General features: G+C 38.6%; 6 protein-coding genes and 1 long non-coding RNA gene across 12 annotated transcripts in view; 3 read left to right on the plus strand and 4 right to left on the minus strand.

The window, feature by feature from the left end:
* Positions 1-4,648, plus strand: part of auh (AU RNA binding protein/enoyl-CoA hydratase) — a 14,155-nt gene extending 9,507 nt beyond the window's left edge. Inside the window, exons 9-10 of the mRNA XM_023286300.3 lie at positions 1,036-1,083; positions 3,281-4,648. Coding sequence (XP_023142068.1) covers positions 1,036-1,083; positions 3,281-3,358 — 126 coding nt within the window. The 3' untranslated portion in view covers positions 3,359-4,648. The remainder of the gene's footprint in view (positions 1-1,035; positions 1,084-3,280) is intronic.
* A 3,514-nt stretch (positions 4,649-8,162) lies between these two features.
* On the minus strand, positions 8,163-18,927 carry LOC129350922 (uncharacterized). The gene is made up of 4 exons (XR_008604513.1): positions 16,668-18,927; positions 15,879-16,037; positions 14,646-14,939; positions 8,163-10,290 (listed from the first exon to the last, which is right to left on the minus strand). It is a non-coding gene; the product is annotated as an uncharacterized LOC129350922 (long non-coding RNA).
* A 2,707-nt stretch (positions 18,928-21,634) lies between these two features.
* syk (spleen tyrosine kinase) lies at positions 21,635-57,452 on the minus strand. 4 transcript variants are annotated; one of them, XM_023286308.3, is made up of 15 exons: positions 57,176-57,451; positions 47,265-47,351; positions 39,511-39,982; positions 38,850-39,010; positions 36,263-36,401; positions 35,140-35,221; positions 34,940-34,995; positions 30,337-30,399; positions 29,678-29,765; positions 26,230-26,389; positions 25,524-25,733; positions 24,822-25,011; positions 24,394-24,534; positions 22,812-22,924; positions 21,635-22,700 (listed from the first exon to the last, which is right to left on the minus strand). In XM_023286308.3, the coding sequence occupies exons 3-15, from the start codon at positions 39,910-39,912 to the stop codon at positions 22,628-22,630; spliced, it is 1,878 nt and encodes a 625-aa protein (XP_023142076.1). In that variant the 5' UTR covers positions 39,913-39,982; positions 47,265-47,351; positions 57,176-57,451; the 3' UTR covers positions 21,635-22,627. The 4 variants fall into 4 exon arrangements, with proteins under 4 accessions (XP_023142076.1, XP_054860104.1, XP_023142075.1 ...); XM_055004129.1 differs by having other exon boundaries at positions 47,265-47,393; XM_023286307.3 differs by lacking the exon at positions 57,176-57,451 and adding an exon at positions 47,448-47,624.
* Positions 57,453-58,520: 1,068 nt separating this feature from the next.
* Positions 58,521-86,795, plus strand: chd1 (chromodomain helicase DNA binding protein 1). Its single transcript, XM_023286302.3, has 36 exons — positions 58,521-58,862; positions 60,760-60,875; positions 61,090-61,297; positions 61,638-61,754; positions 62,461-62,657; positions 63,997-64,271; positions 64,929-65,154; positions 65,798-65,898; positions 65,991-66,169; positions 67,332-67,456; positions 67,847-68,063; positions 68,763-68,852; positions 69,011-69,201; positions 70,589-70,777; positions 72,617-72,779; positions 73,959-74,111; positions 74,274-74,345; positions 74,441-74,590; positions 75,302-75,450; positions 75,603-75,699; positions 77,545-77,640; positions 77,733-77,909; positions 78,314-78,474; positions 78,557-78,598; positions 78,673-78,806; positions 81,251-81,389; positions 81,645-81,795; positions 82,265-82,387; positions 82,520-82,663; positions 82,777-83,088; positions 83,210-83,341; positions 83,484-83,662; positions 84,065-84,164; positions 84,243-84,294; positions 84,381-84,633; positions 85,213-86,795. Exons 2-36 carry the CDS (start codon positions 60,823-60,825, stop codon positions 85,493-85,495), a joined length of 5,430 nt encoding a protein of 1,809 aa, XP_023142070.2. The 5' UTR covers positions 58,521-58,862; positions 60,760-60,822; the 3' UTR covers positions 85,496-86,795.
* Positions 86,796-90,204: 3,409 nt separating this feature from the next.
* Positions 90,205-95,520, minus strand: reep5 (receptor accessory protein 5). Its single transcript, XM_023286313.3, has 5 exons — positions 95,312-95,520; positions 94,982-95,075; positions 91,698-91,836; positions 91,240-91,408; positions 90,205-90,523 (listed from the first exon to the last, which is right to left on the minus strand). The coding sequence occupies exons 1-5, from the start codon at positions 95,427-95,429 to the stop codon at positions 90,474-90,476; spliced, it is 570 nt and encodes a 189-aa protein (XP_023142081.1). The 5' UTR covers positions 95,430-95,520; the 3' UTR covers positions 90,205-90,473.
* A 3,540-nt stretch (positions 95,521-99,060) lies between these two features.
* Positions 99,061-106,423, plus strand: macir (macrophage immunometabolism regulator). The gene is made up of 2 exons (XM_023286312.3): positions 99,061-99,193; positions 103,827-106,423. Exon 2 carries the CDS (start codon positions 103,834-103,836, stop codon positions 104,485-104,487), a length of 654 nt encoding a protein of 217 aa, XP_023142080.1. The 5' UTR covers positions 99,061-99,193; positions 103,827-103,833; the 3' UTR covers positions 104,488-106,423.
* Positions 106,138-121,317, minus strand: pdzph1 (PDZ and pleckstrin homology domains 1). Of its 3 annotated transcripts, none has more exons than XM_055019393.1 (13): positions 121,197-121,317; positions 120,405-120,493; positions 117,006-119,090; positions 116,742-116,897; positions 115,829-115,990; positions 115,624-115,725; positions 114,801-114,911; positions 114,498-114,676; positions 114,242-114,399; positions 112,842-112,884; positions 112,481-112,667; positions 111,525-111,660; positions 106,138-107,460 (listed from the first exon to the last, which is right to left on the minus strand). In XM_055019393.1, exons 2-13 carry the CDS (start codon positions 120,463-120,465, stop codon positions 107,361-107,363), a joined length of 3,480 nt encoding a protein of 1,159 aa, XP_054875368.1. In that variant the 5' UTR covers positions 120,466-120,493; positions 121,197-121,317; the 3' UTR covers positions 106,138-107,360. The 3 variants fall into 3 exon arrangements, with proteins under 3 accessions (XP_054875368.1, XP_035811359.2, XP_054875369.1); XM_035955466.2 differs by having other exon boundaries at positions 116,742-116,900; XM_055019394.1 differs by lacking the exon at positions 106,138-107,460 and adding an exon at positions 107,469-111,251 and having other exon boundaries at positions 116,742-116,900.
* Between the last annotated feature and the right edge of the window lie 5,837 nt (positions 121,318-127,154).

The following is a 127,154-nucleotide window of genomic DNA, read 5'->3' on the forward strand; positions in this document are numbered from 1 at the left end:
AATCTGGATGTGCGATGTAACCCTTACTCAAAGATTTGAAACAGTGAGCACCAACTGTTTACATCAAATGTGCACTTTGAACCACTATTTCATTCTCGCTGGATGTTAAATCAAGAAATGTTTCACTTGATATTACCTGCATAAAATATAACTAATTGAACATGGACATGATTGCTTCTGGTACCACTTTTCATAAAATTGTTTTAAGCACATTGAAAACCGTGATTTTTCTTTTAGCCAAGTAACAATATAATGTAACTCTTTCAGTTGGGACCACTGTTGGAGTGGTTTCAACCCTCATACATATTGGAGTAGACAGAAACATTGACCTTTTTTTTGACCAAATGTACACCGTCATACAGTTGGTTTGTATTACTTTATCAAGGCACAGTTGTACCATTGAAGACTACATGTACATATCATTGAAGCTGCCAAATTTCAGAACTGTAGCTACATTATTTCTCAAGTTACGGCACTTGAAACATTGATCCACAGATTGGTGCAGAGAAAACAACACATGGACCTGACCCCATAGGCATGACCCCATCCCTCTTTAAGAAACTTTAAATTAAATAATGGAAGTTATCTTGACCCGACTTAAAAAAAAAATAGACAACTGTCACATTAAAGATGATCAGGTGTTTGGCACTCGGTGAATTGAGACAGAATGACCCATATATTATCTGCCTTCAGATTTACCCAGAAGTAAGACAAGCAAGCTCTACTTCACCAAGAATATGCTTGGTTTTTCAAATGTGTGTCTGTGCTGCTTGTGCCTTCTACTTGATTTAATGTAATAAATATGAGCTTGAATGTCATTATAACTGTTGTTAAAGTAGGGGGATTTTGTAAGAAAAAAAGCCTTAATAACAAATAAATCCTAAATACTTGTACAATGCTTTTTGTAAACCCTATGAATTTAAGCTAACAATTGGAAAGCATTACACCTGAGTCACATGCAAGGACAAGATTGGATTGTAGACATTTTCTGCTGTATTGTAAACTTTCAGTGAAAGATACCACCTTCTGTTGCAGGTGGATTTATCAACAGGTCTGGCAATTGAAGAGGCATGCTATGCCCAGGTGAGTATTTGAGCAAGTCAGCTCTTCACACAGCTGCATTAAATATCTCCTCAATCTGCATTAATGAAATGTAGAATTTCTTTTTAAATGAACACTTTTTGTGGTATTTTGAGTTGAAAAATTGAAAAATTCACTGCAGGGACATGTGGGACTTGCAATAATTTGCTGAAAAGGGGCACACTGTGGGAACTTAGAAATAAATTACGGAATTGAGAGTGCACTATAAAATAAATATATGAACTTACATAAATAACAGGTTCTACTAGTGTTCCACTCTTCCATCATTTGCGGTAGTGGGACTTTTTAAGATAACTTTGTAATACTCATAGGTCTTCATTAGAGCAACCTGATCGTCTTGACTGAAGTGGGCGACACACCGTTTGTCCTTTTTGTGTGGGGAAATAATGGGGCAAAGGAAGTTGATAGCCTCTGATTGGTGCTTAAAACTTTATTCTTTGCTTACACAAACAAAGCCTGGCTATATCAAACTTGAATCATATCTGCCCCCCTCAGCTTCACTACACAGGAGGCATTGCAGCTGCATGCACAAGGTGACCATTACACATGCATGTTGCAGAACAGATGATACAGGTGGCTTTGATCAATCCAGCTGCCAAGGCCATGCAATACCTTGTGTGTTCTACTTGCGTGTAATCATGATCCCATGCAATTTTAGTCTTTGAGCCTTATTTTCTTTTGTTTTACACATGTATATAGAGCAGTGGTTCTCAAATTTTTTCTGTCGGGCCCCCCTTTGGAGGACAAAAAACTTTCGTGCCCCCTCAATAACTTTGTGTGTGTGTGTGTGTGTGTGTGTGTGTGTGTGTGTGTGTGTGTGTGTGTGTGTGTATATATATATAAAAACTGTGAAAACATGAATATGCAGGGCTGTGTTATTTTATCTGATTCCATTTTGTTGTTTTTCACAGTAAAGATCAGGGGTGTCAAACTCATTTTAGTCCAGGGACCACATAAACCCAATCTGATCTCCAGTGGGCCCCAAGAGTAAAATCACAGCATAATAACCTATAAATAACCACAGCTCCAACTTTTCCCCTTTGTTTTATTTCAAAAAAAGTACATTCTGAAAATGTTCACATTTAATGAACTATCTTTTTACAAGATATTATGAACCTGAAATTTCTTAAGGAAAACAAGTTCAGTTTCAACAGTAGCTTATTATGCCTCAGTTCATCATTTACACATGCATTGTAACTGCCAGATAACAGTTTATCTACAAAAACACAAAACATTCAGTCACAGGTATCTGGAACTGAACAATCTAGTATTTTACTTCATGATCAGAGCAACTTGTCAAGTTCTAGAAATTATTTTAAATTTACAATTTTACAAATTTGCAATTTACAGTTAATGTTGTTGTAATTTTTATCATTTGTAAAGTCGTCCCGCGGGCCGAAATGGACCGTCTGGTCGGCCGGTTTTGGCCCACAGGCCGTATGTTTGACATTGCTGGTAAAAAATAATCGGAGCCGATGAGCTGAGTATGTGACGTGATCAAGTACGCTGGTGTTCTGACTGCACATTAACGATGCGTTCTCCCGTTCTCAGGAGTCTGTACTTCGGAGTCTGAATGGCCAGTGCATATACCATAGATATATACAGAAGATCATTATTATTAATATTTTTTTTATATCTATGGCATATACAGTCTATGGGTCAGCACAATTTCAGTATTGTTGTACGCCGCGAAAAACAGGCCGACGTTAAAACAATAGTTCAGCTAATTAGTTCCGTGTTGAAGGACCTTTTCCTCCCAGTCTCCTGTGCCCCCCTGATATGCCTCTGCGCCCCCCCAGGGGGGCGCGCCCCACTATTTGAGAAACACTGATCTAGAGTGACTGTGTGGTTGGTTCTGGTTAAAAACATGTTTTCTTTATATGGCCTTTGTAGACATAGTGTAATGCGAAACATCGGCAGTCTTGTGTATTTCTCATCTCTGCGCACAAGAACATAGGGTGGACCCACAGTGGTGAAAAACTGCATACAGCCCCTGTTGTCCTGTAATTTAGACATAACTGACAGCCATGGAGGCTTTTACACATGTTTCTGATTCAACACTTTAGCGCAGGCCTGTCTCAGAAAAATGGTTACTGCAGATAACAAACACTGGCTTGATGCAGACTTCTAATAAAGAGATGCATCTTGTTTTGGTACTCATATACTTGTGTTTTTTCAGGTGATCCCAACTAAAGACCGACTGGAAGGTTTGGCCGCTTTCAAGGAAAAGAGGCGTCCTCACTACAAGGGAGAGTGAAGTCTTTAAAACAATCAGAGTTCTGCCTTCAGGTCTTCTATTGTTCCTCTGCTTCCAACATATTTATGGGTGAAACTGTACACAACAACACATTAAGCTGTACAGTACCCAGGGGACGTCTGTTTAACAGCAGAACATCGGGGTTCATCATGGCTGGTGTTTTTGCCACTAACTAAATGATTAAAGTGTAAAGTACTTGATAGGTGTACTAACAGACTGTTTTAGAATTTGCAGAAATCAAGTAAACTAACAAAGGACTGGCCTATAACATGCAAACAACAACAAAATCTAAAACATTAATTCTCTTGAAATGGTTAATGCTATTTGCAATATGATTGGCTGAATGTCCATAAAGCTCTGAATCCCACACATAAATGATGCATCATAAGGTTTGTTGTTTTTTTCTTTTGATAGAAATATACTCCTGTGTTCAGAAGCATTGTATGTGCATGAAATCTTAACACAGTCTATCCCGTTTTTCAATAATAAAACACTACAGATGCATTAATTCAGCTGCTAATCAAAGACGTGAGTCATCAAAATGATATTCAGGTGACTACATTGGAACAAGAATCATATGTTTCTCCATCGCTACATCTGTCTATAGTGCAGTTGGAAATGTCAGTAAATTTGGGGATTTGAATGACTATTTTCACGCATCTCCCATCTTTTGGAGTTGCTAGTAATTAAGATATTTGCAAAGAATTGAAAAATTGAAGTGTATCTCTTCAGTGAGGCTCTCCTCAAAACTCTTACGAAATGTAGGTTGCTCACTAAAGAATCACTTACTTTCTTTTCCCAGAGCTTTCAATCGCACTCTGCAGTTTTCAACAGTGGATAGTGCTCATTCAGTTGACACTTGATGGTTATTTGCTCATGGAGACTGACCACTAATATAGATCATTAGATTTAATCAAAAAAGTGAAGCTGGGGCTTTTTCTCCAGATGTGTGATATTCTTTTCTATACACATATTTGCCTCAGCACTCCAAACTCTAGTGCACACAAGAAATAAAAATAATGGGACCTTACAGGACTTCAGAGACTCTGTGCTTTTCAATATATGGTCCAGTCTTAGTTGTATCCACACAGATAGAAATGGTCATTGTCGTAAATCATTTCAATGAAATATCTCTGAGTTGCCTTTTCTTCTGTACAATGTGTTGTAGTCTTCACAGATGCTTTTGTAATCCAGTACCAAGACTCAAACTGCTTTTGTGAAACTGTTGAATGACTCGATAAGTTAAGTGAGGCCATGTCACACAGTGAAATAAAAGTGCTCTCACAGAAATGTGTTACGCTTGTAGTTTTTTAAGTGCACATAGTTGTATTGTGTCTGGCAAAGATGCTGCATATTCATGTTCATATTGACATGTTTCATAACTAGGGATTGATGTGAGATCACATGCAGTAAGCTGAAGTATGAGTAGAAGCTGATGGAAATGGTAACGGAGTACTGTACGTGCATTATTTTAAGTGATCTTAAAGCACTAAATGATCGGGTTATAAAATCTGAATCTGTCTGCTGATTTTGAGCAGATCTACTCATATTAAATCATAATATAAAACTCTTTTACATTATTACACCAGTTTAAAAATGCAGGTCAGGAGGAAATGTAAAAGTCTTTGTAAGCCACAACTGTTAGTTCAGAATCATAGCTTTAAAATGTCTCCCACACAAAAGCCTTAACAGACACATGAATACATCTTGTACTGTTTCCACACACACCAATCATGAACCACTTTGTTTTTTTCCCATCCTCCCTTAGATCAATAAATAATACTCAAATCAAACTTGACTTCCATTATTGTTTCATAGATTTTGAGATCTTTTTGGATTATTGTCCAACTGCAGAAGCCAGTCTCTCATGACTTTTAACTTTCCTTTATACTTTGACTGGTTCATTCATACTTTGCAGACTTACAATACTGTCTTTTGTGATGTGAGGTGGCAGGTAAGTATTATTTCTAATGTCTCTTCCATGTCAACCCTGTTTGTGCATCAACAAGGTGCAATGGTATAGTGCACTACCACTCCCTTCTTCACCAAGGTTTCACTAAAGTAAGACTAAGTTCAGAGATGAAAAGCTCCGGTTTAAATTTGCCTCTTTTCAGTTACTGCTATATATTTTTTGTCTTTGTAAGGGCTAGTTTCTGTTTTGAGTTCTCACTATTTACTGGAACCTTGAGACGAACAATGGACTTTGTGATGATAGAGCGAAAGATGCTGATATGTTGTAAGTTTGCTGGCTGGTGAGACCAGAGAGGTTCCAGCCATGGTTTTTCTGTTTTGTGATTAGAATTTGGAGTTTAGGGTGGAGTTCCTATTAGGCTGAAGGTAGACATGCAATGCCGATGGCAGGCTCAAGGTTGTCATGAAGATATAAGTAAGAAGAAGATGTGTATGTGTGTGAGCCTGTAAATAGACTGTTGAGGCCCTGACCAGCAGTTGCACGCAGATCTGCCCTGTGGCTTCATGTTGCTGTTGCACAGAGCCTGACATCAGACTGAACATCCCCACTGTGGCTGACCTCCTTCCGGCAGATGTCCCAACTCTAAGCCGGGGGGAATCCCACCACAAGCCAGAATTGCGTAAAGAAAGACCGGTTCCCCAATGCTGGAGGCCTGTACCCCAGCCGCTTCTCATGGGAAACAGAGTATAACTGTAACGGCATGCTTCACAGAAGTTTGTTGTTTTTCTTAAATTTTTTTCTGTCTTTTTTTTTTTGGAAACCGTCTTTGTCACCACAGGAGAGTCTGGGAGATGTGGCTCTTCCTCCTTGGCCATGCACGGGACTGTTTGTGTTTTAACAGTTTCTCAGCAGGTGTTTTTGGTTCTCAAATTCCAATGATTTATGAATGAAACTAGATTAAATTGCAGTTAGCCACTTCTAATGTTATACAAATGAAGTAAAGTTGACCTTACAAACAATGCTTTCAGTGCTAAGTAGTGAGGTATGTATTGTTTGACCTGTTGTGGAAAACATTGGGAAAGATAAAATCCAAAGTAAAAGGAAGTACACTGTATTCCTTTTAAATGTGGGTGAACTAACACTTTAAAGCTGCTGTACCAGCAAATTAACCAAATATTGCAACTGCTGGTAGGTTGTGAGTCAATATTAGTGAAGTCATGTATTATTGATATCAAAAAGGCACTAGTAAAGTAATAATCTCAAATAAACTCAGTTCTGCAACTCTACGTGACAAAAGTCATGAACAAAGGCTCAAAAGTTTTTCACCTTCAAAGAAAGCAACAGCAAACCTTATTAAGTTATCTGTAATTCTGAATGCTATCATGACTTATCATGTCTGCAGTTGTAAATCTTATTTTTGGTCTTGCAGCTTCAAGTGGTCCGTTGGCTACCTGATGAAATAAAAAGCTGAAAAGCACGTGTCATGATGGAAGACTACCTGTTGACTTCAGAATTGTTCTGTTTTATGTTTTCTCTGATCTATAAAGCACGAGTGAAAACTTATTTACTCTTAACAAAGCTGTTTTGTGGAATGTACAAAAGTCACAGGGTAAACTGAGTAAAAATTACACCAATATATCTTAAAGTTAAACTTTTCCATGTATTCCTTAATAGATCTTTTAAAGAACTGTGAACAGTGACTCTACAGATAACCATCAGTATCAAACATGATCATAACTCTGTCTTAATAAATATGAAGCCCAGAGTATTGCCCCCTTTAACATCAATGACAGCTTGAAGTCTTTTGTGGTAGTTGTGGACAAGGCTCTTTGTTTTCTCAGATGGTAAAGCTGCCCATTCTTCTTGGCAAAACGCCTCCAGTTCCTGTAAATTCCTGGACTGTCTTGCATGAACTGCACATTTGAGATCTCCCCAGAGTGGCTCAATGATATTGAGTATCATTGACTCCAGAACCTTCGCTTCATTCTGCTGTAGCCAATGACAGGTCGACTTGGCCTTGTGTTTTGGATCGTTGTCATGTTGGAACATCCAAGTACGTCCCATGCGCAGCTCCTGGGCTGATGAGTGCAAATTTTCCGCCAGTATTTTCTAACAACATGCTGCATTCATCTCGCCATCAATTTTTACCAAGTTTCCTGTGCCTCTGTAGCTCACACATCCCCAAAACATCAGTGATCCACCTCCGTGTTTCACAGTAGGAATAGTGTACCTTTCATCATAGGCCTTGTTGACTCCTCTCCAAATGTAACGTTTATGGTTGTGGTCATAAAGTAAAATTTTGGTCTCATCACTCCAATTGACTTTGTTCCAGAAGTTTTGAGGCTTGCCTCTGTGCTGTTTGGTGTATTGTAAGCGGGATGCTTTGTGGCATTTGCATAGTAACGGCTTTCTTCTGGCCACTCAACCATGCAGCCAATTTTCCTTCAAATGCCTCCTTATTGTGCATTTTGAAACAGCCACACCACTTTTTTGCAGAGAGTCCTGTATTTCAGCTGAAGTTATTTGTGGGTTTGTCTTTGCATCCCGAACAATTTTCCTTCCAGTTGTGGCTGAAATTTTTGTTAGTCTACCTAACTGTAGTTTGGTTTCAACAGAATCCCTCATTTTGGACTTCTTAATTAGAGTTTAAACACTGCTGATTGGCATTCTCAATTCCTTGGATATCTTTTTATATCCCTTTCCTGTTTTATACAATTCGATTACTTTTTTCCACAGATCCTTTGACAGTTATTTTGCTTTCCCCATGACTCAGAATCCAGAAACATCAGTGCAGCACTGGATGAAAGATGCAAGGGTCTGACAGGAGCCCAGAAACTCACTGACCTTTCATACACACACACTGATTACAAGCAAACAGGTGAGGATCAATGTTCCCTCTAATTTTTCCTGAGTCTGAGCAAACACACAAACTCCCTGAGCGTTCCTTGGACCACTGTGAGCAACATCAGACGTGTGCACTGTGGTCACACCAGCATCACATCCATTCAAGTTACATGGTTCATTAAAAGAATCAAATTACAGCATTTACATTTCTGTTAAAACACTTTGTCAACAGGAGCCAGTTGAAGGCTGCAGTGATTTTAGTGACACTACAATGTATAAGAGTGAAGTTATTGAATATTTGTCTCTCTTTACTGTTGCAGTGGTTTTGCAAATTGCAGACGGACCCTGTTCACTCCATAGACACCAATGTTATTCCTGTAGCTTGAAAGACAGCTACTTTTGATAAAACTGGGCTTGTAGCACATTGTCTGCCTTGCAACAATGGGAAAGAGGCACTGTTTATGTTTTGACAACCTATATCTAATGAGTTATTGATGCTGGAAGTCCGAATCTGTGAATATCTTTCCAACTTTACTGAACTTGGGGCCACTACCACCTAAGGAGTGATATATTTAATTTTGAAAAAAGCATTTAGCCATACTTAAAGCTTTAAGTGCTTTATTAACACGGAACTAAAAATTTTGTATTGTTTTATTATCACAGGTTCTGTCTGAAAAGAGGTGGCATCATTTTAAACAGTGAAATCAAACTAATAAAATGTAATGACCAACCAGTGAGTAATACTGGATTCTGCAAAAACATAAACAACTTTTTTAAAAATCTAAATCTTAACACAGTTAATGTATTAACTTATTTTTGTGTGTATGCATGTATTTATTGATTTATTTAGTACTGTTAACATATCAGAGTTCTGAGTGAATTTTTCTTAAGATAGGCAAAGGCCATTTATTGATTACATATAGGCTCTTAAATGTTTATTAAAAACTGAAAAGCATTTAAAAAAAAACAACTGAGGCATTTATTGAGTCACTAAAATACTGTAGAGTACAGACCACATCAGCATGATTATAAGCATCCTCTGGTAAATTAACAACCAGATACTGATGTCTCTCACCATATGGACTTCAGGAGATGACTGGGGGATGATAAACTGTGACCTACTGGTTGGGTTCTCTCTGTTCTCATGTTTCTTACATGTTTGTCCCCTGACAGCCAGGTCCTAATGTTTTTTGAGCAACACACCATACTATGACGTTTTTACAATGATGGTTCTACTATGGAACCAGTTTGACATGTTCAGGTGTTCTTTGTGTGAAAACTCAGAGATTTCAGGTATCAGAAGGTGGTTTTCAACTTTCTTTATTAACTTTCTGCTTCAACTTTAAATTAAATTTCCTTCACTAACCCAGCCCTCTGGACTTCCAGTAAGCTGTGTTCCTATTGGCTGTCCAGGTGGCTGCTTGGTGTTATCAGGAACACCTGAGCAGCTCAGTGTCTTCCTGCTTTATTTAGCTGCAGTCAAACATTTCCTCTGCTTCTGTTCACCAACTGAACTGGGTTTGGCTCCATTGCTTTAGTTTGGTCTTTAGGTGTTGGCTTGCAGCTTCCAGCAGTAAAATCGTCTTTAATGTGTTTCTTGGTGTGTTTTAGGGCTTTGTACTGGATAGTTGCCTTGGTAAATGAGGTTCTTTAGCCACAGTTGGCACATGGTGCTAATGTGTGCAGTGATTAGTGGATTTGGTGCAGCTGAGTTGTGTCTTTATCTTGGCTGTAGTGAGTCTTCAGAGGTTTTTGGTCAGACACATTCTGTGTTCTTGTTTGAGAACCAACGTTGGTTGTCCAGAAGGTAAGAGTTCCTGTCCTGATTCTCTGTTCTCAGAGGTTCTCTGGTAGGCTGCAGGAGACTTTAGCGTTTGGGTTGTGGTAGTTTGGTTTTTGTATGGTTTCATTTGGACGACTATCTTGAGGCCCCTCCATGTGGTTTAGTGAGGTTTTCTGGAACAGTTCTACAAAGCAGCCTGCAGCAGAAGAGACTTTGAGAGTTTTTAGGAAGTTCTGGAGACCAGACTTTAGAGCAGCAGAAACATTTGTCAGCAGTTTGAGCAGGAGAAGGTGAGCTTCAGAGTAGAAATGAGATGGAAACCTTCTTGACCCGTGTGGTGAGGTCCTGTACCAAGAGTTTGAGCAGGTTGTGAAGAGTCTGTAGTTCTTTGGTCTGAAAGCACAAGAAGAGTCGACTCATTAAAGGAGAAAACAGGAGATATTGTTGGTTCTTCTGTCGCTCTGCAGTTTCCTTAGACTGAATGTCAAGTTTATATTTTCAATGATTTCCCATGTGAGCCCAAGAAGACTTCAATAAACTCCCTTCATCCCCTGGACACAACAGATTTTATTACCATGTTAAATTTTTTTTTAAAAATATGTTTTTGAGTTTTAATCATAGTTTTAGTATACTTTTTTTCTCTTTGCTTGTTTAGTTTTGTCATCTGTGTGAAAGGTGCTAAACAAATAAAGTTGAATTGATAAACTGAATAATTGACTAACTCATGATTGTGAAAACAGAAGTATTTTCATTGTGATTTAAGGGTTTGTTTCATTTGTAAGGCTGGGGTAAAAATCTTGACAGAAAAAAAAGATTAAAGAAATAAACTACAGTAAAAAAGCAATTAAATCGAAGGAAAAAAACATTTAATATAATAAAACTTTTAAAAAGAAAATTAAACATTCAATACAATTAAATTATATTAGACAAAATATTTAATTAGATAATTAAATGGAAGATACAAAGCATGTAATTATGAAATTAAACAAAAATTTTTAAACAAAAATATTAAACATTAAAGATGAAATATTTTAGATAATTAAACATTTAAAAAATGCAATTAAACAAGAATATTACACATTTAGAAAAATACAAAACATTTAATTCGATTATTAAACCTTTAAAAGTCAAAACATTTAATTAAAAAACTGAAATGTTTAATTTGAAAATTAAATCTTAAAGACAATACAACTTTAAATAGGAATTAAACAGAAAATAAAATGAAGCATTAAAAAAGAAAATTAAACATTAACAGGTGGTAAAACATTTAAAAAGAAAAACCTTAAAGATTTAATCGAAAAATTAAACATTGGGAAAGAAAAGGAAATTTTTCAAACAAGCCGATAAAACATTTGAAAAAACAACAAACACTAAAAAGACAAAACATTTCGAAATCAGATCAGACATTAGAACAGAATAAAAGGTGAGAAAAGAGCAAATCTAAACATTTAAGAAGAATCAAACTAAAGATAAAACCTTTGAAAGGGCACCAGTTAGACTTTAGAAGATCAAATTAAACAGAAGAAACAATAAAATGATCAAAAGAGCAAAAACAGATAAAGGCTTTAAAGTGTTTTCTAGTCTGAAATGAAAACATCAAGTTGTTTCTTCAAACATTTCCTCTTTCTATGTTCTTGGTTTGATTGTGGACAGATTTACTAAGAACTCATTTCAGAAAACTGCTTTCCAGATAAAGTCTACTAGTAGTTGAAGGCATTTATCAAACTAATGTTACCTTCTGATCTCCTCAAACTTTACTTTGCAGTGAAGAGAATCAAAGTTTGTTGAGGATTTCTAAAAAACCCACAGGTGAAGGTCTGAGAAGAACTCAGATGTATGATCTAAATGTGAAATCAAGACTCATGGTCACAAGTTTTAAGGCTTCTGTTAACCAGAAAGTTCAAACTAACAGAGAAGTACTAAGAAACTTCTAAAATTTCAGTCCTCAGACTGTCTGAAGGTTCAAACTAACAGAGAACTACTCAGGAACTTAGAAGATATCAGTCCTTGGACTGTCTGAAAGTTCAATATAACAGAGATCTACTGTGGGACTTAGAAAATTTCAGCCCTCAGACTGTGTGAAAGCTCAGGTCCTGAGGACTCAGGAGGTGTGGAGGCTTTGGAAAGTCTTGGAACTGAGGGTTCCACCCTCCAGCACAAAGGCTGAAGTCCAACCTCCTGAGAAAAACGGTCGAGTCGAGACTCGAGTAAAAAAAAAAAACTCAAAAACGACAAAAAATAGATGATAAATGCGCAAAAAAAAGGAGAATTAGTATCTGAGCGAATAGCTCAGGGGAAAAGAAGACAGACTACCAAGTGGAAGGTAGCTGGTTCAAGACCCGCCACCGGCCTTTTTCTTTCTTTGGCTTTGTCAGAATTTAGAGAAAATTTAAGAAGTGTCTGGTCTTGAACCAGCGACCTGCAGCTCCATAGGTAAATCCTTAACTCACTGAGCTACAGATCAGACAAAAAGAAATAAATTCGTCGTCCCTTTGACATCGTAGTTACTGAAGTCACCACATGGGCAGAGCCAAGGCGGAGTCTGGGTGGAGTCAGGGCGGAGAGTAGGCGGGGAGGTGGGTGGCGGCCTCCCCCCTCTACTCCCCCACCACCCACCACACCTTCCCCCGCCCGAGGAGTTCTTCGAGTCTCCACGAGTTCTTCGAGTCTCCACAGGTTTTCCCGAGTTTCTGGAGTTTCCACGAGGTCGGAGGCAGAACAAGTTGTCATGAAGAGGTGTTGAAGTCGGCCAGGATGGACTGACTTTTTACAGTGACAAGAAGGAAGATGACTAGAAGAGCAGGTCTTTAACCACCATCCATAAAATCCAGAAATGAAAGAAGGTCAACTTTTATCAACCTCCATCCAGATGTTCAACTCGATATTTTTACTTTGAGATTTTTAGCACCACAAACCTTTAGTATCACACTTTATTATCCTTTATTAGGACTTTCATGGAATCCAACAGCAGAATTACTTTTTGTTAAGAAACTTTATTCTTGTCGTCGTGGGACTGCAGTATTTTAAACTGTTCCTTCTATTTGACCTCATGTTTATTAGTTTTAGTGGAGAAAGTTTGAATTGTCAATTAGTCTCTTTAAAAACTAAATAATAAATTGGATTAGTCAAGAGGTTTAAATTTCTTACTTTGTCATATTTTAAATATGACAAAAAAATATAAAAATAAAGCATCTTGAGACAATTTGACATGTATTTGGCATTATATAAATAAAATTGAATTAAAATTGTATGTATCTTGTAATTTTGGAGTAATTCAGCCATATATGTTAGCAAACACATTTTCTTTGTCCATTAATCTGTCGTTTTCTCCAGTAATTCATTTCTTGTTTTGGTTTATAAAATGTCAAGCCCAAATATATTCAGTTTACGGTCATAAAAACCAAAAAGATTTATATTCATGATGCAGGAATCAGGCAGTTTTTCACTTTTTATCTTAGTTTAGTCAGAAAAATAGTTGATAATGTGTGAATTGTTGCAGCTTGTGAGCCGTAAAAGGTTTTAAGCTTTGGGGCCGAGTGTCAAAAAACATTTGGAAACCAACATCAACAAAGCACTCAACAAAGAGAAATCCAACTTTTGCATGACAATGTCTAATGAAAGGACATTTATTTCCAACGTAAATGTGTGATATTCATCCTCTGGAGCTTTCTCTTCACATTGTCTTCCACCTGGACTGGTTTGGTCAGGAGCATGTGCAACAAACATTTGAAAAACTGCACTTTAACATCAATGAATGACACTGAAGTTTAATCTCTACATAAATGAGACTGAGTCTGGATGTGCTGCTCTGTCATTAACTCCTAAGTTTAGGGAAAGTTCAAACAAAAGAGGACAGTTCAGATCAGACTTGAGAATGAGCTTATTTTGAACAAACATCTCACACTTTCCTTGCTTCAGCACCTCCAGCAAGATATTTTAACAACAAGCAACTCAAGAGATCCAGAAGTTGGAGAGAGTTAGCTTTAGCTGAGCCAAAGAACATGTGGGATGCTAACCTAGCAAACATTTCAGACTTTTCTCTGTGAATTCAGAGAAATCATTTCCTATTTAATGACAGAGCGACACATCTTAACTCAGTCTCATTAAAACAGACTCTAATTCAGTGTCATCCATCCATATTAAAGTGCAGTTACCCAAAATGTTTGCTGCATGAGCTCCAACAAAACCTGTCCAGGTAGAAGGCCACTTTGACAAACAGGAAGTGGAAGATTCCAAGCAGATTTATAGAAGGGGGAACCAGACTGTACTAAGTGTCGTCAAGTATAGAGGGGTGTTTTGTGGGTTTTTAAGGCTGATAATGATTATTAGTGAGACATTTGGAATAGATATTCATTTGCAGTAAATGAAAGTACTTAAAATCTTGGAGTTAAACTTAGAAGAACACAAACTCTAACAGAAAACTTTGTTGATACATTTTTGTTTTGTTTACAGATAAGTTAAAGGAGTTTTATTCGTTACGTATAACCAATCAAATCACTCCAGAAGACAGAGCGACCACAGGTAGATAAAGGTTCAGAGCCAAAGTAGCACCATTTTAAAATGTATTTATTACCGTAAATCAGTAAAAAATAAAATACTGATAATCAGTAAATCAGTCAGCCAACAATTACTACAATTCTACAATGTATGTCTCTTTCTTTTGACTTGTTATTTGTACAATATACGATGTATATGATGGCGTTTTTTCATACCAAAGGCTATACTATGATGTTTTCTAAGAGACATACCATGATACTCTGTTCTGGCCCTGGGCTGCTGCACTCCTCCTCTGTTGTTTTCTGGATTGTACTCAGCTGCATGCCTTCATCCACCCGGCCTCCGTTGACTCGTCCCGCCTGCCGTCTCTGGAGGTGAAGCTGGATTGGAACAGACCAAAGTACAGTCCAATCACGATGCCAGCTGCCTCTCAAAAGGCTCCTTCATCTGGTGGAACTACTTCTGAGGGGAAGCTGAGCTGGCCCGGCAGAACTTTGGAGATGTGTTCCAGTGGTTGGTGGATGTGTGGGGAGATAGGGAGGGACCTTTGAATTGTTCAGAAAGGAAAACAGGGAGCCCATTGGTAGTTTTAGTTTAGGGTGCTACTGCGGTGTGTTTTTGGGTTTTAAGAGGTGAACGGGAAGAGTTTTTTTTCGTATTGATTATCTTTTACTTTGTTCCTGGTTGGAATGCCCATCAATGTCAACGTGAAGTTCACTTTTAGTTCTGTTGATTTATTTTTATTTTACTAACACCCATTTGTTTTTAACCCCCTCACATGTTGTGTTGTTGTAAACTTACTCTTTCAAATAAATTCTCGTCTAACCCTCTGGAAACCAGCGTTTGGACTGTTTTTGTGTTGCTCCTCACCTACTGACAGCTGTGGACTAAAGGCTATACTGTGATGTTTTTAGAGCGACATGCTATACTATGATGTTTGTTGGGCGACACTCTATACTATAGGCTTTTTTAATTGACATATTACTGTGATGGTTTTTTTTTGTTTTAGTTTTTTTGTTTTTTTTAGCAACATATAAGAATTCGAACAGTTTTAAAAGTTACTATACTTTTACTTGTGCAATGAAATTATTATTCTATGGCATTTTTTAGATGACATATTATACTCTGATGTTTTCTTGAATAACACACTATTTTGACAATATACTGCACTATGACATTTTTTGAACCACATATCATACATGACAATTTTAGGCAACATCCTATCATTTTGCGCTTTTTGAACCACATAATAATCTATGTTTTGTTTTTTTTCTTGCCAACATGCTGTACTATGAACTACAGACCATACTATGTTATTCTTGAGTAAAGCATACTATACTTTGACATTTTCTGAACTACATCCTATACTATGGCGTTATACACAGAGTGCTTTGGTTACATGTTGATTTATAATCTAGATTTTTTTCTGTTTTGTTTTTGACAGGATTACTACAGACCTGACCATGAACACCATTGACACCCACCTCAGGGAGATGCTGCCTAAGATCTCAAGGCTGCTTGGTCGTGGTCTTTCTGGCACGTACTCTTCCAAGATGAGCCGGGAAGTTTAACACTGATGGAATGACACCAGGTCTAAGCCGACAAACTTCCAATTTCTCCTCAACCCATAGTCTCTGGGAAACCTACATGTAGTAAGAAAAGTAGACAGAGAAGTAATTAAGTCTGTACACAACATATTAAAAAGAAATCATGCTAATAAATTAAGTACAAAGAACCGAATTCACCAATATACTGGAGACCAGAGCTATTTAACTTGATAAGTATAACCTTGTTTAGTAACATTTCAATTATTTGAGAGCATTCCTAAAGAACTGCCTGTAATCCCAATCATAAAATGGGTTTGGAGGAAGAACATAGATGGTAATCTGGATATACATGAGTTAGGCTTTATAACTACTATTGGTAGTATTGGTGGTAGTAATAGCAATGTGACTACTACTAGTAGTAGTGGTATTGCACTCACTACTGCTGCTGATACTGGCACTGCTACTACAACTTGTAATACTATTACAAATGCTGATACTACTTCTACGACTCTAACAGCTGTTTATACTACTACTGCTGCTTGTACTTTTAGTATTACTACTACTGCTTGTACAACTATACTACAGCTACTATTAATCGTCTGGTATTTGCTTGTCAAGCTGCTAGCTCGCCTTAGTGTTTTGCTAGTGGCTAACTAGTTAGCTCTCATAGACCGGAAGCGCTCAACAAGATTTCATAATGAAAAAAGAGCCAAAAACTATTCTTACCTATGAAAAGTCATTCTAAGTTTCCTTGTCTCAATCGCAGGACGCAGTGTGTAACTGTATGCAGCACAGTGAGCCAGCATACTTGTTTCCGTTTTCACGCCGTCTACATCAACGGAATGCACTGAAACTTTTCCCCCACTAGCTTAGCCTCGCTGTAGCACGCAGCTCAAAGGGGCGTGTCCTATCTACTCATTCATATCTATGACAACAACGATGGCTGTACATAAGGACGCCTGACGTTAATTAGCTGCGTAAACACCATTATATACAGTCTATGGTAAATACGTATGTGAATCGCATCATTGGCTGCAGCAGCCAGTCACCGGTCACTCACTGACTCACACTGAAAAATAGCACAGAATGAATTGTTACGTGTTTATTTTATTTACAATTTAGGTTGGATTTTTTTTTTTTTGTGCGCAGCGCAGATTTTCTGTGCGCGGAGACCGTGTCAGCAGTGCGCAATTGCGCACGCGCGCAGTTTAGAGGGAACAGTGCCTACTGACGTACTGTGTTTCCACCTGGTACGGGAGCTGCACTGAGGCAGACAGAGTAAGGCTTCAGAGGACAGTCAAAGCAGCACAGAGGATTGTTGGCTGTCCTCTCCCCTCCCTCATGGACATCTACTCCACCTCAGCAGAGCTCAGAACATCATCAAAGACAGTCCGCATCCCAGTTCTCAGCTTTTTGATCTGCTGCCTTCTGGAAGGCGTTACAGATGCATTAAAGCGAGGACAAACACACTAAAAACCAGCTTCTTTTCGAGAGCCATCACCACCCTGAACTCTCACATGTAACAACCCAGCCAACAATATAATGTAAAATGTGCAATATACATCACTGTCTCTGCTGCTGCTACTCTGTACTACCTCAATATTCACTCTATGTTTGTGACATTTATATTGCATATTTGTAAATAGAGACTGTTTGGGCTACGTTTAAGATTTTTATGACTTTTATTTTGCACCTTTTGCTATGTTTGCACTGAAAAGGAGAAGCTCTCCAATCTCGCTGTACACTGTATAATGACAACAAAGCACATTCTATTCTATTCTATTCTATTCTATTCTATTCTATTCTATTCTATTCTATTCTATTCTATTCTATTCTATTCTATTCTATTCTATTCTATTTTGCAAAGCAGCTCAAAGTGTGTAAGGAACCCTACATAATAGCCTGCATCTTAATACTTTAAACACTTAAAATGACAAAAGATTACTTGAATTATAGGTCAAAATATTTGCAGAGTAGCACTCTCCATCCTCTGTCCTTTCAAATGCATTGTGTACATATACCTGGTTACAGCAAAAAAAAAAAAACAACAAAAAACTACTTGACATTGTGATGCATCCAATAATTGTCTCTATTTGGAATTACGTAAGCAGATGGATGATGTGTTATTTACCTAGAGTAAGTAAATATGAAAACTATTTTCACCTAATATTCACTTAGGAGTCGCAAAATCAGGCACACAATTCTACAGAATATATCTTGATAACAGATTATTTAGGATTATACATGAAAAAATCATTTATTAAAGTGTAGTCACAGAAGTAATTGAAACATGTCTATGTAAAATTGCCACATAATAATCCTATATGTCAATTTGGTGGAGATAGAAACAGATGTTTGGGGCAAAAACTATGTACTATTCTGGCTGAACAAAACACCATCTCATAGTTGTGCTGGGCAGATCTTGAAGATCAGCTGTACGTGTCTGTGGTGTTGGTTCAGCTGGCTGAAGACTGAAGACAAAAGAAACCATTAATTTTTGCTGCACTGTTAGTTACTCTGCCTGACTTGCTGTTTCCTGTTGAGAATTGGTGAGAGTGTGACCATCACACATTTACACATTTACAGACCTCAAATTTCAGTTACAGCTGCAGCATAGTCATGTGTTCATCATCTTCATCTGTGGCCTGAGACATGTTTTAGCTTTCTTTAGTCAGGGACTTGTTTGGCTGAACAGTAGTTCTGTTGTAAAAGCACTGATGTTATATGACAGACTGCAAAATTTTTTTAAAAATATTAAAAAATGTCATTACCTCCCACACTGCCTGTAGGCACCAACGTCCTATTATCACACTTGTTTTATGGCACTTATCCAGGTTGATTTGTCCTGACTTGATCCTTGCATCTACTCTCAGATGTATGTCGCTTTGGATAAAAGCCTCTGCTAAATGGAATTGTACAAATTGTACAAATATGACCATTTCTCATTCCACAGTATGTTTAGAAGGTCATGTCTGAGGAAGGCCAAAGTAGAGTGTCCTTGAGTCACTAGTATCTATTGATGCTTTAGGAGTCCATGTCACACTTGCTGTAGAATCTGGGAGGCCCAACAGTGGACGTGTCTGCTTTAAATCAAAAAATGCTTCTTTTTTTCAGATGTCAGGACAGCTTTGTCTTTTGCAATGAGGCCTTTTCCGTAGGCCATTGTTGCTAATAGAGTTTCAACTGCTGTAGACTTTGGGATCCCTTGTCTACAAATGGATGTAATGTTATTTTCTTATTTCTTGATATTAGATTTGGAATAATTTGAAAATACTCAACGTTTGCATAATGTGAAATAACAAATCTGTTATTGGATCCCTGTGATACATGCTCTGTGTAGTAAAATAATTCAGCAGGCATGAACTCAGCAGTCCTTGTACAATGTGTGTGCAAATGAAGTGAGGTAGTAAGTCTCCACCAGATGGCAGCAAAGACCAGAGGTATACAGCAATGACTGTGGACTGTAGTTCACCATTTGTGAGGTGAGTGGTGTAAGTGGTAGCTTAGAGACTTTCAAACCATGAGGATGTGATATTAATGTAACGCCGAAATGGCACATAAGGGTCTGCCCATCAGGTTAGCTGGAAAGAAATACATTTTCTTACTGAATTGTCTAATGCTCAAGGATTGGTGTAGAACTGTGGGTGCCTCCAGCAAGTTAGTGAAGAGGATTAAACCAAAGAAGGCTGCTGGCCTAGACAACATCCCCAGGCGTGCATTCAGAGCCTGCTCATCAAAGCTGGACGAGGTGTTTGTGAACATCTTCAATCTGTCCTTCTCACAAGTCTCAGTATCTCGCTGCTTCAAGACCCTCTGCAGTTTGCATATCACCAGAACCGGTCCACTGACAACGCAGTCTGCATTGCCATCCACATGGCAATCACACACTTGGAGGGCAAGGACACATGTCAGAATGCTGTTCACTGGCTACAGCTCAGCATTCTACACGATCATTCCACACGAACTCTGTGACAAGCTCTGGTCCCTCGAACTGACACCCGCTCTCTGCAACTGGGTGCAGAACTTTCTTCCTTGACAGACCCCAGTCAGTCAGAGCTAGCAGCTGCACATCCAGCAGGAGAACTGTGACCACAGGGACTCCCAGGGCTGTGTGCTGAGCCCCCTGCTGTTCACACTGTTCACACATGACTGTGTGGCCTCCCAGAGCAGCATCAGTATCATTAAATTTGCTGATGATGGGAATGATCACCGTGGGGGATGAGACGGCGTAAAGGAGGGAGGTGGCAGATCTGGTGGCCTTAGTGTCACTTATTTATAATCTGTTTTTATCCTTAATTTGTTTATGCAACATAAATTATTACTGACAGCATTGCCTCCTTCGTGTTGGTAGTAAAAACACAGAGCTGAATATCTTCTCTGTCTGCTTCTCCTCACAACTATACTTCCTGTTTTTTCTGAGAGTCTTTCAAAATAAAATGCTTCCATGTAGCGCACTTATCAAAATAAAGGTTTTGTTAAAGAAATATGTAAACATTACAAAGTTTTTGAACAAACATAGTTTTTATACTCTTTTATACATTGTGTCATTTTGCTAAGGAGGATCAGCGAAATAAGAAATTCATTGTTTAACTGCCTAGTGTCTGTGCACATGACAATAAACCTCTTGAGTCTTGGATCTTACTGGCTATGATATCTGACAGTAGCTTCCATGTCACCCAGAGGCAGATTGTTGGCTGGTAATTGCACAAGATTTCTCCCTTCTGGGGATCCTTCATTATCTAGACTGTCTGGCCTTGGGTTTACCACTCTGGGTGGGGCCCATCCTGCTAGGTGGTTCCTATGTGCTGCTAGGCATCCATGGAGTGCGGTTAGCTTCTTTAGCCAATAGGTGTGGATCATGTCAGGTCAAGGTGTCCAGCTCTTCATTCTTGACACTCTTTCTTGGATGTCTGATCACTGGGTCTTGTTCTGGGAGATTGCTGTGATCTTCTCTCAGGTCCATCATCACTGAGCATTAGTGTTATGCAATGTACCCATGTCCTTTTTTCAGTACTATACACAGCCCTGGGTGGATCTATTCTCATCTCATTTCTCTCCCACTGAGAGTACACTTTGGATGGTTTGATGAAGAGCTATTATTATCCTTCTGGCTTCCACTTCTCTAGTGTATCTCTTCAGACGGCTGGCCAGATCTGTGAGCCTTTGTTTGGCAGTTTCCAGTGCCGCAGGGACGGGACAGCTTATAATGTTTTCTAGGTAGTCCTTTCTTCATCACACCTTTCTATAGTTCTGCTAGCTGCTTAACTTCCTACTTGTGCTTTGATCTTGGCCTTCAGCCTCCTTCCCTATGGGGGATACTGTTTCTTATGGCTTATGGTGTTCATCTTGTAGCCAAGCATCTCTAGGATTATTGCTACTGTTGCATATACTGGCCTCAGTGATGGTGACATCTTGAAGCTTTTCCATTGTAGCCTTTTTACTTAACAATGGTAAACAGTAGTTACAGGTATTTAGTGTAGTTATGATCCATAGTCTCAGGCCAGCAAGGTCACCTTTTGTTAAGGTTACAAGGGCCTGTGGTTGCTGGACTTCGGTATCCAGCCTTGGAGTGTGGGGATGAGTATCTGATTTTCTGGTTCCCCCTTGCTTTGTTGTACCTCATCAATTGCTAGTGGTGATAACAGTTAGTGTTTGCGTACACTGAAACACTTAGAAGCTGTTTCTTAATTAGCTTAGAATCAGAATCAGAAAAGCCTTTATTGCCAAGAGAGTCCACACAAGGAATTTGACTTGGTGTACAGAGAGCAGTGCCTAGCAACAAAAACAGACAGTAAAAGAATAATTAAACAAATCTAAATCTGAGAATTCTAAATGAGAAATGCTATAGTATAAGAAGTACTGTGTAAAAGTAAGTGTAAAACCAGGGTAGTAAATTTGAATATTTTTTTAAAATTACAATATTGCACATAAGGGTATTGCACATGAGGTTGAATACTGCATATGTATTGAATATTATACTGACATTAGTCCTTAATGATAGATGTTGGGTTTCAAAGTAGGCTTCGAAGGTCCCACATTCTCTACATATATCCCCCTATCACTAGAAGTGCTTGGAAAGTAGCATATAAACAGTTCCATATCTCTGCCCTAGTCCATGAATGTCTTGTTCCGGTAGTCCACTTGTCATAAGGCTGTCTGATGCGGACCTTGTTGATCCTGGCTATGTCGGAGCCAGTATACCTCTTATTTTTACTGCTCAGTTGTGGTATTTAGTGGGTACACCGGATGACAGTAACATCAGTAGGAAAAAGCATGAAAAGAAGTTTATATGTAAACTGAAACAATCATACCTTTGTTCATTCTGGATTTTAGGTCCAACTTTAATGACATTGCAATTGCGCAGCTTTAATACATACTGTATAATGCGCTTACAGTATGAAACTACCAAAATATTAGGTTATACAGTTTGTTAGCTGTAGCATGAATATTTGTTCTGATTGGTTTATAACCACCTTCATATTGCTGACATTCAGGAACGAAAAAAAATAGATATTACTTGCATAATCATAGTCTGTATTTAAAAGGTAGAAAAAAATTCCACAGTTAAAGCCTATATTTTACAGCATTCATAATTCATAACCATCTTTGGCCATTCTTATATGATTAATTTCAGTTTTTCTCATCAAGCAAGAGTTTGCATAGCCTTATGACTTCTATTTAAAGAATCACTGTGCAATGTCATAATAATACTCTCGTAGTCTTGGCTCAACAACACTGAATCCAGGTCTTTCATCTGCCCTGGAAGACATAAACAAAGCAATTATCAAAAATGAGGTCTCCTAACATAAACTGGCCTGTTGTCGGTCAAGCTATTACTTACTGATGACTCAGAGACAAGATATTGCTTACTTGTATGTCCAGCAGGTCCTCATCAGATCATACATCTCTGGTGGACAGTTCACTGGGGACTCCATACGATTCCCGCTTTCAATCATCTGCATGACATCATTTCCTTTCATCCCCTGGAAACAGTGATACATTACACAGTGACTTGTTATTTACTCCTTGAAAAGAGCAATCAGATCATTATATAACCATTAATTCACATCCCAAGAGGAGTATGATACAGGAAATCAATTGATCAACCCGATTTGTTCATATTACAGCAGCTCTATAACAGAAGCACATACAGTGCTTTATAACCTTATTAGACCACCATCCAGTGTAAGGTGTTTGTCATGGTTAATCCGCCAGTATGTGCAATCTCTTTAATCAAAATGATGTCTTTAATGCTAAAATATAATTATTGCTGGTATCCATACATTTTTCAAATTCACTGTTTTACAAATAAGCAGAAGAAAGTAGTAAAGCACATTATTAGTTTTTGATTGAGATGCCAAATTACAGTTACTTGCTCGCATTCCTGAACAGAAAAATTTATTTTAGTGGTTGTATGTTACTCTTGGTTATTTTCTGACTTCTCAGAGAATTCCAGCGTGCTGGCTCAAATTTGGATATAAAAACATGAATTCACTTTGAAATTCCTCACTCCTGTTCAAAATGGTGAAGCGTAGGGAACTCACTGAGAAAGACAGAGTCTGAATTAAAGCACTTCATGATGCTGGATGGTCTTTGAGAAGAATAGGGCAAGACATAGAGTGTTCTCACAGTATGTTCAAGTATGACTTGGACTCTGTTGCAGAGACTGCTACTTACAAAATGCACCAAGGAAAATGAAAATTAACTGAAGCAGACATCAGGCACCTCAAGATTTTAAATACCAGTGACAGAAAAAAGACCACTGCTGACCTTCAGACAGAGGTTAATGCTTCTAGATCAGAATCTGAGAAAGTCTCCAGAATGACTATAAGCAGATGACTGAAGGAACAAGGCCTAAAGGGAAGAATAGCTGCTAAGAAGCCATTATTGAGGTCTGCAATCATACAAAAACACCTCAATTTTGCCCAGGAGCAAAAACAGTGGACTGTGGATGACTGGAAAAAGGTACTCTGGATGGACAAGTCCAACTCAATAACTAAAGAGACTGTGGAAAAGCACATAAAAACAATGGCAGCAAGAATGCAAGCTGTTATCAGGGCCAAAGGTCAGACAAAATATTAAGATATTTGGTTAATATATGTGAATAAGGACTATTTAGTTGTTCCAGTTTATTTGCCTCAGAAATAACGATGCATTTTTTTAGTTTTTGTTGTTTGTAAGTTTTTGACATTTCTAAAATATTTGTGTTTTCTTGTTTATATGACAGGTGGTCTAATAAATTTGTTCAGCACTGTATGTAAAACATGAAACACTAGTCCTGCAGTTGTTTGGTCTAGTTATTACTTTGCCTAAAAGGGCAGCAGCTCTAAAAAACAAACAAACAAAAAACATCTGCATCTCTGAACTATCGCTCAGATGAACACATTAGTGAGAGACAGAGTGACTTGATGTGTGATCTATGCCATCATGACTTACTACTGATTATTCATACCTTGTATGGTTTTTGGCCATAGGAGAAGGCCTCCCACAATAGCACTCCAAAGCTCCACACATCACTTTTGGATGAGAATTTGAAATAGTTTATACACTCAGGGGCGTACCATTTCACCGGCCACTTTCCATGACCCTTGGCCTGGAGAGACACACACAAAACATTGTTTGACTTAACGTCAGACTGGAGATTTTGCTGTTTCAGATTGCACTATGACTATGACTATGACTATGACGAGGACTGACTGCTGGCCAATTTAAGATACAAAATTAGGCAGATTGTTGTTAATATGACAGTAATAAGTTTGTTTCACGTGAGAATGAAAGGGGCCATTAGAGATGGACCACTAAAGACTTTTAGTAAGTATGAAAGTGTATGAACTACCCCAAGATTACAACAGACTGGAGACTACCCATGTCAGGAGTTACCTTGTAGTAGTTTTGCTCCTCAGCGACAGCTTTGGAGAGGCCAAAGTCACTGATTTTGGCATAGTGCTGTGTCACCAGAAGCACATTGCGAGCAGCAAGATCCCTGTGGACAAAGTTGTGCTCCTCCAGATACTTCATCCCCATGGACACCTGGTGGGCCAGCTCTGTGATGTTTTTGATCGATGTTTGTCTGTAGATGATCAGTTGTAACTTTAAAAGTGCTGTGTACAACATTCAGAAACACTTCCTCTGTCATCCACCATACTTTCTTTTGACGTTGCTGAGCTCACCAATGGGCTGTTTCTTTATTGAAAATGTATCAATGTACCAAACTGTTTATTTGGCCACACCTAATGTTTCTTCCATGGAACAGCTGAGCAGCCAGTTATTATATATGTGTGTGTGTATGTGTGTGTGTGTATACTCTACTGATATTATACTGTATTGTTGTAAAAAAATAAAGAAATAAATACGTAAAGTGATGTTTAATTTCCTTGATATAGACCACAGACTTTATGATAGATAGATACAATTTAAAACTCTTTTTGAAAGTCTACTAGATTGTCATGTATAATACTTTCTTATCTTCAATGCATTTTTTGCCTCAGGTCAGCATCTTTATAGTCTCTATTCTTTTGTTTATATTGCTAATGAAAATAAACAATGTCAGAATGACTAAACTGAGAGGTCTCAGGCACATACTTGTGTTTCTGTAGGAACTTATTGAGGGGTCCCAGCTCGGCCAGCTCCATGACCAGCATGAGGTTCTCTGCCTCACAGATACCAATCATCCGGACGATATAAGGATTGTCCAGTTGTTGCATGACATTGGCTTCCCGCAGCATTTCCTCACGTACTGAGGGGTTGTTATCGTCATTCTTCAGGATTTTGACAGCCACAGGCTTCTCTGTCCTAATACATAGAGGTCCCAATACATTTTAGTTCATGCACAGCAAGCAATAAGACATTTTACACACATCCAGTAATACAATACAGGGTATAGACTGAAATATTTGTTAGTAAGGAAGGCAAGTATATCTATACATCAATATAGAGTACATACATAATTTCTGCTTTAATGAGCCCAATTTTATTTGTGTGTGTGAGTGAAAGAATGATCATCTTTATGTTAGAGAACACAAGGTCCAACACCATGAACTGTTTGTTTGGTTCCGATGAATGAACTCTATGATGGAAGCTGTGTTTTTGGAATTTGAAAAGCGAACAGAATTTGTTTTTAGGGAAAGTGGAGAGAGCATTTTTATATGAAAAGGAGAATGTTTTCAAATTTGGGGGTAGTAAAGTCTGCAGATGTCCATAATCATAACATTACGACACTCTGGGTGACTAAAATTGAGGGGTAGTGTTGTTAGTATGTAGTAATGTAAAGTTATGTGATGTAGCATACTTTTTCATCTTGTAAATGCCCTTCATGACGGTGCCAAAGTTCCCTGAGCCCAGTTCTCCATCCTCCAAAAACAGCTGGTCGCGATTAACTGTTGAGCTCCTCAGTTCATCTGGATCTGCATAAGGACTTTCATATACCTCTGTGTCCATTGGCATGGCCTCTGATGAAGAAAAGCCCATGCCACATTAGAAGAGTAGTGATTCACAGTATGTGAGATTGGATCAAGTGACCAAGTTCAGACAGTTCTGTGACCGAAATGGCAAAAACAAGTAATTTGTCATTGTTCCCCAGACCAGCCTAATAGGAGCATTTAGTCTTGAACCCAGTGGGAACAGATTTTACTCAATGAAATTATTCCTACAATGGATTAGGCACAAATTTATTCTTATTCATTGGCAAAAACAGGTTTAAACAAAATGTTCAAAAGGAAACAATGCAATAAATTTCTTACAAGTCATTAAATAATAATTCCTTTTTAAAAAAAAGTATCGAGCTTAAATACTGAGCCATACAAACAATACATGCACCTGAAAATATTTCTTGTGCCGGTTGAGACCTACCACTACACAAATACTAAAAAAAAAAACTGCCTTGCTTTATTGATTGCAGTTTCTGTTCACTAAGTATGCACTTGGTTATGGTGTGTCTCTGCTTTCTGAGACATTCTGCCAGTTTCTAACATAGATAACACAGTAATCTACTTTAATTTTTACTTCCTTCCTTCAAAGAATCCATTTAAATATCCAATTGGATGATTTGGTTTACTCTGACTGGTGTTTCAAAAGCAGTGTTGCTATGAAACTGGCCAGAGTGGGTCTCAGCATCAACTGATAAAGATATAGGGGAATCTGTTCCAGGCTCAGCTGTTGACTTTAGAGGATGGTTGGATTTGAGATGATCAAAATTTTTAGCTTCTTCTACTCTGTCAGGGACTAACTCTAAGTATCTAACTCCAAACATTCTGCTCATTAACTTAAAAGATGGAGACACACAGGGAATTTTGTACTAGAAGACTAAAACTTTGAGAACTTCCATTGATTGGTCTGACGCAGCTTAAATATTTATATGAACTCTGGATAAACCTTGGAATACACAGAACAAGGACTGATAATTGTGTTATCCATCACACTGAAACCACATTGCAAAGGGATATTTTAATTGCCAGTGTTGAGAGGAAGAAAGTTTTACAGTAAGCAACATCTGCAGTAAAATCTAAGGTTCAAACTGCCCAGAAGACAAGATAGAACTTCATGTTATCTGTATTTAAAAATACTTCATGAGGTCAACAGACCTGATGAAGAGTCATGAGGATAAAACCCAAGTGGTAATAAAATCAATTTCACTGTAAGATTGGCAAACTGGAGCTACATGGTTAAGGGAGAGTCTAGGGAAGAGTTGTGGTTATTGGTTACAAGAAACCAATAGTGGCTGCATCCAGGAAGTATCCTACCAGATGCTAACAGAGTCAAAGTCAGGGACTTTGTGGTTTGATTACAAATTCATCCACTTCAGCCTTCCGGTGAAGTTCTTAAGAGGTTGAACACACAGTGTTTGAGTATATTAAAAATCCTGTCATTTTCTCATTTTAGTTTCTTTCCAAGCAGTGAGTTTCTGGTTTAATTGCCTAGACATTTATAGTGCCTTGCAAAAGTATTCACTCCCTTGGCTTTTTACCTCTTTTGCTACATATATATAGATAAAGATTTTTTAAACATAAAAACTGAAAATTGACATGTGCATATGTATTCAACCCTTTTCTTATGAAGCCCCTAAAAAGCTCTGGTGCAACCAATTACCTTCAGAAGTCACATAATGAGTGAAATAAAGTCCACTTGTGTGCAATCTGAGAGTCACATGATCTGTCGGTACACCTTTTCTGAAAGGCCCAAGAGGCTGCAACACCTATGCAAGAGGCACCACTAACCAAACACCGCCATGAAGACCAAGGAACTCTCCAAACAAGTCAGGGACAAAGTTGTTGAGAAGTACAAGTCAGGGTTGGGTTATAAACAAATGAATCCAAATATCCAAATCTTTGATGATCCCCAGGAGCAGCATTAAATCCATCATGATCAAATGGAAAGAACATGGCATCACAACAAACCTGCCAAGAGAGGGCCACCCACCAAAGTTCACAGACCGAGCGAGGAGAGCATTAATCAGAGAGGCAGCACAGAGACCAAAGGTAACCCTGGAGGAGCTGCAGAGTTCCACAGCAGAGGCTGGAGTATCTGTCCATAGGACCACAATAAGCCGTTCACTCCATAGAGCTTGGCTTTATGGAAGATTGGCCAGAAGAAAGCCGTTACTTTCAGCTAAAAATAAGAAGGCACGTTTTGAGGCATGTGGGAGACTCACAAAATGTATGGAGGAAGGTGCTCTGGTCAGATGAGACTAAAATGTAACTTTTCGACCATCAAGGAAAATGCTATGTCTGGTGCACACCCAAAACATCTAATCACCCCACCAACACTATCCCCACAGTGAAACATGGTGGTGGCAGCATCATGCTGCGGGGATGTTTTTCAGCAGCAGGGACTGGGAAACTGGTCCGAGTCAAGGGAAAGATGGATGGTGCTAAATACAGGGAGATTCCTGAGCAAAACCTCTACCAGTCTGTTAGAGATTTGAGACTAGGATGGAGGTTCGCCTTCCAGCAGGACACTAACCCCAAGCATATGGCTAAAGCAACACTTGAGTGGTTTAAGGGAAAACATATAAATGTGTTTGAATGGCCTAGTCAAAGCCCAGACCTTAATCCAATGGAGAATCTGTGATCAGACTTAAAGATTGCTGTTCACAAGAGCAAACTATCAAACTTGAAGGAACTGGAGCAGTTTTCCCTTGAGGAATGGGCGAAAGTCTCAGTGGCAAAACATGGCAAGCTCAAAGAGATTTATCAAAAACGACTTGCAGCTTTGATTGCCGCTAAAGGTGGCTCTACAAAGTAATGACTTTAGGGGGGTGAACAGCTATGCACATTGACGTTTTCTGTCATTTTGTCCTATTTTTTGTTTGCTTCACAATAAAAAAAATCCCATCTTCAAAGTTGTAGGCATGTTCTGTAAATTAAATGATGCAAAACCTCAAACAATCCATTTTAATTGGAGGTTGTGAGGCAACAAAACCCAAAAAATGCCAAGGGAGGTGAATACTTTTGCAAGGCCTCTAAGAAGCCTGTCACCGCCTCAATGCAGTGGGTTCAGCACAGTGGTGCTCAAACTAAAAAGTAAAGATAAAAAGAATCCATCTGTAAAGGTTGACACTACAGGGATTAATAAAAAGAGAATATTTGTGTCTATATGTATATAGAATTCTAACTAATGTGCAGAGGAGCCAAAATGTACTGTAATGTCAAGTCAGAGATAGCAACTGAACAACAATATACCCAACTTTCTACTGAATACTAGGTGTGATTACACATTTAGAATATATTGAAATGATTTACCCTTGCTGGCTGCTTGATTACTGGGCGGGTAACGACCAATTTCATATGGATTGACACCATCTTGGTTCTTGTGTTGAGATCCTCGGCTCTGTAATCAGTTTATCACAGAAGACAATGTTTGAGAGAACGTACAGTGTGAAAATGCACAAAACATATTGTGACAGAATATGCTGCTGAAATGCAGTCTGCGATGACTGAACGCAAGCAGTTTAAAGTAGGGATGTAGAACAAGTTCAGTAAGTGACTGACTCTTTACATTATAACAGCTCAATGTCCGTGTGTTAACTTTGTCCCACACCCCTGGTTTAAAAAGTATGTGAACATACCGAGGCACTTTGACATTCAAGAACCCTTTTTGAATCTCCAGCATCAGTGACCAAAGTGTCAAAGAATATGACAAAGACTCATAATTTGGTACATTTCAGCAAGTGAAATCAGATAACTTGGAAATACTCAACTCAAAAAAACAAAAAGCAGCATGAGATTCAAAAAAGCTTCAGCTTTTGAGCAAAACCAGGTAACAAAGTTAAAAGTGTCAGGCAAAACTTTTTTTCAGAGGCGGCCTCCTTCAAGGATCAGATGTGTGATGTGTTGGGTGGGGGGTGCTGAGCAGCTGCAACCATTAGTTATAAGAGAAGGCAGGAGGTGTGTTAGTGCACCTTGTTTCGGCCAAGTTTGGAAGCACCTCTGAACATGGAGAGAATTCCATCTGCTGCATTTTGCTACAAACCAGAATGTAAGAAAGGTTATCAGTGATGCATGCGATCATTACGTAGAAATAGATTCAGGAAAATGGTTAGCTCCAAAGATGTGTCAAGTAATCCTACTGATTCATTAAACTGCAAACTACAGTAATTCAATTCAATTTTATTTTATTTATATAACATCACTTCATTACATAAGACACCTTAGGGCAATTTACCTAGTAAGGTAAATACCTCATAGTGTTATATAGAGAAAGCCAAACATTCCCTTTGAGCAGCACCTGGTGACAGTAGGGAGGACAAACCCTTTTAATAGAACGAAACCTCCAGCAGAACCCTGCTTTAACACTTTCATTTTAGATCTGATCAGTCTGTCTTTATTACCAGGCTATGTACCACACATGCTTTAGCCTATTACAAACCTATATACAACCTCCTTTTATTTCTAAAATCCTTTAAAGCTGTTGCAAATACATTTGTTACTATTTCAACAGAATTGGTAAGTCTTGGAGAAACCTTGGAGTTATTTTTGTTCAGGATACAAGTCTCTACCACAACCTTTTTTCACTTGCGCAATGTTGTCATAACTAGGAACATCCTGTGTCAAAGTGAGTGATGCTAAGAAACTAGTCCATGCATTTGTTACCTATAGGCTGGACAATTCCTTATAAACAGGATGCCCCAATAACTTTGAAAAACCAACTCATCCAAAATGTCAGACCTCTGTCAGGAACAAGCAAAAGAGCAAATTTTTCTCCCGTATTATTTTCTCTTCACTGGCTCCCGATAAAATACAAATCTACAATCTAATTGGTCTGAGTTAGGGCTGAGAGGACAATATACAACAACAAATATACAGGTTCTTGTGTTCTGAGCTGTGAGAGGCTGAGTATAAGGTCTTTGAATGACTCAAAACTCATCTTAGGTCTTGGGTGAATTAACTGGATTGACTGGAAGACTGCTGAAGCAGAGAGACACCTTGTTCATTCAGGAGGAAGACAAAAATAAATTGTGGAGGGGGGAAAACCATTTTCAGTGGCATATATTAATGTAAACAGATGATCCCTTCTGGCTGTGAAGGATCGTTTTTTGAAATATCTACCTCTTGGCATGTTTCATAAGTACTGGAAGTCTGTCTGGTAGAAAGTAGTTCCACTGAAAACATGAACTTATTCTGTGTGGATAATCTAGAGTAACCTTGTCTCCAGATGTTACAGCTGAACTTTTAATATTATTATATACATATTTTATAGAATGCTCTAAGCTTTGGAACAAACAACATGGGTCAGTGTTTGTGAAATAATAAATTGTGTTTAGACAAATAGATAACTTGTATATATACTTGTGTATATATATTGTATACACACACGCACGCACGCACGCACGCACACGCACACACACACACACACACACACACATATACATATATATTTTCTTCCATACATGTATTGTACAATATGCAAAAAATGAAAAATCTTATTGCAATTTGACAAATGTAACGATGGCGATATGAGTGACAATTATAGTGCAAATAGTCATGTTTAAAAATTCTGTATCACAAAAAAACAAATGAAAAAACACTTTTGCTACAGTCTTTACCAAACAAGCATTTTTTCTTACGTCTGGAGAATATGATTTGGAGGTCAGGACATCTCTGTAGTACCACAAAGCTTCATTTGTAAGGGTATTTTGTGACACCTTTAACTAGATTTACTAGACTGAACAAGTATTGCACAGTCCATAGGGGCATTTCAGGAAGAGATCATTGCGACTCTGATTAGTGGTACAATGGCTCGTTCTATACCTCCTTATTACTGTTGTACCTGAGTTCCCAGACCTATCGGCGTCACTGGAAACTCAAGATTGTCATGATATACACCACCAGTTAAAAGTTTGGACACACCCTCTCATTTAATAGTTTTTCTTTATGTTCATGACTATTTACATTGTAGATTCTCACTGAAGGCATCAAAACTACGAATGAACACACATGGAATTATGTAGTAAACAAAAAAGTGTGAAATAAGCCAAAACATGTTTTCAATGTTAGATTCTTCAAAATAGCCACCATTTGTTTTGATTACTGCTTTGCAAACTCTTGGCATTCTCTCCATGAGCTTCATGAGGTAGTCACCTGAAATGGTTTTCCAACAGTCTTGAAGGAGTTCCCAGAGATGCTGAGAACTTGTTGGTCCTTTTGCCTTCACTCTGTGGTCCATCTCATCCCAAACCATCTGGATTGGGTTTAGGTCAGGTGACTGTGGAGACCAGGTCATCTGATGCAGCACTCCATCACTCTCCTTCTTGGTCAAATAGTCCTTACACACCCTGGAGGTGTGTTTGGGGTCATTGTCCTGTTGAAAAATAAATGATGGTCCAACTAAACACAAACCGGATAGGATGGCATGTCGCTGCAGGAGGCTTTGGTAGCCATGCTGGGTTAGTGTGCCTTCAGTTTTGAATAAATCCCCAACAGTGTCACCAGCAAAGCACCCCCACACCATCACACCTCCTCCTCCATGCTTCATGGTGGGAACCATGCATGTAGAGACCATCCATTCACCTTTTTTTGCGTCGCACAAAGACACACAGAGAACCAAAGATCTCAAATTTGGACTCATCAGACCAAAGCACAGATTTCCACTGGTCTAATGTCCATTCCTTGTGTTTCTTGGTCCAAACAAATCTGTTCTGCTTGTTGCTTTTTCTTAGTAGTGGTTTCTTAGAAGCTATTTGACCATAAAGGCCTGATTGGTTCAGTCTCCTCTGAACAGTTGATGTAGAAATGTGTCTGCTACTAGAACTCTGTGGTGGCATTTATCTGGGCTCTAATCTGAGGTGCTGTTAACTTCCCATTTCTGAGGCTGATGACTTGGATGAACTTATCCTCAGCAGCAAAGGTGACTCTTGGTCTTCCTTTCCTGGGGCGGTCCTTGTGAGCCAGTTTGGTCGTAGCTCTTGATGGGTTTCGCGACTGCATTGAGGGATACATTCAAAGTTTTCGCAATTTTTCAGACTGGCTGACCTTCAGTTCTTAAAGTAATGATGGACTGTTGTTTCTCTTTACTTAGCTGATTGGTTCTTGCCATAATATGGATTCTAACAGTTGCCAAACAGGGCTGTCAACTGTGTACCAACCAGACTTCTGCACAACACAACTGATGGTCCCAACCCCATTAAGAAGGCAAGAACTTCTGCAAATGAACCTTGACAAGGCACACCTGTGAAGTGAAAACCATTTTAGGTGAAAACCTCATGAAGCTCATAAAGAGAATGCCAAGGGTTTGCAAAGCAGTAATCAAAGCAAAGGGTGGCTACTTGGAGGAATTTAACATATAAAACTGTATATCAACTGTGAACCAACCTGAGTTGTGCACAACACAACTGATGGTCTCAACCCCATTAAGAAGGGAAGAAATTCCATAAAATAACCTTGTCAAGGTACACCTGTGAAGTGAAAACCATTTCAGGTGAAAACCTCATGAAGCTCATCCAGAGAACATCAAGAGTGTGCAAAGCAGTAATAAAAGCAAAGGGTGGCTGTTTTGTAGAATCTAAAATATAAGATATGTTTTGACTTATCTCACACTTTTTTGTTTACTACATAATTACTCCACCAAGGAACGCAGCGTTAAGTGACAATCGGAGTATGTTTGTCCATCTGTTTGTCTGTCTTTAAGCAACGTTACTCAAAAACGGATATGGATGAAATTTTCAGGGAAGGTCAGAAATGGCACAAGGACCAAATGATTAGATTTTGGCAGTGATGAGGCTTGTAGCCTGGATCCACAGATTTGTTAAAGATTTCTGTATCATTGCAAGATAGCAGCACGCTGTCACTGTAACTATGACAACAAGTGAACGCTACGTCAGCTGCCTGCTGATGATCACATGATTGTGATCTACTACAAATCCACCGCTGCAGACTTATCGGGACTTATCCATCGGAGATGATACAAGGAACAATTGATTAAATTGTGTGGGTGTTTTTGAGTCCCATCAATTCCCGCCGCCCGCTACATATTTAGGTTATGCGATTCGGTATCTGTACATAACGTACACATGCATAACACACTCCTGTGCTCACCACAGGGTCATTTTTTATTAAAGATTTCATCCGTCAGAAATGATGAAACGACTGAGCAGCCTTGGCAGAGTACTGCGTTCTCTGAACGCTTTTCTTGTTCCATATGTGTTCATTCATAGTTTTGATGCCTTCAGTGAGAATCTACACCATAAATAGTCATGAAAATAAAGAAAAAAACATTAAATGATTTGAAAGGTGTCCAAACTTTTGACTGGTAGTGTATATTACCTTTACAAGTGTATGTTCACAACTGTACACATTTGAAAGTATGAAAGGTTAATTCATTCACACAAATTAATCATTAAAATGGTCAATGTAATTAAAAGTCAGAGAGCATTAGAACTGAGTCCAACCCTGCTTGAGGGGAGAGTTAGCTGAGACAGGTTAACTCATGCACATATAAAACCTGAGGCAGATTTAAATAGCGTCACTGTTTTCATCTGAATAGGATAATGCACACAAAAAACTTACAATGGCAGAACCAAATCTTGGATGGTCCTGTGGAAGTAGCGGCCGTACCATCAGCCCTACAAACAATGAATATGACAAATGTGGATCACATGTGAATGCAATGACAGGTTTTTCATCCTGAGATAGTAATTAGTAAGTTGCTAAATTTTGTTTGAAAGACAGTTTCAAGACCCATTTAAATTAGATGTGTGCATTTTTACCGGTTTCTCCATCAGGTCGTGAACAGGGTTCTGTTAGCACTCGCAGCAGGCCGTCTGGTTTGTATGAGTAGTGCTCCACCAGCTGCATTAAAGAGAGAAGTGCACATAGCAGACTCTCATCACAATGGTATATTCATCCAAACATACGCAAGAGTAAGAAGGTAGCATTTTCAAATATTCTTCAAAAGCCAAAATGTTCGTTATACCCCAGAAAACAAGAGCAGAGACAGTTTATCTTTGAGCCTTTGCAGCAGACAAACTAAACACAAAAATGTTGGTGCTGAGAGTAAAGCCAGCAGACAAGTTCTCTGATCCTCTGGGGAGCAAGTTGGGCTCAAGCTACAGTCAAAATAGTCAAGTTTCTGCCATTGATATTGTTCTTTGTGGAATATCAAAGAAAAGGTTGACATTTTAAAAAGTACAGTATACTTATAAAGAAATCTTTTTCTCTTTCTTGAAGACAGTGAGATCTGCAGATGGATCTTAATCTCATATCTTTGTATTAAATACGTGGCTGGAGTCAAAATGTGGTTAGCTTGTTCAAAGTTCAGAAACACAAATACCTACAAAAACCTACAGCTCTCTAAGGACATTTGGTATTTCATTTGTTTAATTTGTACACAAACAGAAATATAATGTGCTATATTAGTTAAATACAGAGAACAAAACTAAAACCTGTAATCACCGAGTGTGTCTGGAAACCTTTTCAATACACTGTTCTTTGTTTGTTCTATCATTACCTAAAGTGGGTCTAGTGTTATTTTCGAAGCTGACTGTGATCATTCAGAGTCTTATAGGCAACATTAATCACAACTTAAAGAAAGAGAGCAATTTCACAGTTACAATGCTTCCCAAAAAGAAAAGTAACCAAAATATTCATAAGATTTAAAGGTTTTTTACTTTTTTTGACAGCCCAGTCAAACATTTGTCAGAAGGTGTGGCATGGAGGAATTTTGACTCCTGATCTCAGTATTTCTACATTTCAAGTCACATCCCTGGAAATGTGAATTTGCTCAGCACATTTGAGGACAGTGTCTATAATGAATATCTATGTTACTAACTACCATGAAATGCATCATAACATTATCTCTCAAGTCAGAAATCTGAAATTTATTTTGTTAACCTGCCACAGAGTGTCAAACTTCTTCCCATCTGGAATGGAGAGCTTTTCATTCCTGTCCTTGTCAATGCGATAATGCATGACTTGTCCCTCATGTAGTAAACACAGAGCATAGGATCCATTCGAATCTCTCTGTCGAATCCTGTACACACAAAACGAAGAGAAGGAAAATACATTTAGTTTGAAGTCAGAACCTTGTTGTTGATAATGTTGTAGCAGTTTTGTTTGTACACTCTGTCCAAACAGTTGAGACAATGGCAAATGTCTCAAAAAGACATTTTGAAAAAAATATTATAGAAAGAACACAGCTGTTTATTGTAACAAGTTTATCAGCAAAAGAAGAGAAAAACATGCAGACTACACATCAGGATTGCAAGAGTTTTGGAAAGCTTGGCTTGACTTAAATAGACTGGATGGCAGACTTTAAGCAAGTGTCTGAAAAAGATTCTCCCCTTTACTTCTCTACTTTTCATATCACAGCTAAAATTGTATGTGAACTGTGACTTAGTGTACTGTGTATATATTCACTACCTACGACAATGCATGTTTACTGTTGGACTGATAAAACTATTTTGTGAGTGGTGCTGCTTTTGGACTCAGTATTAGTATTTCTAAATTTTAGAACCAGTTAATTCATTAATTGCAAAGGTTAATGTCAGATATACAGATTCATTGACATTTTAAAATAACTTTTAAAGCTTGTAAGTGCTGAACTGCTGGTTTATTGTGACCTACTTTCAGTTATTCTCCTGTACTGTTCATTTGTCTGTTATGTTCTCTCTCATTTACTTTATCATGCTTCATGTCTGCTGTTATCATAATTATTTCTGCTGTTTTTTTTTTTATTTCTATGACTGTAGTCATAAAATATTTAACTTTTCAAACCCCCTGCAGAACACAATAAAGACTTTTTCTGAACCAAATATTAATGTATTTTGATTAGTTTATTCTATTTTCTTCTATTTTATTTTTAGGTATTTTTTCAGTGGAGAAAGTGTCAGTAGTATTAAACCCCACCTGTTACCACACAGTATGTCAGCTGTAACCATCTGTGACTGAGTGTAACTATTTTCGTGTTTAAGGATCTGAAAAAGAACCAGCTGAGGCATTACAGGAATAAAGAGAAGCCCAGTTACAGGAACTAAGGTCGAACCCAAATAGATGGTTTGTGTATCATTAAAAAGTAATTATGCATGTCCCCTAATGATATTCTAAATGCAAAACTATTATTGAAATAAAACTGTCTCCAAATATGGTATAGCATAGCAATATAGCAAAGAAAATTGGGATAATGTTTTGTTTTTGAAAGCCAGAGACAATAGTTTGCAAGTGACTCCAGAATATTCTAGCTATGGGTGTCTGGATTACTTTGATGAAAATATTAAATTTACGGCTATAATGAGAGTGTATTTCAGTGGAAAAACAAAGTTTTCTGCTAAACGTTTCATGAGAAAAGGGACTGAACAGTCACATCTCAGCCTTCTTCCTCTTGCCTGGCTACTTCAGGAAGTCCTTTGCAAACTGCCAAAGCGGAAACCACACTGTCTGTGTTTGTGTGTTTGTGTTTGTGTGTATGTATGTGTGTGTATGTGTGTGTGTGTGTGTGTGTGTGTGTGTGTGTTCCCTTGAGTATCTTCAGCTGAGACCAATGACTCTCAACTGAAGCTACAGCTGCCATAAATACTCAACTCGACACTTTGTTCAAATGTAACAAAGAAAAAAAAAGACATTTTAAAGAACTGCCATATTGACTTACTTTAACTAAGCGTACTGTCTGTTTGCATGATCTGAATTTCAGTCAATACTGTTAATTATTGTAACATGACACAAAAATAACAGTTACAAACTACATCAAATTTTAGGTTTTGTGGTTTGTGGATGATACAGTGAAAACAAAATAGTAAAAATTATTTTATTGAATGATTTTAAATTCTTTTACACAAAGCTTTTTTTTAGTTACACTTCTATAATTCTGTGGTAATTGACAGAACGAAACATTAAATTGTTAACATAAAAAATAAAGTCTTCAAACAGGAATCACCTCACATAATGCTACATATAAATTTAAAATAGCGATTTGACTGACTTGTGTTTGGAAATGGCTCTCACTCTACTAGTGTTATTTTGATTAAATGTATTTACATTTTTTTAAAAGCACTAACTGGTCAATACATTGACTGGTTTCACACTGATAAGACATAATGTAAAGTTTACCGCATATCTAATTATTTGCTTTTGTTTTAATCTATTTCTTTACCTGTTTGATAATGAGTTTCTAGACCTAATGATTCTGCTTAAGAGGGGATACCTAAAGCAGGTGCCAAGCCCTTAAAGTTAGTAACAGCAATATCAACACAGCTTCTGTATTAAAGCCTCACAAGCTCTTCAAAAGATCAAGCCTCAGGTTACAGGTTGTTAAGCTCCTGCAGAAGAAGGTTGGACGGCAAAATTATTTGCTGGCATCTAAAATAATGACAGTTTCGCGGGAAATAATTGGTCTAATCTGACTATACTTCATTGCTATAATTCATATTATACCATTTACTGTAAACAGCCAAAAGCTATACAGTGACACCTGTAAAATACTTACAGGAATTTTCCATTTGTACGGGAGCCATTTTGAAGCCTGGGCTCGGAGTCTTCTCGTGTTATTGTTCCATGGAACCAGGGCATTCTTTCATGCGCAGTGGTGGCAATGAGTTTTTCGAGTTGAGGCCTCTGGCTGATGATGGCCTGCTCCAGAGCTGCCCCCTGCACACACATGACACAATTACTTAGCCAGAAAACTGTGCAATTAATGGTACTGAAGGTGAGAATGTAGCTGTCATGATGGTTTGGCCTGCTCCAAAAACCCAACCAAATCCTGCTTCAGCTCTGACATGCTGTAGTGACTGTACTTAAACACAAAATATTTTGGTGCTATAAGAAATTACGTATGACTGTTTAGGTGCAACTGTTTTCACTTTCTATCTTAAAATAAAGTGGTTTAGACATCCCTATTAATTTTGCTACCTGGTTTTCCTGTTTGATTAACTTCCTGTTTGACCACGTTTTTTCATTTAAAAATCTGAAGAATTACTTTGATGAGTATCTCGTTATCATGATTACAAAAAAGTCCAAGTTCTAATAAAACATTGTTCTTTATTACATACCCTAACTGTATGGCTACTGGTACTCTTGTGTGGCTTATTTCACATTCTGGCTATCGCAAATAACCTCCCCTTTACTTATAAGATTGAGCTGCTACCAACCTGCAGGTTCCAGGTCTGCTTTACATACTCCCGGATCAGGTTTTCTTTCAGGTCCTCAAACGGCCCCACCTTTGGCTGCATGTTCTTAGGCCTGTTGCATGGTTTCTTCAGGAGGCACACAAGACCATCCATCTCTTGGGAGTGGTAGTCAATCACATCCACAGGGCTCCTGTGACTCTTACCACCAGCAATAGCGTATGTTTCATCCTGTTGTCTTTCAATAGTGTAGTGGTAGCAGCGGCCTGAATTTGACACAGACAGTGCAAAACCCCCGAGATTGTTTCGGCTTTGCCGTAGCAGGTACAAACCATTTCCCATGCCTGCCTGCCGCAGGTAGCCTTCTGCCTCCTCTCTGGTGATATTGCCATAAAAGAATGGCAATGCATTCACATTGTCAGCCATGCTGGCTTCTGGATGGTGGTTCTCTTAAGGAAGTCTGTCCACAAGTTAAGGCGACCAGGATGCAATCAACCTAAAAACAAAAATACAACCACATAGGAATTAAAATTTACACTTCAAGAAAAGAAGGTTAACGAACAGTGATTTAACAATGACAATGCCTTGTTTTAAGCCATAGAGTTGACTTCGTATTAAAAGCTTTAATATCACGTAATGTTTTTAATTCAGATAGCAGGATAGTTCAAATCTTTAGGCAAACTCAGGCATCGAATGGTTTACCAACCAAAAGTCCTTCTCCCTAGCCTCCCTCAGCTACTCTCACACCCATGTTTTTGCTTCTGCAACTGCTGTAGCCACAGCCCATCTGTCCCCCTGATACTTATCTGCTGCTTCTGGAGACCTCTAAACCAACCTAGTCACTGTAGATTTCTACCAACAGGTTTTGTTAGGCTATGACATGAACCAGTGACCTTTTCACTACAACCGTTTCTGCAATGAAGGCTTTGAATGTGGCTCTCTCTGATTCCAACAATGCAATAAAATAATGGCATACATCCTTGACTGGTCAACTTCTTAACTTGATCTTTCAAGTTAAAAATAGTTAGGGTTATTGACTGACTTGTTTGATTGACTTATTTTGCTGAAAAGCCCATTTAAAACGTTTTTTGTTCAATTCAGAGACTGGAAGGTATTTTGAAGCCATTGGGAGACACCAACCATTATCCTATTCGGTAACTCTGTAGTCGGTTGTGGAATCTTTGTCAATACACAAGTGATGGTATCATCAGCATACATTGACACCAAACCTTAAGTTGAGTTTTTCTCTTTTATACAGCTTTTACTTCTGCGCTCTTGAAAGAAATTCATTGGGCCTATTCCCACCACTTAATTAAAGGCATGGTCAATGATGCAAGACTTTTTTATTTATCTAATTCGCTGATTTAGAAAACTTTTTTGTGCTAACCTTATTTTCATGAGTTGTGTTGTGTTTTCTTCACCTTACGTTAAGTGTTTCATGTTCCCTCCCCTACAGTGCCTCTAAAATGATTCACCCCCTTGAAAGTTTTCCCATTCATTGTTTATCAGCATTGAATCATGTTCAATTCAATTTATTTATTTATTTTTTATTATTATCCCTCATTAATTCCACAAGGGGAAATTCTAATTTTCGTATATCCCCCCAACTGGGGGGGGTCAGAGTGCAGGGTCAGCCGCAGTACAGCACCCCTGGAGCAGGAAGGGTTAAGGGTCTTGCTCAAGGGCCCAACAGTGGCCATATCGGGGTTTGAACCTCTGACCTTCTGATTAGTAGTCCAGAGACTTAACCATCGCACCACCACTGCCCCTTATTTGGTCTTTCTTACAAGAATTTAACAAAAACACCTCTTTCATAGCAAAATGAAAACAAATTTCCACAAAGTAATGTCAGTTATTTTAAAATATATATGTAAAAACAATGATTGGAAAAGCATTCATCTGCATCTATTCAGTGTTTAGTAGTTCCACCTTTAGACACAATTACAACATTGAGCTTGTGTTGATGGGTCTCAATTAGCTTTGTAAATCTATACACTGCAACTTCACCCAATTTCTCTTTGCTAAACTGTCTGGTTGCACAGGGATTGTGAGTGAACAGCCCTTTTCAAGTTCAGTTACAAGTTCTCAGCTGGATTGAGGTCTGGGCTATGACTCAGCCACTCCAGTGTTGTCTTTAAACCATTTCTGTGTGGCTTTGGCCATATGTTTCAGGGCATTGTCTTGCTGGAAAACAAATTTTTTTATACAGTCTATGGTTTTGCATGTGCAGACTGCATCCATAGTTAGAGGTGTAACCAACATGAAAAGCAGAGAGCTGTCTATGGGTGAAAAACAAGCAATTGTGAAGACGGACAATCAATCAGAGCCACTGCACATTGTCCATAGCCAGTACAACCATTCGGAATATCCTGCAGAAGAAAAAAAAAACACTGGTGTAGTAAGTAACAGACATGGAATGGGTGGAACAAGGAAAACAGCAGCAGTTGACAACAGAAACATTGTGAGAGCTGGTAAGAAAGACCCTAAATCAACTGCTAGTGATATCAGTAACAAGCTCCAGAGGACAGGAGTGAAGGTATCACTATCTACTGTTTCCAGAAGACTTCATGATCAAAAGTACAGAGGCTAAACCAGAACATTGAAACACTCATGAGCAAGAAGAATAGGAAGGCCAGGCTGGAATTTGCCAAAAAGTAAAGAGATACGCTTCGAAAATTCTGTGACAAAGTTTTATGGACTGATGATACAAAGATGAACCTTTACCAAAGTGATGGCATGGCTAAAGTTTGGAGAAAGAAAGGATCAGCTCATGATCCCAAACATACAAGCTCATCTGTGAAACACAGTGGAGGTAATGTCATGGTTTGGGCTTGCATGGCTTCTTCTGGGACTGGCTCATTAATCTTCATTGATGATGTAACACATGATGGCAACAGCAAAATGAACACAGAAGTCTACAGAAACATTTTGTCTGCCAATTTAACAAACTGAGTGGGAGATCCTTCATTGTGCAGTACGATAATGACCCAAAACACACTGCCAAAACAACAAAGGAGTTCATCAGGGGCAAGAAGTGAAAGGCTTTAGACTGGCCAAGTCAACCTCCAGACTTTAACCCTATAGAGCTGCATTTTACCTGCTAAAGAGAAGACTGAAGGGAAAAACCCCACAAAACAAACAGCAACTGAAAGAGGCTGCAGTGAAAGCCTGGAAAAGCATCACAAAAGAAGAATGCAAAAGTTTGGTGATGTCAGTGGGTCACAGGCTTGATGCAGTTATTGCAAGCAAAGGATTGGCAACTAAATATTTAGTCTTACTCATTTTAATCTTTTTCATTCTATCTGTCCCAATACTTTTGGAGGGGAGTGTATCTAATCCCCTATTTTACATTTTATTTTTGTAAAATTCTTGTCAAAACAGCCAGTTATACTGACCATGATTTGATGTTGAAAAGCAACAAAAAGTGAAAATTTTCAAGGAGGGTGAATCCTTTTTATGTACTGTTTTATCATGCCTTGACAATTCAGATGGTTAGAACTGGTAATGTCTTTGATTTCAGAGGAAAGGCTAATTTCCCTTAACTAAATATAGTTTGTTGGTTGAACATAATTTCATTGGAAGTTGTCATAACAGTGTATTCCAGTAAAACACAGATCAAATATTCTCCAAGTAATACATTTATCTGACACCTTTATGAGTTACTTTCATTCAACAGTTTTATACCCTTCCTGTTTGGTGAAAACTGTCACGTCAAATGAGGGGATTCTGCTCCATAATGGGCTGGGAAAATTGTCCTACTTATTAATACTTAAATAAATTGTTTAAAAACCTTTCTTGGATTAGAAGGAAAATGTTTTACACAAAGCTTGCTAACATTGCAGTGGTACAAAATGTAGTTCTCACAAGGCAGCAGGGCTACAAGCATATGATGATCCTGTGGCATATGATGCATTGCTGTAGAATAAACTGCTTAATGTATAAAGTAGTTAGAATCTGCTCAGCCTTGGGTACCAGAATAGGACGCTTGGTTGAGTGGGTGCCCCATGTACAGTACCAGGGCTAGAATTCCTATTGGAGAAGCCTTGGTTACATTAGAGCCTAAGGCAATTTGCTGCATGTCAAGGATGTGGACAAACTAACCGGTGTCACAAAAGGCCTTAAGTTACTCCATCTTATATCCATTACCCATAAGATGCTTGTCACAGTCTCGAGTAACGGTAATACTGCCACAGGAACACACCACTCTGCGCTGCAGGCATGCACATCTGCAGTTTTAATATGTAAGCCTTTCAGGTTTTACCACCACTGCATGTTAGTTTAATGTAAAATGACTTTTGCTTTGATTTTTGGGGCGGCTGTGGCTCAGGTGGTAGAGCGGGTCGTCCAATGATCGAACGGTCGGCGGTTCGATTCCCGTTCTGTCCTAGTCATGTGCTGTTGTGTCCTTGGGCAAGACACTTTACCCACCTTGCCTCCAGTGCAGCTACTTACACTGGTGTATGAATGTTGGTGGTGGTCAGAGGGGCTGTAGGTGCAGATTGGCAGCCACGCTTCCGTCAGTCTGCCCCAGGGCAGCTGTGGCTACAGATGTAGTTTACCACCACCGAATGAGAATGTGTGAGTGAATGAATAATGGATTCATTGTGAAGCGCTTTGAGTGCCTTGAAAAGCGCTATATAAATCTTATCCATTATTATTATAGTTTCAAGTAGAAATCATTTAAGTTTTTCTTCACTTAGAATTACAATTCAACATATTTACAATGACTTTCTAAATAATGACTTTTTAGATATTCTAGGATACTTTAGATATTTGCTTTGTGTTCAGATCAAATATGACATCTTCTCAAGTTTAAATATGTGAAACATATGTGCAATTTTTCTGACCAAAAAAAGTCTAATTAGTTACATGTCATGTAACAATTTACTGACTGAATACAACTATTGTTGTGTTTTATTATTAAAGTTGTGTCTTATGTTAAGAAACTGTATTGACTTGAATTCAGTTGTAGAGTGACATATGCCCAGTATGATCCCTCTCACACACACGCACGCACGCACACACACACACAGACACACACACACACACACACACACACACACACACACACACACACACACACACACACACACACACACACACACACACACACACACACACACACACACACACCTTGCCCAATTCAATGCTTGTTCATAAGTCTTCATGTAAAATGAAGCAAAACAAAGAGCAGTTTTTGGTAATTAAATGCCTTTTTTTTTTGCATAGGTATGCAATTTTTAACCCATAGCGTCACAAATTACAGCTGACAAATCGGATGACACAAACAACTTATTTTGAGAATTAATGTATTTATTATTAGCCTCCTATGGTCTAAACATATCTCTATTTTCCTGTTCTGTTTATTGCATGCAATAACATAGATGGAGGCATATTGTAAATTATCTGAACATTGTAAGTTAACTGTGGTCTACATAAAATTTCAAAATAAGTACATGCTGTACATATTGTGATTAATAAGTCATTTATCAGCTAAATCATCTCTTATTGAATGATGAATAGAGGATACAATGGGAGGATTATTTTTTATTTTTTTTTACACATATGAGCTCCACCATGTAAAGGGGAACTGATGCTGTGGTGGTGGGAAATTTGTAATGTAAATTTAGACCATTTAAATGCCACTAATTTCTTAGTTTTTAAATACACAAAGATAACCAATTGTAATTCCAGGCACCACAAAGCCAAAAGGTACAAGTGGAGCTGAACCTCTGCAAGCTTAAAGTAAGCAACTCTAAGCTGTAGCCTGGTGGTCATCCATGTCCTCACTCCAGCAAGAAGTTCTCTCAGATCCTCTGGGTTTCTGCCATTGTATGTATTATGTACCGTCCTCAGTTGTAATTCTAAAGCTATATCCTCAAAGATTAGCCTGGGTAGCTGTAAGTACTGTAAGTAGATGCAAAAATATTCAAGGCTAGTGTAAACAAAAGCTGTAATCTTATTCCATTGTTTTATGAGCACACACACACACACACACACACACACACACACACACACACACACACACACACACACACACACACACACACACACACACACACACTGAACACATACACACACACACACACACTGAAGCTGCTTTTATGGAGAGGATTAACCACAGTTCTGAGAAGACTGTAGAAGGCTAGTAAGATGTTTCTTATTTAGCACACTTAGCTTGCTGTCTGCTCCCTGTAATAAGTTTTTTAGCAGCTCAAAAACTTGGACATCTGTAGATACTAGGACAAAAATATGCCTAAGACACAGGAACAGTTGCCCAGGCCTTTACATGCCAAATACAAGGGTGGATAAGTAAAAGGAGATTATTTTCTTAAGAAATCAAACAATTAAATGATGTAAAAACCGCACTACAAGCAAGCGACCATCAAAATCTTACTGAAGTCAAGTGCAGAGGAATTATCAGCAAATTATACTTCTAGTGTCACAGTATTATTATTATTATTATTATTATTATTATTATTAATAATAATAATAATAATAATAATAATAATAATAATAATAATAATAATAATAATAATAATAATATAACAATATATTCTCATATATACATTTTAAATACTGTTTTCATCACAGTACATAACTGAGGTAGGTAGTTTTAACTACTTTATTTATTTATTTTTCAGTTCTTTAATTCCCAGCCTCAGGGTTGGGCCTCCTCAAAAGGGTGACAACAAAAATCTAGGGAGTTGTGAGATAATAAAAGAGGTTCGAAAGCGGCACAAAGAAAGTTGTGCTACGCACAACGAAAAACAACATTTCTTAATCTCTACTGGTGTCACACATTTGTTTAAATGAAACTATCAGCGATGTTTAGAGGAGAAATATCTGGTGGACTGAAAACAACTCATCTTTTAGACATTCCTCTTTTTATTAAATTTTTTTTAAGTCCAATGCAATACATCAGTAAATGTGCTTTATTACTTTCAACCCCTGAAAAGATACATCCAAACGGCAAGTATTGCGATTCAGGTCAAGCTTAGATTTAGGTTACAAGCTTTATAAGTGATACTAAAATGTCTACTGCTCAAGCGAGTCTCTACCTGACATGAGTTTGAAAACATTAATTCAATTTCCATCAAAACTCTATCGGCAAGATACAGTAATTTAAGAATGGAATATTCATTTTTTCTTGTTTTCCCAAACAAGAACAACGGTTTTGTAGAGGTTTCACTTCAATTAAAATGAAAAAACTATGTAAATATAAGATGTATTCGGTGTTAACTGCAGAAGGAGAGGTGACAAGTCTATGTAACTTTGTCAAAACCAACCTCAAGACTAAGACACTTTTGAAAGTTAGGAAATTGTATCCAATTGTGACTTCTTTAAAAATAAGAAGAAAAATGAAGAATCAGTCCAAGTTTTAGAATTAAGGTTATTCTTTGGTTTAGGTTCAAATCTGTCTAAACTGACGAGTGTGAAAACATTAATTCAATTTCCATCAAATCTCTATCAGTAATGTAAGATAATACAAAGAATGGGATATTCATTTGTCTTGGAAACACATGCCAATAATTAATTCCCCAAACAAGAGCAATAGCTTGTTGGAATAGTGGGATTTTCTCACACAGTTTGGCAGAGTGAGACCTAAATACGAGTCAGTAGTTACTAAGAAATGGCATGACTTGCTAACACATAAAACCCAGTAAGAAAAGGAACTGTAGTTCTTGCACCACATAAAAGGTAGAAGATTTTGAAATATGGAATGGTGGCAATAAAGCCCAAGCAGTCTTACTTAAAGAAAATACTTCTGCACTTACCATATATAATGTGGTGAAGTAGTTCCAAAGTTTGATCCTCCTCCAGTTTGGTTCTTTCAGTGCTTCAGCATACTAGCTGCCAGCAGTCTGAGGAACATACGAACAGGTCATCTTAAATTGAGCCATCTCCTGACAGACAAAAAATGTGCCGTCAAAACCATATATCAACAGACAGTCACTCACAGGGGATCCCAGCTGTGTGTTCCAGTGGGAGCAGATTAACCTTCAGCCTGTGCACAGACACACAGTGAAGTGCTGGAGCTCTTAAGCTTCCTCATTTCAACGACTTCCTTGAAATTTTATTCTTTTACTTCCTTTTTTTTTGATCTGCACACTGACCAGCACGTATGCTGTGAACCAGGAAATGATGTTACCGCAAAGGCACAAATGAAAAAATAGATTTCAAATTGTTGAATTTGGAAACAGTGCTTGATCAAAAATTATTCTGAAGACAAATGGAGACAATTTTAGCTGCTGAATAATTATTTACATATATGTTTTTATTTTATGCAGCTCCAGACTTTGCCACCAGTGTAAATATAAATGACATAATTAGATTTTAGTTATTGCTACATTAATTAAGCAATAGGTGTTGCAAACAAATGTATTACCACAAGATAGCCTAATATTACAAATATCAATGATATGGTAAATATTATTATTATTTTCGCCTTCATTATAGAGGACAGTGAAGAGAGAGACAGGAAACCCACATGCAGCCGTGGGTTGCACTCAAACCCATTGCCTCTGCGTTGGAGACTATAGCACCCTAATTATTAATTAGGTTCTAGGGTAAACATGATGTCTGCATCTTACTCTTAGTATTTGATCTATTACTTAAGTAAAAGTTGTAATACCAAAGTTTATTCCTTTAGAAATAATTGTCACACATTCAAGATCTTAAGTAAAACTAATATGAGCAAAATGTGTTCAAATACAAGTATTTGTGACTAAATGCTTTTATATAACATATAAAAGGATTTAGTCACAAGACTGGCCCATTTAGAGTATTTTATAAAGTACATGATTTCATCTACATTACTAATCATTGGTGCATTAGTACATTTTGCACAATACAAATGTACGCCTTTCATAATGGAAAATTGACTTAAATGGAGTTAAATTCAAGTTACTTCAGATCAGGACTTAAATAAATGCACAACTAGTTCTTCGCCAGAGACACAGGTGTGCAGCAGGTTTATTTATTTCTTTATGCTCTCTCTGACTAACTGTGCTACTAATTTTGACTTGTTTTAACTTGTTTAGTCTTGAATGATTTTGATATGAATTAGCTTATAGATAGATTGCTACTATTTATTTTCCTGACTGTTCTGACAGTACATCTGTCTTGTCTTTAGCAATTGCGGGTTTTGTGTAATCCACACTTTATACGACATGTGGGCTGGGTGTGTGTGCACACAGCAGTGTAAGCATGCAGTGGCAGTCAGTCAATCATACTTACCACTCAGGAAGTGCCAATTGCTGTTGATGTATTTCACACACATAAACATACTGTCACTGTAGCCGCAGGCTACCTGTTATATTTAAGTAAATGGAACATGTATTCAGCCACTTCTGCAGAAGGAGAGGTGACAATGTTGTTAAAAACCAATCAGAGATTTAGATCTCAAAATTGAGACCCTTTTAGAAAGTCAAATGTATTTGTGTGATCACACTCGTTTTTTGTTTGGTTTTTTTTTTACATACTTTGTATTCTTAAAGGTGTTTTTGCATCTTTTAATCCATTAAAATGGCTATTTTTAACCTATGCTCTTTAATCTGTAAATGTTCCTTATAAGTGGATTAATCACCCTTATGCCTGTGCACAAACATTAAAATTTTAAAAGCTGAAAATAAAAAAAAATAAAGAAATCTTGACACCCCATGGAAACTGTGCATGCATGTATATCCATATATGACCACAAAAATTATCTCTCTATCTATCTATCTATATGTAAAGCACATTATTAAGTTTTGCTTGTGATGCCAAATTACAGTTATCTGCTTACATTCCTGAGCAGATTTTTTTTTCAGTGATTGTATGTTATTCTTGATTAATTTCTGACTTCTTAGAGAATTCCAGTGTGCTGGCTCAAATTTGGGTATAAAAATGCAAATTAATTTTGAAATTCCTCACTCTTGTTCAAAATGGTGAAGCGTAGGGAACTCACTGAGAAAGACGGAGCCTGAATTAAAGCACTTCATGATGCTGGATGGTCTTGGAGACAAATAGGGAAGACATAAAGTGTTCTCACAGTGTGGTCAAGTATGACTTGGACTCGATTGCAGAGACTGGTACTTTCAACATGCACCAAGGAAGAAGCTGAAAATGAAAGCTAACTGAAGCAGATGTCACACACCTCAAGATTTGCAGTACTAGAGACAGAAGGAAGACCACTGCTGATCTTCAGGTAGAGATTAATTCATCTAGGGCAGAATTTGAGAAAGTCTCCAGAATGACCATAAGCAGACGACTGAAGGAACAAGACTTAAAGGGAAGAATAGCTGCTAAGAAGCCATTATTGAGGCCTGCAAACATACAAAAATTCCTAAAATATGCCAGGGAGCACAAACACTGGACTGTAGATGACTGTAAGAAGGTACTCTGGATGGACGAGTCCAAGTTTGAACTCTTCGGTCAGCATTGTTGTGTTTAGGTCTTCAGAAAAGCTGGAGAACGTTTTGATGCTAGATGTTTGCACCCACAGTGAAACACAGTGGAGATTCCATTATGGTATGGGGTTACATTTGTGGAAATGACATGGGAAAATCAGTTCAAATGGATGATATCATGAACAAGAATGTCAGCCACAACATTGCATCATGGAATCCCTTCTGGATTGAACCTGATTGGTTGTAGGTTTATATACCAAGAAGACGACTCCAAGCATAGCTGCATATATATATATATATATATATATATATATATATATATATATACAATCTCTAAATAATTGGATCCAGCATATGTTTAATGTACTATGCTGTACTGCTCTGTAACTGGTGGATTCTAAACAGGCATTTGTTAAATGTGAAATTAAATATGCTACCTTTATCTGTCTCAATGCTTTTTCTCCGTTGTTTTAGAGAACAAACACAATTCAATTCCCAAAATATTCCACATTATGCACTAGTCACCAATGAGTATGACAACACATACTAAAATGCATTTTAAAGGCCCCATTCACTTCCACTATGTGTATAAGTTCAGAACTATAGGAAAATATTAAGGTCACACTGTTTCAGTTTGATCAAGTCCTTGAAAAATATCAGCCAGCACTGATATGCACAGCAATTACTTGCATTCTCTTCAGAAGACTCATTTTGTGTTCAAATGGTTTTCTTATTTTTAAGATTTAAATAAAACTTTTTTGTGCAAAAAAAAAGGTTTTAATTAATAATAACTGCACAACCTCCCTGTAGTTTAGCCTCTTAATAATGTCGGAAATTGCAGTTTATTTAAACATGTGAACAGCAAAGAAATATATATGCTTTTCTTTGAGTCACTTCTCATTTTCTTGATCATGTTGCACTGATCTCCATCACAGGGTTTGAGTAAAAGGAGAAGAGTAGAGCTATTTACAACACCGCATGAGAGAAATTGTGCAACACTGTGACATTTCAAGCTAAAGAGGCAACATGTATTTTAGTTGATCTTTGGGGTGAGGTGGTTCAGGTTTGTTTGGAGTTGATGCACTGGAGAATGGAAAAATCTCATGTGGTGTGAATTTACTGCAACTATATCAAACTGCTCATGTGTCTTCAAAGAAGTGATCTGTCTTCACTTCCTCAGTTGTTCTTACCACAGTTTGAAATATTGTTGAAATATTGCCTCAAAGTGCAAACAGGTTGAAATTAAAATACATTTTACATGTTAAGTGTGAGCTATCAACTACAGCCAATACAAGCATCTATAATGTGTGTGACTGATGTAACTTTATCAGCCATCACAGGCAGAGCTCTCAAAAAACATCTTAACCAGTTTTACTTTGAGCAAAAGTTGGAGGGATGGGTTTTAGTTAAGATAAAAACATATACATATATACATATATTCATATATTTTCCACAATTTCCATTTAACTTAAAATTTAATTAACAAAAGTGTCACTGTTGGAAGATTACATTTACCACACTTCATATGGCTCCATCTTGTGGAACAACACTTTCATCATCAATAGAAAAATTTTCTCCAAGCAACCAGGGGATAACATTAAAAGATGTGTTTTGATGTGTAATCGTGGTATAAACACTACTTTTACAGGAATTTAACAAAATATGTTAAATACATATACTAACTAACACACACAAATATGCATCACTTAAGTTAACACGGGCAGAAAAGCTCAACATTACGATGTTTGCAGTTCACTGGGAGTGTAATGAGTTGAGTTTCATGACATTCAAAAATGCTTTACTTAGTAGGTAACAACACACACAAAAAAGCTAAATAAAATAAAGCAAAAATAAATATAGTTGAGTAAGGGGCATGTAGAAAGGAGGGAGTTAAGAGTTGTAGGCAGTGTTGAAAAAATGTGTCTTTATGGATTTCTTGAATGAGGACAGTGAGGAGGATTCTCTGATGCTTTTGGAGAGTGAGTTCCAGAAGGTACGACAAAGCCTCGTCACCTCAGGTCCGGTATTTGGCCTGAATGGTGGTAGGAGGCTAGCATCAGGGGGACAGGGAGCCAGAGAGGTTTCTGAAGGATGAGGGTAATGTGGTCACAGGTATGGGAGTGGGTGAGCAGACAGGCAGCAGAATTCTGGATGTATTGAAGTTTCTTGAATGTTTTGGATGATTTTTCATCCAGAAGACTGTTGCAGTAGTCAAGTCTGCTTGTGATTAATGTGTGGATGAGAGTTTCTGCAGCTGCAAAGGGGAGGTGTTCGGATGCAGATATGGATGTGGATGGAGGTTAAGCATTTTTCAGTCATTTGTGTTATTCAAACAGAGGTCACAGTGTTGCTGTTTTGCAGCTGAGCAAAACCAAACCCCGCTGCCATGCAGACCATTTGGTATTTATTGTCAAAACCTTTCCATGTTGCAGGTGAAAGCTAAGCATTTAAACAGTTTCTCATTACAGACCTCCTAGCCACAAAACTATCATTGACAGAAAAGAGCGCATTAATTTTGCATCATTTTACTTCCTGGGTCTGTTTGACAATAAACATGTTAAGGTCAGTGGTCAGTATTTATTATTTAAGCATCAGTCTTCATTGAATTTTTGTTCGATTGGATCTTTGACTAGTTTTAGCATCATTGATGAAATATGGTGTGGGCACGGGTGGTCCAAGAGGTTTCTATGGGACTTTTGGTGAGTAAAAAGTTCAGCTTTTCATCCATCTGATCAATAAGGGAAAGTAAACACTTGAAAATGACTTGCATTTATGTGTAAAGAAACACAATCTGTTTTAATTAGTAACACAAATGATTGCATTTCTGCTTGGATTTACAAGAAGAAAAACATTTCGCGTTTGGTATTCAGAAGAGGCATCTGCTGATATGAGCCATGCCTCACAGAAGGAGAGATCTCAGAAGGCTCATCATCAAGAATTATTAGAGTATTACGTACAGAGTGATCTCAAGTATTATATGTATTATTAACCAGTTATACAAATGGATACAGTTGTACAGCTGCTGTCCCTAAAAGTGAGCACCAGGGTGGAATGACTAAAGGTACAGTGTAGAATCAGCTATAGAGAAGTTAAAGTCTTAAAACATCTCTGTTTATTAGTTTACCATACACAAGTTATTGAACAGTCATGATGCTCATGGCAGGACACTAGGGTTGGACATTGAGAACCGGTTTCAAATTAGATCAGGTTCCAAAACTTTGATTCTGAAGGAACTGTTAAGAAATTTTAATTCAGATTCTGCTTATCACTTCCTTAGCAAAATTTACTCACGGTTGTTTGCTTGTTGAGTACTCTCCTGAGCTACACACTGGTGCTCTTGCGGGACTGGACCACATTGACATTTTGTTTGTTTAGCGAGAATATCAGTAAAGCCCCTTTCAGACACACTTAATGGAACATTGCTGGGTTATTTAATCCGATAAAATGATGGCATACTGACCAACTACAGACCAGTGCTGTACGCACGTGATATCTGTCATTTAGATGACACTAGTCAATGCACCAAGTGATGTGTGGTACATAATATTGCAATAACAAACTAATTAAATCTTTTAATCGCCGTACTTAACGGTGAATATCTATTTATACTACAAATTTTTCAACACTATATGACCACAAAACAATATAACTGGACAGTGCCCAAATACATGAACTGCAGTCAGCTCACATTAAAATGGCTAAGTTATGACAGTTTAAGAGCTCTGCTTTAAGTAATTTTAATCTGCAGCACTGATTTCTTTTGACAGGTTCCCATAATATCTTGTGTCCTACACTGTTCCTACTTTGAAAAATATTTGTAAAGAGGGGTATCAGTCTGGATCTGCTATGGTGGGAGGCCTTGAAGAAGATCTAAACATCACTTCTTCTCTACCTGGAACAAAATATCGATGTTTAAGTTTTCAACTAACAGCACAGAGTACTGTCCTCTTTGTATTAAGCATTTCTACCTTTACTGGCACACATGAATGATATAGTTTCACCCCCTTTCCTGCCATGAAAATGTCAAATAGAAATTGTATCAATGAATATCCAATTGTAGTGAAATATTTGAATTTGATTAAATAGATATAAACATGCTTAAGAGAGTTTCCATAGAATGGAAAAGCTCTTCACAGTGAATAAATGTCTTGAGAATTTAAAATTATGTGTCGTCATTTAAACTATGTATGGATCATTCTTTCTCTTGGGTTACAGCAGTTCTCTTTTATGCTTTCAACAATTTCTTTTTTTCTAATATTAAAACCTTTGTCAAAATGTTGCCTGTCTTCATGTCTTCCTCGTTTACATTATTGCTATTCAGTCGTTGTTTCTCACTGACCTTTCAAGAGCAGAGGTCAATGCTGTCAAAAAGAGGGAACTAATTCATTCCAAATTGATTTTCTTGTCCTACAGCCTGACTTTATTCCTTCAAAAATGGTTATAGATGTTAGGGATTAACCTTGTAACTACTCCCACCTCCTCAAAAGCCAGTCTAAACTGTTTTTTTTTTTGTAAACATAAAAAATGACTAAAGACAGAACAAACAAGTTGTTAACATAACTGAATTAAGCTTGTTCAGGCTTATAGAAAAATTAAGACAAAAACAGAATTATTAATATGACAAAATAAAATTTTTACAATCTTCGATTGTCCAATTTTAGTGAGCCTGTGTGAATTGTAGCCTCAGTTTCCTGTTCTTAGCAGGCTATGTAATTGGCTGATTAGGTATTTGTGTTAACAAGCTTTTCAACAGGTGTACCTAATAAAGTGGCTGATGAGTGTAGGCTGGCAGCAGGACTATTTATATTCCGTGTGAATTACATTAACATGAAAAGTGAGTATAAGAGACAAGGTAGCAAAAGAAAAAAATCTGTAAAATGGCAAAGTCGAATAAATCAATAAATGAATTTATGTATGCTTCCTGTGTTGAGATGTGGAGCAAACCCCGCTCTTTAATATACATGTGAGTATGTACACACAAATATATCAAATACTTGTTTGCATAAAATAATTCAGTTCTGTGCAGTTCCATCTTTAATAAGCAGTTTCAACAATAATAAAACCTGTGATCTTCCCTTATTATTGCAGAAGGCTAATAACCACAACTGCAATTAGACCATTATTAATGACATTACCATCAAATGTCTACACCTCTTAACCATTTTGACACAAGAATTACAGATAGTGTGTACAAGCCTCTTTTCAAAGATGTGCCTTCTTAAAGGAATCTCAATTTTGAATAATTTTCTGCTTTGTTTACTATATTTTTTTCTTTGTTAGTTTGCCTGTTTTTTGGATTTTTTATTTTTTTTTTGCTTTGTGCATTCATGTTTAACTTCATGGTTGTTGTTTTTTCTTTGGTATAATTGACTTTATTAAACAATGCTAGCAAAAAGCTGCAGGAGGTGTGGGGAATGAGTGCAGGGGAGTAGCATGCATTACAGGAACAGTGGAGCAAAGAATTGAACCTGAGACTCACTGTTTAAAGGTACAAGGAACAACAATGTGCATACATTTGTAAAGACTATGTATGTCATGACAGTCTTGAATTTCCAACTAATTCTACAGCTATTAATTTTCTATGATAGAATCATCTTCACAAATAACAATCAGGCATTTTGGTTCTTACATAGACTTATAGGTCCTCTGGAAAAATTGCAAAATCTGCTGGGTTAAAAATATACATAGAGCAACTTGAATTATTAGTTTGGTGATGTAGACAGATTGGTGTGGCTGCGTACGTTCTCGTTAGTAATTACAACTGACAACAGCTGCTGACTTCTCTGAGCCATTTTAAAAAGGGCACATTTGATACACTCATTAGACTCACCCACAAACGCTACAATGTCTAAGGAGCTTAGCACAGATATAAAATTGCAAATCACTGACTCGAACAAGTGTGTATCTAAGTAAAAAGTGCATGGCACAGTTGTCACTCCCATGATCAGGCAGAAAATGCAAGCTATACCTGCTACTGTCAGACAACTGGTCAGGAAGGTCAAAAGTCAACCAAGGATCACCAAAAAGCAGGTCTGCAATGAATTATATGCTGCTGGAACCGAGGTGTCAGAGTCCACAGTCAACTAGGTTTTACATCATCATGGGCTGAGAGGCTGCCGTGCAAGAAGGAAGCCCTTAATCAGAGATGCAGATATATGTTTGGAGGAGACAAGATGAGGCCTTTAACCCTGAGAGCCCAATATTACTGTCAAGCATAGTGGTGGAAGTACTCTGTTCTGCTGCTGTTTTGGTGCCAGTGAAACTGGTGCTTCACACAAATGAAATGGAATAATGAAAGAGTAGAGGTCAAAGATACAGCTAGAAGCTTTCCAGAAGCTTGTGGACAGCTAACAAAAGTGCCTAGTTGAGGTGAAAATGACCATAGGAAAATTATCCAAATATTACTAATATTGTATACATATTTTTGGCCCGACTGATTTTGTCATATTTCCAGACGACCTGTAATAAATCTATGAAATGACCTAAATGCGTGTTTTGTGTGTGATAAAGATGTATTTCAATCATTTTGTCAGAGAAAATTAAGAGCTGCAAGAGGAGTTGGAAACTCAAGACTGCCATGATATCCACAGTCTTTACAAGTATATGTACACTTTTATTTGACTGCATATTCAAACACTGTGCATGCAGCTTAACTCTATTGCTATCTAGCCGCTCCATTATATATTGATGTCTTCAGTTTTGTTAAACAATCTAATAACCTGTCATGAATTTAAAAAATAAAAAAAATACGTGAATGAGTGTACAAGCTTCCGATTGGTTTCTTACTGTAAAGGGAGAATACAGTGTGAAATATAAAGAAACACCAATATGTAAGATTATTCTTTTCTTTCTGGGCCCGGTAGCCTACTTAAAGGCAAGATTTCTGTACACAATGCAGGAGCCCACAGCTCATTGTGCTCCAGGGACCCCCTTTATTCTGAAATATTCTGCTGCATTTTTGCATTTGCATTATGTATCATGTTTAAGCTAATATTCGGTGAATTGCGCCTTTGCAACCATCCGGGTAACATCACCCCACACGCACTGCAGAACACAGCCTATTGCTCGTATCTGCGACAGAAGGCTAATCTGATGACCCTGAAGGATGCGGGCTTTCATTCTTTCCTCATCCTCGTTTGGGACGTTAAATTTCTACAGGAACATCAACCCATCACTTTCGTGTCTTCAACATTTTCCAACACTTAATGTTTACTGATAAATGGATGTTATCCAGATGGGACTGATTACATGAATGGCTAAATGAATCGATATTTGCCACCACATAGGCTATTACTCACCCTTTGGAATGCAGTCCATTTGCTCCAGACAGTCTGTCGTTCCATTGTTACTATCCTGTACGGTCACCTACTTTTAACAGCACTTTCTGTGCTGTGAACACAGTCGGACTCGTCATTGTGCCGGTTCAGCATCAGCGGCATCCTAAACGCTGCAACATGTTTATAGTTGCGGAAAATGTTCTTCCGTTTCGGAGCTGCTACATTCCTGGATTACTTCCTATTGGTCATATCACAAACACACACTCACTCAGCCAGCTGAAACAAATCATCATCTGGGCAAATAGATTTGACCCTTCGGATAGAAATTTGTTTGATTGTACATGGTATTATAATATTTATAGCAATTAAAATTCCTCTGTACTCAAATGTGTTACGTATCACATTTATTTGAAAATATTGAGATTATTCAGCTTGCATTAAACAGTTATTCCAGCAGGTGGTGCTGCTGCTTCAAAGGATTTTTCAAAATATGTTATTAGGAGTAGTAGTAGTTGTTTAACTGCAATGTTTTTTTTTTCTGTGTTTTATAGTAAAACTCATTGGTTTTACCTAGTCATGTAGAGGGTTATAGAAATTATTACATTTATTTGACTTGCAAACAAAGTTAACTGCTATGGCTACCAGTTCAGTTCATTACATTTCAAATAGCAGCCTATCCTACACATCACACTGATAACGCATCCACATACATGTGATTTTAAAAAATGATTTTCCTTTCTCAGGTTTAATTGCAATAAAGAGCTGAAGCTGAACACCGTTTTGTTTTCGGAAACACGGCAGAAAATTTGTAACTTTGAGATAATGAAGACGTATACAAAGCTTCAGGTGCATCGGTGAATCAAAATACAGAAAGAAATACAAGTTTTGAGACTGAATTCAGTGACAATTCGCCTGGTGCTGAGTAAAGAGTTCAATAACGTCTCGTGTATATATGCGTTTGGTTTTGGAAAGCAATTATCTGTGATGCATTTTCTCGATGTAGGAAACATTCCAATAGGCTGTACCAAACAGGAGCCGTCTCAGGATGTAAACCCTTAGAGACCTACAGTAGTGCACCAATACACCCTACAAAGATTAGTCTGTAGGTTAGTGAAGATCACACACTGGGCAGGTGCACGGCTGGATGTAGGAAGGATTCTACAAATACTATGATTGTGGGTTTATGAATATCTCCGTCCTTATAACACTTTTTATAGCCATGTTGCTGAGGGTGAAATTAGCAATGTATTTTAAAAGGACGCATGATTACTTCAAACATACTAAAACTGGTGCCAGATGTTTATTGATGTTGCGGTGTAGTAAGGAGCACAGTCGTTACGTCACTGTCCGGGGTTTCCTAGTGAAGTGAACCCTACGGCGTCATGGCGGAGGCCGGTTGTCGCAAGACTCTGGTTTGAGATGCCAGCTTTCTACAATCCCTGCTGACCGAAGGGCACTAGACTTTGCATTCATCTAAAACAACTAAGGGGACTTACTTGTTTTTGGACGGAGAGGAAAACCAACATTCCGCCAGTTCTATCGAACGGAGTCGTTCTGGGCTGCTCTCCCTAACCGGGAGATAGCTAGCTAGCAAGCGGACGATAGCCTTAGCTATCCGTAGCTGCTTGCTCGCCAGCTAAATAAAAGAAGAAAGGACCTCTGAAGTGGAAACGCGGATTTAGACGACTGTTTCATTTGAGTTTCCCAGGTAAGACAAAATAACATCAAGTAACCCACAGCGTGGAGTTACTTATTCCTTAGTTCAGCGAGAAAGTTAGCTAACATTGCATGTTGATGTGGTAAAAGCCGCGAGAAGTGAGCGACGAATGAAAACAAGATGGAAGAGGGTGAAGTTAGGTTAGCTAATTTGGGTTTGAGGGTTTAAAAAGGAATACTAAATAAGCTAAACACCCTTTCTTGCTCCGCTGTTTCTGCAGACACTTGCATAGTTGAATTTAATTGACGGTTGAATGCAGAGTATCGTTTGTAGCCGGAAATTGAACATTCCAGTGGTTGCATATTGGCGCAAAGTTTTATCATTTTGTTAGCTTCCGTGCTAGCCTCGTGCTTTACAACGTTAGCTAACGCTACTTTCCTTGACAACCCCAGTAAACGTAGGGCTGCGATACCTCTCTCTTCATGTTTACTGCACCCACGTTAAGCTAAAATAGAAATTAATCGCACTGCATTTGACATCGATCCCACTTGGTTGCAGCACAGATTGTGGACTTACAACGCCAACTTCTGCTTTAATTGTTAAACAAGTATCGTGGTCTTCTAACTCACAAACCATAACACGAGCATAACGCACAAGAGCTAGCAACCCGTATTTGGCCATACATACTTGTCGCTTTTAAGTGGACAGATTTAATCAAGCTGGTAGTGGTACTGTGGGAATGTAGAGTGTTATATGATGTAGCTGTAAGTTTAATTTTGGAGATAAAATACTGTCTGGCGCGTTAGTAGTGTCTGAATACAATTTTGCTAACGTACCCCGCCAATAGCAAATATTGGCGTCATTAGCCGGTATTCGCTAGTTAGCTAACTCCAAGAAGCTAAACTGTAGCCAGACTAAGATTAAATGACAAAATGATACTCTAAATTGATGACACGCAGGAGACATAAGACAATGAACTTTAAGACGTTTTTGTTGTTATTTTGTATTTATTTCGAGAGCTCACGGAGCTTTTTGTGAGAGTGGAAACAAGCTGGTGCTTTAAAGGCCCGATAGGCCTCTGCGGTGAGAGCACAGATATCGTTTAGCCAAGTTGCATGTAGTTACAGTTTTCCACACAGGTCTGTTTGTTCTGGTTTTAACCTCAGGGGTTCATAGAAGTGTTTAAGTGGTACAGAGAGGTTAGCTTCTTTCAGAGCTAAGGGCATAAATGATTTTAACGTGCGTTCACGTCTTTATAGGGGCAGTCCATTGACTTAACTTTGATGCCGGTGTTTTAGTTGGACAGGGACAGTGTACCGACCTGCAAGCGCATTTTACTTTACAATCATGAGTACCTGTATTGTGTTATTTTGACATGTCGAACTGAATTCTAACAAGCACTTAATCAGGCCCTCTTGATGTATACTGTTGGGGAAAGCGCTCATCCCTCTATCCATTATATATACACTGCTTAATCCTCATAAGGGTCACGGGGGGCTAGACTTAGGGCGAAGGCAGAGGACACCCTGGACAGGTTGCCAGTCTATCGCAGGCCTACACATAGAGAAAAACAAGTACACTCACAGTCACATAGAATTTAGAATTACTAATTAATCTCTGCATATTTTTGGACTGAGGGAGGAAGCTGGAATACCTGGAAAAAACCCACACATGCACATGGAGAACATGCGAACTCTATGCAGAAAGATCCCAGGGCCTGGCTGGAACACGAAGCGGGGGTCTTCTAGCTGCAAGGCGACATAACTACCAACCCACTGTGCAGCCCTGGGGAAAGCATAATAGATAAATAGATAGTTTAAACCTTTATTGATCCCGCAGTGGGGAAATTTGCAAATATTAATAAAACTGGTCTGCTTCAATTAAAGCACAGTTATTGCATTTCTCTGACAGTATTTCTAATGTTATTAATGTGTATCTTTTCTTACAGGTGAATCACGTGGAACATTATACTACAGATTGATTGGGGGAAGTCTATATTTTGGACTTCAACATGGCTGGACGCAGTGAGGATGAAAGTGTAAGCAACAGCAGTGGAGAATCAAGGTAAAATCGGCTTCTCTATTTTGAAAAGAACATGAGAATGGTTTTGTTGATAATCATTTAAAACATCATCTTAAATGATACAGCTGACAGTATATTGATATTTGACTCATCTAAACCTTTAGACTTGGTAAAACTTTATGATTTGAGAATTATTCACGTATTAATTAATAATGCAACAATGTCCATTCTATGATTTTGTCTTTACATGTGACAGTAATTCTGATGATGAATCCGGTTCTGGATCGGGTTCAGCATCACGGTCCGGTTCAGACTCCAGCTCCAGCTCCTCCAGCAGCAGTAGTCAATCAGGGAGCAGTGACTCAGGCAGCGGCTCAGACTCTGGCAGCCAGTCAGATTCTGAAACAGAGAACTCCAAGGATAAGATTGAACCACCAAATAAGTCACACATTGATGGAGCTGAGGTAAAGAAATATAATTTAAAAGAAAGTATGGGATGGTATTGTTACCTCAGTTAGGCATGTGGAGGAAATGATATGGAATTATCTTGACATTAAAGCGTTTAAACACTGTGTAAGCTGATTCCATATAATCAGTGTCAAACTACAGAACTGTGCATGAAACTCAGCATTTTATTGCATCTATGCAGTAATTGTAATAACTTTGTTTAACACATTTCAGTTTGTTGTCACAGGCACACGTCATTAACAGTGTTTAACATAGTCATTGACTCTTGCCTCTTAAAAGCTTCTTGACATTTTCACATATTTTTGGCTAACATTTGAGTACATTAATTACTTGCAGTTCTGGAAGTCAAACCCAAGTATCCTAGCAGTGCAAAGATCTGCTATGCTCAGGAAACAGCAGCTTCAACAGCAGCAGCAACAGAGACAAAGCTCCTCGAATAGTGGGTCTAATGAGGTATGTGTCAAACTGGTCCCCAGTACACTATTTTGCTGGTAATTGACTAGCAATTAATCAACACTAATTAGAGATGTCAATATTGTACTTAAATGCAATGGCCAATTCATGCTTTCCACGTGTTTGCAGACTGCAGATGTGGCTCTGTTCGTACTGCAACAGTGTCATGCTGATCTGCTCCACGGTCACTTATATATTTCCCCTCATATTGCACACACAGAAACTCATGAGGAAGCAGCAGTTACTTATATTTAACACTGTAGCACCGTGTCAGTGAATGTTCATGAGATGTACTGGGCACAGTTTGTGAACAAAACACAGGATTTCTTGAGAAATAAGAAATTTGTACTTTGTTGGGCCTCTGTTGAAAGAAAACATGTACAAATCACTACTGATTAAATTCCATATCTGTTAACAGTGAATAATCAAGGTGTTGATGGCCGTTTATTGTCTTTGTACAGTCTCTCCTCATACTAGACATTTGCTTTAAGCACCACCTGTTTTTCTGGCACATGCACAGTCAGCGTGTTTATAATGTAGACAGACCGCATGGTCACAACTTTTGGCTACACACCAACATTCCACACACACTTTTGCGAACTCAGGTAGATGACAAAGTTTACATTACATGTGGAATGCATGAACTGGCCTAAATGGTCACTATCTGATTATTCATGTACGTTGTGCCTTTGGTGATATTTTGTAGGACTCTTCAAGTAGTGATGAATCTGACTCATCAAGTGGCTCTAAAAGGAGAAGAAATTCTGGCTCCTCTGACACTGGATCAGGCTCTGGATCTGGAAGTGGTTCTGGATCCGACTCATCAGCAGAGGAGAACAGTGATGAAACTGCATCAGACTATGAGCCCAGTCACAAAAGCAAAAGCAGGAAGCTTCCAACCAAGTACGTGAGCAGATACCCTTCAGTGGTTGCCAGGGACCCATTGTTCTAAAAGTTAAATCCAGATCTGAGTAATTCTGATGTGCCATGTTTTGCTATCCAGAATTAGGAATCCATCTTGCTTTTGCACCTTTGTTATTCATGTTTTTCAAAAGGATTTACCACTTTTTTTCCACCAACTAATCCAGACACAAATTTTTCAAGATTTTATCCAATCTGATAACCAAAATCTGATCAAATTACTTCTGCACAACTTAGCCCTGGATACACAGAGTTATATTATTGTCTTAACTGTTTTATAGTGGTTGCTCACTCAACTGTCAGGTATCGATCATAAGATCCAAGATTCAGTGATTCTGATTCCGTTTCTGCCTATTGTCCAGTTCTTTGCTATTTTTGATTGTGATTGTTTTAGGTGCAGGCCGTTTAAATTACTACAAAACTGAAATTCTGATTTTACATTATTTCATAAGTAATTTTAATCTGATGATAAAATATACTGTATATTTACAGTAGTCAAGGGAGACTTTTTTTCTTCATTGAGTACTTATGTTACTAAAGGACATTTTCCTGATCGTAGTTGTATATGTTTAAATAAGTAACATTTTCATTGCAGGACCTTTGCTGTTTTGTGTTAGTACAAAACTAGTACTAGTCTCTCCTCTTGTCTTAGAGAAGTAGCAGCACACTGCAACAGTCAGAAAAGTGTTGCACAGCCACTGCTACGACTTTAGTCAGCTTTACTGTGCATCAAAAAGCACAGTAGTTATTAAATGTTCATGTGTCGTGTATACTGTCAGAGAATAGGAATATAGAGTTCCTGTTCATGTAATGTTATGACAGCATTTGCCTCCATGCAGAATGTTGCATGCCACAAATTGAAGTTAGACAGACACGCAGTTTGATGAATTAAAATTAACTGTTGTGACTGTGTTATCTTTTGTGCTTTATATTTTTGTGTTTAGTTTAGCTACTTTACTGTAACAACAGTGGATTTCTATTCGATGCTTGTAAAGTATTTTGTGACATTTGCTTAATTAAGGTGAATGTACAATTTGTGCTGTTGCCCTGCTAATCAAACAACTTGGCAGAGTAATTGAGAATTACTTGGACTAATGCTACACTCCCGATTTATTAATACAAATGTATCAAGAGACATGCATGCGTTTAACTCACATGGCTAATGATGCAACAAATTTATAGTGGGTGTTTGCGGTACACTTACAGAAATTCAACTTTTTTCATGATTTATAATACTCAACCCTACTTGGGAAGAAATACACACAGTGGCTTTAGTTTAACTTGGTTCATGTGTTGTCTCTCACATGTTGTCATATCACAGTATGAGTTTTCGAAATGGAAAGAAAAGCAGCACCCAGAGGAAGAAAACCCAGAAATGTTCTTCTTCTGACGAGGAGGATGAAAATTACAAGAAGGTGGCATCTGCAGGGCCACGACGGCAGGCCACAGTCAACATTAGCTACAAGGAGGATGAAGAGCTGAAAACAGACTCAGATGATCTGGTGGAGGTTCTGGGGGAAGATGTGCCACAACCTGAGGAAGATGAGTTTGAAACACTAGAGAGAGTGATGGACTGCAGGATAGGAAGAAAAAGAGGTACGGAAAACAGTATCATGGTTGATATTGTCATTCGGTGTGATTAAATTGGTGCTGTTAAAAGACATTAAGCCAGTTTAATATATTTAAGGATTTTGAGAGGGGTCAGTACTGTGAGCAATTTGGACAGTTATTTAGGGGAGGTCATGACATAGCAGCGTCAATTCAGACAGAATTCAGGAAACATGTTGCTGCACTGTCTCACATTTTCAACAGTCGTTAGATATTTAATTGTCCTTATTCATTACTAAGTTCTATAAAATATATAATGTTTTAGCACCTTTAAGGAGACTAACACAATATTAGACAGGTGGTCATAATGTTATGCCTAATTGGTGTGTGTGTGTGTGTGCGTGCGTGCGTGTGTATATATATATATATCGATAGATAGATTGATAGATTTGGCCAATATATTTTACAGAACTTAGTTTTGGTTCTGAAATAACAAATAAGTAAACTCCGACAAAATCTGCGACTGGAGTAACACCGCTGTCTGAAGTGACACTGATTGAGCTACTCGTGCTGTTCATCATAAACAGTTTGAACATCATGTGACTGTACACTATTCACCTTCAAAACCAAGCAGGTATTATAGCCCACTTCTAGAGATGAAACACGAAATATGTTGGACTGTAATCTTTCATTTTATTTCAACAGCAACAGGAAGTGCAACCACTGTATATGCTATAGAGGCAGATGGGGATCCTAACGTCAACTTCAGTCACAACAAAGAGACTGGTGAGGTCCAATATTTGATCAAGTGGAAGAACTGGGCCCACATCCATAACACATGGGAAACTGAGGAGACACTCAAGTTACAGAATGTCAAGGGCATGAAGAAATTGGACAATTTCAAAAAGAAGGAACAAGAGAAAAAGAAATGGTGAGTGTTTTTTTTTTCCTTTGAACAAACTGAGGGCTTCTTGCTATATTAAACTTAATCACAGTTTTACACATTGCCAGTGACAATCTTCTGACCACTACACAGCAGGAAAAAATACCAGCAAAAAAAAAGAATGATATCCACATAATACACAAAAATTTCAGGGATTGTTCCCGGTCAGTTCAGTAACCAAGTCATGCCACACACACCTACTCTTAACCATTTCTGTACTCATGCACACACATACAAAAAATAAAAATGACAGAATGAAGATAGAGAGAAAAATATAAAAGTAAAAATGTTGTTTTCATGGGACTCGTGTCTTATTAAGAGGAGTCAAATTCCTCCGCACATTGTTTTTAAATACTTTGTTTTGTGACATTTCTTTTGACAACAAATCAGCAAACGGTTAAGTCTGTTAATGGACCATTTACAGACCAAACATTTATCAGTAATATAGTTGTGATGGAAATAATGTGGATTTTTTGTGCTGCATGTTGATTTAAGTGGTGCTGCTAAATTGTGTACTGGTACTCCTAAGAATTTCAGTAGTTTGACTAAAGCCCCAAATTTGCGGTCCTATACAAATTTAGGAATGGAATACAGGTTGTTTTAACTTGTGATGTTTTCCCCCATCTATCAGGTTAAAAGCAGCTTCACCAGAGGATATAGAATATTTCAATTGTCAAGAAGAACTAATGGATGACCTGCACTCTCAGTACCAGCTTGTAGAGCGAATCATAGGTATTGTTGTCCATATAAAGCTGTCTATTCTGAATATAATTGACACCTCTTGATTTGTGTAACTAAATGGCTATCTGAATCCCTTTGAGCAGGACATTCAAATCAGAAGTCAGCGGCTGGTTTCCCAGACTACCTGTGCAAGTGGCAGGGTTTACCATATTCAGAATGTAGCTGGGAAGATGGTGCTCTGATTGCTAAAAAGTTCCAGAAATGCATTGATGACTACATGAGCAGAAACCAGTCCAAGACCATTCCATCTCGAGACTGCAAGGTAACTCACTGCCTAGTTTCTCCTGACAGTGGTAGTATGTTGTTAGTGCTATACACCTTGGTATAGTACTGAAGTTTTAATTAAATTTTTCTAGCTTGTTAATATCACTTGTGTAATTTTCAAATCCAAAATAAACTTACCGTACTTTTCAGACTATAAGTCGCTCTGGAGTATAAGTTGCACCAGTCAAAAAATGCATCATGAAGAAGAAAAAAACATATATAAGTCCCACTGGACTATAAGTCGCATTTTTTTGGGAAATTTATTTTACAAAATCCGAGACCAAGAACAGACATTTCATCTTGAAAGGAAAGTTATAATAATAACAATAGAATAAAGAACAACAGTCGTATGGTATGTTAATGTAACACATTAATGGTTATTCAGCTACATGAAGCATAAACAACAAACTGAATAGGTGTCTGGTATGTTAATGTAACATACGAACAGTTATTCAGATACATTATAGCATAAAGAACATAAGAGGGAGGATGAATAGGAGGAATAAAAATGACAAAGTTGCGAGTCCAAAAAGCAAGAGTTAATATATAGTTAATACACCGTTAATATAGGATCGCGTTACTTTTAAACAGACAACTCAGTAATAAAAGTAACGCTATCCTATAATAAGAAACAACAAAATGAACATAATCCAAAGTTACCATTAAGCAAATTTACCAAACTCTCGATCTCACTCCCAATCACTAAATCCACTCTTCATCCTCCGTGTCACTTCTGAACAACTCCGCCAACTCCGGAGGAAGATGAAGCGCCGCTTCCTCTTCCGCGTGGCTGTCGTCAGACTCAGCATCAGTTCAATTTCCAATTAATCCGGCCTTTCTGAATCCCGACAGGATGGTTTCGACTGTCACTGAAGTCCATGCTTTGTAGATCCATCCAATGACTTGCAGGAAAGTTGCATGGCGCATCCTCCCGGTTGCCGTGAAGTAATGTTTACTACTTGGTCGTGTCGGTCAGTGTGAAATAACATTTAAGAACATGTGAAATTATATATTTTAATACATACAAGTCAGACCCAAGTATAAGTTGCAGGACCAACCAAACTATGAAAAAAAGTGCAACTTACAATCCGGAAAATACGGTGACTGATTTTGACACTGAGTTAAACACTGATCTCTACAGCTGATGTTCTTTCCTTTAGGTGCTGAAACAGAGACCGAGGTTTGTACCAATGAAGAAACAGCCAACGTACATAGGAGGTGAAGGACTAGAGCTCAGAGACTACCAGTTGGACAGTCTGAACTGGATGGCCCACTCCTGGTGCAAGTATGACTCGACAATCCTGAAATTGTCTGAAGTTCCATTCTGTAACTTTGTGGGGTGGGTTTGGGGGGGGGGGGATTAAATGGCTTTTTGATAATAAGGGTCTTAATATGCTTCAAATTAAGTGCTTGAAAATTTAAGAATTGATGAAGCTACACCCACCAAATTTTACTTTTGTAAAACAAACTGGCAGCTATGATAATGTCCACAAGACAACTACCTACTTTGAAGAAAGATTGTTTCCCCCTCCCCAAATCCTTGTCAAGCAATACTGGAACCTTAGAGATACATGGTATATATCCCATTGTTACATCCTGAATGTTCTGTCAATTTGGAGTGTGTATGCAATGTAACATTTTCTGTTGCTCTCCTCCACTCTGTCCTAATTCATAGAGGCAACAGTTGTATCCTTGCTGATGAGATGGGTTTAGGGAAGACCATCCAGACTATCTCCTTCCTGAACTACCTGTTTAACGAGCACCAACTGTATGGGCCTTTCTTGCTAGTGGTGCCTCTCTCTACGCTAACCTCTTGGCAGCGAGAAATACACCTATGGGCCCCTCAGATGAATGTTGTGGTCTACCTGGGAGACATAAGCAGCAGAAACATGGTATGGTGGTTCAAACATCTTGTTACATACACATTAGATGTCAAAGCTTTGCAACAGGTCATATCTGTGAAAAAAAACTCATAAAAATTTAACTATACTGCTACAATTTTATGTTCCTTTTTTTCTTGTAATTAGAATTGGGCATTGGGAACTGGTTCCAACTTAGAACCGATTTCTAAATTACTGAGTCCAAAGGAATCAATAAGAAAGGGTCATTTCTTTTTTTTGTTATCTGCCTCGCCATTAGTCATGTGAGCTGAATGCCTGTGTGACCTCCCATTTCCTAATGCATTTCTGTCTGAATACAGTGTTTGCCCAGCATTATGCTGTTAACCTACTCAACCATTGCTGAATTTGCTGGTAAACTACACAAGTTTTGTGATTGTGAGTTGTACTATGGTTTTAAAGGTAAAAATGCTCAAAACTGAAACAATGTCTCCCATGACTGTCATACTGTAATACAATTTATTACATCATCATCATTAGGATACTGATGAATGAATTTTAAAGCATGATTTTACTGTTGTAGTAACCCTAACCACTTTCCCTCAAAGAATTGAACATTTTAAACCGGACTTGATAAACAGAATTGGAATCAGACGCAAAACAATACAAGCAATACGTAACCCTTCGAGTAATTGAAAATTAAGATCTATAGAGATGTATGGTTTCACTTCCTCCTGTGTTTTCTTTTAATAGATCCGAACACATGAGTGGATACATGTCCATAGCAAGAGACTGAAGTTTAACATCCTTCTCACGACATATGAGATTCTTCTCAAAGACAAGGTTAGCAGCGACTTCACTTATTCATGGTTCTTCCTGTTGTCACTTTTTGTCAATTTATTTTATTTACGACACGCGTTTAATGGTACAGTTCAGTTCTGACACTGTGTAGTATGATGTAAGTACAAGTAAGACTTGTAAAAGAATGTGTTTCTCTCCAGTCATTTTTGGGAAGTGTTAACTGGGCCTTCATTGGTGTGGATGAGGCGCACCGTCTGAAAAATGATGACTCCCTCCTCTACAAGACAATGATCGACTTCAAGTCCAATCACAGGCTTCTGATCACAGGAACACCATTGCAAAACTCCCTGAAAGAGCTCTGGTCCCTGCTGCACTTCATTATGCCTGAGAAGTAAGCAATGTTTCAACTGTTGCTGTTAAAGATGAACTTTGTGGATGAAGTGCTCACCTTGCTGCATGCTGTAACTTGAATGTGTTTAGTGCTCTATGCTATGGTGAAAAATAACCACAACAGATGATTCAAAGTACCAGGACCAGAATTGAAGAAATAATGCTTTTTGTCTTGGTGTTAAAGAAAAACTTCACAGATTCCGACTCACATCAATGTGATTTTACAGGTCTTAGAGACTACAAAGAAAAAATTGTATTCTGGCTTCTGTGGATCCACAAAGAGCTGTGCCAGTGGCCACATTGGAAAGCATAATCAAATGGTCTGCTCTTAAGTATCATTTCTGTACCTTAGTGGTACTTGCAATATGTTTTTCATTCACACATACCAGTGGCGACAGAGCTAACATGCCCGCTGCTTGCCTGCCATCCTGAGCAACATTGGGTTCAGTGTTTTGTCCAAGGACTGACCGGATTAAAACCGCCAACCTTGCAATTAGTAGACAACCTGTGTTGTCACCTCAGCCACAGCCACCCATAATGGTAGGAAAAGAGGCCAAGAAGAGACCAAGGATCACCACCAAGACCATTCTTAGGAATCTGAGTAGTTCTGCTACCAACATCTCAAGACAGAAGCTCCACGAGATGTTCACAAATATTCACAGGGCAGGTCTCCATGGACAATGACCATGGAGGACTTGAACTGTCCAAGACGGAAACATAAAAGTTCACCTAACTTCTGCAGAGTTCACCTGGAAAGAGCTTTTGGACATAAATTGTGTGGTCAGATAAGACAGAAATACAGTTCTTTGGACACAGGGATGAAACTCTTATTTGGCAAAAACATTTGGAGAAGCATTCAAATCCAAGTACAAGAATAAAAAATTGTGGACATTGCATTTTTAGTAAAAATCAAAGAAAAATATGCTGCCACTATGCTGCAAGGACAGTAGTGTGACTTTACAGAATTTGTAGACGCCGATCTATTGTGCACAGACTAGAAATTAGTATACTGTAAGTATTACAGACAGCTGCAAACACAGATGCTGAGTTGAGCATCTGTGATATTCGCAGCTGTCTGTGTACACTGGCTGCAAGGGAATATAATCAAGGCCTTATTGTCTTTTATCACCGTTCAGATTTTGTTTGTCATTTCTACTCAGAAGGAATCTTTTGATTTAAAAAAAAAAAAAAAAAAAAAAAAAGTCCTATAAGTCAAAATTTGGCATGGGTATGAATAATTTGGGTCTTAACTGTATTAAACTCTATGATGCCAATGCACATGTAGGGCACTTTATAGAAAGAAAGAAAGGTTAAACTTCCACACATTTTGCATGCTTTTGCTATATCACCGCACAGTTGCTGATGTGTTCTTTGTATTGTTTCTCAAGGTTTCACTCTTGGGAGCTCTTTGAGGAGGAGCATGGAAAAGGTCGAGACTCGGGCTACACCAGTCTACACAAAGAGCTGGAACCTTTTCTACTGCGCCGTGTCAAGAAGGATGTGGAGAAATCCCTTCCAGCTAAAGTGGAGCAGATCCTCAGAGTAGAGATGAGTGCTGTCCAAAAACAGTATTACAAGTAAGAGCTGAACTCTACCTTTAATTTGAAGAACACAGTATTTGTCATCATTATGCCCCTTCAGATCAACTTAACTTGATGTGTACTGACTGCCAGGCTGTAATGTGGAGAAAATTTTGATATGTAGTGAATTTTATTAAGAGACATGGCCACTGTTAATTTCTATCCAAATTGGCAAGCATATTAAGCTGTGTTCCGAAGCATCAGTGCACCAGCAAAATAGTGCCAGTTCTTGTGGTGTGGATGTGTTACTGTTGGTGAAAAAGCTCCATTCCACGTACTGTTCAAGGTGGAATTTTTTGGCCTTTATTCCAGTGGAGTCTGTCTGAATGGGGCTGTTGAAATATGAACCAGGAAGACCAGTGGGATGCATATTCTGATGCATCTCTTGCTTCAGCAATGCAACCACGTTTGAAACAATGTTGCAGATTTTTTTTTTAAACATGGGAATATTATACTTTCCACTGTCTATGTTCTTCTCTATACTTGTATTTTTGTGGGCAGTACCAGTTCCATGTCTGTGTCCAAACAAGAACGGATGAAATAACGGAAAGTGTTTTTGCTCCAATTTTTGGAACCTGAGTGTGTGTATTTCGGATAGCTAAGTACACCAGAATGCACTTCACATCAACCATTGGAAATGACTGATATTTTCAGCCAGACTCAAAGCTGCCAGAACTACCTACAATTGCTGTCACATATTTTGAATGTTTTTCAACTGAGAAAGTAAGGTGTGTGTGTGAGTATGTGTGTGTGTACAAGTGTGTACATGTACACACACATAGATATGCATATACATCAGTCAGACATACCATCCTAACCACTGACAGGTGAAGTGAATAACACTGATTATCTCTTCATCAGGGCATCTGCTAGTGGGTTGGATATATTAGGCAGCAAGTGAACATTTTGTCCTCAAAGTTGATGTGTTCGAAACAGGAAAAATAGGCAAGTGTAAGGTTTATGAGTGAGCTTGACAAGGGCCAATTTGTGATAGGTAGACAGCTGGGTCAGAGCATCTCCAAAGCTGCAGCTCTTGTGAGGTGTTCCTGGTCTGCTGTGGTCAGTATCTATCAAGAGTGATCCAGGGAAGGAACAGTGGTGAACCGGTGACAGGCTCGTGGGCAACCAAGGCTCAATGATGGACGTGGGGAGCGAAGGCTGACCCACGTGGTCCGATCCAACAGATGAGCTTCTGTTGCTCAAATTGCTGAAGAAATTAATGCTGGTTCTGATGGAAAAGTGTGAGAATACACAGTGCATTGCAGTTTATTACATAGGGGCTGCATAGCCTCAGAGCAGTAAGGGTGCCCATGTTACACCCTGTGCACCGCCGACAGCTGCAACAATGGGTACCTGAGCATCAAACCACAGTCAAAGGTATTCCTTGATGGCTGTGGCCTCTTTCAGCAGGATAATGTGCCATGCCACAAAGCAAAAATGGTTCAGGAATGGTTGGAGGAGTGGACTTGGCCTCCAAATTCCCCGGATCTCAATCCAATCCAGCAGATGTGCTGGACAAACAAGTCCGATCCATGGAGGCACCACCTCGCATCTTACAGGACTTAAAGTATCCGCTGCTAACATCTTAGTGCCAGATAGCACAGCACACCTTCAGGGGTCTAGTGGAGTCCATTGCTCGACAGATCAGGGCTGCTTTGGCAACAGAAGCGGGACACACAAGTGTGTGTATGAGCCTTGTAACATTTCAAACAAGTGACCTTTATTCACCTCTTGCTTATTCACTTAGCTGTGAAGATAACATTTCTAGTAAATATAATTGCTGCCAGACATTTTGTAAATATTATTGTAAGAGTCATGTCTTCTTTTTGTGATCAGATGGATCCTGACCAGGAACTACAAAGCTCTGAGTAAAGGTACCAAAGGCAGCACGTCAGGCTTTCTCAACATCATGATGGAGCTGAAGAAGTGTTGTAACCACTGTTACCTTATTAAGCCCCCGGAGGACAATGAGTTTCTCAACAAAGCGGAAGCTTTACAGGTGTGTATTTTGTTATTGTGTAGCAACATTAAAGTTCATGTTAAGGTTTTACCTATCAAAATATACAAAATCTTAGTCGTAAGAAACCCAAATAAATTTAACGGCATCTGAATCTTTGCTGTGCTCACAGTAATCAAAACCAGATTAAGGTTGTAACTGGAAAATTGGTGTGCATGTAAATGTTTAAGGAAGACAGGCTAGAGAAGTAATTTTAAAGCAGACTTTGCATCAACTCTAGCTGCTTTGTCATGATTGTCAGGCCTTGAGAATTGGTCCCAAGTTAAAACATTTTGAAAAATTCAAATTCCTAAGTAACCATTAAAACATTTAAATTTTGGTTCAGCTTATTGGTTTGTAAAGACATTTTATTTGCACTAGTTTGATACAAACAGTGTACAAACACCTAAAATACATCTACCATGACCTGGCGATCCAACTGCGATAGTGTGATTCACCAGATGTGGTTTGTCATGCCTATTGGTTGATTGTTTTAGTCGGCATGGTCCGGGGGATTGCCTACACTTACACTTTACAAGTGTATGTAAACTTTTGGTCATGATTGTATATTTATTTGGATAATAAGTGGAAGTTAGTAAGTGATAGCCAGAGATGCACAATGGAGCAAGTACTAAAGTGTAAGAAGTAATACTACTACACTGAAAGTCCTGTATTAATAGTTTAAATATAATCGATATGTGCTTTGGTAATAAAAGTAAATGTTATTTATGTCCTATGACTTTTATGCCATAACGGAGTGTATTATTTCATTAGATTATGATTACTCATGCATTAATGTAAAATCAGGTTGTTGTTGATGTAGTAACCTTAACTGCCTGCCCATTAAAGAATAGCAATCGAGACTTATTCAAAAGCCTGAATGAATAAGCAGGAATGGAATCATAATCATCAAAAAACCAACAATACCCAACTCTCAATGGATGAACTATGCCAAATAGGTGATTATGCAACTAACTTCAGGTGTTTGGGCAAGGGTAAAATGAGCAATAACTTACATTGCTTTTGCTGATTTTTTTATTTTTTGGGGGGTGGGGTGGGGGGTATAGAGTTATTTTCATCAGTATATCAGATGAACACAGTTGTGCACATACAGCGTTGATTTCATTATATTTCTTGGCGAGAATATACCAATAAATGTAAGCCCCTCTTTTCCTCTGACAGCAACTGGTCCGGTGCAGCGGAAAGCTGGTTTTGTTGGATAAGCTGCTGGTACGTTTGAAGGAGCGAGGCCACAGAGTTCTCATTTTCTCCCAGATGGTGCGGATGCTGGATATCCTGGCTGAATACCTAAGAAGCCGGCAGTTCTACTTTCAGGTAGCTTCCCACTGCTCTCACATGACAATAATACATACTGTAAATACACACACAGTTGTGTTTCTCAAAAGTAACTGTAGAATTTTGTTCCAACGAACTAGAAAATAATCCCATGTATATGTTTGTTATAAATGTTTCAATTTACGATGTAATTTTCTATAGAGATTAGACGGTTCCATTAAAGGGGAGATGAGGAAGCAGGCGCTGGATCATTTCAATGCCGAGGGCTCAGAGGTACAGCAAACTCAATGCTCTGGACACAGTCAATAAGTATAATGAATAATAAACTAGAACTTTTACTCAAAGTGAACTTCAACTTGTGTGCACAGGATTTCTGTTTCTTGTTATCTACACGTGCTGGTGGTTTGGGCATCAACCTGGCATCAGCAGACACAGTAGTCATCTTTGACTCAGACTGGAACCCTCAAAATGACCTCCAGGCCCAGGCCAGAGCCCACAGGATCGGACAGAAACGACAGGTCAGCAGAAGTCACAAATCTTGGTCCATTTCCACTTGTTTGTGTTTGTTGTTTTTTGCAGGCTGTTATCAATATCAGAAGCTGTAAAAACCTTACAATTGATGGCCAGTGAAACATCCATCCATCCATCCACCCACTGCTTTATCCTCTGTAGGGTAAAGTGGTGGATTGGGAGTCTATCCCAGCTGACTTAGAGGGAAGGCAAGGTACACCTGGACAGGTCGCAGATCCATCACAGGGCCACAGAGACAGACAGCCAAGTACACTCACGAACTGTGAAGTGACAGTGCTAACCACTGCACCTATGCCTTTGATACACTAAAGCAGTTTGTAAAACAGCAGTGAGAAAACATTATTTTGACATTAACTCAAAGTCATGGAAATTAAATGTTGCCCCATTCCTGATAGCTTAATGTTTAGTCAAGGTTACAGACAATGATGTGGTGAGGACAGCAGTGAACTCCACAGTAGGCAGTTACCTAGATATGGAAGAAGCAAAAATTATGCAGTTTAGAAATACTCTGTTACATGTAAAAGACTTTCACTTAAAATTTGACTTGAGTAAAAGTACAGAGGTATTGAGTTGTAAGGAAAGCTATATTTAGTAGAAAGAAATGATTTACTTTGTCCAAATGCACAGAACAGTACAGATGCTGTCTGTTGACATACACAGTATGTTCTGTATCTCACTGCTCGATTGTGGACTGGCAGGTGAATATCTACCGTCTGGTGACAAAAGGTTCAGTAGAAGAGGACATCATTGAGAGGGCAAAGAAGAAAATGGTGCTTGACCACCTTGTCATTCAGAGGATGGACACCACAGGGAAAACTGTCCTCCATACTGGTGCTGCTCCCTCCAGGCAAGCAACTTAAACCACGTTTCTATTGCTCAAACAGCTTTCCTCCTTTTTCTTATGTTCCTCTTGAACTAAATGTTATGATTGTTTACCACATTGTTTACACCCAAAAACTGAAATGACTAGATTTCATTTAATTGTGTGTGTTGTTACAGTTCAGCACCTTTCAACAAGGAAGAGCTGTCTGCCATCCTGAAATTTGGTGCTGAGGAGCTTTTCAAAGAACCAGAAGGTGAAGAGCAGGAGCCTCAGGTATGTACATACACATTTGTATGTACAGTTATGTACACACTTGCCAGTCAAATGTTTGAACGCACCTTCTCATTCATCAGTGGTTATGAGTTATTTGAATTATTTTCTACATTATAGATTGAAGACATCGAAACTATGAAAGAACATATATGGGATTATGTAGTTAACAAAAAAGTGTTCAACAAATCAGAATGTTTTATATTTTAGATTCTTCAGAGTAGCCTTGCTTTGAGGAAAGCTTTGCACACTCCTGGTATTCTCTGTCAGCTTCATGAGGTATCACCTGAAATGGTTTTCCAACAGTCTTGAAGGGGTTCATCGAAGTGCTGATACTTGTTGGCTGCTTTTTCTTCACTCTGCGGTCCATCTCATCCCAAACCATCTGAATTGGGTTTAGGTCAGGTGACTGTGGAGGCCAGGTCATCTGATGCAGCACTTCATCACTCTCCTTCTAGGTCAAATAGCCCTCACACAGCCTGTAGCCATAGTGCTTCAGTGTGCCTTCAGTTTTGAATAAATCCCCAACACTGTCACCAGCAAAGCACCTCCACACCATCTCACCTCCTCCTCCATGCTTCACAGTGGAAACCATGCATGTAGAGACCATCCACTCTCTTTCTCTGGTCTCACAAAGACACAGTGGTTGGAACCAAGAATCTCAAATTTGAGCTCATCAGACCAAAGCACAGATTTCCACTGTTCTAATGTCCATTCCTTGTGTTTCTTGGCCCAAATGATTTTCTTCTTCTTTTTCATCCTCAGTAGTGGTTTATTTGCAGCAGTTCCACCATGAAGGCCTGATTCACACAGTCTCCTCTGAACATTTGATGTAGAGATTTGTCTGCTACTCAAACTCTATGAAGAATTTATGTAGGCTCTAATCTGAGGTGCTGTTAATTTGTGGCTTCTGAGGTTGGTAACTCTAATGAACTTATTCAGAGGTAACTCTTGGTCTTCATTTCCAGGGGCGGTCCTAATGGGAGCCAGTTTCATCACAGTGTTGATGGTTTTTGCAACTGCACTGAGGATACATTCAAGTTGTTGAAATTTTCCGGATTGACAGACCTTTATGTCATAAAGTAATGATGGGCTGTCGTTTCTCTGAGTTGAGTGGTTTTCACCACACTATGGATTACTACAGTAGTCAAATAGGGCTATCCACTGTGTACTAACCCTACCTGTGCACAACTGATGGTCACAACCCCATTAAGGAGGTAAGAAATTCCACAAACCAATTCTTGACAAGGTACACCTGTTAATTCAAAACCATTTCAGGTGACTACCTCATGAAGCTGATTGAGAGAATGCCAAGAGTGTGCAAAGCAGTAATCAAAGCAAAAGGGGGTTACTTTAAAGAATGTAAAATATAAAATATGTTCTGGTTCAACATTTTTTGTTTACAGCATGATTCCATTTGTGTTCTTTCATAGTTTTGATGTCTACATTATAAAATCTACAATACAGAAAATAGTTAAAATAAATAAAAAACATTGAATGAGAAGGTGTGTCCAAACTTTGAACTGACACTGTACAGGTCACGTCACTATAGAAGTTGCCACAGTTCTTCTGTTGATTTAGAATGTCTCGGTGCGTTCTGTCTCTTTGTAAGCCATACCATGTTGTGCTTTGTTCTCCTTGTCAGTGAGGAATGTTTTTTTTTTTTTTTTTTATATTTCCAGCTGCTTATTTGTGGTTGTCATGTTTTAGAATAAATTGGGGCCAGTTAGACGCTTCCACGATGATTGTGATGGATAAGAATCTTAACATCTGAAATCTCAAACTTTTTATCACTCTTTCTTCTGAATTAATATAGAGTACCTCATAATGACTTGTTCTGCTCAACAGGAGATGGACATTGACGAAATCCTCAAAAGAGCTGAGACCAGGGAGAATGACCCTGGACCCTCCACAGTTGGAGAAGAACTGCTGTCTCAGTTCAAGGTTGAATGAAATCTTCTTGTTTTTAAATCTTTTTGAAGACCTTAAATTGGCATCCTCTGTTATTCAGACCTTTGTTGACCTTGTTTATGTAGGTGGCCAATTTTTCCATGATGGAGGACGAGGAAATAGACATTGACTCTGAACGAAGTCAGCGTAGTTGGGATGACATCATTCCTGAGGAACAGAGGAGGAGGATGGAGGAGGAGGAGAGACAGAAGGAGCTGGAAGAAATCTACATGCTACCACGCATGAGAAATTGTGCCAAACAGGTACACAAGCAAAAGTACCAAATAGAATCCCAATATGTTTGCACAGAAGGTTTTTTAGGCATGCTTCTATTGACATATCCAGTTTTTGCAGGCAGCATAATGGCTTGTATTTTACTTGTGCTGTAGGAGTGTAAACAGAATTCTAAGCACAAGCTCAGATCTGTTTTTCACATGTGTAACTATAGTGATTGTGTAATAGGCTCTCAGGGTTTGCAAAACACACACCTATAGCTGAATGCAGTGCTTCATCACCTTATGTATAGACACTGACAAAGCAATGGCAAGGCTGCTTCTGACTTGCGATTTAGGTTTTTAGTTTTAGAAGACATGTTCACTTCAGTGGTATTATGCATTTTGGGTTCTTCAGAAAGATTCAGATCATTTCTCGTGGTTTGTGTTAATAGATCAGCTTTAACGCTAATGAGGGCCGGCAGAGCAGGAACAGGAGATATTCTGGGTCTGACAGTGACTCCCCCTCAGACCGAAAGAGGCCAAAGAAACGAGGGCGACCTCGGACCATTCCACGAGAGAATATCAAGGGTTTTAGTGATGCTGAAATCCGGAGGTGAATATATCATCAGGAAATTTGTTTGTATAGGTATTTATCAACACAAACTCATCCTAACATATTTGTGAACTTCTGACAGGTTTGTCAAGAGTTACAAAAAATTTGGAGGACCCCTTGAAAGGTAAGCTACATTAGAATCAATCACCGTTTTCTGTAAACAACAACAAGATGCAATAATGTTGTGCCTTCTCTCAGGTTGGACGCTATTGCTCGCGATGCTGAACTTGTGGATAAATCTGAACATGACCTAAAACGTTTGGCAGAGACTGTTCACAACGGATGTGTGAGAACACTACGAGAAAATCCCTGTGGACCTGAGAAGACTTCAGGTAACAAAACAGATCCCTAGGTTTTAAAGATAGGAAAAAAATAGAAATACAGTTGTTAGAATACTAGTGTACCACTAGATCTGATTTCTGAATCACTGAATGATGAGGGGCTATACAGTGGCTTGGTGGTTAGCACTTTTGCCTTGCAGCTAGAAGATCCCTGGTTCGCGTCCCGGCCTTCCCAGGATCTTTTTGCATGGAGTTTACATGTTCTCCCTGTGCATGGTGTGGGTTTTCTCCAGGTTCTCCGGCTTCCTCCCACAATCCTAAAACATGCTGAGGTTAATTGGTAACTCTAAATTGTCCATAGTAGTGAATGTGAGTGATTGTTTGTCAGTAGTGTAGCTCTGTGATAGACTGGTGACCTGTCCAGGGTGTCCCCTGCCTTCACCCTAAGTCAGCTGAGATAGGCTCCAGCCCCCAGTGACCCAAATGAGGATTAAGCGATATATAGATAATGGATGGATGAATGATGATGCTTTATTTCAGACACACTACACACCTTACACCGAACAGGAATGTTGGATGGGTTGTCCTTGAACTGGACTTGTTCTGTTGTATTCCATGGATTCTTGAGTGGATTGAAATCTGGGGAGTTTGGAGGCATGGCCTTGAGCTCTTTGCTGAGCTGCTACTGAGCAATTTTTAATATCACAGTCAGTTCAAGTAGTCCTGTTGGGTGGAAACTGCAGCTGTTGTGTAGTGAAAGACCCTCTGATTCCCAACAGAAAATTGCCTTGTAACAAGATGATCAATGTCAGTGACTTCACCTCTGCGTTGTTTAAATTTTATGACTGACTGGTGTTTGTTAAGTCAATCTGGATCCAGCTGCAGATTTCAAATATTCAAAATACTATAATTGTCCTCCTACTTTGTGGCTCTAGGAGGTGCTTTCTTTTCACTCCTAAGAATAACATAAAATACACTCTGAAAGGCTGTCAGTAGAATATTGTGAGAATGGGGTCAGCCTCATTTGATACTGTGTTGAAAAAGCTGCCTACTTTCTTTAATTGTTTTTGTTTGTATCTACAGGGTTGTGAAAAGTATATGCCTCCTTCCTGATGTCTTCTGTGTTTGCATATTGCTCATACTTAAATGTTCCAGATCATTAAAATCATATTTATATTTACTGAATATTAGTCAGAAATTACCCACAAAACACAAAATGCAATTTTTAAATGATGATTTATTAAAGATTTATTTAAAACGTATATCATCCCAGTGAAAAAGTAGTAGACCCTCTAAACCTCATAACTGGTTGGGTCACCCTTAAGAACAAAAACTGTAGTTAGTAGTTTGTGATCAGTCTTTTACATGGCCATTGAGGAATTTGACCCACTTTTCTCCAAAATAGTGTTAATTCGACCACATTAGATGGTTTTCGATCATGAACTGCCCTTTTAAGTTCTTTCCACAGCATCCCAGTTGGATTCAAGTCCTGGCTTTGACTCAGCCACTCTAAAATCTTCATTTTGTTCTTTTTGAGTCGTTCAGATGTGGACTTGCTTGTATGCTTTGGGTCATTCTCATGCTGCATAACCCATTTGTGCTTGAGCTTTAGGCCATGAACTGATGGTGGATATTCTCCAGGAGGATTTTCTGATAGAAAGTAGAATTCATGGCTCCATTAAAAATTGTACAGGTCCTTTGGAAGCAAAGCTTCTAACTGGCACACCACACTATCACCACCATGTTTCACTGTTGGTATGATGTTCTCCTTGTGGTTTGTTTTCACCTTGGTTCAAGTTTTTCTTAGCTTTCCCCTGTAATGCCATTGGGTGCCTTTAGAATTCCTGTTGCACCAGACTGCAGTGATAGACCTCATTGACAATGCCAGGCTGCTTCACAGTCAAGAGATTTGTGTCTGTATGTATAAAAGGCCAGTAACCTTTATCTAGTCTTACCAATGACTTGTACTAAACCAACAATAATCCATCTTTCTTAGTGACAGACAGTTGGCAATGCTGCTTAATATTATATTTACAATATTTTCTACAAAACAATGCATCAGATGAATATGAAATGCCACAGAAGTAGGACTGAAATTTATCAAGGTTTATGAATAATTTATTATTATTTAATTCCATTTAATCAAATAATTGTGGAAAATGTTTATTATAATTTCTCCATGAACTTGGCTTAATCAGCATGCCAAAAACCATAATAACTGAAAATGGTGATAAAGCAGGGAAAAACTGGCAAATCATCACTTAAACTAGAGTTTTTTTGGCCTTTTTGCAATTTTTAGGACCACAAATTGAGCCTGCTTCAGTCACATTGGTAGACCTTTATGCTGCAGTTGCAGTGCACATTTCTATTTTGTGTACTAACAGCCCAGCGTCATGTTGCTCAGATGTGAATTCATTTTCTTAAACTGCTGTTTCATACAAAATTAAATAGCTAATAAATCATGCAACTACTTTTTTTGTTTGTTTGATCATAAGGAGGCAGAAGAGGAAAAGTGAAAGGCCCTACATTCAGGATATCTGGAGTCCAGGTGAATGCCAAGCTTGTTATCTCCCACGAGGAAGAGCTGGCTCCACTCCACAAGGCTATTCCGGCTGACCCTGAAGAGAGAAAGAAGTAAGACTCCTGATCTAGAGCCACATATTTTCCAAGAGTGGAATTTATGCCTTTTTTTGTTGATGTGTGTTATTTGTATGAAGTTATGACTAGGCTTGGTGGCATCGCAGAATTCTGATGTACCATGGTATTCAGCTCAATTCAGTTCAGCTCAGGGCACATTACCTATTAGTGTCAAGGCCTTACAATATTATAGAGTTTAACGTGACCAAACGGATACAAATACATTTGTTTTACTTGTGTGTCTTTGATTAGGTATATGATTCCATGCCATTCAAAGGCAGCACACTTTGACATAGAGTGGGGGAAGGAGGACGACTCAAGCCTTCTCATAGGTATTTATGAATATGGTTACGGCAGCTGGGAGATGATTAAGATGGACCCGGACCTCAATCTCACACACAAGGTTAGTCCAGATACTGCGTGTGTTTATTAATTACTCTCCTTAGAACTGATTTTGTTTATTGATTTGTCCATTTATTTACATATTTTTATCTATTCAATGTCTCTTCAATTCAAACAAATAATATATTATTTATCTTTTTATAGTTAAAATGTATTTATCTAGCTTATTTTATTTATTTCCATCTAATCTTCTGTTACTTTATTGCATGTGTTATATCATTTCCTCAGTTCCTTAATTCCTGTATTTTAGAGTCCTTTATAACATGACTTTGGGAGGAATACATATATATATATATACACATGATCTTCCGTTAAATTATAGAATTCACACATAATGTTTGGCTGAAATGACATTACTAATCTCAGAACAGTGATTTATTACTGTTGTGTCTCTATTTAATTGTTACGTATTGATACTGAAATGTCATGTTTCCCTAAAATCACACAATACTGTCTCTCATGCTGATCAGCTCCTACCAGACGACCCTGACAAGAAGCCACAGGCCAAACAGCTACAGACCAGAGCAGACTACCTCATCAAGTTACTGAGCAAGGATCTGGCCAAAAAAGAAGCACAGAAACAAGCAGGGACAGTAAGTTTGACTGTCACTCTACTTAGCAAGCTTCCTCTACATCACTAAAAGAATGTTCGTTGACATAACTGATATGGATGAATTAAAATGTGTGTCTGCCAGAATCTACCATGCCTTTTTGTATGTATGTAGGCCAACTCACGGAAGCGAAAACCAAGAAGTAAAAAAATTAAAACTCTGAAGCCAGTGAAGACAGATGAGGTATTAAAGAGCCCCTCCTCAGATCTCCCATCAGACAAGAGGTCAGATGATGAGGATGAAATTGAGGAAGACAAGGTACATTTTGCTCCTACTGGAGCTGTGTTGCTTGCTGTTGCCTGAAATGAATGTTTTCTGTTTTCAATTTGGTGGTTTTGTACTTTACTTTTTTTTTTTTTTAACCCTTTCAGGAGATTGCCCCAGTGAAGGCACCAAGCAGACGGGGCCGAGGAGATAGGGTGGTGATGGAGGAGGAGGAAGACGATGATGACGACGATGATGATGATAACGATGATGATGACGACGATGGCGATGATGAAGAGCCTGAGCACGAGGTTTCTTCATCTGGGGAGAAGGATATCAAAGAAAAAGAGATCAAAAAAGAAGGAAAAAAGGAGAAGAGGGAAGAAAGCTGTGACATTAAAGAAATAAAGGAGCCAAAAGAGAAAAAAGAAACAAAGCCTCTGGAGGCAGTACATAAACAAGAGGAAAACATGGAAAAGGTGAAATAATAATTCTCTATGTCTTCAGTGAATTGATGAATTGATAAAAGTGCTCCATGTAAATTACATTACATAAAAAGATAATTTTGTCAGGGATTAATTCTCAAATCCTTTTCATCAGAGTGAGATAAAGACCGAGGTACGAGAACGGACAAAGAAAGCATCTGATGTGCCAGTCCATATTACAGCTAGTGGAGAGAATGTACCACTATCTGAGGAATCTGAGGAACTGGACCAGAGGACATTCAGTGTGGTATGTTCAGCTGATACTTAAATCTTTAGATGTATCATTGGCCAATGGAATAAAGTGTTTTTTTGATGACAAAGAAAAAAAAAAGAGCCCACAAGGATCCTGTATATGACTTGCTGAAGTTTACTTCTGCCTAATGTTGCAGTGTAAAGAGAGGATGCGGCCAGTGAAAGCAGCCCTGAAACAACTGGACAGACCAGAGAAAGGGCTGTCAGAGCGTGAGCAGCTGGAACACACACGACAGTGCCTCATAAAGATCGGAGACCACATAACGGAGTGTCTGAAGGAGTATTCAAATCCTGACCAGATCAAACAGTGGAGAAAGTCAGTATACACAATGTACTCTAATGATAGTCTTAGATCAAACAAATATATTACCCTAGTTCCACACAAAGTTCAGCTGACCAACAAGTGCATCTGTAAATGTGGAGTGTGGGTTGAGTTATTCTAGTAAAGAAGTGGTTCACACAACATACTGTTCCAACATGCCACTCATCAAAATGTTTAATGTCCTTTCAGTCATATTTGACAGTGGAGTAAAGTGCCAGCTGTAACTTAATGGCAGGAAACAGGATATTGTTCAAATACAATGATACCAATGCACAGTTTCACACTGTTTCTCTGTTAATTCTGTGGTTGTTCACATGAATAGTGCCACAAATAGTAGTTATTAGTATGTTACATTTGTTAAGCTGATAATGTTTTTTTTTGTTTGTTTTTAAACAGAAACCTATGGATATTTGTTTCCAAATTCACTGAGTTTGATGCAAGAAAACTACATAAACTGTATAAGCATGCAATCAAGAAAAGGCAAGAGAATGCACAGGTATGTGAAGACCCTACAGTAATTATTAATGAGCTGATACTAGAAATCCATGTTGCTGAAGATATTCTGTTTCTTCAGGCAATGGAGCAGAACACTAGAAGTATAAACACCCATGGCTATAAACATGCAGGTATGGCCAGTTTCCCACTGTTATGAGACACAAAAATTAAGTTAGTTTTCTCTGTTGACTGATAAATCTGCGGTCTTTGTTCTTAGATATTGAAAGGCTGAAGGATAACTCTCACCAAGACGAGAGTAGCAGGGACAGCTACAGCTCAGACAGACATCAGCCTTCAGGTCGATACCATGAAAGCAGCAGCACCAAGGAGAGACACAGCTCAGAGTCCCACAGGAAGACCACAGGAGGAGAGTCCAGGAAAAGACAGTACTCCTCCTTCAGCAACGGCAAAGACCACCGAGACAGAGACCACTACAGACCAGATAGCAGGGACAGAGACAGACAAGAAAGGTGAGAGACTACAACTCAGCAGTACTTTTTCTACAAACAGAATAAATATGGTTAGTGTAATTATCTACCCTCTACTGTCAGCCTAGACAATGTGGCATTCAGTCACATTCAGACCACCGAATAAAGGATAAAGCTGTCTAAAGTTAGTATTTTTCTTTTCATCATAAAGTGACGTGCGGACCCAAGTCAACAATTCATTAGTCCATTTCTTAATATCTCATCCTCGTCTGTGACTTTTATCCACAAATTAAGCAGTTCCTGCTGGTAAGGTAACATGTTTAGTAGAATGTGGGGCCTATGTACAGTGCTTACACTGGAGGAACTTTCTCAGTGGATTAGTGCCTGGCTAAGTTTCTGAGGTTCCTCTGGTTCCAGAACTCCAGAAACTTTTTAGCTGAAAATGGACCCGTGCTGCATTTTTAGAAAACAGTGGCACTATGTTGCACGGAGGAATATGTTAGGCTTTTTATAAATGCACAATACTTGTTAGTAGGAGAGGTAGGATACAAGTATTGTTAGTTTGTGTGGTCATTTGTCAGTCTTGTTGCTCGTCATGCTAATGCTGATGTGTATGTGCAGATACTACAATGACAATAAGCACAGGAAGCTGGAGGAATACCGCACCAGCAGAGACCATCGACTGGATTTAAAGGATCATTCTCATTCAGACCATCGCTCTTCACACCGCTACCACTCAGACTGGCAGATAGAGCAGCGAGCCTCAGCCAGCGGGCCGCGCTCTCCTAGAGACCAGCGCTCACCCTACGACTCCCGCTCTCCCATGGGTCACCGTTCACCTTTCGACTACTCGTCAGACCACAGGAGCACACCAGAGCAGATCTGGAGCAGCCGCAAGACATAACATAAGCTGCCTGGGTCTGCTAGTAGCAGCCATAGACTCAGTAACACAGCAAATGCCTTACATGGACTGTGGTCTCCAACCTGAAGCTGTTTGAAGCACTGTGTATCAGTCAGTTCAGCATGGCTGTCATCTCCTCGCTTCAGCAGCAACTCATCTCGGGAACCTGGGAGATGAACACCAGGAAGTGGCTCAAACCAGGCAGCAGATAAAAAAAAAATATCAAAGCTTATTTTTATACAGTGTATAAAGCTGCATCATTCTGTAGGTCCAGCAGCATGCAGCACAATTGTTTTGTTATTTTTATAAACTTTTTTTTAAAAACTCTGGAAATGGACACAATTGACCCTGAGTGCTGCCTCATACTCCCACCAACCTTTGACACTGGATTCTGTATTTGACTGTTCTCTGTGTTGTCTGTCATTCTCTGTTTCTCTGTCATGCTTAATGTGATTATCTACCTTATTTAAGTGTTAACTCAATGAGAAGTCAGTTGTCACATGAATCACGTTGCAAGGTGATAGAAAGGTGTCTGGTTGATGCCAGTCTGGGCTCAGGCTCACCACCTGAATTACCTCATTTACAACATATGTCATTTCCTCAGCAGTTAGTCAATTTTTTTGTTTGTTTTCTTTTTTTTGTCCACCAAGCGTGAATTATTTAATAACATAGCTGTAAAAAAAAAAAAAGAAAAAAGAAAAAAGTTTTTTTTAATAGTAACTTCTATGATGTTTTTTCTCTAAATAATACTGTTGTAAATTTTTTGTAAAATAGTAAATCAGTGGTCTTTTTCCTCAGGCTTTTTGAATTTATTATGACTCTTCTTTCCCATGAACTCAGGCTTTTTTTTGTTGTTTTACAAGTGGGTTTCTGTATAATAGTTCTTTCATGATAATGCTTTCAGAATGTAACTTCTGGTAAAGGGAAAGTTCTTTGACAATACTCAGTTTAATTCACTAGTGCTTAGTTTTTTCGTCTCAGTGTATTAAAATCTCTAAGTTGGCAGGAACTGACTTTTGTCAGTAACAGTCTGGAAAATAGACTTAAATAAATTAGACTTTTTCCATTACTTTTTTTTCCTTTAAGTTTCATTTTATTTTCTGTGTAGGCAATAATAATGTCAATGTTTCTATGCAGCCAAGTATACTTGTGAACTACCAACTGAATGAAGTCACTGTTATGGTTCACAGTCTTGTACATAAATTTCCTCTATATTTCCAAATGAATTTACACTGAAAGTGCATGAATTTTTATGAACTGTTTTATATAGTTGTTTATGAAGCCATTAAAATCAATCACTGTACTCACTGGTACTAGCTCTTTTCAGCAAAGTGCTACGTTTTTGTACGGCTAGAAATTAGACATTTTTGGATCTATCAAAGGCAGTACATTTTATAACACAGGTACAGCATATGTTTCAGGTTTATATTTGTCGTGCAATGTGTCAAGGCAGTTGTTTGAAGGAAATAGGATACCACACATCTGACTTAAGTTCTCACCTTTACAGGATCACCTGAAATGGCACTGCAGACATACTGCAGTGATCCAGCTGTTGTACCTATATGTGTGTACAGGGTGCTTTTATCTTAGGCCAGACTTGTACTCAAATTTGATTTTCAAAACACTGGCTGAATCAGTTACATCAGTTCATATTGAGCTACACAACACATCATTTGTCCTGCAAAGGTCTCTTCTTAACTTACAAGATCTGTCCTTATTTTAAAAGTTCACCACCCCCAGAATGACACTTTACTTAATCAGTCATTACAGTGGGGAATGCATATGGAGTCATCAGTGTGGCACAGGAAGCTAAACTATGTTTGTGTGTCCATTTATGGGGACTTGGTTACCACAAAGTCAAATATCTTCTACAGCAGCCAGCTCAATCGTTTCAAGAAAAGATATAGTATTGACAAGTTCTTCATTGTGACTGTACAATTCCGTAGCTTGTCTTCTGTTCACATTTCATATTAGTATCAAAAATAACACATTTGGTACAGTCACCGAGCTCTGCCAGAAAAATCTAAGATGAAATTGCATTAGTCAGAGGTCAGTTGCACTGTTCTAAATCCTGAATCAACAGGATAGTTCCATCAGTCGTTTGCAGCAGCAGGGGGGCAAAGCCAAAACTCTGCTTTCAGTCGGACAGTTTCCAGCAACCTTCAGTCTGTTTGGGAAGTCACAGAAACACTTACATCTGATTCTGATGTAATCATCAGACATATGTGTTCATTTGTGCACAGTCTCCATTCTCCAAACAGCTGTAATGTCTCTTTGTGGTTTAACTTCCATTTCATAGAAATTCTTATGTAAATCAGCATCAGATCAATTTTTAAGAAATTGGTGGAACAGATGTGTCACTAAAACTACAAAAATAGGCTGAAAACACTGGTAGTCATCTCCCATACCTTTGAATCCTAATATGTCAGATATTTAGGCTGCTGGGGATTTACATCTCTACAGATATAAGAATCCTCACTTCCTGCCTAGAAGAAGTTGTTCTATATTCCTTCAAATATTTTAATAACATCAGTGCAATGGTAGGATAGGTGATGACAGACAGGGACTATGACATACTGTAGGCCTGTTCAGCTCATATGGAATATGAAAGTATTCAACCTTTGTCTATCAAACCAATCTTGAAGGGTACAAAAAGGGAAACCTTCAGGGAATGTTCTAGGAATATTCTTTTAAGATTTTTTTTAACCTTAAGAGAATCCTCAGGGAACAATCACTAAAGGTTGACAAAGTTTTTTTCATCTAAACATCTTGTCACTTCCTTCATCTGTCTTCAGTTGTCTTTGGTAAGGCCTCTTGTTTTCTAACAGATCGCATTAATGTAACCTTCATCTCCTACAGTGGTGTAGTGGTTGGTATTGTTGCCTAATAGCAATAATGTTTTGCATTTGAATCTGCTGGTCAGCTGGGGTCTTTCTGAGTGGAGCTTGCATGGTTTCCTTGAGCCAGCATGGATTTTCTTCTGTTCGTTCCTCCCACAGTCCAAAGACAAGCTAGCAGGTTGAGTAGGATGTGTCTGCAGAGCTGCTCTCTCAGGACTGCACCAAGAGGACCACACTTCTAGGACCGTGGCTCGTCGTGATGGACGACAGTCACAACGTGAGTACTGATCCTGAATCGTTTTGTTTAACATTATAAACATTTCTGATGTCTTCATTTGTTCAGCAGGGATTCATTTGTTCAAACTTGTTGTTAACCTTCTAAAGTGAGAAACAACTGAATTCATCATTAAACCTGCAAACTAGTAAGTTTTATCTAATGACAGCTGCTGTAAAATCAACTCTTAGCTTGTTTTCTGATTTATTTCATTGAGTCATAGCGTGATCTTGGCAGCCCAGCTCCACATGATGATAATTAATTACAGCCAACATATTAGTTAATACTTCATCAGACGATAGAATGATCTCTGTCTGTCACTAGGCTAAGCAGCAATAACCTCCAGCGTGAATGTTTAATATTTATTGTTTTACACTTTTAATGATGTTAATAATGTTGCAGGCATTTGAATGTGTCACAGTAGAGAACGCAGAGGTGTATTAATGCTGGATTCCTCTTAGTAGAGCTGCTGCTGTTGTGCTGCTGGTTCTCTGTCATAGTTTACTAAGAACCTTTATGGACCTCATTCATCACTTATTCCACCTGTGACCAGTCCAAATGCCTGCAGTGGAAGAGGTTCAACAGTAAAACTAGATTTTCCTCCACAGTACATGTTTTCATAATTAGTCTTTTAATTATGGCATTGTTTTGTAATTTTCAAACATTTAGCATGTCCTTGGTCGACTTCTAGGATTAGGTCTAATTTAGGTTTAGTGATGTTTGCACAAGGCACCACATGCTGCCTACACTACTGCAGGCCATTCTGTTGCTCAACTTTGTTGAGTAACAGAACAACAAAAGTGTTAAAAATGAGATAGATTTTGTACAGTTTATCAGATATATCAATGCTATGTTTACCCACACATATTAATGTCTATCACTGTGAATCTCTCTCAGGAGGAAGTGAGATCAGAGATTCATCGGTGGGAGTCACATGACTAATTGACTTTTGTGTGTGTGTGGAGGAGGACTGTTGCTTTTATTGACTTATTATTGCTTTACATAAATATATCTGCCTCCCAAGTTATCATTCATCAGTTTTGCTTCTTTCCAACCTTTCAAACCATCCTGGTTGAGACTTAGAGATTTAGAGACCTGATAATAAGTATGCCAAGTACACAATTTGTCCAAATGCAAATCTTAGCAACCAAGTTATTATTATTATTGTAATAAGCAGTATTTTGCGGAGAATAAACCTTTAAAATTATAGGTATATTTTGAGTGAAATCACCCTTTAAAAACCCAAGTTGTGCACTTTAGTGATCATCCATGGCAGTAGGTGGTGCTGTTGAGAAAAAAAAAAGCTCTAGGAGTGCAGCCCTACAAGTGCAATCCTATCAGTGAGGGACCTGAGAGTGCAGCCTGCAGCTCTGCAGACACAGACTAGTTGGTGAATTAGTTGTAGGATTGAGGTAGAGCGTGCATGGTTGTCTCTTAGCCCTGCAATGAATTGGTGACCTGTTCAGGGTGCATCATCCATGGCCACCCATCAGCCTCCCAACCCTCTCGTTCACCCCCACTCCATCCCACCACCACCCACCCCTCGCTATTCTGTTTACGCACACAACGGGGAAAAAGAATTAAAATTAGAGAACAACTTCCATAAATTTCTTTTTATTTGTTTCATAAAGCACATCAAGGCCAGCATACAATTATTTGAAAGCCCCCCAGAAGGCAAAGTTAAATAAGTAAACTGAAATGTTAAATGGTTTTAATTGATGTATGTGATGCCTGTGTAACATCTAGTACAGCTGGGACGAAGGGAAAAGTACTGGACAAGACAAAAAAAAAAAAGAACATTTTCAAGGCAACATTTCTTCTGTAGCAGTTTCAGATCTAGAGCTGACAATGTTGACAGGCCTCATCCTTAGGAGCTCTTCTTCTCCTCAAACATGATGTTTGCTGTAGCTCTCTTGGCTGTGGACAGATTACAAACAAGATGCCATGTTTATTATCTAGAGTGTGACTGTATTCTTTAGGGCAAAGCTAATGTCAACAAAGCTCAGCACCTTATAAACCTGGTAGGAAAGGACAGCAACGCTGAGCAAATGGAAGGCATTTTAGATCTGCACAGTAAATGCTGGCTTTCTTTGACATAAGCCTCATTTGAAACAAAACAAATAAAAATGTCAAGTAAACGTGACTGGAAGTAATTAAGTGAATAAAAGCAGAGTGGTGAAAAATGTTTTCAGTAGAGTGGTGACTATGCAATGACTGTGTTGTACTGATGGATTTAGCATTGAGGAATTAGTTCAACAGACAACAGGTAAACCTGGAAGGGAGTGTTCAGTTTGCTTCAACAATAACATCAGAAAATAAAGAGTCATGTTAAAAAAAAAAAAGCATCCATTTTAATATCAAATATTTCAAATAAATGGCTTGTTCTTGCAGGTAAGGTGAAAATGTATGAATTTTGACTGGTTTTGAGATGCTATAAAATGACTCCTCAATAATTTTTGGTGTGTCCCTGTGATCCTGGGCGCCATGTTGCAATGGCACCTGGTAGGGTCTGGTAGGGTCAAACTGGTTCTAGGGGTAAGACTGAGAGCGATTCACATTTGCATTGAGATCAGAGAGAGGAAGAGAGAGATAAGTCCGGCTCTGTTGGTAGTAAACACGACTGATTTACTTACCCTCATCTTTGAACTTGTCAGCAGCATCTGATGCCTTATCCTTGATGTTCTTCATCACATCGTCAATTCTGGCTTCATTCTTAAGGAAAAATGGTCGAATGAGGCGATTATAAATCTGGACTGATCCATTAGAAGGAGTCGGAGCCATGCACCACACCAAGAACGCACACTGGGGAGAAAGACAAGAGTTTCTTATCAAATCAGAAAAGGGCACAGACATCCCAGTTACATTACCAACTGTCCTGGTGAAATTATGCTGAAAGTGTCATTTTAAAGCTGCCACTGTCAGCCATCAATTGTTGGCTACTTGTGAGATTTTTTTTGGAAATCAATGTTTCAACACATTTTTTATTTTATATACTCTATTGATCCCATAAGGGAAAACTGCATATGCCACTTGTTGAGCCACCAGCCCTCATTTGCCTGCACAACAAGTGAAACACTAACAACCACAGTACCTTTCCAATATAGTAGAATGGGAACCAGGACAGGAAGATATCTGCAAAAAACTCTGCCACGCTGAAGACTCCATACACCACCCAGTAGGTCAGCCATTTAGTATCATCCTCTTTGGTGGCACTCTCAATGGCCTTAATCCTGGAAATCAAGAGTAACAACATTAGGTCAAAATGTCATCTGGCCCAATGTGTGCTTCTTTTTTAAAAGTTCAATCAGTTAATGTGTTCTTTCCTTCCCTGCTTCTCTTTTCTCAGATTTAACACATTTGTACAACATGAGACTGAAAAAATTTGTTTATCTCCTCAATAAAAGGCCTCCTCGCTCCGTGGCGAAACGGTTCGTCTGTGCCTCACATTTCTCAGGTGAAGACACTGAAACGTTTACAGGACATTTGAAATGCCTGTGCAGAAACTGAAAGAACAGCATTTTAAAATACAAGGATGTTTGTTTTCTGAGGCTAGCAGAGTTATTGGTAGCATTTTTTCTTTCTAATGCCAAACCAGTAGAATGGAACACCAACAGATTTCCATACTGTTATTAAAATGCTATTTCATAACCTGAAATAAACCAATCATCCATCCATTATCTATATACCACTCAATCCTCATTAGAGTTGTGGGGCCTGGAGCCTATCCCAGCTGACTTGGGGTGAAGGCAGGGGACACCCTGGTCAGGTCACCAGTCTATCACAGGGCTACATATAGAGACAAACAGTCACACTCACATTCACACCTACAGACCAATTAGAATCATCAATTAACCTCAGCATATTTTTGGGCAGTGAGAGGAAGAGGAAAACCCACACATGCACAGGGAGAACATGCAAACTCCATGCAGAAAGATCCAGGGAAAGCCAGGACACGAACCGGGGATCTTCTACCTGCAAGGCAAAAGTGCTAACCACCACGCCACTGTGCAGCCCAACTTCCATCATAATTTACTGAACTATTTTGAGTAAAGATATGATATCTGCCTACAGCTGTACAGAACATTTCTATGTTATTTCACAGCTTTAGTTTCATCCTATCAGTTTAGTTTCCTCTAATGCAAGCTGTAAAGTGCAATATTCAATATGTCATTCATTTAACTACCAAATGAAGATGAGCTAAATATGCTGCCACTGAGAGCTTCTTGTCCCTTTACATAAAATGACATCTACAAAAAAGTATAGTGCCGTGAAAAAGTATTTGCCCTACAGAAATCTACTATTTTTTCATATTTGTCACACATGAAAGTTTCAGATCACAAATCTGATTTTAGTAGAAGACAAAGGTAACACAAGAAAACAGAAAATGTAGTTTTTAAATGATGATTTGATTTATTGAAGGAAAAATGATCAGCCTTGCCCAATGTTGCTACCAGTCTACCACATGACAAAATCAATTTGGCAGTTGGGTTCAGTTTCACCATCTACACCCACATATGATTACTGCCAGGCTTGTTGAATCGAAACATCACTAAATAGAACCTGCCTGGCTTTGTGAAGTAGCCAATCCAGGAGCATTCTTAGCAGTGATAACGCCACAAGAAAATACTGAAGACACTGAGCTGTGCAACATCTTTTATGCTGTGAGACTTGGTCATGTTTTCCACGCCTATAGCTGAAGTCAGAGTGACAGAGGAGAACGTCAGCAGACTACATGTGACCCCACACTAACTAATGGAGCACCAGTCACTGTGCTATTATAAGACAGTTACACCCTGATAACGCTTTCATAACTTTAAAAAACATGCTTGTTAAAATGTTGTCTGTGCAAGTCTTTCAAGACTTGTTTTGTAATCAGATGCTGTAATCAACAAAAAAAAACCACACGTATGTCACAGGGAAAGTCCACTCGTTTCTCACATGAGGGTCCTACTGCCCTAGCAGCAACAAACCCAGGGGTAGTTTTGGGCAGTGACTTTCTTTTGCAGTCAGGACCCTACAGCTTTGACCTTTCATGAGACTATTATCTTTAATACCATATGAGATATTCATGTTTTTATTGCTGGTGCTGTTAACTGTGTCCCCAGTGAGCTTGTTCAAATGAAATTATTTGCATTTGATAGGCTTCTCTCTAGAATACAATGGTACACTGTAAAAAAAGAATTGAGAAAATGTAAAATTTCAAGGCAACCTTTTGCAGTAAAATTTTTGAATTGTCTCAACGATTTGCTAGTTCATTGTCCTAAGTCATGTTTCATTGTTGTACCAGTTACATTTACATTGTCCTGTGAAGTTGTTGGCACAACAAATTACATTTTCAGCTTATTCACAATTACAAATTTAGACAAAATGAGGTATACATGATTGGTCTTATGTGTATGTTCATGTCAAGTATAGCTATTTTAATTTTCATGTTCAAACAAATTAGAATCCCAACTCTGCTGAACAGACTGTAGTTTTCTTTTTTAAAGTGTATGGTATGACATAAATGACACAAGAACCAAGTGATGGCATTTTGGCAGTGGTGCGGCTTATAGTCTGGATCCATGGACTTGTTAAGGATTTCTGTACCATTGTGAGATAGCAGCAAGGCGTCACTGTAACCATGACAACAAGTGAACACTACGTCAGCTGCCTGCTGACGATCACATGATTGCGATCCTACTACAAATCCACCGTTGTGGACTTATCTGTCAGAAATGATACAAGGACGGAGTGTCCTCGGTGAAGTGTTGCGCTCTGAGTGCTTTTCTTGTTTTCAAACTGAAAATACTTTCCTCCCTTCTTTATTAAGAGTTTAATGGGAATAGTAATAATCATCATTAGACTCCTTTCTGTGTGTGTGTGTCTGTGTGTGTCTGTGTGTGTGTCTGTGTGTGTGTGTGTGTGTGTGTCAGTGGGTATGTGTGTGTGTGTGTGTGTCTGTGGGTGTGTGTGGGTGTGTGTGTGTGTGTGTGTGTGTGTGTCTGTGGGTATGTGCGTGTGTGTGTGTGTGTGTGTGTGTGTGTGCGTGTGTGTCTGTGGTTATGTGTGTGTCAGTGGGTATGCGTGTGTGTGTGTGTGTGTGTGTGTCTGTGTGTGTGTGTGTGTGTGTGTGTGTGTCTGTGGGTATGTGTATGTGTGTGTGTGTGTGCGTGTGTGTGTGTGTGTGTGTGTGTGTGTGTGTGTGTGTGTGTCTGTGGGTATGTGTATGTGTGTGTGTGTGCGTGTGTGTGTGTGTGTGTGTCTGTGGGTATGTGTATGTGTGTGTGTGTGTGTGTGTGTGTGTGTGTGTGTGTGTGTGTGTGTGTGTGTGTGTGTGCTGGGTGGAGGTACCACACAGGCTCCTCCCTCACAGAAGTCTTCCACTAAACTTACGATATGTATGCTGGATACAGGAAGCCGATGAGGTTACACAGCAGGGAGGCTCCATAACCGATCACCAAGTACACTGCGATGGCACCGATGACAGCTGGAACAAATCACACACCTTCGTCACGCTTTTTCCCCCCACAGACATACTAAACTGATATTTTCATAAGACTGCTGTCACAATAGATGGCTTCAACTACGACTGATTCATTACTAGAGCGACATTCATTTGTTTTTTTTAGCATTCAGACTTGAGGCATATGCAGCTGCCTGTGAGGCCGTCCTCTCTGAGCGTTCCTCTGATGCTGATCCACCCATGACCCCGTCAACACTCACCGAGAGCGATGTATGTTCTGCTTACTCCGGTTTTCGCCTCGACTTTTGCTAGAACATCGGTCATTAGGTTCTTCTCGTGGAGAAACTTTTCGAATCTTTCTCTGAGCCCCAGCGCCATGGCTTCACTTCCTTCTTAAGCGATGCTGCTGAATTAGGAAATCGCTGTGAAGCAAACTGCGCCACCCTGCAGCCCGAACAGCCGCTGTCCTCTCAGCGGTCAAGTCACCCAGCAGGAGTACCGCTGAGTCAGACCGCGGGCTTCAAAATAAAAGCACTGGGCTATACGCTGCGCTATACGGTGGAGGATGATCACTTATCTCATTCACAATAAAAATGTAGACAAGTACTCATTTCGGTTTTAGAGCCCAGCTTCAAATTACTGTCAGGGTCATTCCAGAATTGGAGGACATTTTACGTCCCACCAATTAAATTTCAAACAAGAAAAGCGCTCAGAGGCTGTTCAGTCAGTGTGTGGTAAGTTCCGATAAGTCTGCAAAGGTGGATTTGTAGTAGGATCGCAATCATGTGACCATCAGCAGGCACCTGATGTAGTGTTCACTTGTTGTCATAGTTACAGTGACACAGTGCAGCTATCTCGCAACGATACGGAAATCTTCAACAAATCCTTGGATCCAGACTATAAGCTGCCAAAATCAAATCACTTGGTCCTTGTGTCATTTCTGATCTTCTCTGAAAATGTCGTCTAAATCCGTTTATCTGCTTTTGAGTAACAAACAAACGTAGGAAGATCATAACATAGCCTAACTCCTCAGCGTTCCTTGGCAGAGTAATAATCCATGTAGAAAACACTAAAACATGCAGTTGTGTAAATGTACTTGTCCTGAGACAAAATCTTTAAAAAAAATAAATAAATAGGAGAAAAGAATGCTTGAAAATATTTTTAAAATACCAAATCAGTCTGGGGTTCCCCCTAAAATGTCATTTTTCTCTTGTCCCACCCCTCTGATGACCAAATTGAATCTCAAATAAAACAGCTCAAATAAAATTTAAATCTCTCTTTTTTGGTATTTTTTATTTCATTGATGTCGCTTGTAATTGTGGAAACGTTTTTTTTAATCAACATAGTTTAAATGATAATTATCATGCATGGAAGGCATGTCCCACAGCATTTTAGCATAACCTTTTTAGCTGGCAGAAGAAGAAGAAAATGGTGAACCACGTGATACACTGGAATTGACATCATTACTCAGTTTTCCAAAAGAATAGGTAGAACGAAGGTATGTCCTCTCTTCTATTTTTCATATTTTCATAACATTTTCAACCTTGATTTAATGTCTCACTCTACCTCATATTATCAGGAGAAGACAAATTCTTTTGACTTTTTTCTTTTCTGTTTTCCATCAGTAAGTTTGTCCTGTTGGTCAGCAGTAACAGCTAACATTAGCATGGATTAGCAACCCTGTTACTGTGATTGGAGTAGGGTTAGCAAATAACAAACAAAACATGGAATAAAAATGGTACTACTGATGTGTAAGCTGAGCTAATTAAGCCTTTGACCATTTATTACCTATTATTGATGAATGTGTTGCAGAAAACCGTAAAGGGAAGGTTTATTTTTCAAAAAGTTTGAAGCCCAAATGTCCTCCAATCCTGGAATGACCCTCAAACTATCTGGCAAATTTAGGTAATTTTATACATATTAATTTATCATTTTTCCAAAAAGCTGCAGAAAGTCATTTAAAAGTTGTAAGGGTTGAGGTGGGGATGGGAGGATAGCAGATGGAGAGCAAGAAATACAGGAAGAACAATGAGCATTTTTTGTGTGCTGCTGATTTTTTTTTTTTTTTTTTTGTTCTGTATAACTAACCGCTATGGCTTCAGTAGTCTCACACCAGAGGAGTTGTTTTTCCATTCTGAAATTAAAAAAAAAAAAAAAAAAAAACGTAATATGTCACATGCATATTTACTGTGAAGGTAAATGGAAGTAAATGTGAACTCAGTCACAGTAACTGTGGCTAGCTTGATGCAGCTATGCACAACATTATGAAGAATGGGGGGCATTATCCCCTGGCTTTAGTCTTACAGACCTTCCATTCTTACAAACCCTTTAGAGGACAAAGCGCTCTACCCATCCACAAGCTTTAGGTTAAGGGGTTGTTGAGCTCATTAAAAGTCAATTTGAATATTGCCATATCTGCTGCAAAACTGACTGCGTACCTTAGAGTGATCGTACCTGAGAGGTTAAAGTAAGGGCAAAACTAACATCTTGCAGCCACACCCTTCCTTGTTTTGATGGCATTACATATACTCTATAACTGCTGGTATAACATGCAGTTATTTCAGACATCTTGCAGTGTGTGTCCAGCAGCTGATTTACAAACACCTATGTCTCCGGCATTTCTTAGGAAAGAGATAATGATGAAAGAGTACTTTTGGGGTTGCTTAATTCTATCCATTTAATAATTTATGTGTTGAGGCTTTACTAAATGTTCCTAATTTTGTCACTGTGTTTCGTCTTTGACATGATTTGCTGTGGTGGATTGGAGCCATGCAGCTTTCACGTGGGGTTTTTGAATCCATATTATCCACAATATTAGGCAGGAATTCTAACACCAGAGAGGACCAAAACATATTTAAGATCTTAAATGCTGAAAAAACCCACAGACACCAGCAGCAATAGTAAACACCAGACTTGTATGTGTATATACGCTACCAGTCAAAAGTTTGGACACACTTTCTCATTTAATGTTTTTTTTTGACAGCCAGTGGACAGCAGACCACTGCAAAGTACAGGATGCTGGCCACAGCTGACTGGCAAAAGATCTCCAACATTCAGCTGCACGCGTTAAAGGATCTTAGAAAACAGGTGGCTCATCCCCTTCTTGCACACAGCATCAGTGTTGCTATTCCAGTTCAGTCCGCTGTCAAGGTAGACACCCAAGCACTTAAACTCTTCCACCATGGTGATGTCCTCACCTCGGATGTGGAGCGGTTGTGTAGCTGTCCTTTTCTTCCGAGCACCATCTCCATGGTCTTGGCCACATTGAGATTCGGCTGCTTCCTACCGGACCACTCTCTAAAATCATTTTTAAAAATGCATTAAAATAAGGTGAATAAGGAGCAAGTAGAAGAACATGAGGAATATTTATGTTACTTTAATAAGATTACTGATTGCTTATGAAAGTGCTGTGTACAGGTCAGCAGCAAAAACTTTGCTAAAGAAGTTGCAAGCAATCCAAAATCTATATGCTGACATCTCCTGGATGATGGATTCAAGAATATAAATATGTAAAAGTACAAATAAAATTCAGACTTCTTCATATAGAAATGACTCTTTGGCTTATGTGGATGGCAGCTCATAGGGGCATTGAGTAGAATGAGAAGGCAAATAAGCCCTGAAACAGGAAAGAATGAAGGAAACAAGGGGTGCCATATCTATAAAATAGAGCAAAAAGGAGAAAACTCCAGAGAACAAGCAATAATAAGAAGGTTATTGTTAGGACATACAGGTTTAAATAAAACAATGCTTAATAGGAAAACTGCCAGTTGAATGTGTGAATGTGGCTTAGATGAAGAAATTGTAGAATATATATGTCACTGTCAGACGTATAAAAGCATAAAGACAGAACCAAAGAAATGTGGGCTAGAAATTTGAATCTTAACAACTTATTTCGTATTGAGGAAAGAAAATATAAAGCCCTTTTCAAGGAAAATGGAAAGCCTTGAAATAAACTGTCCAGCAAAGTAGGTGGCAGTAATGCACCTGTAAACACTATGAGCACAGATATGAAGAAGAAGAAGAGGAGCAGGAGGAGGAGGAGGAAGAAACAGAAGAAGAAGACGACAGATATGATTTAGTGGAAGGCAGCGACCGCTCACACGGACGGGAAGGTGGAATTTGGATTCTCCGCAGTCAAACAGGTTTGTATTTAAACACGTTTTATTTGAAGGCAGTTTTGTCATAGCTTGGCAAACCAGGGAAATTCGTCTAAGATTTGGCATCGACGACAAAGCTTCTCCTGTCCACATAAAAGGCTGCGTTCATGATGAGTCGATGTTTAAATGTAATTGTTACGTCGCGTTTAAAATGGAAGATAGGAAGATTACAATGCTGTGTTGTATTGGTTATGCTGCTTTTGCTCCTGGCAGCGGGGTGTTGTACTCGGTCCCATTCAGCAGGGGACTGAATAAACCGGCCTACCGTTTGTTCCAACAGCCATGTTGCTTTTCCGGCTCAGGATGGAGGACCTGACCGGCCCTACTGCAGCTACTTCTACCTGCTCCCACTGCTGCTAGTATTATGGTTAAATATTCTGATTCCATCGAAATAACGAGCAGTGGAATATATTTAATATTTATACGATACTGTTGTTACATAACAGAACACGTGCTTCAATCCACACCTTCCATATATAGTGCAGCTATCTTCCCAATAGCGAATGATTGTTTTATTATTTGATTTACTTTGCGATGAGAATAGCTTTGAATCTCAAGCTTTCCTCCCTCTGTGGACTTATTAACTCGCTATTGGCCCTTGCTGACGCCCTCTAACTTTCATTATGTTCTTTGGGCATCCAAAAAGTAGCTGCATTAATTAACTAAACTTGTTAATTAATTTGACAAGTGTAAGAGAATCAAGTTTGGTTTTTAAGCAGTTATGCTCCGAATTAGCGATGCAGGGTATTGGAGGAAAAAACAAACAAACCTGAGATTGCAGTATTTAGTTTTTCAGCAATTATACAATGTTGTATTTAAAAAAAAAAAAAAAAAAATACAGGTATTTTCATCAGATGACTTGAATAACTATTTGCGACAAATCAGTGGCTATAGAACGATTGAGGGGAATTTGTAGAAGAGTGCATCTGCATAGAAAATTATTATTATTATAAAGAATTATTTAACAAATTATGTTTAAAGAATTAAAAAGTGAGTAATTACTTTTTACTGACTGGCAAAGGCATCCAAAAAAAAGCACTTTGCTTTGGATGATATTCTTGTCTGGCCTTGCAACCATCATACAGATTTTGAGGTGCTAATGTAAAGGGTCAGAATAATTAGTCATGTTTCTTTGAGTTGTGGTAACAGTTGCCAGACACTACTATTTCATTTTGGTCAACATCCATCTTTCTGTAGCTAAAAATATTTCCTGACTAGAGCTGCCTGATTTTGGCCAAAATAATTTTCATGATTATTTTGATCAATATTGAGCTCATGATAAATTCTAATTTTCATAGTCATTTAACTTTCAGATTTAAATAAAGTACTGCTTTGACCTCCATAAGATGAGATAAACTTTATTGATTTCAGTGAAAGACGTGTTATTACAGCAACTAGATGCAACTGAGGCATGAAAGAGTCTCCAGGTGTAATAGTCTGTTCCTGAATTAACTGTTAAGGTCCCAACAGTGTAATGCAGAGGGTGAGAGGTGTTGTCCATGACTGATGTAAGTTTGTCTAGCATCGTTCTGTCAACCATTTCTTCTGTGGAGTCCAGACGACAGTCAAGTATAGAGCTGACCCTCGTGATCAGTTTCTTCAGTCTTCTTCTATCCATGTCAGTGCTTCCACATCCCCAGCAGAAAACTGCATAGAAGAAGAACGTATTTAACAGTGTCCTAGATGTTCCAAAGGACCTCAGTCTTCTCAGCAGATAGACTACTTTGGATCTTTTTATACAGGACCTTAGTGTTGTGTGACCAGTTCAGTATATTGTTGAGGTGAACATCCAGGTACTCTTCCACCATTATGATGCCCAGTCTCTGGAAATCTATTGTTAAAAAAATGAAAATAAAAAAGCTGGTACTGTGGTGTGAGGTTCTGGTCCTGATGCGCTGCAACTTCTTGCCAGAAAGGAGGGCTTGGAACAGTTTGTGTCAAGGGTTGGAGGGGTTGGCAAGCATCTTCCCAGCACGCTTTAGGGTCCTGGAGGTGTACAGGTCCTGGAGGGTCGGGAGATTACAGCTGATCACCTTCTCGTTTTAGCGGATGACACTAACTTTCTACTAGTGGCAGCGATGTTGCCAGCTTTCTCAGTTGGTCGACCTCCCACCTTGGCACAGGCAAAACACCTCACTCGCTGAGCATCTGCTTATTGAAAGACACTACATTTATCAATGTTCTCTAAATGCCTCACCATGCAGGCTGAAGTAGGTGCTGCTCGATGGCTGCAGTGCCCTCATAGAGGTGTGTAAGCAAAAATTGCTTTGAAAAGAGTGAAATGCAGTGTTCAAATGTCTAAGATGATGAAACCAAGTGATTATGTCTGCATGCGTTATTTTCTGAGTGGAGGGCGTTTTTAAATGTAAATACTCCAGTCGATTATGTTCATGTAATGGTGGGAGACTAAAATCAATATTGTGATTAATATTAATTTATGTAGCCCACTACTACGCTAACTATTGTAATTGAATGTATTTCAGTGGTTTAGCTGGTATATCTTTTTTTTTTTTTTTTTTAACCACAGGATAATGGGGGAAAGGGGGGCTTGGTCCTTGACAGTCGTTGGCCAGGTCCATCCATCCATCCATTATCTATACACCGCTTATTCCTCACTAGGGTCGCGGGGGGTGCTGGAGCCTATCCCAGCTGACTCAGGTGAAGGCAGGGGACACCCTAGACAGGTCGCCAGTCTGTCGCAGGGCTACATATATAGACAAACAATCACTCACACATTCACACCTACGGGCAATTTAGAATAATCAATTAACCTCAGCATATTTTTGGACTGTGGGAGGAAGCCGGAGTTCGTTGGCCAGGTGCAGATTGTTAATGGAGTGGGGGTTTTTGGTTTATAGTTGGTGATCCGTCTAAACCCCTTTCAGACTGAGGTAGAATTGTTACCTTAGAAATGGTGTTTAAGTTTCTAATAGTTTGGTTATCATCACTCACTGCCTTGCTATACCTGTACTTTAGTTCCTTTAGTGCCTCCTTCTCTCCAACCTTCACTGTTTGAATGTAGATGTGAACCAGGGCCTGTCATTGTTGTGGTGCATGATGGTACACAGCAGTCCTCACAGAAGCTGCTGGTGGGTTTTCACAACGTCTGCGTACTCAGCATGACAGTTGGTAGCAGTCAACTGTCATGTGGAAGATACATCCCAGTCAGTGCAGTCGAAACACACCTGAAGATCCTCCACAGCCTCACTAGTCCACTGCTTCGATGTTTTCACAACAGACTTTCAATTTGTGCCTGTATGTGGGAACTAGATGGACCATGACTTGGTCACAGTGTCCCAGTGCAGTGTGGGGGATGGATGGTAGGCCCTGCTGCCTGTATCGTAGCAGTGATCCGAAAATGATCCAAAATGTCCGTAGACAACAACTGAGGAGTCAGGGTGTGTTTGCTGGACACACGGTATCTGTTTGGCAAGCATGTGCTGTGCCTCCTGCACGTTGGCCTGCAGTAGAATGTAGACATCACCCAGAAGAATAAAGCAAAGTCACGCAGGAGAAAGATTTGCAAATGATTGGGAAAAAAAAATGTTCCAGATTTTGAGAGATGAAGTCCTGAATCACTGTCACATCATCACACCAGCCACTGTTGGTATAAAACCAGATTCCTGTCCATTTAGTTCTGACATAGTCCTATAATGCAGGATATCGCTTTATTTTTGGCTAAATGAAAGTGGATTGCATGTTATTGATTTAATAATCTCTGTAACAAAAACCAATGGAATAATCAGTTGTTGTAGTAGCTGCAGTACCGGCGATGTAAACAGACTGGGCAGCAAATCAGGACCAAACATATCAACATACTTACGCAATTTCTGCATTACTATTATATGTCAAATTCCATGGCAACACAATGCATACAGAATGGAATACTTTAACTTCACCGCTTCATTCAGTGGTTTTAGACATGAATAAATTGAAAACTCCGAGTTTGGCTCAACATACCTTGTTTAACTCACTACCATAGTTGGAGGAGGTTTGTCATGTAGTTTTGTGTAATTTCCTGGGAATTAACTCTGCATTTAGACTGTAGATGATTAGCATCATATAACTATGAACAAGTACATCTATCTTTTAGAGTAGGATTTTTCTCGGGGGAAATTTCCATGTCTTGCCATATATTAAATGGTAATCTGATGTACTTTTGTGGGCAAGACAGTGGTAAATGTATTGTCACAATCATTGTACAGATTGTTTGATAGGATGAAAATGGATTAAACTGAGGTTAAAAAGTAAGGTTTAATTTTCAGTACACAGTGTAATCCACTGCATGCATGTATTCGGGCTTGAACTGAAAGACACTTAATATGCTGCCTGAAAATACTTTTTTAAGGATTTCTTCTGTATTTAACTGATTCAGTCATTGTTGTATGTACGTCCATGATACACAGCAAAGACAACATTTTATGTACTTCAGTTTCCAAAGTATAGATAATTATAAAGCAGGGCTCTGGTTGCAATCCACTGTACAACTCACTCCATTGCAGTCAAAGGTATGGATCTTAGCATGTTTAGTGTACATGGCCCCTGTGTGTTTGTTTAGTGTAACTGTTCTGCTTTCAGATTCAGTCTGACTCTGATTATGTTTTTTCTTCCCCGTCAGTCAGGACATGTCTGTAAGGATGGAAATGGATATCAGTGGAGTCCCCAGGGCACAGGTCTCCATTCTTCCTGCAGCTGAAATTAAAGCCACACTGAAACCAGAAGTAGAGAGACCTCGCTGTTCCAGCACCCCATGTTCCCCCATCAGAGGCACTGTGGCAGGATACCAGATCCTACACATGGACTCAAACTATTTGGTGGGTTTCACCACTGGTGAGGAGCTGCTAAAACTGGCCCACAAGTGGTCAGAAGGAGCTCCAGGGAAGAGCTCCGCATCAGAGGCCATGTCCACTTCCATTCAGAACACTGCCGCTAAGTCTGTGGACTTGGGAATCCACCGGTCTTCACGAATCTTCAAAGCCAGAGGTCTCTACTACCAACCCTATGACATTCCTGCTGCCAATAGGCGGAGACGAAAACGTACGCCAAGTTCAAGTGACACCTTCCTCAGGTCTCTGGCTCAGGCTGAACCTAGGCGGGGTCTGCATGCCCCACTACCCCTTTGTCTGCTTAAAGGAAAAGGAGCCCAGTCAAAGTCTCTTGACTACCTTAATCTGGACAAAATAAGTATCAAAGAGTCATCAGACACTGAAGTGTTACAGTACCAACTACAACACCTCACCCTACGAGGGGAGCGCGTGTTTACCAGAAACAAGACATAAAAGCACAGTGGAAGGAATTTTTTAGTCAGCTTCCACCCTCTTGGGAATTTAGGTGCTATTTCCATCTTGTTTTCTTATGACTCGGATTAGAAGAGTCCTTTAAGAGGACCATCTTATAATCCTGTTCTATTCTTACTTTAGGGGTTTACCTGGTACTGTACACATAATGTGAGGTTGTTGAGGTTAAAAATGTGAATTCTATAAACTTAGCAATAACTGGTGAACATACTTATTGACAGTGTTGTATGTTTCCTCAGGTCAGATACGCACTGTTATATCGGCTTCCAGCTGACAGAAGCACATATCACATACTGTATCAGCTTTAAAATGTACCATTGGTATCAGTCCAGTGATAGTTTTACTGTGGGGAGTCGTTAGTGGTGTTGTTTTGTGATATTTTTTTTCAAAGACTATGGGACTGTATATAACTGACAAAATAACAAGATAATACGTACTTATGTTCCAAATTTATTTATATGTATATATATTATATTGTTTAATTTATTTCAGTTCTTAATAGTTATTTTAAACCTCTTATTTACCATAAGGTAAGAGGCGCTACTCCATTCAAAAGCTGTTTATTGACAGCAAATGTAAAGTTGTGTTGCCTAACATCTATTGGAATTTTTGGTGTATTACTTATTTTAATGGCAGTTTTCATTCCGGATGTTTCACTCATCACTATTTCTAGTGACCACCAAAGCCGCATCCCTTTCTTAGCCAAGCCCACAGTGACTGTGATTGGAAGGGAAAGTAATAGCAGCGACTGCTTATTTCACTTGTGATGTCTTGTAACTTATAAAAACACTACACGGACATGTTGACAAGTTTAAAAATGTGATTCTTTAAGATGTAGCTTTTGCATGCTCAGAGAATGACAACTTTAATTGGCTTAAATTCATGTAATTAACAGTAGTCACCAGTTTACAGGTCGGGAGAAGAGTATTCAGATCTCAAAATTAATATTGGATACCACCGTAACGACCGAATATTCAGATATTTGGATATTCGGGTCCAGCCCTACTAAAAATGGTGAGTGGTTGTGTTCCTGTGCACTCAACTTACTACACAAGAGAGAGTCCACATTAGTGGCGTATCACTTTAATCTTTTTCCATCTATTTATTGGGTTTTGTTGGGAAATTTGGTTGGTATATGTTGACCTTAAAAAAAAAAAAACCCATACTGGTGCAACATTAGTTTTGTGCATTGATTAAGCGTGCACAACAGTATGCTGAGATGTGTCTTTTTAATGAGTGTGTGTGTTTCCCCTGCAACAGGTAATGATATGTTTCCAATGCGTCTACTGCAGAAAACATGTTTTCCACACCTGATTGCACTGTTGGACATCTACTACAGACTATATCTTGAAATATCAGTGCACCTTGATATCGTCAACATAATGGCACCAATTAGGCGTCCACAGGAAACACTGCAACATTGTACATAATTAAGCCATGTGAACACTTTACAGGGCTCTGAAAAAGTGTTCACCTCTTGAGTTTTTTTTTCTGTCTGTTGTGCTGCATTGAAAGAAAATTGTGATCTTTGTCTCAGAACCTTGTGTTGACTTACACTAAAGCCGTAGAAAATTCTGTTTATATAATCAACCTGTAACAAGTCGCTGTGTTTAAAATTTAGGTGACAATGGGATCTTTCAAATTGTTTTATTACTGAAAATGCAACAATCTGTCAAGCTGGTGAAGTCTGTGAGCCCATTCACCTCAGTCTTCTCAGGTCACATCTATAGGTGGAAAAGGTGAGCGATGCCACTGTTTCTTCTACCAGGAGTTAGTTACCAGAGTTAGAAATGTTTAAATCATGAAACCCACACACAGGTCTGTCTCTGTGTTTTGAATATATAACGTAAAAAATGTTATAGTTGGTCTATAACTCAGTACACTTTCTTTGTATATATTAAAATCAATGTGAAAAGCATGAACTTGAGATATAATTATTTATCATACTTAAATGAATGTCATAATTACAACATTGTATAAAGGAAAAAATCTAATACATTTCTGAGATTAGATCCCCAAATGTATTTTAAAAAAAACAAAAGATCAGAAAAATACATAGATGCATCACTTATGATCCAACCTTGTGAAATGATGTACTTCTTTGACAAAAGCAAAGCAAACAAAAATAGTTATGTATATTGATGGAGTCATCAGTATACATAACTATGTCACTTATCATCTTTGTCACAAAGTACAAATATATTTCATGGCTGTGTATAATTCAAGGGTGTGTATATATATCTATATATACAGTGCTTAACAAATTCATTAGACCACCACCCAGTGTAAGGTGTTTGCCACTGCAGCCATAAATTAACAGTATTGCTGATAACTACAATATTTTTTTTATGTTTTTGTAATAATTAATCTACCAGTATGCACAAGCTCTTTAAACAAAATGATATCAAATTCTGAATTTCAAATTTTAAATTAATTTTACTGTTTTACAAAAAAGCAGAAAAAAATAGTAAAGCACATCATAATTTTTTTGATTGAGATGACAAATTACAGTTATTTGCTTGCATTCCTGAACAAAAAAAAAATGTTTTAGTGGTTGTATGTTATTCTTCATTAATGTCTCACTTCTCAGAGAATTCCAATGTTTTTGCTCAAATTTGGGTATAAAAATGTGAATTTGCTTTGAAATTCCTCAGTCCTGTTCAAAATGGTGAAGCACAGGGAACTCACTGAGAAAGAAAAGCACTTCATGATGCTGGATGATCTTTGAGACTAATAGGGCAAGACATAAAGTGTTCTCACAATGTGGTCAAGTATGACTCGGACTCGTTTGGAGGCTCATCCAGTGGTCCACAGGGTGAGTCCGACTGCTGATAGTATTTACAGACTACACTGTCTCACATTCTGGTCTCTTCTCGTGGTCGATTCATGTAATCCTGAAGAGCCTGGTGTAAAGGCAACCACTTCTTTATCGAAGCTTTGATAGCTGTGATCCATCTGTAAAGAGCGTGAGAAACAACATGATTTATCTGTTCTTAGTGTCTTAAACTGGTGGAGTTTTTTTTACCTCTTCCCACGAAGGAACACTGTTGAAAAAAATGTACAATATCATTTTTAACTTTCTGTGCAGATATCAAATCAAGATTTTCTTTTACATCCTTTTAAAATATAAGCATACTTTACCACTACAGTTTTATCAAAAAAGGGAAAGATTTCAAATAAAAAGTGTTGCCTAAACGCACGTACATGCACATACCAGAACTTATGTGATGCTAAGTACTGGTGAATCCAACCCATTTTCCATGACTGCCCACAAAAATGGGTTGTGTTACATAACAACAAGGAGTGTCTTAACAAAAGTTGCTAACCATTTTAGTATTGTTTCTAAACCAAAATGACCATAGCAGAGCTGGAATCAGCTGTAAGAACCAAAAGGATCCGCTAGGGTCAATGTGATGAAAATTTCATTAACTGTCCAGGTCCATGAGGGTCCATGCAGGCCTCTATGCGGATGTCTGTATGCAGCCCGGAATTTGTGCCTGGACAGTCTGTGCTGTGACGCTGCTACAATGGCAGTAATGCACATGCAAGAATTAGTAGATACTGATACTGTGCATTCATGGAACCTCCAGATGGACTCCAAGAGCACTAGAAAGTAGCATTCCCAAATAACTACACTTCTGTGGTGTCTACAACTGTCCACTTTTCTACTCTCACCATCTGAGTATAATCCCAGTTAAGAGTGAAGGCTAATTCATTGCTTTCATATGTGGACTGATCAATGTGGATATTGAACACAGACACACAGACACACACACATATAACATGCAGCCAGAGTTTTCTGCCTTCCCATCCTAAGCACCGTGGGAAGACATAGTGCAGAATTTAGAACTTGCCAATGTGTTTGGGCACTGACAGTGGAAGGCATGTACAAATAAAAGCACCTTCAAAATATGGCAGCAAGTACTTCAATTACAACAAGTATAATGATGAATTATTAAGAGGATGACAGAGAATCTGCTCCTGCAGTCTCTCCTCATAACAGGAATTCATTTTGATTTTCTGCCACATGCGCAGTTGCCAAGCTTGCAGTGGGCAAAATCTGCAAGGTCACAAATTTTGCACTGCATGCAGATCCTCTGCGACAAGCAGATACGGAAAGCATGAAGTGGTTTAATCACCTACAGCTCTGCAAAAACATTAAGTGTGGCCAAATCAACTGTTTGGTACATTCTTAAAAAGAAAGAATGCACTGGTGAGCTCAGCAACCCCAAAAGACCTGGACGACCTCACAAAACAAGTGTGGTGGATGACGGAAGAATCCTTTCCCTGGTCAAGAAAAACACCTTCACAGCAGTTGGCCAGATCAAGATCATGCTCCAGGAGGCAGGCGTATCTGTGTCAAAGTCAACAGTTAAGAGAAGACTTCAACAAAGTGAATACAGAGGGTTCACCACAAGGTGTAAACTATTGGTGAGCCTGAAAAAAAGGAAGGCCAGGTCAGAGTTTGCCAGAAAACATCTAAAACAGCCTGTGCAATTCTAGAAAAACATCCTATGGACAGATGAGACAATGTGGAAGCAGCTTCAGAGAAACAGTACATGATCTACATACCTGCTAAAAATCTATACAGCTGGAAATCAGTTCACTGTTCTACTGACCATAATGGGCTGATATTCCGGTGTATGTTTACTCTTTTTCCCTACATTTTTTCAAGCTTAACAAAGATCCCCTTTATCACAATGCAAACTGCTCAGAGGTCTTTTCCACACACACACACACACACACACACACACACACACACACACACACACACACACACACACACACACACACACACACACACACACACGCACACACATACATACAGACAATTTCATGTTTTCCATGAAAACTCACACTTTTATTCATGTGCTAACATAATTGCTCAAGGGTTTTCTAATCATCAATTAGCCTTTCAACACCATTAGCTAACACAATGTAGCATTAGAACACAGGAGTGATGGTTGCTGGAAATGTTCCTCTGTACCTCTATGTAGATATTCCATTAAAAATCAGCCGTTTCCAGCTAGAATAGTCATTTACCACATTAACAATGTCAAGACTGTATTTCTGATCAATCTAATGTTATCTTCATTGAAAAAAAACTGCTTTTCTATCAAAAATAAGGACATTTCTAAGTGACCCCAAACTTTTGAATGGGAGTCAAAAGCTTTAGAACGCCCCAATTTTTCCATTTTTTAAAATTGAAATTAAAGTAGTTCAAGTCCAATGAATAGCTTGAAACGATACAAAAGTAAGTAGTGAACTGCCAGTGGTTAAAAAAAAGGTGAGGTTACCCAAAACTGAAAAAAAAAAAATGTACATTTCAGAATTATACAGAAAGGCCTTTTTCAGGGAACAAGAAATGAGTTAACAACTTAAAGCTGTTCTGCAGCAATGGAGGTTGATCAAGCCTTGAAAGTTGGTGCTACCAAATCCTACAGGTGTGCCAACTTTTCTTGATTACTTACAATCCCTTCTGTCTGCATAAAAGTAGTGTTGGAACACGCCATGGCACCATACTCTTGAGAGCATTATTTGAACAGTATCTCACTGCAGAAAGTAGTGTGTTGATATAAAAATGGTGAGGAAAATGCAGTTAGCAATAGAAGAGAGACAGACCATCATAACACTTAAAAATGTAGGTCTTTCATGAAGCTCATCGAGAGAATGCCGAGAGTATGTAAAGCGGTAATCAAAGCAGAGGGTGGCTATTTTGAACAATCTAAAATATAGAATACGTTATGACTTATTTCACACTTTTTCTTTTACTAAATAATTCCATATGTGTTCATTCATAGTTTTGATGCCTTCAGTTAGAATCTACAATGTAAATAGTCATGAAAATAAAGAAAAAACATTAAATGAGAAGATGTGTCCAAATTTTTGACACTGGTAGTGTAAATATACTGTATAGATATATATTTATATTAATATATTAGAGGATTTTTTAGCTGAGAAGTTTGACAAAGTATATACAAAATGATGGGAAGAGAAGAGTCTGGAGAAGGCAAGGAACTGCTCAAGATCCAAAGCATACCACCTCTTCAGTGAAGTATGGTGGTGGTAATGTAATGATGTGGGCATGTATGGCTGCCTATGGAACTGATTCTCTTATATTTATTGATGATGTAACTACTCACAAAAACAGCAGGAAGAATTCTCAAGTGTTTCAGGCAACATCTGTTCATATTCAGCCAAATGCTTCAGAACTCATTGGAAGATGCTTCACAGTGCAGATGGACAATGACCTGAAGCCTACTGCGAAAGCAACCAAAGAGTTTTTTAAGGCAAAGAAGTGGAATGTTCTGCAATGGCCAAGTCAGTCACCTGACCTGAATCCAACTGAGCATGGATTTCACTTGCAAACAGGAACTGAAGACAGCAGCGGTAGAGGCCTGGCAGAGCATCACCAGGAACCAAACCAAACTTTTAAAACTGAATTTTCTCCAACTCAAGCGGATGCGATGAGCAGAAAATCAAGTGTCCCTGAAACTTAAATGAACCACAACAGTGCAGGTCAAATAAGTTCTATCCTTCATTGGTCAAGACACAATTGACCACAAATGTGAGCTAAATATGACAGGTGATAAGCTGCACAGTGGCTCGGTGGTTAGCAACATCACCTTGCAGTTAGAAGTTCCCCAGTTCGCATCCCAGACCTGGACCTGAGATCTTTCTCTCATGTGTGGATTCTCCAGCTTCCTCCTTCTTTTGCCCTGAGTCAGCTGGGATAGACTCCAGCCCTAATGGTGATTAAGCATGTATAGATAATGGATGGATAGTTAACCACAGCTCACTGCACCAGTGCACTAAATCAGGCTACATAATGATATACTCAGCCTGAAGGTATAATAGTATGTTCTGGAGGATTTTATGATGAAAAAAAAGATTATTCAAAGATCAACTTCAGCAAAATGTACAGAGTATGCTTGTGAACCACTGACTGGCTCTTGTCTTGTAATGCACAATATAACCAAAATGCCATGAAGCTTTGCATCAAAGAGTCAGCTCCTCACCGTTTGTTCTCATTAGGATTTTCAGCACAGAGGTAGAAAGTCTTGAACTCATCAGATGGAGGTTTCAGCTCAAGGATGGATTTCTTGGATCCATAGGGCTGCTCTCGCACTATGTAGCCCTGAAGGTAGATCCCACCTGAAGACACAGATGATAATGTATACATATCAATATATAACTCCTTTATTTCACCAAACCCATCATTATGGCACTGTGGAATGGAAAAAAATATTCACTTAATTCTCATACACCTGAAATCATCTTCTAAGATCTTGTTTTCTCGGATGACTACATCATGACGAAATTCTCCATCACAGACTGCAGGTAGTCATTCAAATAAACTAAAAAAATCAACTAATGCAACTTAAAGAACCAATTCCTGGCTTATTTTAAGGAATTTTTTTTGTATCATCCAAATTAAGCAAAAATGAATAATCAATGTTTAAGTTGTTTAAGTCTCATATTTCTTATGCTGATTCATTTTTCCTAAACCTATTTACTCTGAGTAAATACTTGTGATTTTAATGAGTGGAAGACCTTGGATTATCACACCATTTATAGTTAACTTGCTAAACATGTTAACCATAAGTGAACAATTTATTGGCAGTTTATTATTTTCCCTGTGACAGTGTATGCAGATAATTTTATTTTAACTTAATTTTGGTGACCAGAGGCTGCATCAGAGGAGATTTTAAATGCGACTTCACTTTTAGGTTGGTACAGCCATTGAAATTGATTTAAAAAAAATATATATATTTTTTCCTTCCAAAACTGCTATTGTTAGCAATACCCATAATCATATAACTCAAATTCACTGACTGTGCCTTGGCAAATACATTCTTATGATAACATTCAATTAGTTCGCAGCCCCAAAACAGCACCCCCCTCAACAGTCTTTAGCACCAGTAGCCAGTGCTATGTTGCATGTCATCATTTTAAACATGACACAGACCCATACCGTGTGCATGTGTTGCCCGGATACCGCTGTACAGGTAGAGGCACCCATCTTTCAGAATGCAGTAGTGCTGCACCCATGTGTCCTTGCTCTTGTTCATTTTATGAAGTAATCCCAGGCAGTCTGGGTTTTTCACAGCAAGCGGGGGTAGATTAGAGTTGTGTCTGGTGACATCCACCCAAACGTGGTTCTGAAACATGGGAATTCATTATGGACATTAGTGTTGGCCTAAGAGCTAAATATGACAGGTAATAAGCAAGTATGACGAACAACCTGACACATACTATTCCACATATATTACAGTGACAGCAACATGCAGTTGTTTTACCAAAGCCTATTTAATTTATTCAGATATAGAAGTTACCTGTGTAATGGGATGAATAGCTTTCTCCATTGCATCCAGCCACCTGAAGTCATAAAGATATCAGGAGTATAAACATCATGTGCACCCCACAAATACACTTGAACCACATCACTGTGTCATGGCCTCCACCTGTAGCTCTACTTAATGGCAGCCTCTCCCTTCCCCTCATTTCCATCCATTATTATGTAGGACAGTGGAGAGAGAGACAGAAAATATGGGTAGAAGAGTGGGAGAATGCAGGAAATGGCCATGAGCTGGATTTGAACCCATGACCGCTACATTGGAGACTATAACCCCCACCAAGCCCAGTTTATCCGCCATGTTGGTGTTAGCAATTCCCATTTGTTTGTTACCAGTCTTGTCAGCTTTTTCTTGCTTGGTTGTACCAAGTCCTGCTAAGTCCTGCCTCGCAAAATTGCACCTGTTTTCATAAGATTAAGTCTGCCTGGGTTTATAGTGTTTTTGTAGTGTCATTTGCTTGTGTAGTTATTTATCCTGTCCAGTAGTCGTATTCCAGTTCACCCTGTTGCATCAGTTCTCCTGTATTCCTACACATCCTGTGTAAATTATTGCAAATATTATTGTAAATAAATCCATTGTTTTGTATGCCGGTCTGCCGTGTCTCTCTCTTGCTTTGTGCTCGAGTCTCTGATCAGTTCCGTGACACACTGTTGATAAAATTCAACAGAACGGAAGTGTACATGGCTATGTGCAACAGAAATTTCTATATGAATGCAATGTTGGATTTTGTCACAACCCTGCTGGGCTGATGGCAGTGTTGCAAATACACAACCGTTTCAGTTGCAACATTAAGCAGCAATGCAAGACCGTAATAGCAATGGTGTTTGAGCACTCAAACACATATCCTGCTGTAACCTGCTGTGTTGATTAGAATTATTGCTATAAAACTAACAAAAAAACCCCACCAGTCCTAAGAGAAGGTATCTGGCTTCAAACCAAAAACATGTCAGCCACACCACTTTTCTAACCCCTGAGCTACTTACCACCCAAGTTGCCACAATATTATTTGTGTGTGTGTATGTGTGTGTTGCTTCAATAAACAAAAAATGACCAGAGAGAGCTTTAGAAGCAGTCGCTACTGTTTGAATAGAGCACAGCTGTAAGGATTGTGTGGGAGAAGTGGAGCAGAGCTAATGCAAACTAAGCTACCCATGGCTACTTAACCAATAAACGTTGACTTTATGTAGTCACTGGCTCCTAACATAATCACCATGGATAGAGGGGCAATTCATAGTTACTAAAGATGGCATCAAAAACAACTATACATCAGGTGGAAATAAAGTTTTTGTGCAGTTTTTTAGAATTTAGAAGACAAAAAAACATAACATGAAAACATATTTAAAATTATTTGGTTTAAACCAATCTGATCTGTACCATACCTTTTCATTTCCTGGTTGGAAGTGGCACAGAGGAAGTACACTCGATTACCAGACTGAGGACGGCACTTAAACACAAACGGTTTTCCCAAGGAAACATCCAGTCCCACCTCAGCTCCTTCTAACTTTATTGCTGACAAAGCTCGCCTCTTGCCTTCATCCTTTAATGAACATGAAGTAATGTCAAAAAGAGAGCTGTTTAGTTCCAGTGTAGACTGTTAATTCCAGCAACTAGAATACACGATCTCCTCCTGCTCACCCGTTTGTGTCTGTAGTAATAAAGGCAGCAGTCGTGCGTGAGCACAAACCACCTCTTTCTCCAGCCTTTAATCAGACCAGACTGGGTACGCTTGTGAAGGTAACCACGACATGCTGGCCTGGGGGTGTTAGGACCACAAGCAATATCTGACCCAATGGTCAATGTCAGGACATCTGGACCTACAATATAAAGAATATTACAATTAAGATCTATTTTACACTTATACTCTTCATAAAATTTGTGGAACAAAACCACAAGTGTGCAGTATGGTTATCATCAAGCCCATAAGCCCATCAACTTTACCTTGCCTGGCCAAATCAGCAGCTTCAGAATGAGGAATGCTGGTAACATCAATTCCATTGACAGCTTGGACATAGTCTCCTACCATCAACCCTGCTTCCTCAGCAGCTCCATCTGACACAGAAATGAAACATTTAGTTTGCAGAGCAAACACACAGACCTGCACTGACTACAGCAAAGGACAACAACAAAAAAGACAAACTAACACAATCCTCAGTGAAAAGAGGTGGTTGGCAGCTTCCAACTAGCAACATGACTTCTCTGTTTACAGAGTTTACATTCTATCTCTGTGTCTGACCAGATTTTCTCCTTCAAGACTTTGAGCTCAGGTGAAATGGAAGCCTTAAATTGACCACTGGTGTAAGTATATTGGCTAACATTTGTTAGTCTGTCCTGACCCTGAAAAGCATAACTGATATAAACTTGGCTTAAAGTGTCAGTTTACAGGTCCTGAATACCCCTTATCTTATACATGAATATTGATTTCTTTTCATATACAGCTTTTTGCTTGCAGGTAGGACACCAAATCCAGCATTTGTGTTAATGTCATGCACAGAGAGCAAAGTAATTGGATGGACTTAAGCAAAACTAAGTAAAAACTAAGTGCTAAATTTGCTCCCAAAGATGGTGCATGTCACAGTTTCATGTTAGGTAAAAAACTGATCTAATTTTTCAGGGGACTAAAGTGTTCAATAGGGCGGTGCCAGGCTTGGTAAGTATAAAAATCTGAACTCCAACCATTTAAAAAAGTTAAACCTGAAACTCCTTCAGTTCAGAGACCCTAACACTCTGTCAAGTCAGCACTGTGAATTAGGAATTCACTTACTTGTGTCAACCTCTGTAACGACAATAGGTTTGGAGTACTGTATCCGAAAACCCCAAGGATACTCTCCTGTCCCTTTCCTGATCTTAACAGTCCTCTCTTGAACTGGGAGAGGAGCAGAACTTTAATTTAGTGCAGGGGGATACATACGTATTCATTAGCTTAGTTTATGTACAATAATGTCCTTGTATGGAAGTCTCTAGCTTACTTGAGACCACTTGAGTTCTGGTTGTATGGCTGGAATGAATGGCTCCTGATCCTACATCGTCTCCTTGGTAAATCCATGCTGAAGAGTGGAATGTCTCTGTATAAAAGCCCCTGTCTTCACTGTCTTGAACCGTCAGCTCCACAGAGTGAGTGTCCTCTGATACTAGAAGATTTACAGTATAGACATACATAGTACGTTACAGCACATATAAGGTACTTAATGACACATAATGATTCTGATAAATTGCTGATCCCTGTGGGTACAGGATTTGACACCAATAGTCACTGAGTTGTCAAGGAAAAACAGATTCACATTGCCACCGACTGAACCTGCTCACAACTGTGCATTTGTTAAAAATTAATATTCACATTTTTTATAGGTTGACCATCATGTTAGTACCCTGAGATGAGTATTATGGAAGTCACTTCGCATTTCTCTCCTCCTTAAAAATTATAACGTAAATGTGTCATTACTCAGTGATAAGTCATTCTATACTCATTCATTTTCTTTGACATTTCTTAAAAAATACACACCAACGCCATTTTTATGGTGATTATATTATCAACATTCAAAGCATTTGCTCAATTCCACAGTCTGACAGTCTCTGATATTCACTTTGTGTTATTGCTGCACAGCTAGTCCACAACAGATCTTAGCCTTTTTAGTAGGAGTTGAGACACATTCACCTTTATCCATAATCCTATGTGACAAGGTTAAAGTTTGTCTGCAAGCGCTTCAGCACAGTTTTCTCCAGACAATGCACTGCTCATACAGCAAGAAAAACTAAATGTGTTACAGCACTGTAGGAAAAGTAATGAATTTAAAGTAACATATTCACTTGTAACTTTGTAACACATTACCCTGACAGTCCATGATATGATAAATGAGTGGTGAGTTTCATCTCTGAAGTCACCTGATTCCTCGGTGATGTCGCTGGTAATGGAGCTTCCTCCAGCAGAGCTCCACTGCCTGCTCTCCTTGAAGAGCTTCCGCCTCTTGGCCCAGTGATCAGAGCTGCTATTTTCTGGGTCTTTATGAGGCTTCAGATGCTCCATAGCCTCTAAGGAAGCTGCTAGTCAGGAAAAGTCAAAATGAAAAAGATTTCTATCAAAACTGATTTGAAAATTATAATACAATATTAATTTGAAAACATTTCACAAACAGAACTGTAACTTACATGTGGGAGGAGTCTGTTTATCTGTGTTTTCAATTTTACTGAGCAGCTCCTTTGCCTGAAACCCTGTGTCTGTAGAGCCTTTATCAGGACATGATGGGGTGACTGCAGATCTGTCTGAATCCTCTGTACTAACTCTTCCAGTGTCCAGTAGCAGATCATTTGCCTCCACAATCATCTGTGGCAGAGAAGGGCTAGTATGTCCTGTTTTTTCACGTCTGAAATCATAGTCCTCATCTGTGTTTAATGAATGTACAGCCAAGTCCTTCAATTGGGACATACAGAAGCCTGACTGTTTTTGGCTTGTAATTTCAACCTTATTATTCTGGATTGATCTATCTGAATGATTCTGTAGGATTTGTTCCTCTGAGCCACTGCAGGATGGAGGGATGACTTGTATAGCAAGAGCTCGATGATTTTTCACTTCTGTAAGGGACTCTGTGCTGTGATTTTCTACTTCTCCTATTTCTTGGTCAAATCCGCAATCTACTGCTTCACTTTGAGACACTATATATTCACAGCCATCAGGGTCTAGACTTTCTATGTCTTTACAAAATGTCTGTTTTAAGTGTATGTACTGTTGTCCTTGACATTGTTCGTTGACAATGAGCATATCATCCGGATTATCCTCAGAGCTGGTCACATAGAGTGGACTAAGCAGTGGTTGTTTTCCATCGTGATAGCCTGGGATTTCTGAGACAGTTTCACAACTCTTCTCGGTTTGTGAAGAAATATAATTTCCTATTCCGAATGCAGAAAATCTCTCATGACCTTGATGAATCCTTCTTAACCGCTCAGTTTTGAGAGGAAATGAGCACATGATCAAAGAGGACAAAGAGTCACTGTGGGGAAGCAGAAGATCTTCTTGCATGAATCCTCGACCCTGTGACATTCCAGGAAATGTTTGTCGTCTTTTCTTCGGTAGCAAACATTTTCTGTGTTCAACAGTGGCAATGCTGTTGTTTCTAAGCACAGATTTTCTCTTCTGGCAGTTAATGAAGTCTTTGGTAAGACTGGACCTGTTGGTAGACAGGGAGGGTCTCATGGACAAAGGTTCATAGTTGTCCAATTCTGATAAGTGATCAAAAGAAGTTACCAGATCTGCTCTGGATTCTTCAGTGTGGGTCGAGTGAAATTCCCTTTGATTTTTGTCAGCAGGACTACAGGTGCCGATCCTGCAGAAAGCCAGGTCATGTGTCAGGTCCTCTACAGTGATAGATTTAAGGTCTTCAAACTCTCGGGGTGGAGGAATGTCCCAGAACTGACCACTACTGAAACTTTTGCCAACCTTTTCCCCATTCCTTTGAGTTCTGTTATTTAACAGTGGTGGTGGACTTGATGGATGGTTTGCAAACATAAAATCTTCTGATATTTGTTGTTTGTGGTCACTGCAGCATTGACAGGAGTTTGGATTGTTTGATGAGCTGACAGATTTTGTATCACTATAAGCATGCGTTTGCTCACTAATGCTGCCAAAGGCAAATCTATAATTTGTGTTTTGATTTCCTTTGTCATTGGTCACATTTTGGGATGGCTGCTCAGGTGATTCATTGTTTGGCATCCATGTACTTTCACATTTGCTCTTAAAAACCATCTCAGCACTACTCCCATTTTCATTCATGAAAACAAAGGTGGTCTTCATGTCAGACATATTAAGTTGTAGAATTTCTTGGATTTCAAGTTTCACATGTGATCCAGTGCAGTTAATTTTCAGAGTATTAGCAACTGGTGTTGATGAGCAGTTAGGATTTTCAGATAGGGGTTCATGTGTCTGATGAAACATGATCTTTGGTGACGAATCTTCCACATCACTGACAGACACTGACGTTACTATTTTCACTCCTTTCTCTTTGTCCTCTGTTGTTTTGGTATAGATATTCTTTTGGTGTGGAAATGACTTCACATGAAAGTCTTGCTTAAATCTTTTCTCCTTGGGTGGAGCATTGTTGTATTTTTCCTCATCTTCAGATCCTAAATCATCATTTTCCTTCCGAAGAGAGTCCGATTCACCTTTTTCAACAATATCATGTTTGTAGCAGACACTACTACTTTTGCACTGCTTTTGAAAAATGCATGGTGAGACACTCTCTGAAAACAAGAAAAGAAAAAGAAAAAAAGTGTTATTTTAAATGTCCTTAATGATTTTGTGTCAGATATTTTCCACAGTCAGACATTCACTCATCTACAGTATAGATTAATTTGACATTCAGAACCAGATTTAGAATTAGCAGGACTAAAGACAGTCTATTGGGTACATTTTTTTAATATAACCTGATGTATGTTACTTATACAGATGCATTCACTAAACATTTTCAAAATGCCTGTAAATGTACAGCCAGTTAGGATCAGCCCATTAAAGCCTCATTAACACCCCTGACTGATTTTACATGTCATACCTTTGTACACAACAGCCTCTCTGTGAAATTCCTAGCTGGCTTATAAAAAAAGGCACTTTTAAATTGCATCATCTTAAGTATCTGTCTTTCAACCGTTGTCGTTGCATGTACTGCATTGACACAGTGATAGTACTAATGCAGAGGGGGTGGATTCAGTATACTTCAAATAAACCAGTTTGTTTGGAGTGGCATCTGACCACATCATCCAGTTCTGAATGGCCACACTGGATGGAGTCCACCATCATTGATAGGAGTGAAATGCAATGAATTATATACACATGAATAGGTAGTTATGTAGACTTTAGTAGAGTTTATCCTCATAGGCTTCAATGGTGTGACACTTGGTTGAACCCAAGTCACAGAAGATGTGTTAACAGTCAAAAAAAAAAGTAGATGTTCAGTTCACATGCTGTCTCATATCAGTACACCTGGTCAGTCGCTGTCAGAACCTGATGTGGTTGTCAGAAAAACGGAAGCATAAATTACAAATATTTTCACATTGAAAAAATCCTGCTAGCTCAAGCTGTAAACTAAGCCCATGACATGAGATGATTGCTCATATTACTTCCTAAACAGTTGAAATAATATAGTTTTTTGCCTTGACATTTTTGTGCAGCTCTGTTTTGACAGATTGACAATGGTAGAGCCAAGGCCATTCTACTCTGTCATTTATTGCCACTGACAGTGAAATTGTAAAATGCTAAATTGTTTATGGTAATTTGATAGAGTGATGTGAATGCCGACTCCGGCCACCGTGACTATTTTTCATTGGCACAGCCCGTGTGAGCGCATTGAGCATCCAGCTCCATAAACAAGAGTTCACATATTTAAAACCTTATACAATCAAATCTATAACACATGCGATTTATTAGCAATATCTCGTCCTCTATTGATCCGAACAAGTCCAAGTACTGGCAAACTGCATGCAGGTGTGGGAAAATGTGACTCAGCTAATCACAGGATTAACCTCACGGCATCTTTGCCAACATCCAAAGCTCCCACTCACGTTTGCTGCTGCTGGAGCTCTTCCTCCTCTTGCTGTTCCTCCTCCTCCCTCTTCTGCTCATTCTTAAATTCACCTTAGTCTCACATCCACTGTACGATGAACAAAAAAAAAAAAGAGGTTTTGTGTTTCTTGATATTTTAAATGTGAATACCAACACATTTGTCAAATACAACACTAAGCAAATCATGTGTGATCTTAGCACTGCGTGTTTGGACACCTTTTGTGCTTTGTGAGAAATAATGTGTTCTGTGTTCTCTTTCTCACATAGAAATGTGTGCATGTGTTCTTCAGGAAACAGAAAACGTATCTCATCACCCAAAAAATTTTCAGCAGTGTAATTATTATAGATATTATACTGTAGATATTATTATCATAGAAATGACATCTAAAATTGTTTCCACAAAAATGCTTAAAAAGCAATATTTAAGATAATTAAAGTTACAACAATATATATAAAATCATGTTTCAAACTATTTTTGTTCTTGAGGCTAACTATTGGGCCTCCAAACTAACATGACTCTGTTGACATATGCATTGCACATCTGTATCTCTCCTGCAACCACATATATATAATAATTATATATATTGTTCTTGAGAAAGACAAAAACAGATGATTTCTAATTAGAATTTTATAAATAAAGTCAGTCGCATGCTTTCTGAATTATTCAATTTCCAGCTGGCTATGTAATTGGAAAGCATGTTAAAAGACCTATCCCTGGAGGTTGTATTCACTGTGTGAATAAAATGCTACAAATGCTTTCAAGAACTTAAAAAACAAAACAGGTGACTTACCAACTGGTGTCCTGTCCTCATAGGTGCTATCAATATATGAAAAGACAGACAGTCTGTAATCAACTGCTGCTTATCCACACTGTCCACATTGTCTGTGTCTCTCAGACTGCTCCACTTCTTATTGTTTCTATTCTCAACGTAAAGCAGCTTATCACGTTTAAGCTCATGAGCCACTGGTGTTGCCAATGTGAGGCTTGTTTATTTAGCTGTACTGTTCCACTGGTGAATGAGGACTATTGAGATAAAAGCCTAAAGATCCTACTGCTGTATGCTTACATATGTTCTTTTATGTAGCACTTTAATCCAAAACATTTTTTTTTCTCATCAATATGTCAGACTAACACAAACAGGCATATCAGACACACCTTCCCTCTTCACATGTCATTTACTGCTGACATAAGGCAGTTTGCCTGATTGTCAGTGGATGTTTAGGTGTAACTTTTCATAACAACTATAAAATCAAACGCAGACAGAAAACATGACAGATCAGACAAATGTAAAAAGGAGTTTATTTTACACAGGTAACACAGAATGAATATGCAAGGTAAGGAATTGGGGAAAGGTCAAATAAGGAAAGGGATAAAGGGAAAGGGACTGACTACAGGAACAACTACTGGCTACTGACTACTGACATGGACACTAGCAACTTCTGTGGAAAGCAGGAATGATAACCTAATGATGAGAACGGAGAAGACACTCTACCTGGAAGCACTAATGCTAAGAGAAGCTAAGAGCACTACGCTACACCAATAATTACAGTAGAAATTATGACTGATGAAATCTTCAAAATCACGCACACCTATTGGGAACAAATAACATTAGCGGTTCACCAGTAACAGAATGTGCATTTGGCTGAATATGAGCAGATAATGTTGCCTGAAACATGAGAATTCACCCTGCTGCTTTTGTCAGCAGTCACATTATCAATAAATATAAGAGCATTGGTTCCATTGGAGGGCTGCACAGTGGCGCAGTGGTTAGCACCTTCGCCTTGCAGAGAGAAGATTCCTGGTTTGTGTCCCGGCCTTCCTGGGATCCCTCTGCATGGAATCTACATGTTCTCCCTGTGCATGTGTGGGTTCTCTCCAGGTACTCCAGCTTCCTCCCACAGTCCAAAAGTACGCTGAGGTTAATTGGTGATTCTAAATTGTGCGTACGTGTGAGTGCGAGTGTGATTGTTCATCTGTATATGTAGCCCTGTGACAGACTGGCAACCTGTCCTGAGTGTACCCTGTCTTCACCCTAAGTCAGCTGGGATAGACTCCAGCCCCCCTGCGACCCTAATGAGGATTGAGCGGTATATGGATGGATCATTCCTTTGGCAGCACCACATGCCCACACCATTACATTACCACCACCATCCTGCACTGATGAGGTTATGCTCTGGGTTAGGGTTAGTAGTTCTTTCCTTTCTCCATATTCTTCTCTTCCAGTTGATTGCTGTCTCATCTGTCCACAGGATGTTGTTCCAGAACTGTACAGGCTCTTTCAGATGTTTTCTGGCAAACTCTAATCTGGCCTTCCTGCTTTTCAGGCTCACCAATTGTTTACACCATGTGGTGAACCCTCTGTATTCATTCTAGTGAAGTCTTTTCTTAATAGTTGACTTTGACACAGATACACCTACCTCCTGGAGAGTGTTCTTGATCTGGCCAACTGTTGTGCAGTGTTTTTTTTTGACCAGAGAAAAGATTCTTCTGTCATCCACTACTCTTGTTTTCCGTGGTCTTCCGGGTCTTTTGGCATTGCTGAGCTCACCAGTGCGTTCTTTCTAAGAGTGTACCAAGCAGTTCATTTGGCCACACCTAAAGTTTGTACAGAGCTGTAGGTGACTAAACTACTCCATGCTTTCCATATCTGCATGTCAGAGAGGGTCAGCCTAATGATGGCTGGCTTCACTGATAGGGACAGCTCTTTGGATTTCATATTGAGAGTTAATCTCACCAGATCCCAGACGCAAATACCACACTTGAATGAACTCTAAACTCTAAAGCTCCTTGTCAATGAAACAATGAGGGAATACCACACACCTGGCAGGGAACAGCTGAGCAGCAAACTGCCCATTTACTTGAAAAAAAGATGGAGGGCACATATAAAATGTGTTGTAATTCCTACACTGTTCAGCTAATTTGGATGGAAATACCCTCAAATTAAAGCTGAAAGTCTGCACTTAAAGCACATCTTGATAGTTTCATTTCAAATCCATTATGGTGGTGTACAGAGCCGAAATGCAGAAAATTGTGTCAATAACCAAATATTTATGGACCTGACTGTACGCACAAATCTAACAGACTGATGAGGTTTGAAGGCTGAATAGTCATTACTCATTTCATCAACTGCCACAGTGGTCTGAACCAATGACCTCTAAGAAACTGTGATGCTTTGCAGACACTTTATTACACAAATAATATAGTTACTGAAAATAGTACTCTTGCAGCAAAACCAGTGTATCACAGCAAATATCAGATAGCCCACATGTGAATATACCATCAGAAATCTATTTCATGCTGTTAAGGAAATCAGTCATTCACACATGACAAACAGAGGATATGGACAGAAACAGAAAATATACTGATATATATTCAAGGTCCGGAAATACGGAATGAATTTTTAAAGTGGTAAATGAAATCTGAATCAGAAATGAATAGTCTGAAAGGACAAACAACACTGTCCTCATCCCACTATCTTTGTGGATATTCTTGTGTATTGTATGAGGTGTATTCTGTGAATTAGCTTTTTCATGCACATTAATAACTGCAATGTAATTTGGACTATTCATGCATTTAATTGTTGACACCATATTTCACTGTGCTGTAGGTCTAAATTCCCCCTAAAATATTCTCAGTTTTGTATTCATTCTACATATGTGTTATTAGGTAGTTTTTCAGTTCACACTGCTTCGTTGTGGTCTGTAGTTAATGACTTTGGTATAACAGCTACAATGCTTCAGACTTGCCTGCTGTACAATAGTTGATGGCATCATGCACACACACACGTGCACGCACACATGCGTGCGCACACACACACAGACACAGAAATATACACATATGTCTATATAATAACAATTTTCTGTTCACTTGAAGGCAAGAAATGTCTGTATAGTTCCAGATCTTCTAGCAGCAGCTGTTCTCATCCCTTGGTACATGTTGTATGGCAGGTGACAAAGAAAGGCAAAATACAGACGCAAAAAGGCACAGAATTACAAGTGAAATGTTACGGAATTGAAACATAAACAGTTATGTTCAAATAAAACTATGAATTGTTACACGGAAGAGACCAGAAGTTCTGTTATACTCCAAGAAAACTACATTATATATACAGTATCAGTGCTGTGAGACGATCCATTTTTAATAATATTGCAAAATGTTGACAATTAATCCTGCTAAACTGATTTCTTATTCAGATGATGAAATGTTGCAAAACTAACACTATGTTTAACTCCAGTAATTATTCATCAAATAAAAACAGCAAAATGAACGGTCAACCACTAAAATGGGGACAGCAATTTCATGCATTTTCCTTAGGGCTCTAATTTGATGGAGGAAGCATAAAGACCAGCAAAAGTGGTAGCGCTAATGCTAGTTAAAGCTTTTCACAAGATTAAATAAACCACAAGGTCTGCAGTTCTATTTTTGTAGAACTTTCCCAGCATAAAGAGAAGTGATTTATATTTTGTGACATCTTTGCAATGTAAAATCTGAGCTGAGCAGGAATGCCTGGTGGTTTTGGTACCTTCTCTCACATTGACTTGCCATTTGACTACGATTTAATAACCAACTAGGTCAACCTTATGCGACTGTGTGAGCCTCATGTTGTTATGGCCTAACAGATGAAGACACTAATGTGTGCAAGGTCAGAGTCAACTTTATACGTGTGATTCTAAAAGAAGACAAAGTTATAGTACTGACAGAAGATGATGCTTAAATTATCCATATTTCAGCAAAGGACCTACAATTCCTAAAATGCAGCATCCGTGATTAGCATGATCAATTCAGTATCCACCAAAATGTGGAATATGGTCACAGTCTCCTCTTCTGCTTCTGAGTTAAGGCGTTAAAAATAATGTTTTTTGTTTTTGTGGAACTTTATCAAGTTTACTTTTGAGCTGTTGAATATCAAATGACACCACTTCATCATTTTATCCAACATCCCATTTGTGTGAAAGGCTGTCAAAATTAGTGTACAAATTATTGAGTTATGGCACAAAAACACGTTTTGACAGGTCACAGTGACCTTCAACCTCTGACCTCCAAAATCAAAATCAGTTTATTCTCTAGAAGAAATTTCCTTACGGCATTCCTGAGATATCATGTTCCCGAGAATGGGATGGATATACCATCTGAAAATATAATGCTTCTAGCCACTGCTGTGACTGGGAAGGAGTCACAATCACTTACACTAATTCATCCATCAAATTATCAGTGTGTTCAAATAAATAATCTTTTCCAAGTGCTTAATTTGTCATATTAAAAACAAATTTAGAGCAGATTAACTGTGCTTAAAAAAAAAAAAAAAAACAAACATGCTTCTGAGGTGTCTGTTCTCAGCTCAACATGTGAAATCCAACTGCTTCTGAAATAAAGTTTCCCTTTGCAATAACATCTGTTTGCATCTTGGGCAAAACCAATCACAGAAAAATACACTGCAAACTGTCACTGTGCTAAATGTCTAGGTCATAGCGCTACCATAAGAACAGAGCCTGTAAGGAAATTACTTATTTATAAAAGTCATTCAGTGAATTTAAGCTTATTTTCTCATTCGTTAAAATCAAAAAATCATCAGATTCATTTTGCTGTTTTAAGGCCAACTCTGACATTGTATTGAACAAAATGGGTCATTCCATTTTAAATCATTGGGGATCACCTTCTGCTCAAACATCTATCATTTGCTTGCCTTTTTTCATAAATGATGGATATTTAAATTTGTATCTGTGATATGTTAGATTGATATATCAAATACTTTCAGAGATAAAAATGATTTCTAAATTGCCCATCAATCAACTTTTAGCATGTTTTATTGGAAATTCAACTTGAGGCTATGTTTGGATGCCAAAATCTCAAGAACTATCAAAGATTAAAGCCTGAAATGTTTTACTGTTTTTTTTCTCCAATCATGTCACTGATTCAGAAGCTAAACGCTGGACATCAAAAATATCGGATTAGGAATGATTTTGAAAAAAAAAAAAATCTGTCATCATGAAAAGTGACATCTTTGAGTACACATTACCCAAAAAAATGATAATGCAGTAGTCAACTAGGGATATTTATTGAACCATATGTAGTTGCTTGTGACAATAATACAACATTTACTATGAATTTTGTAGGCTGGAGAAACACAGTGAACTGTTAACCTGCCTCTTACAAATGAAGGATTTGCTTATTTATTTGGAGAACCATTTTTTAAACTCCAGAACTCTGGTCTATTCCGTTTAGGCTATCAAGCAAAATATTTGTTTTTGTTGTATAATTTGCTCAATCAGCTATGAAAGTCAGACAAAAATAACTTTACTTAAAGCAAATTTATTCTTATGATCGCTGTGGAAACTTGCCAAACTTGCTTTGTGTTCCATTGGGAATAAACTTGGCCTTGAAGACTGAGTCACAATCTGGACTACACGTAGAAAGTTGAAGTTCCTACATGTATATTTATACTGCTTAAGAGTCTACTTCCAAGCATCTCTTCCAATAGGTACATATATTCAATAAGTATAACAGATAAGGGAACAGTTCACTTTGTTTTTTCAGCCTACAAAATTGAGTCTGAAAATGAAAAATATGTCCATAAAATGAAAAAAAATATTTTCAAGGCAGATTTAGAGAACCGTTTTGAAGCTCCAGAACTGTTCTACTCTGGTGAGGCAATCTAGCAATACCTTTGTTTTTGTGGTCCAACTTGTCATACCTGCAGCCATGAAACTTAAACAAAAATCACTTTAAAAAAAATAACATTTTATGATCA

The sequence above is a fragment of the Amphiprion ocellaris genome, chromosome 17 (genome assembly GCF_022539595.1).
Source record: "Amphiprion ocellaris isolate individual 3 ecotype Okinawa chromosome 17, ASM2253959v1, whole genome shotgun sequence".
NCBI classification, from domain to species: domain Eukaryota; kingdom Metazoa; phylum Chordata; class Actinopteri; family Pomacentridae; genus Amphiprion; species Amphiprion ocellaris.

Bases quoted from the DNA above. Each gene is read 5' to 3' on its own strand.
- syk (XM_023286308.3), bottom strand. From the start codon at position 39,912: ATGGCTGACAATGTGAATGCATTGCCATTCTTTTATGGCAATATCACC. The intron at 39,011-39,510 runs GTTGGTAGCAGC...ATGTGTGTGCAG, and splicing joins AGCAGACCTGGAACCTGCAG to GGGGCAGCTCTGGAGCAGGC. The intron at 22,925-24,393 runs GTATGAATAATC...CACTGTTTCCAG, and splicing joins ATGGCCAAAAACCATACAAG to GGGATGAAAGGAAATGATGT.
- chd1 (XM_023286302.3), top strand. From the start codon at position 60,823: ATGGCTGGACGCAGTGAGGATGAAAGTGTAAGCAACAGCAGTGGAGAA. The intron at 69,202-70,588 runs GTAAGCAATGTT...TTGTTTCTCAAG, and splicing joins CACTTCATTATGCCTGAGAA to GTTTCACTCTTGGGAGCTCT. The intron at 77,641-77,732 runs GTTGAATGAAAT...TTGTTTATGTAG, and splicing joins AACTGCTGTCTCAGTTCAAG to GTGGCCAATTTTTCCATGAT.
- reep5 (XM_023286313.3), bottom strand. From the start codon at position 95,429: ATGGCGCTGGGGCTCAGAGAAAGATTCGAAAAGTTTCTCCACGAGAAG. The intron at 95,076-95,311 runs GTGAGTGTTGAC...GATTTGTTCCAG, and splicing joins CAGAACATACATCGCTCTCG to CTGTCATCGGTGCCATCGCA. The intron at 90,524-91,239 runs GTAAGTAAATCA...ATCTGTCCACAG, and splicing joins TGACAAGTTCAAAGATGAGG to CCAAGAGAGCTACAGCAAAC.
- macir (XM_023286312.3), top strand. From the start codon at position 103,834: ATGTCTGTAAGGATGGAAATGGATATCAGTGGAGTCCCCAGGGCACAG.
- pdzph1 (XM_035955466.2), bottom strand. From the start codon at position 120,465: ATGAGCAGAAGAGGGAGGAGGAGGAACAGCAAGAGGAGGAAGAGCTCC. The intron at 114,912-115,623 runs GTAAGTGAATTC...TTTCTGTGTCAG, and splicing joins CGTTACAGAGGTTGACACAA to ATGGAGCTGCTGAGGAAGCA. The intron at 111,661-112,480 runs GTATGGGTCTGT...CTGTGTCTTCAG, and splicing joins CCGGGCAACACATGCACACG to GTGGGATCTACCTTCAGGGC.